Below are 144,179 nucleotides of genomic sequence, written 5' to 3'. Positions count from 1 at the left end.
AAGGTTTGTAAATGCACCAATCAGCTCTCTGTGTCTAGCTAATCTGGTAGGGACTTGGAGAACTTTTGCGTCTAACTAAAGGATTGTAAATGCACCAATCAGCACCCTATCAAAATGGACCAATCAGCTCTCTGTAAAATGGGCCAATCAGCTCTCTGTAAAATGGACCAATCAGCAGGATGTGGGCAGGGCTAGATAAGGGAATAAAAGCAGACTGCCTGACCTAGCAGTGGCAAGCTGCTTGGGTCCGTTTCCACGGTGGAAGCTGTGTTCTTTTTCTCTTTGCAATAAATCTTGATGCTGCTTACTCTTTGGGTCTGCCTTTATGAGCTGTAACACTCACTGTGAAGGTCTGCAGCTTCACTCCTGAAGCCAGCAAGACCACGAACCCACCGGGGGGGACAAACAACTCTGGACAGAAGGAACGAACAACTCCAGGTGCACTGCCTTTACCAGCTGTAACACTCACCCTGAGGGTCCGTGGCGTCATTCTTGAAGTCAGCAAGACCAAGAACCCACCAATTCCAGACGCACCACCAGGACCCTCCTCCAACTTTGACGATTACAGTTTGACATGATATTTGGGTGGGGTCACAGAGCCAAACTATATCACTCCTTAAACCTCAAATGCCTCCTCCTCTGTTCATAAATATTCTAGCCTCCTTTCTTCCCAGAGGCCTAGCAAGTTTGCAGTCCACAGGCCCCCTTTGAAGTTAGATGTGACAATGTTACTTATTTTGCCGATGATATGTAGACGAAAGGTTACATATCACTTCCAGAGACAGGCTTTAAGAGCCAGAGTGCCACTTTTCTTTTTTTACAATCTTGGCAAAAGAGAGCAAAGAAAGCCTCCTAGCTCCCTAAATGAGGTTAGAGCAAGCAGCATCCTCTAGCTGATCTACAATGGACACTTAGCATGAGAGAGAAATAAACCTTTGCTGTGTTAAACTGCTGAGACACAGGAAATAAGGAGGTTGTTATTATAACATCCCAGCCTATACTTTACTGCCTAAATTGGTGAGAAAATAGAAGCAATCAGAAGATAACTTCTACAACCTCCCATGACCACATCTGTGACTGATTAGTCACCATATACTCTGTCCTCCTCTAATATTTGAATGAATTCTCCATAGTCCTATCTAAAGTCCGTCTTTTAGCTTGTATACCAGATGGGAACTACTTTTCGTTACTCAAGGCTGACATTCAAACATTTCTCTCCTTTGTCTTTTATATAATCAATGTTTCCCTTTCTACTAGATCCCCTTCATCAGTAAATAAACATACATAATATCTCCTGTTTTTAAAGAATCTCTCCACTAGTTAACAGCACCTCAATCCCATCTCCAATGTGTTGTAATACTTGCTCCCATTCTCTTCAGAATTATCTCACTAGGTTCTGCTTGTCCCTACACTGAAAACTGCTTTTGTCTGGGTAACCAATAATATGGAATTTATTAAGTCTGGAAGTCAAATCTTGGTCCTGATCTGACATAACATTGACTTGGTTGACTGTATTCCTTATTCTTGAAATATTTTTGTACATGGCTTCCGAGACACAACTATCCTACCTACTAATCCTCTTCCTACCTCACTGGCTGCTCCAGCTTGATCTCCCAAAGTCTAAATGTTGGGGTTCAGGCCTTGGGTGTCTTTTCTCCTTCATTCACACCCTCTTGCCAGGTTACCTCATCCAGTTTCATGGTTTTACATTGTCAACTGAAGAATAACGAGGTTCATAAATTTAGAAAGGAGAGCTTTAATTTTCACAAAGAAAAGTAAAACTGAGTGCCCAGTATGTGCTAAGCAAGGTGTCTGCCACTGATGGAGCAATGCCCAAGCAGCGGACACCAAGGCCAGGAAGGGGAAGGCTGGACAGAAGGGTCTGAGAAAATCGTGAGAAAATGGAGGAGGGAGAGGAGGAATAAGAACAGGAGGAGGAGGAAGAGGAGGGGGAGAAAGGATGAGGGGCAGGAGGAAGAGGGAGAGGAGAAAGCGGAAGTGGGGGAGGAAGAAGAGGGATGAGGAGGAGGGAGTTGGAAGGGGAAGAGGAAGGGGGCAGAAGGCAGAAGAAGAGGGGGAGGAGAAAGAGGAAGAAGAGTAAGAGGATGTGGAAGACAGACAAGGGGAGGAGGAGGAGGGCGGGGAGGAGCTTCGCCGCGGCCTGCTCCGCCCAGCGAGGTTCCGTGGCCACATGGCTTCGGTCTCCTCTGCGACCTTCTTGGGCCACGGGGCTCGTTCCCTACTGCAGTTCCTGCGGCTGGTGGGGCAGCTCAAGGTGAGCGGGCGCCAGGCCCGGAGGCCGCGGCCGACCGGGCGGGACTGCGGGGCGGCGGAGCTTCCGGCTCCCCGCTGGGCCCGCGGCCTTTCCCCTTCCTGCGCTGGGTCCGCCGCGCGGAATTCGGGAAAGGCCCCAGTCCAGGGGATGTGGCTGCGCCTCGCGGACGGTGGACAGAGGAAGAAGCCGGAGGGGCAGCCGGGCCAGCTGGGACGGCGCGCAGTCTGAGCCTAGAGCTCGGGGCCGCGGGGGCCGCGAGCTCCGCCCTGCAGCCGTGCCAGTTCCCAGAGAGCAGCCGGCCTCGCCCTTCCTGCGCTGAGCTTTTCCGGGGCTCAAGACCCCAGAACCACGTGCGTGTGTGTGTTTGTGTGTGTAGGGTGGGGCTGCTTCTGAGCACGGGTGGAAAGAGTAGAATCTGTCGGCTCTGCAGATTTTAAGTGGAGCGCTTTACCTCTGTCTCACAGTTACTTCCAGAAACAAGACTTTTCTCAAGGCCACCCCCCAAACAGTATTTAATGTCATACACATGAGTTTCATCATGTGCGTCTTCCCCGTCTCTCTCCCAAGTTCAAAGTAAATTATCTGTTTCATGCCACTCTGACTACTAGTTATAACATTCCTTAGCGATGTAGAATTCTGAGGAAGAAATGCAGTTTCACAAGATGAGGTTATGATGTGAATAAAAGGAAGAGTCCCGGCACGTGGTAGCATCAAGCAATTAGAAGTGCCCTTATCCCTTGTGCCTCAGAATTTGGAAGCCTATCACTCGTTCACGTTCAGAGCCTTCAATACAGTGTTTTCTGCTTGTGTAAGATTATTTGAAGGCAAAAAGCCACAATTCTTGTAGTTAGGAAAAATGCAGTTTTTGGGGTTTTTTGTTTTGTTTTGTTTTGTTTTGTTTTTTTAAAGAACTTGCATATGTTCCGTCATTATACATCAGTAACAGAGTAATCTGACGAATGGACTTTGTGACTTATCTCTCTCTGTCTTCTCCCCCTTTCATTCTCTGAGCTCTCAAGTTCATTTGATTCCAGATGTCTATCATTTTAGCTAGTTTAGCAAAACATTTTGTAATAGGTTCTGAAACTATGACCCGGTTTCTGTGTGTTATATCCTGGACATCTCTTGAAGAGCATAGCAGATAGTTAGTATTTGGTTTTTAAAACTTTTTTCTTCTTCATATTTATCAGAGAGTCCCACGGACTGGCTGGGTATACAGAAATGTCCAGAGGCCGGAGAGCGTGTCAGATCACATGTACCGGATGGCAGTTATGGCTATGGTGATCAAAGATGACCGTCTTAACAAAGACCGGTAAGCTGAGCTGGACTTTGATGCTCGTGAGGGATTCTGGTCTATGGGTGTGCACCCGTTTTTACCACTGAGACCCGTGTCAAATCCTTGTAGGTTAGTTTATAGGTCAAGAAAAATTATTTGAAGCAAACCATGCATATTTAGGATGTGGGTTGTGTTGCCTCCGTTGTTGTAAACTGCAATCTGGGTTTTATGTTGGCAAGTGATAGAGCCTGCCTAGGGTATCAGAGGAGACTTAAGTGTGATATTGGGGCCTTGAAGGTGAGTGTGTTATGTCTAAAATTCTAGCATTGTATTAGTACACTGTGTGCTCTTTTCTAGTGCCTTTTATGGATAGTAGCATACATTGGTGAGGCTCTTTTTGGAGTTGTATGTGCAAGACAGCTGAGAAAGAGGTATCCTCTCCCCCTTCATTCAATTGACAAGTGTTAAAATGCTTTTTGAGCACAGAACAAAAGTAAGTTTACTAGCATATAAGAGAGTAAATAAATCCCAAGTGACTTACACAGGCCCAAAATAACTTCTATAAGAAGTGAAATATAAGTTATAGTCGAAAATGTTAAGTATTGTAAGAGTAGGGGAGATCACCTGTTCTTGGTTGATCTTTATGGAGGAGGTGCAATCTGAGTTGAGCTCTAGAGGGTTAACATAGGCAGAGAGGTAGGAGAAGGCACTGCACGCAAAGAGAAGGGCAGATAAACCAAAGCCCTGAGTGTAGGAAAGTAAAGGAGTATTTTGCAAATGAGAAATAAATCAACTTGACTGCAGCAAAGGGTTCACTGGGGAAGCCTGAGTAGTCCTCTGTTACTCAGCAGATGGTATGGAGCTGAGGAGGTTTTTGGCAAATAGTACAAAGTGAAAGTGAAGTCCAATAGAGATGCAACTTGGAGTAGTCTGGGATTTGAACTGGACCAGAAAGAGAGTAGACGCAGGGAAATCTCATAGGACACTGTTGGGCCTTGTATTGCCTCGGTAGTATGGGAGGCTAAAACATACTGGCCCGATGGGGCATTTATCTCATTACTTGACTTCATGTTTTGATGATGATTATCACAACTACTATTCCTTAACCACTAATAATCATAACCACTTATTGAATGATTCACACGTGTCAGGAACATGAAAGTTGTTAAATGTAATTTTTTTTTTTTGAGACAGAGTCTCACTGTTGCCCAGGCTGGAGTGCAGTGGTACAATGTCAGCCCACTGCACCCTCCGCCTCCCAGATTCAAACGATTCTCCTGCCTCAGCCTCCTGAGTAGCTGGGATTACAGGTGTGTGCTACCACACCTGGCTAATTTTTTGTATTTTTAGTACAGATGGGGTTTCACCATATTGCTAGGCTGGTCTCAAACTCCTGACCTCAGGTGATCCTCCTCCCTTGGCCTCTCAAAGTGCTGGTATTACAGGTATCAGCCACCACACCCGGCCTATTTATCAGCCTTTTAAAGTGAGATTTCAGAGACAAACCATTTAAGAAAAAAAATTCATGCTAACAATTTCCCCTACACTCACATGTATTTTATTGAATATGAACTAACAGTTTTGATCAGAACTGTTGTAGGCTGGCAGAATGTAACTACTTTAGAAAATACTACATTAAAATACTCTGTTAAGGTGGAGAAAAAAAATATATTTTATGCAATTTTGGAAGAGTATAGAGAAGGAACTTGTAGTGAATATAATTCTGTGTAATTTTCAACATTTCTTGCCTGATCAGATGTGTACGCCTAGCCCTCGTTCATGATATGGCAGAATGCATCGTTGGGGACATAGCACCAGCAGATAACATCCCCAAGGAAGAAAAACATAGGCGAGAAGAGGTCAGTGTTGACTGTTGACTCTGCAAAAAACCACCAGAAAAACCTGTTGCTGAAGCAAAGCTAAGTTTATGAGACCTGTTGCGGTTAGGGAGAATACTGCCTTGATAGTCTTAGTAGTGTCTTAGGAAGGGGAAGGTCAGGGGAGGATAATTTTAGAGATTCAGGGCCTGGGCTGGAGAGTGTTAATATGGATCTGACAAGTTAGGCAACTAGCTGGGATTGCACAGTTTAGGACATAATAGATTTAGATTAGTAAACATATGAAGGAAGGTCGTAATGAGTTTTGAAGAGTAAACTGTTAGTGTTGACTCTGTTTTAGGGGTTTACAGCCTTATCTTCCAGAAGCAGGGATTTTCTGGAGTAAGCAGCAGATTGGATTTTGCTTGTTGTGTTAATCTGTTCTTTTGTAGCGTTTATAAAGAAATACCTGAGGCCAGGTAATTTTTATTTTATTTTATTTTTGTTAATTTCAACTTTTATTTTAGATACAGGATATATGTGTAGATTTGTTACATGGGAATATTGTGTGATGCTGAGGTTTGGAGTACAGATCCTGTCACCCTGATAGTAAGCCAACAGGTAGTTTTTTTAACCCCCCTCTCCCTCCACCCTCTAGTAGTCCACAGTATCTGTTGTTCCCTTGATTATGTGTATGTGTGCTTAATACTTAGCTTCCACTTACAAGTGAGAACATCCAGTATTTGATTTTCTGTTCCTGTGTTAATTTACTTAAGATTATGACCTCCAGCTCCATCCACAGTGCTGCAAAGGACACGATTTCATTCTTTTTCATGGCTACATAGTATTCCATGGTGTATATGTACCACATTTTCTTTAACCAGTCTACCAGTGATGGGCACCTAGGTTGATTCCATGTCTTTGCTGTTGTTAATAGTGCAACAGTAAAGGTATGAGTACATGTGTCTTTTTGGTAGACTGATTATTTTCTTTTGGATATATACTCAGTAATGGGATTGATGGATTGAATAGTAGCTGTAAGTTCTTTGAGAAATCTCTAGACTGCTTTCCATACTGGCTGGACTAATTTACATTCATACCAACAGTGTACAATCATTCCCTTTTCCCCACAGCCTCACCAGCTGTGGAGAAAAGAAAGTCTTTTTTTTACTTTTTAATAGTAGAGTAATTTATAAAGAAAAGAGGTTTAATTGGCTCACAGTTTTGCAGGTTGTACAGGAGGCATAGCACAGGCATCTGCTCCTGTTGAGGGCCTCGGGAAGCTTCTAATCATGATGGGAGGCAAAGGGGGAACGGGTGCATCACATGGCAAGAGCAAGAGAGAGAGGGTGGGGAGGTGTCACACTCTTTGAAACAACCACATCTCATTTGAACTAATTGATCAAGAACTCACTCATTATGAAGGGGATGGCGTTAAACCATTCATGAGGGATCCATCCCCATGATCCAATACCTCCTTCTAGGCCCCACCTCTAACACTGGAGGTCACATTTCAGCATGAGATTTGGAGGGGACAAACATCCAAACCCTATCACTTGTCTCATCCTTAACACAATAAGAGGGGTTTATGTCTGCTCCCAGCTTTGTTTAACACAGGGACAGAAAATTGTGTTGGTTTCAGTTCTCCCTAATATGTAGCTGTAGATAGTATAACTTTCATTAGAATTGTAGAAATAGCTGGAATTTAAATGAGGTTGTAGGAAATTCTCCATGCTAAATAAGCTCTTTGGAGAGAAGTTCTATAAATCACAAATCGAATCATTATTATGATTATTATTTAGTAAATTGTAAGTTACTCCTTTAACTTAGGGGTTGAAGGTAAAGAAAAATCAAATATTTGTATTAGAAAGAAATGAATAACATCAATAATGTATTAAATTACCATCAATTTGGACTCTAAACCCAGAGCCCAGGGCAAACGAGGAAGATGTGTTTGAAGCAGAAGTTGGAAAATGAAGGAAGCCTTTTTTGAATGCTGAATGGTTGGTTTTCAATTCAAGAGTTATTGCTAGCTACTTTTATTGGAGGCCTAAGAGATTGGTCCTAAACTGCTGAGTAGTAGGAGTCTTTATTGAGATGGTTTAACAGGGCAAGTAGGCTTAAATGTCTATTCTCAGAGCTGGGGAGACTGGAGCTTGTAGGGAAAGGAAAGAGAGATCAGACTGTTACTGTGTCTGTGTAGAAAAGGAAGACATAAGAAACTCCATTTTGATCTGTATTTTGAATACACCTATAGACTAACAGGGGCTCAGTAGCCAGCAGGATTTTTGCCCTCCAAAGGTAAGAAGGGCCACAAGGAATGAGGGTCCCAGTTTAAGAGTTCCAACCTACCCAAAAGTATAGGCACAAGGGGAATCGTATAAGGAATGTGTTCGTCCTGCCAAAGTTTAGGTCCAAGATACAGGCTGACCAAGACAGGAAAAGGGGAGGAGTCTAAGGAAATGTTTCTCTATATGAATCTGCACTGCTATGAGTAAAGAACTGTTCTGTTGACTGGCTGAATTAATATAAAAAGAAACCAATTAGTTCGAGATTCTGAGTTGCAGAAAGGAATTGGCACCTGAACCAGAGGATGGTGAGTAATGAAGTATAACACAGAGGGAAAGGAAGGGAAAAAATTCCTCAATTATACAGCTCATTGCAGGATAGTTTTATTCAAGGGTAAGTCTGGACATTGTGGATGAGAAATCATATTCTAAAGTACCAGTGAGTCATCGAAGTCCTTAAAGTGAAGAGAAGGCAAGGAGAAATGGGGCCCAGAGAAAAAAGACAGACTTCCCCCTGGAAGCACACAGTGAATTTGAGATTCACTCCACAGAGGAGCAAGTCAAAACCTTCTGGAGAAGAACCAGTCAGTGTGAACCATCTCCAACAACTGGAAATGAGGAAAATCTACGACTGTTCCTACCAGAGCTGAGTCGTGGCTGGTGACACCCCATGGACAGGCACAGAGGGGACCTGAGCAATCAGAGAGGGTACTGCTGCCTTCCAGGATGCTATTTCCTGGCTTTGATGAAAAACCTTTCCAGCCTCATTAAACCTCCTGACTGCTGCCCACTCCTGCTGATTCACAGGGGAATCAATGTCATAAGCAGAAGGCAATGGGGAAACATCTTAAAGAATCACAAGGTCTTGGACAAGAAACCAAAGGTTTGGAGAGCACTGATGTTCTATTGCCTCTTCCTGCTGCTAGTCAGGATTTGGGAAGAGAGAAGAAAATGAGGGAGGTGAACAATTCTTTATGCAGATGGTGTTTATGAACAAGATTTGGATGTCTGAACCATGCATTAAGATAATTAAATGAGGATTTCTTGGCTCCTGGTGGAATCTGCCTAATGAGAACCAGGAAACCTCATTTGCCCTTGCTGGCTAGATCATTGAGCCTCTGAACTGAAGTAGGAGGGAGAAAAAATACAGTGGTCCCTCAGTATGTATGGAGTATTGGTTCCAGGACCCCCATAGATAACCAAATCTGCAGATGCTCAAGATAAAATGGTGTCATATTTGTATATCACCTGCACATATCCTCCCCTATACTTTGTCATCTCTGTTTTACTTATGATACCTAATATAATGCAAATGCTATGTAAATAGTTGGTAACACTGTATTGTTTTTTATTTGTATCATTTTTTTTCATTTTTTTTTTTTTTTAAATCTATGGTTGGTTGAATCCATTAATACAAAACCGGCAGATATGGAGGACCAACTGTACTTGATAAACCTGGAGGGCTGATTGTTTTGGAGAAAAGTGGGTATGAAGATGAAAGGGAGAATGAGGGCATAGAAGAAGCAAATTTAGAAAGGGGGCCAAAAGCAATACTTGTAGTCTGGCCTCATTCCTAAACATATTAACATACACTTGATATTATAATGCAAGTTGATAAATGATGTCTGATAAGGATCACCGTGATCTAGTGAGGTAGAACTTGAAGCTGGAATACAGCAGTGGCAGGTCATATTCCTTTGCAAAGGGAAAACCTTATTGAAACAGAAGGCAGAGTCGTGGTATGCATGTGTCTGGGAGGGTTAAAGTTGCTAAAGAACTGGGAGATTACAGCGAGAATGGAACTTTATTATAGAGTGAGCATGACAAGAAGGAGAAAATGAAAAACATAGCAAACATGTATAGAGTGCTTATTATGTGCCAGATTTATAAAGTGCTTAGTATTGGCACATAATAAGCACTTTATGTGTATTAACTGCTTAATCCTTATGATCCTCTTAGGTAGGTACCATTATTTGACCCCATTGTGTAGATGAGAAACCTGAAGGACAAAGAGGTCAAATGATTTGCTCAGGGTTCCACAATTAGTATTAATAAATGGCGAGCCAGGTTTGAAACCCAGTCTGGATCTGGTCTTCAGTTGACTGCTACACTTTTCAGCCTCATCAGTGTCTGAATGATGAATAATACCTTCCAGATACTTGTCACAAAACTGACACAAAATATTTGCCGAAAGCTTCATTCAGCTCAGCGCTTTAGGCAGATTTTTGACATATTTTGCTAACAGAGGAAAAGGCTAGGGAAGCTGTCACTCTAAATCTATGTCTGAACAACAAGGTGAAACTCAGTATAGAAGTGGAAGTGGCAGGGCTCATCGCTTGCCAGGAAGGGAAAGACTAGCATACTTAGCTGTGTACCCTGGACCTGAGCCATGTTGATTTCAGAGGGTTCAATTAAAAAGGTAGGCTTGATTCTGGTATATGCTGCCAAACAAAGAATATTAACTCTCTACGAGGTTGCAAAAATGCAGTTCTGATTGTGTGATAACAAATACCAATCAGCCTAGATTCAGAAAATCATAGTTCAGTTTCAGGAAGAGAGCAACAACGTAGTTGCTGTTTTGTTTTTTAAAGAATATGGTGATTTTAAACAACAAGAAGCCTATTAATAACTTAGTAATTGGACATCATCACCAAAAAGCCAAATCAGTCTTACACTGCTCTTAAAGGAATATAGTATCTACCATGAGGAAGGTGATGATTCCATTTTCTTCCACCTTGGTCAGATCATACATAAATCACTGTATGCAGTTCTGGGTGTGTCGTTTTAAAGAGAATAAAATAGCCTCTTGTCAGAGCAGGACTTTCATATTTGCATTCTAAAGTTGAGATTTTCATATACCTGTATGTACATATGATTTAGTTCTTTCTTTTCAACTGGAAGTAGTTGACAAACTTGTGTTTCTGGAATTATGTAGAGAAAAGCAATCTATAAAGACACAGTTGATTTGTGAAAATATAAAGTATTTTCTCAAGTATTCTTGGCTGAAATTTATGAAAAAGAAACAAGGAAGAATGCATGTACAACATAACACTAAATTTCTTCATACTAAGGGTAGTGTGATGCTACCACTCTATAACTCAATAAGCCATTCAAGATGGTGATGTTATTTATAAGAGTGGATTGTTGACATTGGCAAATGTGGTTTGCTCTGGAAGCAGTTGTATTCTGTAACTTTTTTTTCTCCCAGTAATAAATAAATATATACACAAATGTCCATTGCTTTCCTACAACTCACTATTTTATTTTATGTAAGACCTTTATATTGCCAAAAATGGTTTTTATAGCCATATTCCGTTCAAAGAGCCTAGCTTCTGTGGTTAGAAGGACTGAGGCTAATTAAAAGGTATGGAATGAAGGTGGTGAAGGAATTTGAAGCCATTTGAGAATACTGGAGTAATTCAGAAATAAAGGAAGGATACTGGAGTAACTCATAAATAAAGGAGGAGACTGGAGGATAAGGGTAGCTCCTGAAATCTTTGGGACTACAAAGTACAGAAAGCCTAGAAGTACAGGACAACCTCTACTCTCTTATTTCGTCTTTGCTTTTCATTAGGTTTTGGCTAACTCTCACGCTTCTCCTTGTGGTGGGGAATATGGCTTCTCTCCTAGCCTCTGCTTGACAAATGCAAATGGCCCCTGAGTGGCCTGGTTTGAATTATAAGGTTATCTCTTGGACCAGTCACTGTGGCCACAGATAGTCCAGCCCAGTGGGGTCACTGTCCACCTGTTTGACATTGTGTTTGTGGGTGAGAGAGGAAAGCAGGAGGGATGGGTTAGGTGTGGTAGAAGAACTACAGGGAAAATTTTCAGCTTGATGTAAGAAAGTAATTTCTGCCAGTACTGCCGAAAGCCATGGGGCAGCCTCTTGAGGTACTAGGCTTCCTCCCACTGCATACATTTTTGGAAAGAGAATAGAAGTGTTCCATGATGCTATTGAAGGGTTCAGATACTACATGGATGGTTTAGCTAATTGCTGTTTAATATCCCTTTTCAGCCTGTGAGTCTGTGAGCCTACAAAATTCTATCATGTAACCTTATTTATGTTAATGGCAATAATTACTCATTTGTGTTGTACTTTACATCTTGCAATAAAAACATATTAACAATAGAAAATGAATATACAAAAATCTCTTTGAGCTTTGTAATTCAGTATTCCTTTCCCATTCTCCCCACTCAGGTTTGTTTTGAACTCTCGTATGCTTATGATTGAAATGTATGTGGGTATGTTGTGATTTATCCACAGATGTAAAATCCTTGGAACACCTCTGATATTTTTGTAATTGTCTCATGACCTCTTCATTGTCCTTTTCTATGTCTGTTGTGTTGTAGACCACAAAATAGGTGCTAAGCAAAGCCCATATGAATGATTACACTTATTTTTTTAAGGTATACAACTGCCTGCTTTCCTTACAAGCTATAAATATTGTCCAATATAGGCCAGTTTACTCTGCTGCCCCTGTGGGAGTTGTTTGTAAGAATCCGAACCTATTTGTCTTTTGCAGAGTAGTTGTTAACTTTGATAAATGTCAATATAATTAAAGTAATGGTTTGATATTTCAGGAAGCTATGAAACAGATAACCCAACTACTACCAGAGGACCTCAGAAAGGAGCTCTATGAACTTTGGGAAGTAAGTATATATAATGCATTACTGTTTTTAATTTCTAACTGAATTTATATGGCTCCCTGATGCTGTAGTTGACTTAGATGATCTTAACAAGGGGTCCGTAACTTATTACTGTCTGGTTTGTGTCTGTTTGTCACTTCCCAGCTGCTGCAGAAATTTCTCCTGATGGATAGAAATTTTGTATCTCTCCAAGTTCCCCATTTCCCTCGCCACCCCAACTCCTGGCACTTGACTCACAGCCTTGGATTTCTTGCTGCTTTGCCCACACCCACCCATTTTTGGTCCTTGAAAAGAACATGGACTTGGGGATAGTTCAGAGCTGGGATTGAATCCCACCTCTCCACTTTGAAGTTCTGTGACCTCGGCACGTTTCCCCCGCTGAGTCTGTTGCTCATCTGTAAGACCCTGGAGGGTTGTTAGGGTTGGATGAGGTCAAGGTGAAGTGCCACAGAGATGCGTGGCATGGAACAGGGCTCTACCAGTGCTCACTCCCTTCCCAGTGCTGCTGACAGTGAAGGGAGGTTGGGCTGGAAGGAAAGGGCAGGTTCAGCTCTTTTTTCCCATTGCTTCCCTCTTCTGCTGTTGTCTTTCATTTGTGAAGGGGAAAAAAAAATTCCCATTTCCAATTACAGTTTCTCTCTTCCAGCCAGTCCACACTGGCCCTTCCTTGCTTGAGCTCTAAGCCTCCTCTTATTTGTGGATAGCCTTCCCTCCCACTCTTACTTTTCACATTTTCTTCAAAGTCCATATTCATCCTCCTGTCTTAGAGCTTGATCTTCCACCTTCCCTTTCTACACTCAGACCCCTTCCACTTTGCCTCTGCCAAAACTGGCAGAATTTCCTGTCTTACTGCCTCATGTGTTGGGTCAGGTCGTCCCTTGTCTTAGGAGTGAGAGGGGAAGTGCCCAGGGTTGAAACCCTGTACAACTCCCTCTCCTAGAAATGCCATGTAACGCTCAGATTCTGTATGGCACTGCCATTTTCTGTGGTTTGGGTTGATGATGGGATGAAATAGCCATTGTAAGGCATTCAGGTGTGATGCAGAGACCAGAGCCTTGCAGCCAGAGACCTGAGTTTGAATTCCAACTCCTATTTACACACCGACGTGTGAGTTACTTGACTCTATTTAACCTCATTTTCTCCGCTAGAAAATGAGAGTCATACAGGTTCCCACACTCTTATCCCCAGTTATGAAATTTGAAAAGCTCAGAGAACCAGTTTTTAGGAAATTTGACCTGACCTGAACTCATTAGGCAGCAAATCTTACCTGAACCAACATGAGGCTAGAGTCCTCATCCATCTCTCTTGGCATGAAAATTAGTATTCTTTGATGCAGAAATCTTCATCCAGTAACTGAGTGCTGTCCCAGACCTCACTAGAGGCGTGACTTAGTATATAATGCATGTACCATATTATTTTTCTAAAATAAGAAAATGCTGAAATCTGAAAGCTCTAGCCCCAGAGTTTAAGATGAGAGATTGTAGGCCTTCAATACCTATCTCATTGAATGATCATGAAGATTAAACCTGGCAAAGTATGTGTGGTATCTAACTTGGAACCTGGCTCAGATGGTACCTGTATACTGTACTAGGTACTGTACTAGGTACTAGGTACCTGTATACTGTACTAGGTACTGTATATGGTACTAGGTATAGCAAGGTTTCTTTAGAAAAGTGTGCCTCATCTCAAAGTATATACTTTCAAATGAACTTTCAGAACATTCCTTATATGTTGGGAAATAATGGAGTGGAGTTAGGTTGCATCTCATACATAAAAGAAAAAACAATAGCACCTCATGTATTGTCGCCTAAGGGGGAAACACTCTTGTATTAATAATCTGAAAAACTTCTACAATAATTCGTACCTTTGTGCCTAATTATTGTAAACATGGTAGCAGTTATCTATCAAAATATTTTCTTAGCTATCAACAACTGGTGAAAAACTACTGCAAAATTTACTGTAGTGTCCTCCAAAGATAAATGCTACAAAAGCTATTTAGAACGGCTTTGACTTTGAATAAATATAAAACACAGAGAATTAAAACACTTGGTAACCCCTAAACAGGTAACAATTTTACTATCTTATAAATGTCATTGGTTGAATTAATGAAGCCTGATAAAGATTTCTCTCCAAAAGCAAAAGGAGGATTCTTCCTTGCCTTTTTGTAGCTTTTGGTTATCGCAGTCCTTGTTTCGCAGACACATCACTGCAGTCTCTTCCCTGTAGTTACATGGTATTGGCCCTATGTCAGAACCCATGTCCAAATTTCCCTCTATTGAATAAGGGTCCACTCTCATCCAGTAAGACTGCATCTTAACTTGATCACTTCTGTCGAGACCCTGTTTCCAAATAAGGTCACATTCACAGGTCATCTTTATAGGCTGTAGGTGTACATACATTTTTCAACATAGTATTCAACACAGTACACGTTTCTGTAATAATTTATGCATTTGATACTTCATGTCTGTTGTTAGTACATAAGCTTCAGACTTCCAAGGTTCAAATAGTGACTCCCCTGTTTACTAGCTGTGAGATCTTGAGCAATTTACTTAATCTCTATGCCTCAATTTCCTCGTCTGTAAAATGAGGATATAATTGGCAATATATGAGGCAATAATTATAGGGTTATAGGAATTAAAGTAATTAATATACATAAAGCAATGAGGATACTGCCTGGCACATAGTAAGCTCTATTTTTCTCTGTCTCCAGTCCATGTATCAAGGTTTTTGGTTTAAGAAAGTAGGGTCATTCTGTACCCATTGAGCTTAGAATAGCATGTAACTAACATAGAAAATGACAGTTGATTGGTTTTAGAAATGCTAATTACAACTATTTATCACTTTAAAATGTTTCTCAGCCCAGAGGATCACATCTATTTGCAGCCATTAAACATCCTTGATGATAATTTATCTTTTATCATAGAAGGTGAAATCACATTTCACCAAGCCAAGAAAAAACATTTTTTTTTTCTGAAAGTATCACAGAAAGATGTCTACTCCACCACCTGCATTTTGCCTTAAAGAAATGTCCTTTTCAGCCCCAAGGCATGAGGGGAGCCTCTCCTGCATGTGAAATGCCTAGCATTCCCCACCGTCCTTGGATTGTTTCTAACCCCAAGTTTTCTCTCCACATTGTCAGAAGTTCAGTCAATTGTAGATACAGTTAAGTTAACAAGTACCCTTTTAAAAATGTCTCCCCCCAATTCATTCTTCAAAGTACAGGTGGGGCTTGATGTAGAGCAGCATGAGGACCCCAGGACCCTGGAGGGAGAGTTGCTAGGAGGTTGGAGAGGGGAAGATGCAAAAGATAAACTTTCAAGAGATCAGCACTTCACTCAGGGCCAACATTTGCCCCAGTAAGGAGAAGGAAATGTTTAATCTCACTGTTTTCCTTTCCTCTGCTTATTTAGTCCTCCATTTTCAGGACCTAGAATTTGAATCTCCGGCCTGCTTGGACTCCTTGCCCCTCTGTTTCTTCGAAACCCCAATCTGAGTCATTTGGTCACATGTCCTCTCCTGTCCTACCAGAAGGCTGCGAAACACTGATTCAGAGTCTCTGTGCCTGGGGACTGGGGTCACAGCTGCCCTGGCCACCAGGCTCTGCAGAGCCTCAGGGCTGCTAGAACCCCATCAGTGGGCCTCAGGTCACCTCCCTGCCCCTCTCTCTGCCTCCCCTGTCTCTGCCCCACATCAGCTGTTCAGCCCTCTCTTCAAGCATCTACCTTGCCACTTCTCCCCTGATTTTATAGCAAGTATTCTTGCCTCTTCCTTCTTTAAGAACATAGACGCTGTCAGATAGGAAGTTTTCCAGCTTTTTAGAAGACTTGCGAATATGTTCACACAACCCTGTTTCGGAATAATTTTCCCTGAATGCCACATTTCCCTACTTCTCTTCACAACTAAACAGGTGAGGAGTTGCCTGCACTTCCCGCTTCTGCTGCCTCACGGCCACCATGCTGTGACTGACAGGCCCACCAGGCACTGCTCTTGCTAAGGTCACAGCCGGCCTTCATGTGGCTGAATCTGGCAACCCCGCTCTGCCTGTGTGCTGCCTGACACTGTGGCAGCCTGAGGTGTTGCCACTCCCCTGCTGAAAACCTCATCCCTCAGGTCATGAGATTGTCCTCTCCTGGTTTTCTCTGTGCCTTTCTGGCTGTTTCTTTTTTCAAATGTTCCCCTCCTTCAACCTACATCTTCAGAACCTGTGTCTTCCTCTTGGGGCCATGTCCTTAGCCTTCTTTTCTCTCCACACCCCTCCTGTGCCTCAGCAATCATGTGCTGATTGCTCCATAGATTCTACTGAAAAACCTTCCTCCTAAACCCCAGACACGTAAATCCAGCAGCCTCCTGAACAGCTCCACCTAATCATCCACAGGAACCTTGACTCAACAGCTTCACGCCTGTACATGTTCTCTTCTGCCATTTATATTATTTTTAAAGCCTTTTATCGAGAAATAAAAAACTCAAAACCATGCAAAAGCCCAAGAGTAGCATAATGAGTTATTAGAAAGATAACTTTCTTCTAACTCTACAACTCAGGTAAAGATTTAGAATTTTTTCATTCACCACAGAAGCCCTTCCCTGTGCCATGATCCAAACACCCTCCCCACCCAAATTAACTACTACCCTGATTTTCACAGATATCCTAGAATATCTTTAAGGTTTAATCACTTAACTCTTCATTTCTAGATATTTTAGTTTAATCATGCTCACTTTTTTTTAAAGCTTAATGTCTTTTAAATTTCCTTTAATCTACAGTCTCTCCCTTCATTTCTTTCTTTTTCTTATAATTTACCTGTTGAATCCAGACCATTTGGCCTATAGAGTTTCCCATAGTTTCCCAGTTGCACACTTGTGGTGCAGGTCGTGTTCCTCTGTTCTCTTATTTTATACAGATTGGCAGCTGGATCCACAGACTGGATCAGACTCAGGTTGGAACCTTTTGGCAAAACTAAGGGGGCATATTGGATTCTTTTGGTCATGCACTACATAATGACTAGTTTTTCTTCATGCTTACATTCCTTAATACTTCGGGGCTTCAGAATGGTAATATTCTAATATTTTATTTTTGTTTTTATTTATTAGCTGAAATACTTTTGTGCTTCACTCTCATCTACTCTGATTACAGTTCATATAGGAAATAATGCTTCTTCGATAGCAGAAATGGCAGGGTGTTCCAGCTTCATCTTGAGCATATTCCACCCTGACCTCCTGTTTTGCTTTTTGTTTATTTTAAAATAGCAAATGGTATTTCAAGACCACATATTGAGCATTATGGATGGTCATTGTACATATAATACCTTGTGAGTTCATACTGATGTTTTCAATTCAACTTCAGTACTACAGAGGTTTTACTTAACCACTTCTCTATTATGGTACATATCCTTTTTTCCACAACAGGAATTCTGGCTATATAGTACAGAGAGGATGCTAGCATTAGAATGTTTTATACATACTCATTTGCTTTATCCTTCTTTACACATGAACCAGTCTCAGAATGACAGTTGTATACACCACCATCATTAATTCTGATTACTGAAAACAATTTTTAAAATGGTTTTGCCTATACTATCCCTGAGTCACCCTATTTTTTTAAATAGTTGTACTATATCTACATTGTTAAAACATTTCACCATTACACACTATAACCTTTTCCTTTTTAACTGCATTTAGTTTTACTTCTACAGGTAACCATATAGTTATGTTCAGCACCAGTCCTTATGTCAATTTCTCAACAGTTTTGGTTTTCTGAGACTCGTTGCCTAGTAGATTCCTCATGAAAGGCTCACAGAACAGTATTCCTTCTTCTTGCATGTTATTAATAGTTTCTCTGTGTTCTTTATACTTGCAAGTCAGTTTCACTGCATGTAAAATCTTTGCTCCCAGTTTCTTTTCTTGAATATCTTAAATCAGATTATTTATATCAAAATAGAAGTAACAGATTGAAGATTTAAGGTCCCGGGATCCTTATACTGCTGTACATCAAGCCTCACCTGTACTTTGAGGGACAGATGGGGAGAGACATTTTTAAAAGGGTACTTGTTAAGCCAACTGTATCTCCAGTTGACTGAACTTCTGACAATATGGAGAAGCTGTCGAAGTCTGATCATAATTTTATTTTCCTTAAATGCCAGATACTCTTTTTACATAGGTGTCCAAAGGATTTTTTTTTCTTTTAAGTCTGGTAATTTTATTAGGATGTATCTTCATGTTGCTCATTCTGGGTTAATATCCTTAGGTATTTAGCATGCATTTTCAATATATACTTTGAAATTTTTTATAAAAAATTTAATTTTAAGGGTTTCTTGAGGTATAGTTTTCCTTTTGCTTTGCTTTTCTTTTTTCTGGGACTCTTCTGTATCTGTATGTTGGTTCTTCTTTGCCTGTCTTCACTATTTGTCACCTTATTTCAAACCCTTTATATCATCTTCATTTCTGTTCAACTTTTAAACTTATCCTCCTTTTCCATTTCTATTTCTCTTAAGGCATTATTTATCATATTTAATTACCCTTGTGTTCCTTATTGCTTAGTTTCTAAAACAACCTTTTATCTTACATTTCACTGTTTTTATGTTGTTCTTCTATGTCTTATATCATTTTCTTTTTTTTTTTTTTTAATACTTCAAGTTCTGGGATACATGTGGAGAATGTGCAGGTTTGTTACCTAGGTATACATGTGGCATGGTGGTTTCCTGCACCCACCAACCCGTCATCTACATTAGGTATTTCTCCTAATGCTATCACTCCCCTTGCCCCCTACCCACTGGCAGGCCCCAGTGTGTGATGTTCCCCTACCTGTGCTGATATGTTCTTATTGTTCCATTCCCACTTACGAGTGAGAACATATGGTGGTTGGTTTTCTGTTCCTGTGTTAGTTTGCTGAGAATGATAGTTTCCAGCTTCATCCATGTCCCTGCGAAGGATATGAACTCATTCTTTTTTATGCCTTCATAGTATTCCATGGTGTATATGTACCACATTGTCTTTTTCCAGTCTAACATTGATGGGCATTAGAGTTGGTTCCAAGTTTTTGCTATTGTGACTAGTGCCCCATTAAATGTATGTGTGCATGTGTCTTTATAGCAGCATGATTTATAATCCTTTGGGTATATTCCCAGTAATGGGATGGCTGGGTCAAATGGTATTTCTACTTCTAGATCCTTGAGAATTCGCCACATTGTCTTCCACAATGGTTGAACTAATTTACACTCCCACCAACAGTGTAGAAGCATTCCTATTTCTCCACATCCTCTCCAGCATCTGTTGTTTCCTGACTTTTAATGATTGCCATTCTAACTGGCATGATATGGTATCTCATTGTGGTTTTGATTTGCATCTCTCTAATGACCAGGGATGATGAGCTTTTTTTCATATGTTAGTTGGCCACATAAATGTCTTCTTTTGAAAAGTGTCTGTTCATATCCTTTGCCCACTTTTTGATGGGGTTGTTTGTGTTTTTCTTGTAAATTTGTTCAAGTTCCTGGTGGATTCTGGATATTAGCCCTTTGTCAGATGGATAGATTGCAGAAATTTTCTCCCATTCTGTAGGCTGCCTGTTTACTCTGATGATGGTTTCTTTTGCTGTGCAGAAGCTCTTTAGTTTAATTAGATCCCATTTGTCAATTTTGGCTTTTGTTGCAATTGCTTTTGGTGCTTTAGTCATGAAGTCTTTGCCCATGCTTATGTCCTGAATGGTGTTGCCTAGGTTTTCTTCTAGGGTTTTTATGGTTTTAGGTCTTATGTTTAAATCTTTAATCCATCTTGAGTTAATTTTTGTATAAGGTGAAAGGAAGGGGTCCAGTTTCAGTTTTCTGCATATGACTAGCCATTTTCCCATTTATTAAATATGGAATCCTTTCTTTATTGCTTGTTTTTGTCAGGTTTGTCAAAGATCAGATGGTTGTAGGTGTGTGTCTTGTTATTTCTGAGACCTCTGTTCTGTTCCATTGGTCTAAATGTCTGTTTTGGTACCAGTACCATGCTGTTTTGGTTACTGTAGCCTTATAGTATAGTTTGAAGTCAGGTAGCATGATGCCTCCAGCTTTGTTCTTTTTGCTTGAGATTGTCTTGGCTATATGAGCTCTTTTTTGGTTCCATATGAAAGTAGTTTTTTTTCCTAATTCTGTGAAGAAAGTCAATGATCGCTTAATGGGAGTAGCATTGAATATATAAATTACTTTGGCCAGTATAGCCATTTTCACGATATTGATTCTTCCTATCCATGAGCATGGAATGTTTTTCCATTTGTTTGTGTCCTCTCTTATTTCCTTGAGCAGTGGTTTGTAGTTCTTCTTGAAGTGGTCCTTCACATCCCTTGTAAGTTGTATTCCTAGGTATTTTATTCTCTTTCTAGCAATTGTGAATGAGAATTTGCTCATGTTTTGGCTCTCTGTTTGTCTATAATTAATTGGTGTATAGGAATGCTTGTGATTTTTGCACATTGATTTTGTATCCTGAGACTTTGCTAAAGTTGCTTATCACCTTAAAAGTTTTGGGGCTGAGATGATGGGGTTTTCTAAATAGACAATCATGTCATCTCCAAACAGAGGTGATTTGACTTCCTCTCTTCCTATTTGAATACCCTTTATTTCTTTCTCTTGCCTGATTGCCCTGGCCAGAACTTCTAATACTATGTTGAATAGGAGTGGTGAGAGAGGGCATCCTTATCTTGTGCCAGTTTTCAAAGGGAATTCTTCCAGCTTTCACCCATTCAGTATAATATTGGCTGTGGGTTTGTCATAAATAGCTCTTGTTATTTTGAGATATGTTCCATCGATACCTAGTTTATTGGGAGTTTTTAGCATGAAGGGGTGTTGAATTTTATTAAAGACCTTTTCTGTATCTGCTGAGATAATCATGTGATTTTTGTCATTGGTTCTGTTTACGTGATGGATTATGTTTATTGATTTGCATATGTTGAACCAGCCTTGCATCCCAAAGATGAAGCCTGTATTTAGGATAGTTAGCTGTTCTTGTTGCATTCATCCCTTTACCATTATGTAATGCCCTTCTTTGTCTTTTTTTATATTTGTTGGCTTAAAGTCTGTTTTATCAGAGACTAGGATTGCAACCCCTGCTTTTTTTTCTTTCCATTTGCTTGGTAAATCTTCCTCCATCCCTTTATTTTGAGCCTATGTGTGTCTTTGCACGTGAGATGGGTCTCCTGAATATAGCACACCAATGGGTCTTGACTCTTTATCCAATGTGCCAGTCTGTGCCTTTTAATTGGGGCATTTAGCACATTTACATTTAAGGTTGTTATTGTTATGTGTGAATTTAATCATGTCATTATGATGCTAGCTGGTTATTTTGCCCACTAGTTGATGCAGTTTCTTCATAGTGTCGATGGTCTTTGCATTTTGGTTTGTTTTTGCAGTGGCTGGTACTGGTTTTCCCTTTGCATATTTAGTGCTTCCTTCAGGAACTCTTGCAAGGCAGGCCTGGTGGTGACAGAATCCCTCAGCATTTGCTTCTATGTAAAGGATTTTATTTCTCCTTCACTTATGAAGCTTAGTTTGACTGGATATGCAACTATGGGTTGAAAATTCTTTTCTTTTTCCTCTTTTTTTTTTTTTTGAGATGGAATCTTGCTCTTATCAGCCCGGGCTGGAGTGCAATGGCACAATCTCGGCTCACTGCAATCTCTGCCTCCCGGGTTCCAACAATTCTCCTGCCTCAGCCTCCCGAGTAACTGAGATTACAGGTGCTCACCACCCCGCCTGGCTAATTTTTGTATTTTTAATAGAGATGGGGTTTCACCATGTTGGCCAGGCTCATCTTGAACTGCTGACCTCAGATGATCTGCCCACCTGGGCCTCCCAAAATGCTGGGATTACAGGCATAAGCCACTGTGCCTGGCCCTTTTTTTTAAAGAATGTTGAGTATTGGCCCCGACTCTCTTCTGACTTGTAGGATTTCTGCAGAGGATCTGCTGTTAGTCTGATGGGCTTCCCTTTGTGGCTAACCCGACCTTTCTCTCTGGCTGCCCTTAACATTTTTTCCTCCATTTCAACTTTGGTGAATCTGACAATTATGTGTCTTGGGGTTTCTTTTCTTGAGGAGTATTGTTGTGGTGTTCTCTGTATTTCCTGAATTTGAATGTTGGCCTGTCTGGCTCGGTTGGGGAAGTTCTCCTGGATAATATCTTGAAGTGTGTTTTCCAACTTGGTTCCATTCTCCTCGTCACTTTCAGGTACACCAATCAAACATTTGGTCTTTTCACATAGTCCCATATTTCTTGGAGGATTTGTTCATTCTTTTTCATTCTTTTTTCTCTAATCTTGTCTTCACGCTTTATTTCATTAAATTGATCTTCAAACTCTGATATGGTTGCTTCCCCTTGATTGATTTGGCTGTTGATACTTGTGTATGCTTCACGAAGTTCTCATGCTGTGTTTTTCAACTCCATCAGATCATTTATGCTCTTTTCTAAGCTGTTTATTCTAGTTAGCAATTCCTGTAACTTTTTGTCAAGGTTCTTAGCTTCCTTGCGTTGGATTAGAACATGCTTCTTTAGCTCGGAGGAGTTTGTTGTTACCCACCTTCTGAATCCTACTTCTGTAAATTTGTCAAACTCATTCTCCCTCCAATTTTGTTCCCTTGCTGGTGAGGAATTGTGATCCTTTGTAGGAGAAGGGGCATTCTGATTTTTTTGAATTTTCCGCCTTTTTCTGCTGTTTTTTCCTCGTCTTTATGGATTTATCTACCTTTGGTCTTTGCTGTTGGTGACCTTTGCATGGAGTTTTTTGTGGTTGTCCTTTCTGTTGATGTTGATGCTACTCCTTTCTGTTTGTTAGTTTTCCTTCTAACAGGCCCCTCTTCTGCAGGTCTGCTGGAGTTTGCTGAGAGTTCACTCCAGACCCTGTTTGCCTGGGTATCACCAGCAGAGGCTGCAGAACAGCAAAGATTGCTGCCTGTTCCTTCCTCTGGAAGCTTCGTCCCAGAGGGGCACCGCCTAGATGTCAGCTGGAGCTCTCCTGTATATGGTGTCTGTCGACCCCTGCTGGGAGGTATCTCCCAGTCAGGAAGCATGGAGGTCAGGGACCCACTTGAGGAGAGAGTCTTTCCCTTAGCAGAGCTTGAGACTGTGCTAGGAAATCCACTACTGCCTTCAGAGCCAGCAGGCAGGAACATTGAAGTCTGTTGAAACTGCACCCACAGCCGCCCCTTCCCCCAGGTGCTCTGTCCCAAGGAGATGGGAGTTTTATCTATAAGCCCCTAACTAGTGCTGTGGCCTTTCTTTCAGAGATGCCCTGCCCAGAGAGGAGGAATTTGGGAGGTAGTCTTGCTACAGCGGGTTTGCAGCGCTGTGGTGGACTCCACCCAGTTAGAACTTCCAGCAGCTTTGTTTACACTCAAGCCTCAGTAATGGTGGATGCCCCTACCCGCACCAAGCTCGAGCATCCCACGTTGACTTCACGCCACTGTGCTGGCAGCGAGAATTTCAAGCCAGTGGATCTTAGCTTGCTGGGCTCTGTGGAGGTGGGATCCACTGTGTAAGACCACTTGGCTCCCTGATTTCAGCCCCTTTTCTAGGGGAGTGAGCAGTTGTGTCTCGCTGGCATTCCAGGTACCACTGGGGTATGAAAAAAAAAAACTCCTGCAGCTCGCTCACTGTCTGCCCAAACAGCTGCCCAGATTTGTGCTTGAAACCCAGGGCCCTTGTAGTGTAGGTACCTGCGGGAATCTCCTGGTCTGTGGGTTGCAAAGACTGTGGGAAAAGCTTAGTATCTGGGCCAGGATGCACCATTCCTCACAGCACAGCCCCTCACGGCTTCCCTTGGCTAGGGGAGGGAGTTCCCTGACTCCTTGCATTTCCTGGGAGAGGTGAAGCCTCATCCTGCTTCGCCTCGCCCTCCATAGGCTGTACCCACTGTCTAACCAGTCCCAATGAGATGAGCTGGGTACCCTAGTTGGAAATGCAGAACATCACCCGCCTTCTGCTTTGGTCTTGCTGGGAGCTGCAGACCAGAGCTATTCCTATTCGGCCATCTTGCCCGGGGAATCTCGTCTTGTATCATTTTCTTAATGTCTTTTATCTGTTTCTGAAATACAGATTCGAGTTCTCTTTTAAAAATGTAGTATCTTTTTTTTTTTTTTGAGACGGAGTCTCGCTCTGTCGCCCAGGCTGGAGTGCAGTGGCCGGATCTCAGCTCACTGCAAGCTCTGCCTCCCGGGTTTACGCCATTCTCCTGCCTCAGCCTCCCGAGTAGCTGGGACTACAGGCACCCGCCACCTCGCCCGGCTAGTTTTTTGTATTTTTTTTTAGTAGAGAAGGGGTTTCACCGTGTTAGCCAGGATGGTCTCCCTGACCTCGTGATCCGCCCGTCTCGGCCTCCCAAAGTGCTGGGATTACAGGCTGGAGCCACCACACCCGGCCAAATGTAGTAACTTTTTGGTATGTCTTTTTGACACAAATTGGCTGTGAGATGTTATTTTGCTGCTTATTCTTTTTATCTTATGGGATAGCTATTAGCTATATGGGATATGACCTTTCTGCCTTTCTGTTGCTTATTTTGATTGGCAGTTAGTTTTACTGAACTTTGAAGGGAAATTTGGTTCAAGTTGCTCTTTTTCTTTGTTTTTTCATTTTTATTTATTTTTAAATTGACAAAAATTGTTTATATTTATGGCTCACAACATGATATTTTGAAATATATAAATATGGAATGGCTAATCAAGCTAATTAACATATGCATTACCTCACATACTATATTTTGTGGTGAGAACAAGTTGCATTTTTAACTTCAGAGCTGCTTCTGCTTTTGTTGTTGTTGTGATTTTTTAAATGTAACATTAAAAAAAATGTGGTGGCTTGCTTTTAGAGATGTTCTCCTGGCTTTGTTCCCCTTCCCCTTTTTTATCTGGGTCTTTTTTTCATCAGTGTTATTTGTATCCCACTCAATTTTGATTTTCTTCCCAGCAGTTTCTCCTCATGTGGGCCCTCTCCTGGAAAGGAGCCCCAGCAGGTCAGATTGGAAAATTCACTAGGGCTGGGCTGTCTTTGATGTAAGCTCCTTGTGCTCATCCACTATTGGAGTGGGCAAGATCCCTCCCAGTGTCAACTACTGTTCTTAAAATGTGAGATTTCTAGAGAAAACCTTTTGGCCCTTTTGAGATTCTCCTATTCTCAGGTCCATCAGACATTAATCCTCTTACTCCCATGCTGACGTCATGCAGGGCTTATGGCTGGAGGTGGTTGTCTCTACTTGCATATATTTGGACTTGATTGGAATGTCATGTCCCCCAGTTTTTGATTGGGTTTTGCTATTTCTTTGCTGTGTCAGTTTTTGTCTGTTTCTTCTCTTTTGCTGACCCTTTTATCATGAACCTAGTTACTCAAACCAGAAACTAGGCAGTCATTTTCAGTTTTCCTTCTCGTTTACTTTTATATTTTAGTTCACTTCTTTATCCTTAATATTTCTTAAATCCTACCACTTCTTTCCATTTTCACTGTTACTATCTTACACCAGATTCCTATAACATCTCTGCTAGTGCTACAGTCTTAGAATCTGATCTCTCTGTCTCCAATCTAGATATTATCCACCTGTAGTTAGTGACCTTTCTGAAATGCAAATCTGAACCCAACTCTTCCTGACATTAAGAGCTACTTGCAATAATTTCTCCAAATGCCAATCTTTTTTCTCACCCCTAGAGTTCTGTCTGTAGTATTATTTTGTGTGCTTTGCCATTTTATTGGAGAATGCCTATATCATTATTTTTTGAGAGAAAATTTCAATAATTTATATTTCTTTTAAAAGAAACCTGTAAGTTCACAAGAACTTGTTATAAGATGTATTGTATTTCCTAATGGTCTTTAAATATTTTTCTCACTTTCAACTTTCAACAGAAAAAAATAAATTCTAGACTGCTATGCCTGGAGTATTCCATTTTCTTTTGTGAAATCATGAACTTGAATTTATTAAACATAAACATATAACTGTGAATGTGAATAAACAAATAAAATGAAATTATTTTTAAGTGCCTTTGAGATAAAGCAAAGTGTGTTTGGTTCCATATTTAAATGATTCCCCTGCACAGTTCTCAGCTTTATCAAATCCAAGTAGCTGCCTTTATAAGAATAAGCATGTAATAAAAACTAAGAAACCTTTAAGTGATTCATATCACATCACCCTGCCAAGAAACCATGACAGGTTTATTATCTGAACACATCTGGGGTAGAATTACAAACAAGAACTTGGCAGGGAAACCATTTGGGAGCAGTTTGGTCTTAATAGAAGAATGAATCTATATAGTATTAATTGGGACTTGCAGTTGGGTGGCAAGCATCATTCTATAAGAAGCAGACCTCCTGGAGCTTCTTGTTCGAAGTCTGCACTGCAGAGGGAGGGACCAGTGGGAAGAGAAAGGTAAAAAAACTGCTCCCACCCACCACATTCACCACCCTCCTGCTGCAACACATGCACACACCAGTGCATGTAAACCTCAGATCTTGGCTGTGTCCTCAATAGTCTTAACCCAGAGAAACTTAATTAAATCTACCCTATGTGGAAAGTAAGCAGAGAGATTCCCAGGTGAAGTGGTAACCAAAAGTAAATGATAAAGCTAGAAATTCACTTACAAATGACAAGGAAACCTGACATGAAATGGAGAGGGAAATACAAGTTTGAGAGGCATGAGATGAAATATCAGCTTGAAGTTAAAAATATCTAAACTACTTAGGTAGATTAAAGAATAATGATCTGAAAATGAAGACAGGTATTAAACAGGAAGAAAAGATCTTGGAAGTACGTAAGATGAATACATGAGACTTCCACAGCTTCTGGTAGAATACTTAGGATGGAGAGCACATCTTTCTTGTATAGAGTCCTGGTGTTAGGCTGTGAAATTACAGGAGAAGCGTCTCTGAAGGATTTCTAAACAGTAGAGAAATTGGGCCGATACAGAATGTACTTGTAGCTGTCACTCTGATTTCTGGTGCCAGAGTCAGAATTTTCCCGGGATACCCTATTATGCAGTGCTAATCTTGCTGCTTTAATTGTCCCTTTACTTAGGAGTACGAGACCCAATCTAGTGCAGAAGCCAAATTTGTGAAGCAGCTAGACCAATGTGAGATGATTCTTCAAGCATCTGAATATGAAGACCTTGAACACAAACCTGGAAGTCTGCAAGACTTCTATGATTCCACAGCAGGTACTCAACACCATTTTCAACAAGAGTCCATTTTAGTTTGGCTTACTCAGTGTAGTGACCAATGTTAACATTAGGGAAACCCACTGTTAGTACCCTTATCTGACCCTTTCACGTGGAGCATCTAAAAAGAAAGGGAAGGAAACATTCGGGTAAGAGGTTGAGGATAGGAAATAAATGGAATAGAGTTTAATGTGGAATGAACAGTAAGCAACAACAGACACAGGCAAGAACAGACTGTGAGAGAAGAGATGTTGGGGTGAACAGTCCCCCATGCTAGCTGTCATGGACCTACGATAGCTTAGAGCTTGGTTGCTACCAAAGCAGAAATCTGGGGAGGTCTGAGGAGCAGGGATGACAGTACAGATCAGCCAATTGAAGTGTAGAGGTGTTTACAAGAGAGACACCTGCATCCTTGTTTACATCCTGAGCCGGCCTAGCCCCTCTGATCTTCCTCCTTGTCTTTTCATATATAGGTGCTTCATTCTCCTTACTTAATTGCAGGTTTGGGATGGGCAGCGATTGTCGTCAGCTTTCTGAGCTCTCACACCTGAGTTTTCCCATAGTTCCTGGTAGAGGCACTCAGGAGCCTGGTGAAGTTTCCCCTAGCTCTGCCTAATTGATGATTCCTTGCCTGAGTCTCATCCTTATTCTCAGTTGCACCTGGGGTGACAGAGAGTAAATCCCAAGTGGTCCCCTTCGGCCCCTTCCCAGGACCTGCAATCTCCTTCTGCTTTGGAGTGAAGCATGGGTCAGATCACAGACTAGAGCCCCCAGTGAACCCTGGGATCAAGCTGGGGAAATGAATGTACTCTCTTGTCAATATGGGAATGTATTTTTTGCTGTTCTTTTGCTTTGCAGGAAAATTCAATCACCCTGAGATAGTCCAGCTTGTTTCTGAACTTGAGGCAGAAAGAAACGCTAACATAGCTGCAGCTGCCAGTGAGCCACACTCCTGAGACACTCTCTAAATTGCTGCACTCCTGTAAAAAACATTATTTTTCCATTTCATTGTATTGTGTTTTGCCATTGTTGGTCTGTTGATTTCCCTAGATGTGAGTCTGTTTGTTTTCAGTTGTCTGGACTTCAGCAAGAAATGTGATATAACTTGGGCACTAAAGCCACAGAACAGGAAGCAGTTATGAAAGTGCCATGGATGAAGACTGGAGGGGGCAGTGCCTGTTTATGAACTAAATAAATAAATATTAAACACCTAAAACTTTGGAGTATTTATTGGAGATTTAAAATCATCTTATTCTGACTTAATTACCAATATCCCCGAAGGCCAGATTCATTGAACAACAGAAAATTTCATTATGATTGCTTTTAAGAACAGATTCTTCAGCTGATTTAGTGATAAGAATCCAGAAAAGAAAATGTACTAGTAATGTATTCTCTCCCCGGATGAAATTGCTGCCTTATTCGGATTCATTCTCTTGAGCCAGATTTTGAATTTCACTGCAGACTGCTTCAGACTCCTAATCATAGGCTTGTAAACCTACTAATAAATAGGCTCTTCCCCTCTTCCCAGTACTTTTTGTCATTTAGAGATATAAACTTGGGCATATAAAAATGCAACTTGTATTCCTCTGTATATTTCTCCCTGACTTATAAATCTTGAGACTTTGATTGTAAGAGCATGTATCATCAGATGAGAAATATAAATAGGAACTGGGGTCATTGAGACTTAGGTAGGGAATATATCAACCCAATTTCTTCCTCTCTTCTCCCTTTTATAGGATAAATAATCCACCTCATCTGCTCTTACATTGAATAGTGCAAAAAGGAATACGATTTCCACAAACCTGCCACATATTTTGGTGTGGAGCAATGATGCTTGTCCCTTTAATTCAAATGTCACTTTCCATTTGAAGGCCTTTGAGGCTGGCATGCTGAAAATTCTAGGCAGCGTTTCTTTGGAAACTCTTTGCAGTATCCATGGATACCCAATCTGCAGGAAGCAAGGTGCATGATCTTTTCAGAAGCAACACACATATGTATGTGTAAATGATCTGTATCAAAAAGAAGAAAGAGGGTAAAGTCTGCTACTGGATATATGGTTAGTAGGAAAACCACTCCATCTATTAGGAATGTGGAGATTTTGCCTTGGCATGAAAACATACACACAAAATAACCCCAGATAAAGTTCAAGTATTTCTAACCAGAATGTGTTCTGTGGCCTCACAGTTTTATTTTCAATGTTTTGTCTACCGTGATTTTCATAAATAGCTAACAACACAGTTAACAGAGAGACTTTGGAAACTTCCACTGGGTTAAACTTTATAACTAGTCACTTAACCATTATCTCAGCTCATCATCTACCTGCCAAATGGGAGTTTTCAATTAATCCTAAACCTTCCTTCCTGAGGAAATACACCTTTTAAAGGAATAAAGGAAAAATATAATAGTGTTATAAATAAAACATTTGATAAGATAACAAAATGAAGATCAATAAAATAACAGCTCCTGAGTCTGCCAGCAAGGTCTATAAATATTTGAGCATTATTACTTAAAAATGTTTTCCTTAGAAGATACCTGCCACTTACCTAGAATTTGTCTTCTGAATGACAACCCTATAATTACAATGCAGAGTAAATAATTATTCATGGTTTGAACTCAAGAAAAAAGAATTATTTGTTACTGTTTGTCAGATTGTAGCCCAAACTGAGGTCCAAGGGGAGTTGGTGGGCTGGTGGCAGGTAGCTGGAAAAACTTGAGGAATCGTAGGCAGTTTTGACATGGCCTTATTCTCTCTCTGGGCGTGAGCCGTATGTACAGCATCAGCGGGGTAGTTAAACCTTTTACAGACAATAGTGAATCCAAGCCAAGCACAGGCTCCTGTGAATGGTCACCTAATGTGCCTCATGTGGCGTGGTTACATAATGTGTAGTTGTGCGCCTGCGTTCCAAACCCACTGAGTCATCCTGTGCCAGAAGGCTGCCTCAGCCTACTCCTGACTAAAATGCAGCCATTTCCCTTACACTCCATCCCCTAGGCTGAGGGGAGTCTTTCAGGTAGGGATACGTGCCCATAGGGTGGAGCCCTGAATTCATAACCCACAACAACAATACAGAGAGCGACAGCTCATTACTAGGATCCCAGCTACGCTACTTAGGACTATTAGGGCCCGGCGTAGGCCAGAGCCCAGAGATGTCCATCATCTCTGCAGGGGGTTACCAGTAAGGCTCTCAACCACCCTGATCTCCCATGAGACCTCTTGCAGGGCTGCTGTTATGTTCTGCCAATTGTCAGGGATAAAGGTACAACACTGTGTTCTTAAAAGAGCACAGGTGCCTCCTTGTGCAGCAGGTTACTGTGTCTAAGCACATTCAGTTTTGCGACACCACGTTTCTCATCTGATGAGCCTCATCCATTAACAGGAGGAGGGCCACTTGGGTGTAATTCAGAGCCCGAGTGGTGTGCTCTGCAAGAGAAGTAACTCGTGCTTCTACAGTTGTGACACCCACTCCAAGGATAGTCACTGTCAAGGGGTAGAACCACCAAGGGGCTCGTCGCACTCAGAAATGAGAGTGTAGCGCCTCCCGGTTATGCAGTGTCTGGGCAATGTGGACAGAACAGTGGCAGGTACATAAGACCACCCCCAGGTCCAACATTTAGTCCAGTTCACTGGTAGATAAGGCCATCCTGTGTCCCCACAGACCCATAAACTCCCAGGGGGCACAAAGTCCATTGGGGCCCAACTTTGGTGGGGCTGCTTGTTCCAGCATACCTTCAGTATGGTGACATGTGTTATGTTTACACAGGCCGTGATGGGTACCCATCCCACAGTAGTGTTAGCCCAATGTTGCTCTATGCACTGTGACACCTGGGCTGGGGGTACTACGTGTTCCCCCACTAGCCAGCCCTAGCCATCATAAATGCTATGGGCCAGTCAGGTGATGGGAGTACCATGGATCTTGCAGCATCCTTTGTCTAAAGCTTGCCGCGTTGCATTCCAGTTGTCAACCATGGGACCCCAAGTCTCCAGCCAGGTCCAGTTCTCTGCAGTCACTGAATGTATATGCTAAGGCAAGTCATCTGCAGCTGCTGCTGGAAGGGCAGTGCAGACCCAAAAGTTGGAAACATTGGTCACCTCAGCATAGGTGTGGACGCAGTTTACAATGCAGTTGGAACATTTTAACCTATGGCCAAAATGGTAGAGCAGGCACAGCTATGAACAGGTAAATCATGTCCCTCAGGCAAAATACAGGCTAACTTTTCATCCATGGATAACAATGCAGCTGCCAAGAGCTTCTGCCCTGGGCGATGGTACCACACCTTCTCAGCTCCCCATGGTTCCTACGGGTCCAGTGTCTATGCCAAAGTCAAGCAAAGTCAAGGAGGAGCTCATAGTAGGCCATGCAGACAGTACTTACGTCCCCCAGAGGAGCGTTTCTTCCCTGGCCATTGCCCTAAGAACAGTCAACCAAGGGTGACATGCATTGAACGCCCAAGGAGTGACATGCAAGTCATACTGTAGGCCCTCCCCACAGGGAGCTACAATGGTCAACTACCAGCAGTGGGGAGCCTGGAGGGTCCACGGCCACAGCCAGGTTTTCTGTTCCCCTCCCTTCAGGGGCGTTGGGGCAGGCAACAAAAGGTTACCGTTCGTCCCCATACCTGGTCGGAGGAGGTCATCCTTAGTGTGTATCTGCAACTGAATAGGGGTGGTGGCCCAGTATAACGAAGCCTCCGCAAGGGCCAGGCCATCTTTCCATGGCCATTCATTCAAGGTTTGAACCACCAGGTCCAGCTTGGAACTCCAGCCCTGCAAAGACAGTGGTGTGACATGCAAGCATAACCCATTCTTCAAGAGCCCTTTATATCACTCAATCGTACCTACAGCTTGTGGGTTGTATGGCACATGGAATCCCCACTTTATGTCCATTTGTTGTGCCCATTGTTGTACCTGTTGTCCAGTGAAATGGGTTCCCCTATCACTCTCTACAGCCAGAGGGCAACCATACAGGGCACATAAGTGTTGCAAGACCCGGAGGATGTGCTGTTGATTGACCACCCTGCAAGGGTAGATGTACAACAGTCAGGCCTGTGACCATGTCCACAGCTGTTAGCACATGTGTATATCCTTGCAATTTTGGCAGCAGCCCGATGTAGTCTACTTACCACCTGGTCAAGGTCACTCGAACTATTGTCACTTGTGTAACAGTGGGCAGATGCCTCCATCTAGGGTATGACTGAGTACATGCTGGGCATTTCTGATGAGCCTCCCAAATATCTTGCATTGGCAGGGACAGACTCCAACGCTTATTGCTCTGTTATATCAGTTTGCCCCTGGCATGTCCCAGTTTCTGGTGTAGCCACAAGGCCACATCTTGTGTAGGTGCCAACTAACCATTGGACCTTGGCCAAGACATCTGCCTCAACATTACCAAGAGGGGCCACACGCACATGGCCTGACACATGATAAATAGTTACATCTTTCTGATGACCCATTTCCCAGAGGTCTTGCCACATCACTTGGCTCCACATAGGCCAGTGGCCGACTAGCCAATTTTGTATTTTCCAAGTAGTTAACCACAAGGTTAAGCCTAGAGAGACTGCCCAACTATTGGTACAGATTACCATAGATGTCTGCTCCTGAGTGATCACCATCTATACTGCTCTAAGTTCAGCCCATTGGCTACTTTGCCCACACCCGGTTTCAAACCATATGGTGTCTGTACTAGGGTTGGACTGCAGCAGTGGTCCAGGCAGCATTAGATCCTAGTCTAGATCCATCTGTGTACCATGCCCCATGGGGAATGGGGGTTACCCTTCCTTAAACAGTGATGGCTTGGGGTCTAGGGGTGCCTCAGGCCCTATGGCCTCTTGCATTAGGTCTATGGGTTCCAAGACCTCTTGCAACTCTGCTGCTAAGGGTCTTGTACTCAGCAAACTTCGCTGCTCCAAGTAGGTGCCCCACTTTGCCAAAGTGGATGTCTGTGCCATCCCAGTCCAGGGGGACATTACCCATGAATGCACCCACGCTGCTATTGGGTAAGCCATCCACGTGATGACTGTAGCCCATTCTGTCACACTCTCACAAGACTGAAGTGCAGCATATACAGCTGCTAGCTGTTTCTCTATCAAGGACTGTTGGAGCTCAGCTCCTTTCCATAGTTGGGACTAAAAGCCTACTAGTGTTCTCAGGCACTCTGTGTGCTGCCACAGGCCCCAACCGAAACCATCTGTGGTCACATGCACATCCAGCTCAAACAGGTGCCCCTGGTCAACTACCCATAGGGCTTGTGCCTGCTGAATAGCCTGCTTGGCTGCCAGGAAAGCAGTCTCAGCCATATCATCCCAATTCCAGGTAGCTCCCTTCTTTGTTAACCATGCAACGGTTTTATTATTTGAGCTAAATGGGGTAGAAATGCCCACCAATATCCCAGGAGGCACAGAAAAGTTTGCAGCTGCTTCACTGTGGTGGGCCAGGGCTATGCCTGAGTTTTGTCAGTAATAGCTTCTGGTATGGCCATCATCTTACCCAACCAGGTAACTCCCAAGAATTTGGCAGATAATCCAGACCCCTGGACCTTGGATTCATTGATGGCCCAACTGCATGCTGCCAAATGTCATGAGAGGAGCACAGCCACATCTAAATCTACAAGAGAATCAGAGGTTAACATAACATCATCAATATAATGGAATAGGCGGACCCCTTCTGGACATTGCCAAATGACTAAATCCATGACAACAAGACCATGACATATGGTGGGGCTATGCACATAGCACTGTGGCAACATTGTAAAAGTTCATTGTTGCCCTTCCCAGGTGCAGGAAAACTGTTCCTGGCTCTTGGAGCAATGTTGGTGGAGAAAAATGAATTGACCAAGTTCACTACATAGTGGTACTGTCCCAGTTCCATTGTCAAGCATTCCATCAAATCCATGATTGACGGTACAGCTGCACGCAAAGGGGGTGTTACTTTATTCAGTTCCTGATAGTTTACCGTCATCTGCCAAGTTCCATCAAACTTTCTAACTGGCCGCACTGGAGAATTGAAGGAGCTGTGGATGCCACACACTATCTGCACTTCCTCCAGCTTTTTAATTGTCTCAGTTATCTTCGTATGCCCACCCAGCAAATGGGTGGAAGTAACCAGTTGGGGTTGTGGCAGGACCTGAGGCTGGTGATGCTTATGTCCACGCAGCACCAGCTTCACCGGATGCACTCGAAGTCTGAATTCCCTGGCCGGGGTTTGTAACGTCAAGCCATGTAAAATGTCCACCCCCAGGATGTATTCAGGTCTGGGGGAGACATACACAGTATATAAATAGGGAGCCAAGCAGCCAATGCTGAGGTACAGAGACACAGGTTTCACTTTCAGTAACCAGCCTCCACAACCATCAATGCAACAGCATTGCCCGGAAACTTATCTGATTCCCATACACAAGGCTACAATCTGTGCCAATATTTACCAGCACTGGCACCTGCTCTAAGTTAGTGGGGGACTGGTGAATTGCTAATTCTACATGTGGCCACTGGTCATCTGGTGTCCCCCCAAGCTGGGCACTTTGGCCAGTTCCCTAATCAAACAGGAAAGGTGCTACATTTCAACCTGGCTGCAGCAAATAGTCCTTGAGTTGGAGCACCTGGGAGGGAATGGGTCACGCAGCAATGTCCTTCTTCCCCTTGGTGTTTTCCAGAATTGCTTCTCTGGAGACAACTGTCTCCACAAAGTTAAGACTACTTCATTGGGCAGCTTATTGATTTTTTTCTCAGTCAACCCTGGCCAAAATCAAATCCATCCACATCTGTGGGCGTGTCACTCGCTGGGGCCCCCTTTTTGCCCATGGGGGAGCCCTCTGTGGGCAGAGCACCTTCCTCTTCTTTATGGTGTGGATCCCTCAGTACCACCGACAGCCTTCTGCTTCCCAGAGAGCTGCCATAGCAGTGGTCACTTCATTTACGTGGTGCCCTCCCTACAGGGTGAGGACAACAGCTAGGAAGCCAAAGGCACTCGGAGGTGCAGAGGTAAACGTTCATCATCTGGCCCCAGATATTCAGGTCACACATAGCCTGCCACATAACCACTGCCCAGATGACTTGCACCAAATCAGCACATGACTGCCATTTACTCACAGTTTCAGATATTTCACCAATGTCATTTCACACAGTCCATATGGCTGCCCAAAGCCACTCAGTCAGGGTGTGGTCACCTTGCCCTGCCACTAACCACCTGCTCACTTGCAACCACTGAAGGAAGGAGGGGAGTCATGATGGAGGCGAGTCATGATAGAGGCCACCTTTTCTATCCCAGAGGCAGAACAGGAGATACTATCTACTCCCTCATCCCACAAATGAAGCATCCAGGTAGGCAGGGGTTCCCCTGGACGCTGGCAGCCCTACTTGCCTAATTCTTGCAACTCAGTTGGGGTATAGGCAATATATGAATTGTGTTGTGTTACCACTCTGGGAGGGGGTCCCTGAGCCCACCCTTGGGGCCCCAATGGCTATTCATGATCTACCTTCTGATGGACCACTGAGCAACCTCACAACAGAGGTCCCTCTTCCACGGTATCAGACTGAGTGAGGATCTTCAGCCAATACAACAGACCCAGACCTCGAAGCCTCACTCCTTGTTGGTGCTCTGTGCTTCCAGCTGCTTCAGTGCCTACTCTATGCACTGAAGCATGACCCATCTAACACTGCCCAGGTTTCCAACAGAGACCATCTGAGCAGTACAGCTGCCACTGGGTACCACAGCCCATGTTCTGTCCACATGGCTGACCCAGAATCAGCAGGGACCAAAGGCTCACTCACCTCATGATCCTGCTCACCGCATCAATTGTCAGGTTCTAGCCCAAGCTAAGGTCCGAAGGCAGCCAGTGGGAGGGTGGTGGGTAGCTGGAAAAACACTCAAGGAATCACAGGCAGTTTCGACATGGCTTTATTCTTTCTCTGGGTGCGAGCTATATGTACAGCATCAGCAGGATAGTTGTACCTTTTATAGACAATAGTGGCTCCAAGCCAAGCACAAGCTCATGTGAGTGGTCACCTAATGCGCCTCATGTGGCAGGGTTACATAATGTGTGGAGTTGTGTGCCTGTGCTCCAAACCTGCTGAGTCATGGTGCGCCAGAAGGCCACCTCGGCCTACTCCTGACTAAAGCACAACCATTTCCCTTACACTCTACCCCCTAGGCGGAGGGGAGTCTTTCAGGTAGGATACATGCCCATAGGGCAGAGCCCTGGATCCATAACCCACAACAATACAGAGAGCAACAGCTCACTACTAGGATCCCAGCTATACTACTTATGACTTTTAGGGCCCAGCATAGGCCAGAGCCCAGGAATGTCCACCATCTCTGTAAGGGGCCATCCATAAGGCTCTCAACCACCTTAATTTCCCATGAGACTGCTTTCAGAGCTGTTGTTATGTTCTGCCGATTGTCAGGGATAAAGGTACGACATTGTATTCCTAAAAGGATACAGGTGCCTCCTTGGGTAGCAGTTAGTATGTCTAAACACGTTCAGTTTTGCAACACCACCTCAGCTTACTCCTGATTAAAGTGCAGCCATCTTCCTGACACTGTTTTTCCCTTATGGATTGGTATTTTATCAGCTATTACATAATTCTCAATGCCCTTGTATTTGAAAATGCTGATTCACCTCAAAGCCTTGTGGTGGTGATACATGCTCTGGGGTAAATGACTGATGAAGTGCTTTGTAAAAAAGCATCTCTGTACTCAGCATTTTCATTTAAGCAACTTGTCAGTATTCACATTCAAAGGTGAAATGGGATGATTTCTGTGAAAGACATGATTTTGTTATTTTTGGTTTGCTTTAATTTATATATATATAAAATATATGATGGATAGATATATGTATTCTATATATTTTATATATAATGTGTGTGTACATAATATACCCTCTGGTGTGAACTGAAAGTCAAGTAGAAATGTAGCATAAAGAATTTTACCATGTTTAGAGGTTATCAAAAGTAGCCATAAATAGCAAATATAACAATATTTGCCAAATATTACAGTTTGAAGTTACATTTGAATGCCAGGTTTGAAGAAGTTGTTTCACATTTCATATTAAGTTACTTTTTAACCTTACCACCATCTTCCTTTATCACGCTACTTCTACTCAAATTGAATACTAAGTGAGAGGAGGACGATGGGGTTGATATTCAACAACTTTCAAGCTTACATATAATTTTGGAGCAATGAACAGTGACAGAAGAGCCATGTAGATCCTTGGGCTCCCTCCACACTGGCCACTGTGAATGCTATGGCATATCATCACATTACATCCTAAAGCATGCAGTTTGTTCTGTTTGCTATGATTCAAGAACAGATTTCTAACAAAATTTGTAATTTAGAGTAAGATATGCAGATTGCATTGCTAAAAATGACCTGCCAATAGTTGTAATCTTTTTTTTTTTTTTTGAGACAGCATCTCATCTCTCTGTCACCCCGGCTGGAATGCAGTGGCATGATCTCGGCTCACTGCAGCCTCTGCCTCCCTGGTTCAAGAGATTCTCCCATCTCAGCCTCCCAAATAGCTGGGATTACAGGGATGTGCCACCACGCACAGCTAATTTTTGCATTTTTAGTAGAGACAGGGTTTCACCATGTTGGCCAGGCTGGTCTCGAACTCCTGATCTCAGTTGATCCACCCACCTTGGACTCCGAAAGTTCTGGCAATACAGGCGTGAGCCACCACGCCCAGCCAATAGTCATAATCTTTATGTGATGTGAGTTGTGAGATAAAGTTAGCATTATAAATTTACAAATATGTTCATCATACCACAGTATTTAAAATGTGGTAAATGGTTAAATTTCAGAATGGCTTACTTTTTTTTAAAAACTAGTTTGTTTTGTAATCACAATTACATCAGAATTTTTGATAATTTAAAGAACTGACCCTTGAACAACTCGGGGGTTAGGCCTGCACTTTTAAAATCCAATTCTTGGCTGGGTGCGGTGGCTCACGCCTGTAATCTTAGCACTTTGGGAGGCCGAGGCAGGTGGATCACAAGGTCAGGAGTTCAAGACCAGCCTGGTCAAGATGGTGAAACCCTATTTCTACTAAAAATACAAAAATTAGCCGGGTGTGGTGGTAGGCACCTGTAATCCCAGCTACTCGGGAGGCTGAGACAGAGAATTGCTTGAACCCAGGAGGCAGAGGTTGCAGTGAGCCAAGATAGTGCCACTGTACTCCAGCTTGGGCGACAGGGCAAAACTCAGTCTCAAAAATAAATAAATAAATAAATAAAACAAAAATCTGATTCTAACTTTGGACTCCCCCCAGACTTAACTACCAACAGGTACTGTTGACCATAAGCCTTACTGATAACATAAATGGTCAATTAACATATATTTTTATGCCATATGCATTACATATGGTATTCTTACAATAAAGTAAGCTCTGGAAAGAAAATGTTAAAAAAAAAACCCAAAGAGATAATATATGTACTATTCATTAAGTGGAAGCAGATGATCATAAAGGTCTTTATCCTCATTGTCTTCGTGTTGAGTAGGCTGCAGAAGGGGAGAGGTTGGTATCACTGTCTCAGATGTGGCAGAGGCAGAAGAAGATCTGCACATAAGTGGACCCTCACAGTTCAAACTCCTGTTGTTCAAGGGTCAACTGTACATTTTCTGTGGAGAAGCTCAGCAATCAATTGCATCAGGATGAGCTTGCACACCCATGGTGAGGGAGAACCAGACAGCTCTTAGTGATGCTCCTGAGGCTAAAAGTAGGCTCACTGCCTAAACTAGGCAAGACTGCCCACCTACCAACAAGTGTTTGATTTATCTAATCTGAGTTATTCACACACATTTTATGACAAAAAGAAAAAATGTTACTTATGCCATGACCATTATGAATATCACGTCTAGGTCAGAGTGAATAATGAAAAGCTTTTAGATGAATAGAGATGATGTGAATAAGATTCTTTCCAAACTAATGAAATCAGAATTTTGATGAATGGAATAAAATAAATAGCTAAAATATGTCGGAGGCTTTAAGATATTACCACTAAGTTTTCTTGATTGTTTTTCTATCCAATTCTAATATTGTGTTTTCAGATTGTAAGGCTGAGACTAATGTGTGCAGAAACTGGTTGGTGAATGGAGATATTTGTTTAAAGTACCATAACTTTATCTAATACAATGTGGTGTGCCGAGTATGGTTAAAAAAAAAAGAAGGTGGCAGGGAGTTTTCACAAGTTGGCCACTTCACACTCAACAGGCAACTACAGATTGGGCACAGAGATTGCGTACCTGCGTGCTGTGGTGGGCGGGCCAGCACGGCCTGCGAGTCAGCTGGGCAGGGTTGGCTTCCTGCCTCTGCTTCAACCAACAGACTGGAAGCGCAAGTATGGGAGAATTCCAGCATCCCTGCTAGTGAGCCTTCTTTGTTTACATTCATCCACTGTGGTTCAAGTTTACAGCCTCATTCCCTGTGCTAAGATTCCAGGCCTCAGAGATGATGTCCTGAACCACCTTGGTTTTCGGTTAGGTGTACAGATTGTACAGATTGTCATGCTCCATTAATTTGAGTAGAATTTTTCAGATGTGCTTTACTTCAAAATGTCACATATATCTACTTCTATTTAATAAACACAAAAAATGAACAATTAGCATGCTAACAAATATGTATATATTATATGGGCTTTCTAAAATAGTGATTTTTTTTTAGGTTGGATGTCTGTTCAGTGTGCATTTTACAAATATATCTTAAGTCTATATCCCTGCTACCTAATAACAAATATATGTTCCCATTTAGAAAAAGAAAAGAGATACATATGATATGGAAGATAAAAGTTAGTGCAGAAATCTGAGTGGATTGATAAATACCATTTTCAAACATGTGAACAATTTACAAACTGAAAGGGGTTGCAGAGCTCTGCTTCTCTCATTTTCTAGCTCTCTCTTTTTTGGATATCCTTTATCTAACTAACTACTACTGTATGTAGATGGGAGAGAATTTTAAAATTGGAGATTGTTTTAACATCCTAGGACAGCTGAGGTAATATTTATTTTCATATCCTCTCTCATGTTCACCAAACCAGCGTAAAAGTTGACTACTTATTATTTTTGGAGACAATGTCTCACTCTGTCACCCAGGCTGGAGTAGTGCAATCATAGCTCAGTGCAGTTTCAAACTCCTAGGCTCAAGCAATCCTCCTGCCTCAGCCTCTATTGTAGCTGGGACTACAGGCAAGCAACACTATGTCTGGCTAATTTTTTTCTTTTTTTTTGTAGAGACAGGGTCTGTGTTGCCCAGGCTGATCTTTAACTCCTGGCCTCAAGCAATCCTCTTACCTTGGCATCCAAAAGAGTTGGGATTACAGGTGTGAGCCACCACACCTGGGTAAAAGTTGATTTAAAATTGCATCCGTAAAATCATAACTAGCAACTTTTAAGACAAAGAAATTAAGAATTCAAAGTCATTAAAATCAATTATTTTAATTGCTGAAATTAACATACATAATTGATGTAGGTGAGAGAGATCACAAGTAGTTGGATGAAATTTATAGTAAATCATCCTATTGCTGGAGACAGTCGTGAAGAGCTCCATCCTGTTGATCTGCTGAACTGAAAGGGACTGTTCATTCAGCCTTCAAGGACATGCACATCATAAAGGAGGCCAAGCAAAAATCAAAGCAAACAATAGCTACATGTTTGGAAAAATACACATCGAATTACACAGACAAGAGTTATGACCAGTTGTGTACCTGCTCAAGTGGGAACATTTTAAAATGTGACAGTCATCTACAAATACTGAAATGTGATGGTCAAGTGGTCCATCATCAACACAAATACAAATGGAAATCATTAAACTTTCTTGAGGGGCCATTTGAATAACAATGTCAAAGCCTGGGTTTTTCCCAGCGGGATTTTGGTCTTCTTATCTGGATAAGCACGGGCAGAGATGGGCTGGGTAGTGGCCGGTTTCTGGATGCAGCCACACGCTGGCTGGACTTAGCACTGCAGCTCCTCCTCCTTGGTCCTCCGGGAGCCTCCTGCCAAGCTCTGGGCGCTGGCATGGGCCGTGGAGCTGAGGACCTCCTCAAAACTGCCTCCATTAGGGTTCGTCCCGCCTACTTTCGTCTGAAATGAGCAGATCCACAAAAATGCAGTGAGTTGTTACTATCATTTTTGTAATGTCTTTATAAGAATGCCAAAGGCTGGATTACTTTCAAATTCAGAAATACTTTCTATCTTTAGAGACAAAAGAATGTACAGAAGTTTGTTTCCTTTTGCAGAGTGCTAGAATGTTATTCATACTTGGGTTCTGGGATAGGATTCCAAACTTTAATTTTGTACTATTTTAGCACCCTCTTTTTATCTCTTCTACATCCAAGATTTTAATTCCTTCAGAAGCATAATCGGATCCATGGACTTGGAACATCTATCCCCACTCACCCAGATAACTGATCTAATCAAAATGGAATTTGATTTTTTATTAATTCCTCCAATTTTACAATGTATAAACATCCTTACATGACATAAACTTAGATTTTTCTACTTGGGAGTTAGCAGGGCAAACTGGATTTCTGACAAATGTCTTTTGAAAAGTCAGAGTGGCTCAATGGAAAATGATTTCTGGTTTCTGCTTTGAAAGTTGAAGATGGATCAAGTCTTAATCACTGGTGATTTCACATCATCTTAGACAACTGCCTTTTGATACGGTTTAGCTGTGTCCTCACCCAAATCTCATCCTGACTCATAGTTCCCATAGTCCTCATAATCCTACCAGGGAGGAACCTGGTAGGAGGTAATTGAATCATGGGGGCGGTGACCTCCATGCTGTTCTCGTGATAGAGAGTGACTTCTCACAAGATCTGATGATTTTACAAGGGGCTTTCCACCTTTTGTTCTGCACTTCTCCTTCTTGCCACCGTGTGAAGAAGGACATGTTTACTTCCCCTTCTGCCATTATTGTAAGTTTCCTGAGGTCCCCTCAGCCTTGTGGAACTATGAGTCAATTAAATCTCTTTCCTTTATAAATTACCCAGTCTCAGGTATTTCTTCACAGCAGCGTGAAATGGAATTAATACATCCTTATAGTTGGAATATTCTTTACAATGCAGTTATGATGTTTTACAAGGCCTTTTTCTCATGTATTTGTTATTGACTAAGAATAGAAACCTGAAGGAATTAACTTACAATTTAAAAATATGGCTAAGTATTTTGAAACATTCCTTATTAAAACTGCTGTATATTTGATGATGCAAAATGCTTAGTGCAAGTCCATTAATAGTCACATTTGCCTTCCCTCCCATTGTTTTTCATAATGTAGAAAAACACTTTGAAGAAAAAAAAAAGATATAGAATAGATAATGTTGTTATTGCCAAACTGATGTTGATGCCTCACTGTCACCAAAGTAATCACTCACAGACACCAACAACACTGGGGAGTGTGTCCGTGCTGCCTGGCCCGCCCTTTTAAAAATGTAACCAGGGTTCAAAGGCAGTTCCATCATTACAAAACACACTTTTCTCCAATTGTCACTAAAATGTCTCTCTGCATCTTAAATTTATTTATTATATTGAATTTTTGTACTCTGCTTGGTGTCAGAAAACTCTACCTGTAAAGGGCCAGACAGTAAATACTTTGGAACCACATTGTCACTCTCACAGATACTCAAATCAGTTCTTGTAGGAAGTAGCCACAGTCAATACCTAAGTGAATGAGCATGCCTTTTCTTTTCTTTTCTTTTCTTTCCTTTCTTTCTTTCCTTCTTTCTTTCTTTTCTTTTTCTTTCTTTCTTTCTTTCTTTCTTTCTTTCTTTCTTTCTTTCTTTCTTTCTTTCTTTCTTTTTCTCTTTCTTTCTTTCTTTTTCTTTTTCTTTCTTTCTTTCTTTTCCTTCTTTCTTTCTCTTTCTTTCTTTCTCTCTCCTTCCTTCCTTCCTTCCTTCCTTCCTTCCTTCCTTCCTTCCTTCCTTCCTTCCTTCCTTCCTTCCTTTCTTTCTTTCTTTCCTTCCTTCCTTCCTTCCTTCCTTCCTTCCTTCCTTCCTTCCTTCCTTCCTTCCTTCCTTCCTTGCTTCCTTCTTTCTTTCTTTCTTTCTCCTCCCTCCCTCCCTCCCTCTTTCTTTCGTTCATTCGTTCGTTCATTCTTCTTTCGTCCTTTCTTTCTTTCCTTCTCTTTCTTTGGGACGGAGTCTTGCTCTGTGGCCCAGGCTGGAGTGCAGTGGTGCAATCTTGGCTTACTGCAACCTCTGCCTCCTGGGTTCAAGCAATTATTTCTGTCTCAGCCTCCTGAGTAGCTGATGTTATAGGCACCCACCACTATACCCAGGTAATTTTTGTATTTTTAGCAAAGATGGGGTTTCACCATGTTGGCCAGGCTGGTCTCAAACTCCTGACCTCTGGCCCACCTTGGCCTCCCAAAGTGCTGGGATTACAGGCATGAGCCACCAGGCTTGGCCAAGGCTGTATTTCAGTAAGACTTAACGTATGGACACTGAAATGTGAATTTATATAATTTAATTTTCAAATGTCACAAAAATTATTTTTATTTTGATTTTTTTCAACCATTAAAAAATGTAAAGCCATTCTCAGCTTATGTACCATTCAAAAGAAAGGAGTCAGCTTAGTTTGTGGACCTCTGGCAGAGCACTGATTCTGCCTTCCCTCTGTTATCTTAACACTGGGAAGTGGTGGGGGAAAGGGATGGTTTCCACTGTGTGATTTTTCACTATGCTTATTTCTTCCCTGAGAGAAACAAATAAGATTAATTCCATGTAATCTACTCTATTAATAGTTCCCTTTCTCTTTTTTCTTCCATTCACATTCTCTTTTGCAATAGAAGTAACACACAATATTGAATTCAGTGAATAACAATTACTGATGTTTTCTTCTGTGCTTTGTTTCATTATTCTTTCCTGTTTCCTGATTTCCTCAAAACAGAGTAGTAAAATGAAGAAGGAAGGAATGGCTTTGTAAGAAATCAATTTGGCAAAGAAGGGATGGAATCAAAGATATTCCCAACCACGTAGGTTTAATGACTGCCTACTGCAATACCTTAGGTAAGGACCTCCTTAAGCAAAGATGTGAATGATAAAAATCTCCTGGACCCTTCTCTTCATAATTGTTTTTCATACAAGTATTTGTCACTTTGCCCCCAAATTATAATCATTCTTTGCATAGAATTTCATTTGAATTGCTGAGTTGGGCTTCCTAATCTCTCATAATACAAAAAGAAACAAAACATGTAATGTAACTTGCCCCTCCCCTTTTTTTTTAAGGTTTTGGTCCAGGCTGTGTGATGTATTTATCAAAAAATAGGTGCACTAAAAATATGGTCTGCTTGACATGGATGCAAAATGGTTGGAAGAGATGTAGTTACTCATGACTCATTGGGAGATGGTAGAAGATACCAAAAGTGGTTTCACAGAAGTTGGTTCTGCATTTGCTTGTTTGTTTTGGATGAAATAGAAAGCATGCTCAGTGACTATACAGGTGACACCAGCTGAGGTGTCAAGGAATACATTGTAAGGGCATAGGCAGAACTAAATTTTATAGGATTGGAAAAGTGTTTCATGGAAAAACAAACTACAGAATTGGGCATAAAGAATGAACCATGGATTTGGTACAAGTGCCACATGGTACATGACAGATTGTGTGAGAAGATGGCAGGAGTGGACCTTTACAGCGGAACCTATTTTCTCACAGAACATAAATATGACTATGATTCCTTATCAGCAGTGTCTTCAAAAATCAAATTGAAAACCGGGTATGTGAATGGAAATGTAGCTCATAGACCTGCAGGAAATTCCACTCATCTTTACCGATTCGTGAGTCATTCCCTCAGCAGAAAACAGTCTAAGGATCCTTAATCAAAGAACAATATAGACATTTTGGAGATTTAGAGCACAAAAGTAAACTGCAAAAAATAAGCTATATAAAAAAAGTATTATACATATCTATTATTTAGTCTAGTGGGAAAAAAAGGACTGAGAAATTTGTAATTATTGAGGAAGTGGGAGGTTCCACACAAAGCATAATTATCAGCTATTCTCCATTGCCTGGGTGGACAGAAAAAGAGGAATTAGGCTTTGGCTATGAGATAGGAGGTGTGTGGGATGTGTGTCTTGTTAAACCACAAACAATCATACAAGCATAGAATCACTTTCAGGAGGTCTTCACAAAGGCTAGTATCTGGTGGGCTGGGTTAGTTATGTGCATATCTGAAGGAGGTGGCAGGCTATACCTTCTATCCCAATGAGGTGAGAAAAGTGAGAAGCTGAGTATGTGGATTAAACACTTAAATCCTGTGGGAGCCATGAGCTTACCAGAGTTTCCTAAAAGCAAATGAAAATAGGTTTTTCTTTATTCTTCTTTTGCTTCTTCATAGCTCCTTCTTCTAAAGAAAATCTAAAAAGTACAACTTCTCCTCTGTCAGAACTTGTGTAGAAAAGCAATGGAACCTGTCCTCACTGGGTCGTCTAAGGCTGAAAACCAAACGTTTAGAAACTGACTCCTGGGATTTTTGAGCCTTTCATTTTGATCTTCTAGCAAGAGAAATGTTCATAACATTGGATGCTCCTCTCTTTAAAAAAAATTTTCCTACCCATGGGGCAGTTTGACAGCTCCCACTGGTTCCTGTACGCTCAATAAGGGATGATGTTGGCATGCAGAGCGGTGAAACTGCAACTGGAAACTTCTGGTGAATGAAACTGATGAAAGCATGGTAATGCTGAGTAATAATTTCATTCCTGGGCCTTAAACACCTAATTATGCGTCTAATAAAGTAGAAGTAGACTATGTGAAAGACCCTGCCCTAAGAAAAAGACTCTCCAGGTCAAAATCCACAAGAGCACCTGGAACCGCGAGTAAGGAATAACTTACAACCTCACATACACTTATCAGGCAGCACACGTGACAGCAGCGTGGAGACACAGGATTCAGAGGCAGCTGAATAATCAGCATGGGATATGAAGGTTTTTGATCTGGTTAAAGATCACATATATTCTTAATTTTCCCAGTTACGGTAAAATACAGAAATGGATTGTATATGAAATAGAGATAATGATAGCAAGATGTAATTAAGTCATTAAGTGACACCTTTAAAAAATAATCTTAGTAGTTTCAATGATTTTTCTTGTTTTAAAAATTCAATTTTAAGACTAGACTGATTTCATTTTACTCTTTTTATTCAAACTTACCTATGCTCAAACAATAATTCCAGTGAATTTTAAAAACACTTACCCTGTAATAGGCACATTTTCAATTTACACGCAGGGATGAAATGCATTATTGTGTTATTATAAAATGCATTTTGTGACTCAGTTGAATTTTCCCTCTATGATAGCCATACTGTGCTGTGCTCTGTACCTGAATTTATAAACAAGTCTAGGTAGCTGATGTAGTGGATACATAGTCCTGAGTTTGTTTTTGCTGTTCCATGTCCAAACCAGAGAAGCTATGTGCTGTTATTGAACTTTTACTCACACTCTAAATTCAGAATTCATATAGCCTTTATTCTATCCACAGTCATCTCTCACGTATCTACTTTTGGAGGGATAGCATTAAGAGATTAAGTGGTAAACACATACCCCAATTCACTTTAATGAACAATTCACCCCTGAATGGTTTATACAAACAACTCTAAGGATACAGTAACACTATTCAATAGTGGTTTTATTCATATATTTATATGTGAAGGAAAAGGTCTGACTTGATGCAAGTCTGCCTTCTTGGGCCTGCCTCAACTTTAACTGCAGCAATGGCTAAGCTGTCCTGAGTCAATGGACCCACTCACACAGAATTCACTTCATCTGTACCTTGAGGCTTGTGACAGTTGTCTCAACCCTCTCCTCAAATGATTTGAAAGTAGGAGAATTCCTAAAATAACAAAAAGAGAGAGGTCAGCTCCAAAGGCCTAGCTGTCTTAGCAACCATGCTGTTTGGTTTTCTGCTCATATTTGTAAACATGGCCTTGGCAACAGAGCTACCTGTCAGCTTGCCATGTACACCAACCACGTTTTAAAATGTATGTTACTTCTGTTAGGTTAGGTTCAGAAACCATAACCTGACATGGAGTTTTTCTAGGTAAAATGATCAGATACTCAACTATACAGTAAATAATATGGTATTTGGCAATGACACAACTGTAATAATTCCATGGTACACTGTAAATCATTTCCAATGAGCCAGTGGAGCAATAGGTACCTTAAGTTTTCATTTAGCATTTATTGTTTCTATCACAACACTCCTCTTCCTGACTCAGGATTTTTAGTAAGCAATGGAAAATCCATATGAAAAATGTCATGTTTGAGTTTTGCCACTTGGCAGTATTTAAAGTTATTTATTTCAGCAAATGTGAGACAATTCAGAAATAGTGCAAGGAAAAAAATGTTCATATATTTTTTCTTTTCCATGCCTTAGAAAAATAATCATTTTGACAACTTACACGAAGTGGTGTTTTGGAAAGTTAATGCTTTCATTATTTTAAGACGAAACATATCCATTACCTACCTAACGCCCAATCAGAATGGTGTTATTAGCACGCGTTATTTTTCCTACCGAATAGGATATACCTATTTGTTCTCTTACCAAACAGAACCTTTGCAGCCTAATGGCTTTTTCTTTTTTCTTTTCTTTCTTTCTTTCTTTCTTTTTTTTTTTTTGATACAGAGTCTTGTTCTGTCGCCCAGGCTGGAGTGCAGTGGTGTGATCTTGACTCACTGCAACCTCTGCCTCCAGGGTTCAAGCGATTCTCCTGCCTCAGCCTCCTGGGTAGCTGGGACTACAGGTGCCCACCACCACATCCAGCTATTTTTTTTTTTTTGAATTTTTAGTAGAGATGGGGTTTCACCATGTTGGCCAGGTTGGTCTCGAAGTCTGACCTCAGGTAGTCCACCTGCCTCGGCCTCCAAATGTGCTGGGATTACAGGTGTGAGCCACCATGCCTGGCCCCTAATGGCATTTTATTTGTGACTCATTCGTTGTGTTAAATAATCTATACATCATTTTGTTGCTTTAAGCTTAAAAACTTCATTTAGTGCTTTCTGGTGTTCTATATTGGATTTGGCCCCATAATATAATTTAATGATATCACTACCATTAAAAATATCACCAACTCCTACTAAAGAAACAGGAACTGAACTCAGTGTATTTAAATCTTGTATCCATGTCAGCTTTCAGCAGCAACAACTGCCATCATTTTCAGATCAAATAATTCAACTAAATGTTGAATTAATAAGGCACTCGTTATTCTCTCTTGAGTGCAAAAAAAAAGTAAAATAAGAGGAATGGCCTAGAAAAACTTTATAAAAGAGAATGGCTATAGAATATAGGTTTCATTGTATGGTGCAGAATGAAGTATCACTCTTATACTACTAAAAGGCAACGAACATAGATGTTCATGAGTGAATTTGGGAACTGTCTCCTGAGTCTTTGGTGATCTACAGGGTCAGAAATGTACTTGCATTCAGGCTGCACAGATTAACAATGGTGAGTTCAGAGGGTCCTGACATGGCATCACATTTTGTGTATGACTCAAACACGAGTCAAATTCCTATGAGTGATCCTCCATAATCCTGTTTCATGATGAAATATTAGTAAAATTATACTTGCATGACTCAAAAAGTATATAGTTATTGGCACTTCATTTCCATTGCAGATTTTACTTGGCCAAGCCTGCACACATGACTGCCTGTCATCCATCAGTTACACAGGCCCACAGTGAGAAAATGGTTCATGGGTGTATGTTAGACAAGCAAAATAATTTTTTTTCAAGTTAGTTTCAGGCAAGCTCATGCAGATTGCGTTTGACTCATAAGCCACTACCAGATGAATTCCTGGTCCACAGGGGAAAACCATGTTAATTTTTCCAAGTCGTCTTCTGACACCCAGATTCAAAATTTGACAGGTAAAGGGGAACAGAGCTTTAGGTTCCACTACCCACCTTGGGTATTCTTATGCTAGGGAGAGCAAGCCATTCAAAGATGAACTAAGCAATCTTGAATCTGTACTCTCTGTTTACCACCAAATACAGAGAACTAAATACTGTGGTTAAATTTCCAAATCAACCAATTAACTACATAACCCCAGTGCAGAAGAGCCTTCCTTCATAAAATATAATAGAACAGACATTCATCTAATTAAATTATACTAGGATACATGCTGGAGAAGAGGGAGAAACTCTTTAATCAGATTTAATCAGATGTACAACTTTAATCAGATTTGATCAGATGTACAAACTTTTAGCGCTGCAAATGACCCTAGGAAGAATTTGGTTTCATGACAGTTAAAAAACAGAGGAAAAGATTATATATATAAAGAATCTGGCTTCAGCGGTCTCAAACTTTTGAAAGTAACTGAACTCCTTCTACAATGCACTCAAACCACAACATTAATATAAAGCAGGTAGAAGAGGCATAGGTCTGACTGAAGTGGGGGAAGATCCCAAAGGCTTCATCTCTAGGCAGCCTTAGGGCTCAGTGGGTGGAGGGGCACCTTTGGCAAGCAGCTGATCTGGTTATAGCCTCTTATTCTAAACATGATGAAGCTGATACCGTTGAGGTGATTTTTCCATGAGTGCAAAGTTAATCCTTGGCAGAGCTGGGCTAGAGCCTGCATTTTCTGATTTTCAATTTAACACTCGTTCCTGTCTTGCTATTAGTTTAATTTTATCTGACTGCATCACTATGCCATGCAAACTTGAAGTGAGGAATGTCTTTCTCACCAGTTTTTATCTGGTCAGTAATTATACTGGCATTTTATTGTTTAACAAACATCTCACCTTAATATCTACCTTAAAAAATCCTAATGATATCCTTTCTAGAACTTTAGCCTTCTTAGTCTTCAATCCTTTCATTTAAGCTTTCCCCCAGGCTGGCATTTAATTCTGCTGAAATGAGAAACCCAAGGTTACCTTTGCAAGATTGCTTGGCATGTTCAGACACTGTGCTAAGTGCTTTATGTAGGTTCCTTTGTTTATGCCTCACAAAGACCTGTTTATGAAGTAGGTCTTATTTCTTGTAATATATAGATAAAAGAATTGAGGTTAGGTCACTTGCCTTGAGTCACACAGGAAAGGCTAGATTTAAGCCAGGATGTCTGGTCAAAAGCCCAAGCTACACAATTCTTCTACAGAATTGTCAACCTTTTCTTCTGAAGACCATGAGCAATTTCCTTTCGCATAAAGCAGGGAACCCCATAAGTAAATATAAATAAAGTAACACCTTAAACACATTCCATATTAATATTACATAAAAGATTTTACACACATTACCTCATAGCAGGCATACTTATGGAATGGCGAATGGAGTAGCTTCAGAGCAAAAGCAGATTAAAGGGGAAAAAAGAAAAAAGAAGAGAGCACACATAAGTACATGAAAAGCTCCCTATTTATAGTTCTAAAACAGCAATTTCAAATATCTGAAATATTCCCTGCCCATCCAACCAAGATGATATTTGTTTTTGTTGGGTATAATGGGCATAGTCAGCTTTCAAGGGTATAAATGAAAAGTAGATGGTGGATCCACAGTTGCATATTATTTTACTTTCTGCAGCCTCCTTGTGCCAGGAAATCTGAGAATGTCTGGTTTCTCCCAGGTGAGCCCAGTAGCCCATGAGCATCTTCTCCAGGCCCAGTCTAGGTCTCTACGCCCTTCTGCTCAGGAAGACAGTAAGGAGCAAAAGGCAGTACCCAGGAAATAGAGCCAGGCAGGTAGAAGCTAATCATTCCATGGTAGAGAAGCTGGCCAAAGGAAAGCAAGAAGTTAACATAAGACTTTCAAGGAAGCACATGCCAGGCAAACACAGTTCTCATAGGCCAATGTGAGGGCAGGGACTTCTGCATCCATTCTGGTTTGATTGTCAGGATGATTGATTTGTACCAGATGATTGTCAAGAACATCTGGTGCAAATAAAACATTCCTGAGAATTTTAAGAGATTTAGACTTCTCATTCTATGAATCCTAGTAGCTGATGCATCTTCCCTCTGGTTAATTGCCTGTTACTTTCTATTGAGTTCCACTCAGAAATCAGGCTGAGTAGGGGAAGGAGTACAATGGGTCCATTTTCCTGGCATAGTGCTGGTTCCCACCTCACACTTTTCAACAGCACTCCTGCTTTCTCTTCTCTCAAGAAGCTAATAGTTCAGGGACCAAATCTGTCACCCTTCACTGATAATATCCACTGAGGGAGGGCATTAGTATGGGTAGCACTTTGCTAGAACACAGAAAGAAAAGGACAAAGAAATTCATGGGCTACTTACGGTCTTACCCTAGACACTCGATTTAGAAACTATTAGGCAGATATTTCCTCAGAAATTACACTTAAAAAGCATCACTAAAAGAGCCTAATCTGCATTACCAATTGGTGTATCTCTGTAAACATAGACCACTTTCTCAGGAAAAAAATGTAAAAAATAAAAGTGTATAATAAGATTCCGGCTAAAAGAAGGCTTAGTTCGGGGACTTGGGACTACCAATCACAAACTTCTTAACATATGCGCTTTTCCAGTAGCCTTTCTTCCCTTCAACTTCAGAAGGCACAGAAAGTTGAAGGTGAAACATTAACACAAATTACAGGTAAAAGAAATTCACAGAAACATGACAATCTACAGAAAATCTGTTTTTGTTTCTCAACTTTACTTTCTAGAAGCTTTAGAAAACGTACATAACTTTCAATCTCCACGTTGTTTTTTCTTCTTTTAATTCTATGGACCTCTGTCAACACTGGAAGAAATGGTGCAGAGAAAGAGACTCCTGAGAGATTGTTCAGCTAGTGAGATGGTGTCAATGATTCAGAAATGAGATACAGACATACTTCAATAAGTTCAAATGTATTAAGTGCCCTATAAACTATCTTCCTGGTCATGGACACTCTCTGGAAAATAGAGTGTAGTTTTGTTGGTTCAGGCACAGGGTGAAAGAAACAGGGAGCCCTGGGAAGCAAGGAGGCAGCAAGGCAGTGGGCAGAGCCCCACATGCAGCCCCGTGGCGCTTACCCGATGGAGTGAGACCTGCAGCCGGGAAGCACAGGAGAGAAGAGAAGGAGCAGAGTTAGCAAACAGTAGGCAGGGAAACACCGCACTGCCCTTGGGGGTCCCCTTCCAAGGGCCCCAGGGCAGAGACGGGGTAGCTTCATTTACCGCTCTTGATTACACTTTTTAATGTTTCTGACAAATCATTTTACCAACTCAGGTTTTGCTTCTAACTGCTATTCCTATAAGTATATAACACTGATTGCACTGTAATAAAATGACATGCCTTCTCCAAACATTTTGTCCCCACTGGATCACAGTTTGAACAAATTAATTGAGAAGTTCCCAGAAGATGCCAATGTTATTAGAAAAATGATTCCAACCACTTGGATTTCTTCGGAGTACTTTCCTAAGTGTGACCTCATTTTAACTTTACAGGAAACATTTTGGTTAAGTGGGTATTAACAATGTTACTTTACGGATGCAGAAAGGGAGTGGAAAATTCCATGACAATCAGGTTAAAATGAGAATCTTACTTAGCTCAGAAAAATACAACTAATTTTTACAAAACATACAAATTAAATCTTAACATAATGCTTTTTTTTTCCAGCTATTAAAAGGCCCAAATTCTAGGTTTTACAAAATCTGTAAATATTAATTTGGAGTAATTTTAAAGAAAAACTGAGAGGTGCTGTTTTTCTTCCAAGGTATCTGAATTTTGCTGGTGATGTTTTTGAATAAATTCAGAAATTTGTTATCAGAATGCACAAAAATGTTATAACATAACTAATAAAAATGTAGACTAATACGACACTTTTAACCAAAAAGAAGTTTAAAATAAAAGGTCTGTGACCAAATTTTAACATATCCCCCATATTTACAAATTGGCACATTAGTTTTTGAACAAAAAATCAAAGCTTACTCATTTTTCTCATTTAAGGGCTTTTATTACATTAAGCTTAAACACTTTTAAAATGACTTTTATGTATATTACTTGTTTTGGCATAATTTAAAAGTAAAAATCTTGGTAAAACTTGTTGCTTTCACAGAGAGTTATTTATATACAAGTGTTTGATATAGCTTGAGAGAAATATACACATAAAATATTATGAAATTAAAGCTCTGAAATATTCAAACTCTTCAAAATATTTCAGGATTGTATTTGATTAGCAACATAGACTACATTTTCCAATATTTTTAGCCACAGTGTATAATGAAAATTTTGTATCCTTTACATGGGGTAATAACAAATGGAAAGTTTGGAAGTCCTGGAAAATAGGCCATCCACTATACTAAACAAAGCCACATTGAAACAGGAGGAAAGGCAGTCAATACAGCCTTGACATTATACCCAATTAGTGTTTGAATATGAATGTCAACATATTGCATATGCTTCATTCTTCACTGCTGGGAAAAACAATTTATGAAATACCGTGGGCTCCTGTTAATATCCTCTCCCTAATTTTTACCTTCTTGTAACCAAGCGGGTCATTTAAAGATAAAAAACTGCTATTTTTTGAGTGCACAATACATGTCAGGGTTTCTTCTGCTACTTTTGTAATAGTCCAATGACATTTTTATTCTTTTTTTTTTTTTTTTGTTTTGAGATGGAGTCTTGCTCTGTCGCCCAGGCTGGAGTGCAGTGGCACGATCTCAGCTCACTGCAAGCTCCGCCTCCTGGGTTTATGCCATTCTCCTGCCTCAGCCTCCCGAGTAGCTGGGACTACAGGCGCCCGCCACCTCGCCCGGCTAGTTTTTTGTATTTTTTAGTAGAGACGGGGTTTCACCATGTTAGCCAGGATGGTCTCGATCTTCTGACCTCGTGATCCGCCCGTCTCGGCCTCCCAAAGTGCTGGGATTACAGGCTTGAGCCACCGCGCCCGGCCGACATTGTTATTCTTATCTCCATTTTATCAGTGAGAACTCACCTAAGGTGAACTAAGTTATGTCTGTCTTCCTCATAAATTGACCCTCTGAAGTCAGATTATTCGGAAGCTTGTTATAAATGCAGATTCCGAGACTCCACCCCAGACTTACTGAGCACAACCTCTGAGAGGTGCAACCTAAGAATAGGTATTTTAAACAAGCTTCAGAGGTGTTTGTAAGGTCTCCTAAAGATGCAGAGGCACATTCTAGTTAGCAGTATCATGCTGGAGTTCCCAGGGTTCAAGTGAAAGATTTCAACACAGTATGAAGAGAACCAGTTTTATAAACATGGGAAAATATGTTTTCTTGGGTATAATAGGTACCCAAGGGTATAAAGATAGACAGATATTTGCCTCTCAGTGTCAAAGCTTTTCCTTTTTTTTTTTTTTTGAGACAGAGTCTCAACATTTTTATCCATTATAATAAAAAAAATACATATATTGAGATGACCAGCTAATAGCTAGTGCTCCCTTCAAACGGAAAGCCAAGGGCTTAGCACTGTTCCCATAGTATTTTCCCACAGTACCTCATGTCTCCGAACTTCTTGCTGATGGCTGTTCCAACGTTGCTGAAAGCTGCAGTTGCCTTCTGCCCTGCGTGACTCAGGGTTTCATGTGTTTTCTTGTAGCTAGAAGTAAAACAGAACAACATGGTTTTTATGTCATGATCTCCCATAAACAATTCATCTTCCTTCTCACTCCTTACTTTGAAAACGTTCTTTCCTCAATAGATTTAGGAAGAAGATCCACAGAACCAACTGTTTCCATTCATTGTCTGGGGATGACGGGTTGGCGGCTGTTCATCAGAACGAAAGTCAGACCATTAAATCTGAATTTAGGAAGTATATACAGATACAAATACAAATACAGATCTGAATGTGCAGATCTTTCATGACAAATAACGGAACTGCCCAGAGAGAAGAATGATGTTCTTGAAGTGTATTAGTTCTAAAACAGACACGTGTCAATGAAAGCTCTAGGCACCAAAGGTGACACAGAAATTAGAGAATGCAGGTTTAGGTTTTGAAGGGACATCTAAGCTTATACTGTTAATTTGGGTAAAAGAAAACCCAGAAAAAGGCAAACTACAGCTAGTTATTTAGTTTACTTTTCTAGTGTTTATAGCTGGGAATAATAAAAGCACATCATCTGAAGATGATATAGTGACTTTTTTTCAAAACAGTTTTAGGAATACAGTACTGTGAGTATTTGTTGATAAGCCTATGTCACACTAGACTTGACTACTTGAGGGCAAGGAAGCCATTCATCTTTGTGTCCCTAGTCTCTGACAAAGGGATAAAGGAGAAGCTCCATAAAGAGTAGATGAATGAGTGGGTGATATCAAAAGGGACAACCTTCTGTGACTCTGAACTGGGAGTAGTGGCACTAGGAAAAGAAAGAGGTATGATGGATTACAGGGATCGAATGGATAGATTCAACAGGAGATGGTAAGTGACAAATAAGAGCAAGACAAAAGATTGTCCTGAGGATAGGAGCATCATGACAAGAAGGACAATGGTGCTACCTATGGGGATGAGAAATTTGAAATTTCTGAGTTAGTTATTAAAGTGGGAAATAAAAGGTACATAACTTGAGGAATAATAGTACATCAGCAAAATTTTTATACACATTAAAAAAAACACTCAAATCTTAAAATGCATATGCTGTCTTCTTCTGATTTATGCTGCTCCCAGGTAAGTTCTTCCAAAACCCTGTTACACTTGCATGCATATGGTACCTGTAAGAAAACATTATACCCTATGAAATCAGCTGTGTAGGAACTGCCCTTTTCCCTCTACCCCTTCCATCTCCCACAAGTCATCCAGCCCTAAGTATGATCTCAGACTCTAGTGAATGTTTTAAAATATGTGCCTTGGTCTTCCCTAGGACAGAAATAACTTTATTAATGTGGTATTCTTTTTGTCAGCAGGATGGAATCTTTCTATAATATTGTTAGCATTATATGTTATTTATTAACACAATGCCTGTTTTTTTAGGAAGTATGAAAGACATACATTAACTAGATCATAAAACCAAATGTTCATTTACTAAACAGACATTTCCTATCAAAAATGAAAAGACCAAGGGGAATAAGGTCAAAGAAGAATCTGGTGACTAGGGGATAATTTGTGTCTCTGGAGAGGACTGTGTGAGGAGAACAAGGAATGTGGATGCCAGATGGCACTGGGTCAAACAGCAAATGAGACAAGATGAAAGAAATGAACAGCTTTGAGGAAGTTTGCTTAATTTATTTTTTTCTGTGATGGTCCAAAAAATATCAGCTGATTCAAATTAAATTTCATGTTTTCATTTTGCTACATGATTTTGGGTTTTAATTTTGGAAAAACATTTTTTGACTACATGAAACCATAGAATTTCAGGCAGTGTATACATGAAATCAAATAATATCATCAAGGAGACAAGAGGAAGATGGCAGATAGGAGGCAGACAGGCTAACGTGCATCTTGCACTTGCTCAGACAGAACAGTGTGTGGAGACTCACATCATGAACTTTTGCTCCAAGAAGCACCACAGGAACTTAACAGGAACACCAAAAGAATTCACAGATCCTTTGAAAGGAGTGGCACACTACTGCAAATTCTGAGAGACAGGTGAAAAACTGAGTTCCTAGAGTGTGAGAGGAGAAAACCTGCCTCTGAACCCACGTCTCCACTAGGGAATCTGAAAATCCAGATCACAGGAGAAGGATTTAACCTAACTTAGAGCTGGCATGGATTTAGGTATCTGGGCGAAATACAGCAGTAGCAGCAATGGGAAAGGCCTTATAGGCACTCCAGTCTCTAGCTTGAGCCCAGGGAATGTATATAACTGTATCTCACAGAGCGCCTCAAGGAAGGCAGCCAGTGGAATTAGGGAGGGGTCATGGGGGGAAAGAAGTTTCCAACTGAATTTTATAATAATTTCCACTGAGCATGAACTTTCTTAAGCAGAATCTGGGGGGTGACTGGAAACTGCTGCAGATAAGAGTGCAGGAGCTACCAACACTGTGGGCAGACAGGGAGGGGTGCGGCCTGAAAGCTGTGCTTGCTTTCTCAGCAGGGAAGCCTATGGCCTGGGGCAGGTCTGAGTTCAGTGTGCGCAGACTGCCTGGATGGAAACTCAGCTCTGTTAGCAGAGCACTGCAGGAGTGAGACTGGCCTCGCCAACTGCGTGGGAGCTGGGTGAGGCCTTTTGCTACCAGGTATCTGCCACTGCCCTGATGAACTATATGACGCAGCAGAGGCAGCCATAATCCCCTTTGGAAGGTAACCTCATTGGCCTGAGAACCACACCTCCCAACCCCCAACAGTGGCTGCAGCAAGCCCCACCCAAGGAGAGTCTGACCCGTCCAAGGAGAGTCTATCCCTGCCCCCACTTGATGGTATTTCTCTACCTGCCCTGGTAGAGAAGACATAAACTCTTGAGGGCTTTATGGACTCACCTATCTCCTGAGAAACCAGAATACTTCTCTTGGACAATTTAGGGCAAGCTTAAATCCCACTGTTACTACTGCAGCTGGTGCCTTCTTGAAAACACCACCTCCTGGCTGGAGGCGGACCAACTCAGGCCATTACTGCAACTCATGACAGAATAACCCTGATCCCAGGAAGAAGAAAAGAACAGCTAATACTGCTGCCTGTAATATCCTGGCTAAGCAGAGGTCCTGAGTCTGTCCACATGACAGCTTCACTGCTAGCATAACCAGCATCTGAGAAAGCTGGCACATTAAACCTATCTACAACCAAGGATTCTCACAGAGTCTACTTCACTCCCTTGCCACCTCCACCAGAGCAAGTACTGGTATCCACATCTGGGAGACCTGAAGACTAGTCATATCACAGGACTCTTTACAGACATTTGCCAGCACCAGCCTGGAGCCTGGTAGTCCTGCTGGGTGGTTAGACTAAGAAGAGAAATAACAATCACTGCAGCCCAGCTCTCAGGATGTCCCATTTCTAAGGGAAGGGGGCGAGCAGTACATGGAAGGATCACCCTATGGAACAAAAGAATGTGAACAACAGGCCCTGAGTTCCAGATCTTTCCACTGGTGGGAAGTTTCTCATAGCAGAGACACAATTGCAGTGCTGGGCGCAGTAGGGAAAGTCTGCACCTCTACCCCAAATGTCAGGCAGCCTCTGTGATTGTAGGGACTTGAAGAAGGGGTCCTTGTTCCCCCCGGCACTCTACTGTAGACACAGCTGGACTTCCCCCAGAGGAATGGAGGCACCTATAGACAGCCTTTCTGGAACAAACCAGGGTGAGTGCAACCCCACAGGAGGAACACACCCCAGATTCAGGCCTGCATGACAGGCAAAGTCACAATTCCTCCCTACTTGGAACATCAACATTTCCATAGATGAAAAGAGGCGCCTGTCTGATCTGAATAGCCAGAACACTGGGACAGGAATGAGGCTATGAGGTGAGTAGCTTTCCTGCTGACCTAGTAGGTGAGCTGAGGTAGCTCCCACTCTTCACCCTGATAAAACCTCAGCACATCTAACTGAGAGCTCCTCCAGCCACCTTCATCAAGGCTGGGACCTCAGTCCACCATCAGGTATTACATCTACCCACCTGCCTTAGCCACAACCAGTGCCTAACCAGGGATACCTCTCCTAGTGGCCTAAAGCCTAAATCATCAACTCAGTAAATAAAACAGTGGGAAAAAAGTTAAATAAATAAATAAATAAAGGGTACACCATGAGAGAACGAGATAAGCTTCAAGAGATACCTGCCATTCGAACTCCATAAGAGGCAGTGAACTCGCCCACACACCAAGAATGTAAGGACTACAAACAGCATAAGGGAAAGCCAGCTCACAAAAAAACTTTCTGTAACTAAGGATCTCATACAGAGTCTTCACTCCTACAAGCACCAAGAATTAAATTAGGCTAAAATAAACATTAAAGTCTAATCCTTAAGAGGCAAAAAATAAATTTAAGTTTAAAAAAAATTCAAGCAAAAATAAATTCAAGAACAATTTTAAGAAATAGCCTATCCAAATGAGAAGAAACCAGAAAAGGAATTCTAGTAATACAACAAATCAGGGTTCTATAACACCCAGGAAAGGTCACACTAGCTCCCAAGGAATGGATCCAAACCAAGAAGAAATCTCTGAATTGCCAGATAAAGAATTCAGAAGGCTGATTACTGTGCTACTCAAGGACATACCAGAGAAAGGTAAGTTGGCTGAAAACTAATTTAAAGAAACATAAAAAAAAATACAGGACATCAATAAAAAAATTTTTCATAAGGAAAAAACAATCATAACTTCCGGAAATGAAAGATTTGCTTAGGGAAATAAAAAATGCAGTGGAAAGTTTCAACAATAGACTAGAACAAGTAGAAAAAAGAACTTTAGAGGTCAAAGAAAAGGCTTTCAAATTAACACAATCCAACAAAGACAAAGAAAACAAAAATGAACAAAGCCTCCGAGAAATTTGGGATTATGTTAAATGGCTAAACCTAAGAATAATTGCTGTTTCAGAGGAAGAAGAAAAATTTTAGTTTGGAAAACGTATTTGAAGAAATAATTGGGGAAAACTTCCCTGGCCTTGCTAGAGATCTAGACAACCAAATACAAGAAGCTCAAAGAACTCCTATGAAATTATTCACAAAAAGATCATCACCTAGGCACACAGTCATCGGGTTACCTAAAAATCAAGATCTCCTACCTTAGGGCCTCTGCTCTAGCTGTTCAGCTTTGTGATGGCATAAAATATGGCATGAAAAGGGTTGTACTATATTTTATTTTTATTTATTTATTTATTTATTTATTTATTTGAAACGGAGTCTCGCTCTGTAGCCCAGGCTGGAGTGCAGTGGCCGGATCTCAGCTCACTGCAAGCTCTGCCTCCCGCGTTCACGCCATTCTCCTGCCTCAGCCTACCCAAGTAGCTGGGACTACCGGCGCCCACCACCACGCCCGGCTAGTTTTTTGTTTTTTTTTTTAGTAGAGATGGGGTTTCACCGTGTTAGCCAGGATGGTCTCAATCTCCTGACCTTGTGGTCCGCCTGTCTTGGCCTCCCAAAGTGCTGGTATTACAGGCTTGAGCCACCGCGCCCGGCCTGTGCTATATTTTAAATGTCCCATTTTGAAGAATTAAAAAGACTTAAGCCTGCACCCTTGGGAAGACTGTAAAAGCAACCTCTTTCTGTCCAATCAAGGCCAGAGGTCCCTGGGGCCTTGGCCACTTAGTGCCTACAAAATGGACTGAGCCCTAGGGAGAAAGGAGTAATAAGGGTAAAAAGGAAACCAGGGAAGGGTGGAGGAAAGGAAGAAAGTCTATTGAGCAACCACCTGCCACTGACTCTGTGTGGCCTGAAAGGTGACTCAAGGGAAAAGTAAATAAATAGTCTGCAATATCTGTGGCTTTTGCATGAAGTTGGGACTGGCTACTAGTTAGAGAATTCATTCTTGTGTTGGTCCCACATTTCTTCAATAATTCTTACAATTAGACCCAATATTTAATTTTCTTTTAAGCTTTTCCATGTAGTTTAACTTTATATATTTGAGAATGTTTTGAATTAAGATATGATTTTTAAAACACTTTTTTCTGTGTGTGTGACAATCTGAATTTAATGCATAATTTAAATATAGCTAGCTAGAGAGAAGTATATATTGAAAATAGGTGATAGCTACGTTGTGTTTTAAACACATTTCTACAGCAAAATGGGAGGTGAGCCTGTGCAGTGATCTGATTACTTTAGTGTGGATTAATATTATTTATGTCCCCACCAAGAAAAATGCAAGTCTATTTCTATGTGAAATTTTATAGTTAAAATTCAGCTATACAGGTACTTTAATGCAGTGTTAAAGATTTTAGGACTCCTTATTTCCAGTAATTATTTAATGTTTAATCTGAAGGTCATTGGAGCCGAATTCCTTCAGATTACAGATGATGAAACTGAGGCCCAAAAGAGTTATGTGACTCTTAGTGACACAGGTAAGTCTAGGGCCTCGTCCAGGGTGCCTGCTTTCCATTAAAATATCTTGTTGCCTTGAAGATGATAGACATTTAAAGGTGAGTTGGGTCAGCTTTCTATAGCACCAGTGTTCAGAGAGAGAAACAATATTGCATTTCAAGAATGCTAAAATGCACATTTTTTCCCCCACATTTTTATACCTCTTCCCTAAGCTAAACATCATATTCCTTTTATATATATGTATAGACTTGGGATCTCACTATGTTATCCAAGCTGACCTCAAATTCCTAGACTCTGGAAAACCTTCTTCCTCAGCCTCCCCAGCAGCTGGAATTATAGGCAAGCACCACTGAGCCCAGCTAACCATCACATTTCTTGAAAACAGTTAGTTGCTATTTTATATACATTACTTGGAAATCAACAATTGAAAGAAATTTCAAAAGGGTAAACAGTGAGAAAGGGTTATATGTAGGGAAACGATTTCCAAGAACACAGTAACCAGAGACCCCAAGAGAAATAGGCCATTGGGCTCCAAGACTTAAAAGCACTGAGGAGCACCACTCACACTATAGCCTAAGCCAAGCTTGTCCCACCTGTGGCCTGTAGGTCGCATGTGGCCCAGGACAGCTTTGAATGCAGCCCAACACAAATTCATAAACTTTCTTAAATCATTATGAGATTTTTTTTTTTTTTGCAACTTTTTTTTCTTTTTAGTTCATCAGCTATCTTTAGTGTATTTTATGTGTGGCCCAAGGAAGCCCAGATATTGGACATGCCTGTCTAAGCAAATAGTGCCTCAGGAGTTATGTATTGCACAGGCCCTGTAACATTATGCTGCATCCTGATTGAACTTGATCTTAAAATTGCCTGAGTAATGTAGATCCCCATCCAGAAGTTAGGAGTCTGAGTCTTGGGGAAAAAAAAAAAAAAAACCCTCCTATCAGCCCAAAGAAGTTGGTGCTTTATTATTATTATTATTATTATTATTATTGTTTTATTTTATTTTTTTTGTAGACAGGGTATCACTTGGTCACCCAGGCTGTAGTGCAGTGGTGTGAACACGGCTCACTGCAGCCTCCATCTCCTGGGCTTAAGCAATCCTCCCACTTCAGCCCCCTAAGTAGCTGGGACTACAGGCACATGCCACCATACCTGGCTAATTTTTTGCATTTTTTGTAAAGACAGGGTTTCACCATGCTGCCCAGGCTGATCTTGAACTCGTGAGCTCAAGCAATTCTCTCACCTCGGCCTCCTGAAGGGCTAGGATTATAGGTGTGAGCCACAGCCCTCGATGATGTATTGCATTTTATTATGCCATGGAATGTGGCACATTTTTAATACTTAAGATTGTTTTTCAACACTATCATATAGAAGTATGTGCTATAATATTCAAATAATGAAAAACAACTTAAATACTAATACCCTGATTGACTTGACAATCTTCTAATTTAAATACAAATAGTATTTAGCATTTCAGATTGCTAGCTCTCTTACTTTAAGCTAAATATAGGTTCACCATTGCTGACTTACACAATTGATAAAGCAGAAGAACAATACGTTTTCCTTAAGTAAAAGCATGAATGTGTAAGATATCTTTGAGTTGCTGTCAGTTGTGCATTAGGTGGCAGAAACGTTGAAAGTATATGCTTCGAGTCTGTGTTGTGTGCCTGTCCTCACTTCAGCTACAGGAGCAGAATCAGGAGTTTCCAGTGTGAAGCTTCTAACTCAAGAGAACAACTGAAGCTTTCAGGTAAGTGAAGAGAAATTGAGAAATTTGCCCTTGTGTGTTCTAAAGCCATTCCAGCAAACAACACCGCTGTAGGGACCTGCACTTCTGAAAGGGTCAAATCTGGTCTAGGGCTGAACACTAGCTGACATTACTTTCATAGTTAAACATTTGCCTTTCTTTGGCAGCAGTGGCAATAGCAGCTCACGTTTTTGAAAGCAATGGCAGCTAATGTTTATAGAGCACTTCATATGCATTAAGTCATTTAAGACTGTTTACTGAGAGATGTTTGGTTTTGAGTACACATAAACTTCCTGTTTTTCAAAGAAAGTCAACAGGAAAGTGGGCTTTACTTTTCAGAGACTCAATTTAGCTGGAATGGATAGCATTTATTGGCAAGGACAGGTTAGCTGTTTGGCCAGCACGCCAACCGGGGATCTTCAGTAGTGTGAGGTAAGGGTCTCTGCAAGCCAAATAAAAAGCATTCTGTTGACTTTTCATGCAAAATCCACTTGACATGTTTTACTAATTTGAACATCAGTGTTAATAATCAAAAGGAGAAAGCATGTTGTTTTCTAAATTGTTTTGACTTAAAGCATTTTTCTACATACAACTAGAAGAAATAAAAAGTTCATCCTTTTAGAAGAAGGTATTTTATACCACGAATATATTTCCTCTTATGAGATTTAAAAGAGAGTATTCCTTTAATGGTTGAATATGCACATTTCACCAAAGATACAAAAAAATTCATTTAGGATTATTTTATTCCAAAGGCTCCCTAAATATGTTATCAGAACATAAATTTACTACTTGAATCTAGAAAAAAAGAATCTACTTCCTGCCTTGTGTAATAAGATGAAAGCCTGAAGGTAAAAAGAATGAACAACCCATGTGAGAGACCGGGTATGTACATCTTTTAAAATTAGGTCTTTAATCTTCACTGGCACTCCTGAACTCAATAGCGCTACAACCAGGCTCCCTCATAAAAAGAGATAATAAGAATTCTTGACCATAATGGCCTGGAAGTCTTAGAAGCACAAAATCAAAGAGTAAATAAATCATAAACTAACCTTCAATTTTTGAGCACTGTGCATTTTTAAAATGCTGAATGTGAGGCTTTTAGTCCTCTTTATATAAGATAAAGTTATTAAGCTTTCAAAAAGATAGAATAGTTTAAATTCCTTTCCAAAACCTCTGCCCTCTGTCGACTTACCATTTAGATTGTGGCACTATTCAGAGGGGTTTATTAGTGGGGGGATTTCATGGGTTAGAAAGAAGAACACTTGTTGAATAAATGAAGCCCACTGCTTTGAATAGCCCACCATAAAATTGCATTTCCTGATTCTACTTCTGCCTACAGAAGAGGCTGGATTTCTCCTCTTTTACCCCAAAGTCACCCACCTCTCTCATGTCTCCTTGAAGTCTAATGACAACATAAAAAGGCAGCAGAAAATCAAAAAATGGGGAGGACTTTTTTGTATGTTCTTAGATACAAATCTAGGCAAGTAAAATCTATGACAAGAACGACAGCAACAAGAAACCCTGGATACCGATGATCCCTTGACCTGTTCCTGTATTCCTGGAATCTTTCTGTAAAGGAGATAATTTCAGTCTGCTGTGTAATTATTCCTGCTTATCAAGGCCTATTTTGGTTTGAATCTTACTGCAGACTGAAATATGCCAAGATCTTTCATTAACATACCATAGATTTTCTTTTCATTATAAATCAAACTAAATAGGTCATGATTGCTTAATCAGTATGCAAAGTATTGCCTCTGGGAATCACACACATCCTCTGACAGCTAAAATTTTTTTTACTGCTTTGAAATCTAATTCTACCTAACCTAACCTGATCATAGTTCATCATTTCTTCAAGTCAAATTTTTCATCATATGAGGTGTAGATTTTGTCCTGGAATGGGTATCATGAACAGCACTAAGAGCAGGGGTTTAATTAATTCAGAGGGATACAGATTTTATCGCTCCTCCAAATATGTGATTAAGATCTGCTGCCTTCCCTCAGCAACCAAGAAGAAAAGGTTGGAGACAGATCCTTTCTCCAAATTATACGGTTGATAGACTTACGCCTCCTCCTAAAGATGGGGATTGGTTCTTCCCTACAAAGGAAAGTTCACTTCACTCCTAAAGGTTAGTGAATTCATGACCATTTGTGTTTATTAAGTAATCCCCAAGGAAATCTCATCTAGTCATCTAGTTTTCAATGTTATCTATATGCAGATGAGTCCCAAGTGTCCATCTCTGCGTTAAACTTTTCCACTGAGTTGTCCTCTCAGTCTATAAATCTGTTTATCTATCGGGCATTTCAGACTTTATGGAGCCAAAACGAATTATTGCGCCTCTCCTCTAGACTTGTTTCTCAATCTTTCTCACAGCAGCAAATAATCACTGCATGCTTGCAAAGAGTCAGATGCTCTCCTCCAGGCTTTACAAACGTTAACTTACTGAGTCTTCACTACCTATGGGATCGGTATTAAGATGATCTCACTTCATGAATGCAGCAAGGCCTAGATTTCAACCCAAGCAACCATGAGCTTAACCACAATGCTCGTAAACAGTTCCAACACTCAGTAGCCCAAGTCAAAGGCCTAGACATCACACTTGGTCCTATTTCCTTCATCATCCACCTGCAAACCACTGTTGATCTGTTCTCCAAATCCTTTCTATCCCCCGTGTCCATGATTTTGTTGAATAAACAAACAACAACAACAACAAAACTCAAACTCTGTCTTTCTAACTAGACTCTAAACTCCATAACCCCAGGGAATAAATCTGGGCTATTCATCCAACAAAATGCTTTACATTAAGTAGACTACCTGGCTATAAAACCTGTTAGTTTTTCAAACAGGGAAAAACACAAAGTAGGCATTATCCCCTGTGGGAAAAGGCTAGAAGCCTTCCTTGAACTTGCCAGCTCTATTTCCAGTCCCAGGAAGGAATATGAGTCTCTCCCCTCCCTTCCCCTAGCAGACTTTGCACAAACTTGACACTCCCTCTGCTCAGACATTCCCACCTCCCTGCCAGGCACCTCTTTACTTCAGCAACAGAACTGCCAGCATTGCTCTGCCTTCCATTTGGGTAGTTTACCTGTGCAATGTGATTAGGAAGGCCATGCAGGAAGGCCTTCCTGGTACTTATACACCATAGGGAAGTTCAGACCAATGTAATATGAAGCCCTTAGGCCAGAGTGCAAAACTACTGACAGATAAACTTATTTAATTTAATGTCTAAAATCCTGTTATCCTTTCAGGAGCTTGTTCATATGGTGTTGCAATTTATCTTTTAAATTGCTGCACATCAGTGCATGATTTCTTATTTTTTCCTGTAATTGTCATCATTAGGTTGGGGAAGTTTGGTTAATTTCTGGAGATAAACTGACAAGCTCCCTGGCTCCATCCTGCCTGACTCTGGGCTGTGCCCTGAACCTATCTGGTTGAGTCCTTAGGGTACACAAGCATAGAGCCCAGTAGGACTGCTAGGCCATATTTAGAGGGAGAGAAACATTCTCATTCTTATGGAAACTAAGGAAGTTGGGGAGATGTCATGCTCATTTTAGACCCAATTCCTCATACAAAGGACATCTTCACATAGCAGCAAAAAGTCTTACACTTTAGTTCTTAGGAACCAGCAGGCAAAGTTGGCTGCTGGCAAAACTGAAATAATTGCTGTCAATCATTGGTACCTCTTCCTACCATCAGGTCTCTCTATGCCTAGGAGAAAGAAAGAAAAATTGACTCCAACTTAGTTATTAGGAATGCAATATCTTTACCTTCCAAAGTGTGATAGTAGAGAAGAAAATGCATAACCCGAAGACAATTTCTTAATGGTGAAATTTGGGACTAAAGTTAGGGCTAGGGATAAAGCCTCTGTGATTTCCTCACCAGCCCCTAACCCCCAATACACAAAAAGATGAACAATTACATCTCATATGTGGAGTACTCTTCTTTGGTACAAGACCCCCTGGCAGGTAAAATACTTTACAACATTAGAAAAGTACCATCATCATTAAATGTTTCATGCAACTTAAGAATAATAAAAAAAAGTGTGATTGTAGAATAATCGAGATTATTCTGTACCTTGCCTAACATAAGACAGGATGATAATGGCAAAGCAAAATCCATTTCTTCTTTTTTTTTTCTTTTGAGACAGTCTTCCTCTGTCGCCAGGGTGGAGTGCGGTGGTGCCATCTCGGTTCATTGCAACCTCTGCCTCCTAGGTTCAAGTGATTCGCCTGCCTCAGCCTCCCGAGTAGCTGGGATTACAGGGGAGTTCCACCACATCCAGCTATTTTTTTGTATTTTTTAGTAGAGACAGGGTTTCACCATGTTGGCCAGGATGGTCTTGATCTCCTGATCTCGTGATCCACCCACCTCAGCTTCCCAAAGTGCTGGGATTACAGGGCCAAAACAATTTCTACTGGTCTAAACCCAGCTCTAAATACTCCCTAGAATAGTGAGAATGAAAAGTGCAAAACAAAAGACGAGAAGTACAAGGTTTTCTTTGTAAATCAACTGCCAACAAGTCAGTATTGAAACTGCCAACCAGTTTTGGAAGACATACGTAATGAGTGTCAAGTGTGCTGAGGAGAAAACACCTTCTCATTTATAGTTTTTATGAGAAGAAGTTTAAAAAAAGTATATCTGACAAATGTTTAAAAATATAAAGAGAAAAACATTCAAACAATAAAACCTAATGAAAGAAGTCTGAGTGAAAACAGAGTTTCAGTGAATAAAGTTTTATTGCATGAAGCTGCTTCACAGAATCTGCTTCACGTGCAACATACTTAATGATTATTCACATTTCTTTGCTTTGCTTTTAGAGAAAGCATTGTTTTTTCCCTAGCTTCATGCACCAAATCAGCCTTGTAGGAAAAATGAAACAAAACACAACAGAGTGAGGAGCCAGCAGGCTGAGTTAATAAAACACTGTTCATATGATACTTACGCAGTGGTAGTCTGCATGTCATGCCAGCTTTTGCTGAAGTTCTGTTTTAATTCATTCATCAGGTTCATGCCGAGTTTTTGTTTTATCTCAACTAGATGCCTTTCTTTCGCTGACAAAACTTGTCGTAGTGTTGTAATTTCGTCTTCTAGCTATGAGGTGGAGGGGAAATGGTGGGGAAAAATGTCAGACCAGCAAAAAAGGATACTTACAGAAGCTCTGGGTGTTCCAAAGCAGCCTCTGACCCTCCTGTTTATACAACCCCACGTGTGGGTTTGCCAAACACACTCCCTACAGATGATAGTCTAATATCTCAAAGTAGAAACAGAATTTTTCATTGTAATGATTATAGAAGTAATCAATGCTGCTTGTTTTAAAAAAAAGTCAGATTGTACAGAAAAACATAAACAAGAAAATAAAAATCACCTGTATCCTACTAGGAAATAGCCACTGCTTATTTTTTGGTTTCTAAACTTCCAAATGTTCTTTCTATAAGTTGTATACAGACATAATTTTTGAACAAAAATTGGTTTTCTACTGTACCCTTATTTTATATAACTTCTTCTCAAGCATCACTTTATTTATTTATTTTAAAGAGGCAGGGTCTCCCTATGTTGACCAGGCTGGTCTCAAACTCTTGGCCTCAAGGGATTCTCCTGTCTTGGCCTCCGAAAGTTTTGGGATTACAGACATGAGCCACCATGCCTGGCCTCAGTGTAGTTTATTTTTTTGCCAACCACACACAGTTGCATTGGTGCAGGAATGGAATTGGCAGACAATGGGGTTTTGCCAAGCTAATGCCTTAAGAAAGGGAGGAACAAGGGAATAGAGGATGTATGTAAAGGAGTGATTTGTGTTGATTTTTCTTTTTAACAGTTTTATTGACCTGTAACTGTCATACAATAAGCTGCAGACATTTAAATTGTACATGTATAATTTGTAAGTTCTAACATATGTATCTACCCATGAAGCCATTATCACAATCAAAGTAGTGAATATATTCATCATCTTTTAGTTGCTTTTTGTCATTCCTCCCTCCCTCTTCTTTCCTCTCCCCCAGTTCACTCTCACTAGACAGCCACTGACTTACTTTCTTTCCCTAGGGTTTAGTTTGCAGATATTTCCTAGAATTTTACATAAATTGAATCATAGCATATACACTCATTTTTGCTTGACTTTGCAGATAGTTATTTTACATTCATCTATGTTGCTGTATTATCAATGGTTCTTCCCCTTTTTTTGCAGAGTAGTATTCCATTGTACGGATATACCACAGTGTGTTGTTTGTTTGCCTGTTGAAAGGGCATTTAGGTTTGGCTAATGCAAAGAAAGCTGCTATGAACATTCATGTACAAGGCTTCGTATGGACATATTTCCTCTTTCCCCTGTGCTACAGAAAAGCAGATCTCTTCAGCACTATAAAATTGCTCTTGCAAATTCAATTTCTAACATGAGAGCTCTGTAAAGTACTCAGATTTTGGAAAGTGCTGTTCTATCCTGTGAAAATAAATCTGAATAAATCACAAAGTCTTTGATTTTCCTTAGTTCTCATACTTTATAATATATTGCTTTGATAACAGTGCTTACATTTACATCTTTGTTTTCTGAAAAACAGAAAACAAATTTTATGACTTTTCCTTGTTAAGCCAGAAAAGAATCGTTAGAACTACCTTAGTATCCCACATGCATGGAGGTAATAAAAGTCTGTCACTTTAGTAGATTTCTCACTGAATTTTTTAAAAAAGGAGCAATTGTGGCTCATTTACATGTAAAGTGTCACTCTACTTTGGACAACAAGCTGTATCACACCAACCCTGTCAGCCTGTCAGTCATCTTGCAAATGCGTTCCTTGGATCTCCAGAGTCAGAGCTCCTAGGAAAGCACCTCAAGAAGGGCATCTGCCTTTGCAAAAACAAAACATATAATAAAACCCCCAGTCTTTTACTAGCCCCAATAGTGAACAGACAGACAGAAATGGTTCTGTGAACCTTTATATATACAAATAATCATGTAAGCAAACCAAGCAGAAATACTGAAGCACAAGCATCTTAAGCATCCACAGTAAGAAGTAGAAATATCTTGGGGTTTTTAATATCAGCAAAATGTCCTGGCAATTTAACATTATCCATTTCTTTATGTTCATGGAACATTTTTCATATGTACATGGACACCTTTCTAAAATCTAAAGTGAGTTACATATTCTATAAACATAGTATAATCAACAGAACCCTGTCTTTCCTTGATGAGCAAGAGTCTTCAGTGTACACACATACACTGATGACTGTAAAAGGAGTATATTTAGGGACCACCAAAGAGAATGATGCTTTTAGTCTCTCCATTAAATGAGAATACACTGTTATTTTAAAATTAAGCCCTTCTATTCTTTTGTTATCATGTCATATTTCTCTTTTTCATCTTTTTCAATTTGTCCTCCTGCATTTAATCTACTGCCCAATATTTCTCATGGTTGTATCTCTTGCTCTTTTACCACAGAAAATGTTTGGGGTTCGTGTCAGCCTTTTATTCTCTATTAAAAAGGCCGTTTCTGCTTTCTTTCATTTAGAGTGACTGAAATTACTGAGAGTCTGTTTTTTTGTTTGTTTGTTTTTGTTTTTTGTTTGTTTGTTTGTTTTTGGTATATTGAGTGTTACAGTATTTTCCACTGTGTAAAAAAAAAAAATGGGAAAAAATTTTAACTTGCTGAAATAAATTACAGATGTACACAAGGAGAAAGAAGCTTGAACACCTTAATATTCTCAACCTCATAGCCATGGAGCCCCATAAGTGTATTGAAAATCACGGGGGGCTGTGGATTATTCATTTGTTATCTGGAGGTGGGGAGAGAGTAAGGGATTCAGAGCTACCATTAAATTTTTAATAAAATCTTGATCCCCAAAAAGCGATAGAAACATTAAAGTGACCAATTAACAAAAATCATTCTAAAAAAAAAAAGAAATATAAAGTCCCACATTTAATAATTTAAAAATTCAGGCACACTTTGAAAGGCACACATGGGGAAGAGACCTCTAATAAGAAGACATGAAGTCAGCTATTTAAGTTGGATGTATTCTCAGGTTCTATAATAAAATTCTAACCATTTCAGTGCAATATTTATCAGAGATCTAAATACATGCCAAAAACTCTATTAAGCAAATCCCTAAAGTTGGAAAAACAGACACTCTTTAATTACATTAACTTGTAAGGTTCCAAAGGACCAACCACCTCTCTTTGTACAGAGCCAAGAGTCCTGCCACAATGAGGTCTTTAATTACAAATACCTTACAGGCTGCTGCTGATGAACTTCAATCCTTTACTTGACTGAGATCGTTCGGTCTAGTTATCTCAGTGGTTCTCAACTTCAGTTTAAATAAGAGAGCGTAGTTAAAATGCAGATTCCCAGGCATCTGCTGCCTTTTAATGCCCTGAGAGTTCAAGGCCTTAGATTTGGTGGAGCCAGACTATTTATGTTATTTAGCAAAAGCATCCTGAGATATTCTGATACAAGTAGTATGGAAACTCTATATTATAAGTGCTTCTGTAAGCCACATCCAATTTGGAATGAGATGAAGTGCAAGTAAATCACGTTAATAAATGAAAGTATTTAATATATCTTTTCCTTTTAATTTTGAATAATTATTTCTTCATTCCAAATTAAGGGTCTAGTTCTTTGGTTTCTTGACTCCCTAGAAGATCTCCTTGTAGGATGAATATTTATGCACAAGATTAGATATTTAAGCTTGATTATTTAAATATGAATTAACAGGAAAATAACAAGTGTTGACAAAGATGTGGAGGCATTGGAACCTCTCTACATTACTGGTAGGAATGTAAAATAGTTCCACCACTGTGGAAAACAGTCACGCAGTTTCTCAGAAAGTTAAACACAGAATTAATTTCCCCAGGACTCAGCAATTCCACTCTTAGGTATTATACCCCAAAGAATTGAGAACAGGTACTCAAACAAATACATGAACACATGTGTTCATAGCAGCACTATTCACAATAGACCAAAGGTGACTACAGCCCAAATGTCCATCAAGAGGTGAATGAACAAATTGTAGTAGATAAATAAAATGGAATATTATTCAGCCATAAAAAAAATGAAGTACTAAAACATGCTACAATGGATGAACCTCAAAAACATCAGGCTAAGTGAAAGAAGCCAGACACAAAAGGTCACATATTGTATGATTTCATTTATATGAAATATCAAGAATAGGTAAGCCCATAGAGACAGAATGAAGACTAGTGGCTGCCAGAGACTGGGGAGCGGGAAATGGAAGCAATGCTTAATGAGTACCAGTTTCCTTTCAGATGTGGTGGTTACACAACACAACATTGTGAGTGTACTAAATGCCACTGAATTGGTCGCTTTAAAATGGGTAAGTGTACATTATACAAATTTATCTAAAGAAAAATGCAAAAAAGTGAACTAACTAGTCTGAATTAGCTAATGAATTAGCTTCAGTATGAAATTTATAAAATTTGTTTTTCTGTTTTATCTCCTAGATTACATAAAATTTCTAACTGCAACCCAGAAGGAAAAATACTTTCATAAACTAGGCATCATTAGTGTGTTGCTTAGGAGTCACCACATTTGGTCTCATGTGCACGTGGCTTCAAGGCCTGCCTCTCTGGGCTACTCCTCCTGCCTTTGGCTAAGAGACCCAAGATTAAAATGCAGATACTGTCTGAGAGGGGCATAACAATAAGATATTATGGTTATGAACACATTAGCTGTCCACTAGCTCAGTCCAGAAAGAGTTAAGTTCTGTTAAGGTCTTCAGGAAGGAGCAGAGAGAGAGAGAGAGAGAGAGAGAGAGAGAGGCCCAGAGCCTAAGGCACTTCTTTGCAAGTGTAAGACACAGTTAGCTTGAGGGCACTGTGTGTTCGTGGGGACTGCACAGACGAAAGGAAGAGGAAAGAGCCAAAGGAGAGATTGAGAGAGCATGAAAATAGGCTTTACTTGCTTGATAATGCTGTCTGGTATTTTTCCTATTTCTATTAATGCCTATTTCTCTTAAGTCATCTTATCTCAGGGACATTGGCAGTACTTGATTGTTATATAATCACAAATTTACAGTACTAATGCCAAAACTTTATCCTTTTCAAAAGGCGAGAAACATTATGAAATACTAAACATAAAATGCAGCTTAGTGAAATTAAAGTGGGAGTGGGATGATAGTGGCACAGAATTTTGGGCAAGTGTGTTTAAAGAGAGAGAGAGAAAAAAAAAAAAACAGATGTGTAAAGACCTCAGAAAAGGTGTCTGGTAATAAGACTAATGAGAATAAATATCTGAAACAGAAGATTACTTCTTTATTTATTGACAAGATTTGTAAAAAAAAAAAAAAAAAAAAAAGCATATTCTACTTTTGGCATTTACAAATATAAATGTTTGCTTAAAATATAAAATAACTCAAGTTAATTATAAATATTAATTACCTTCCTTTTATGCATGAATGAGTGCACCAGATCAGAGGTGATACTGGCCTCATAATTGACGAACTTTAAAAAAGATACATAATGCATGACCACAACAATAAATTAAAGATCAAGTTATGTTAAAAGAGATTCCTCTTTTTTTTTTGAAATGGAGTCTTCCTCTGTTGCCTAGCTGGAGTGCAGTGGTACAATCTTGACTCACTACAACCTCTGCCTCCTGGGTTCAAGCAATTCTCGTGCCTCAGCCTCCCGAGTAGCTGGGATTATAGGTGCGTGCCACCATGCCTGACTAATTTTTGTATTTTTAGTAGAGACAGGGTTTCTCCATGCTGGCCAGGCTGGTCTCGAACTCCTGACCTCTGGTGACCCCCCACCTCGGCCTCCCAAAGTGCTTGGATTACAGGCGTGAGCCACCACGGCTGGCCAAGAGATTCCTCTTTTAAAATGCCGAATTTGTCCAAGATGTAAGCCTTTTGGACACTACTGGCTTATTTTACATCTCCTACCAAAAGAGGAAGTCTTCATCTTGCCAGCACTTGGTAAGCAGACAAAAATACGTTGGCTGTGTGGGAGAATGGAGCTATGAGATTGGTTGAAGTCTAAGGGCAATCTCATGGGAATATTATCAACAAGATAATGCAGGATAAGACAGAGGGGAGGGAAGAGAAAGAGAAACGGGAGGAAGGAATCCAGCATAGCCAGAAAGCTGTAGGAGGTGTCAACCTGAAATAATAAAGTGGATCAGAATCCAGTTTAAGAATTAATTCAAGGGAAAAGCTAAGGATAGACATCTGGGAAACACAGACTCTGAAGGAATGTGGCTAGTGCTATGAAGCTGAAAAGTTGAAGTCTTATGTACATAGGCAAAAAACAAAGAAATTTAATAGGATTACAGCATCTTCCATATATTGCTGGTTTATGAGTTACAGCAATTTGATTAGTTACAGCTTGTTTAATTTTTCTTTTCCAATTTAAAAGTATATGTTTAACATTCCATCTTAAACAATCTAAGGTGTTTGTGTAAGAGAATAAAGAGGGAAGTTAATCTATAATAAAAGAGGTCTTCTCTGGTGCCCTTTAGTCTTTTATAGCATTTTACAAAACAATGTAGGTAACGAAAAGGCTAGTCTATAATCAGAGAAACTGGTTACAGCTGCCTAGGTTACAGCTGCCTGTTATGTGACTCAGGTCCCATAATCACATTCCTTTAAGACTCAAAATAATTTAAAGTTCCAACAGCTTTTATTTTGAATTATTTATTTCACAGAGGAGATGAGGAAAGTAGGGAGAGGAAGGAAACAAAGAGGAGACTGGACACCTGGCACACTCAAGACCTCTTTTCAGCAAAGCAGTCAGGGGTCAGAAGTCCTTGTACACACAGGTCTTGCTTTGGATCATGACCACAACTGAGTGCCTGACTCCAAGGCCGTCATCTAATAGGCTGGTCTCCGAGGTATCTTCAGTACCCAAGGAGCTAATAGACCCGGTAGGATCTTTCCTCAGACAGAAAGAGGAGTTGTTTGTGACCAGGGGCCCGTAAAGAATCTCTGTGGAGATTTGGGGCAGAGGATGCCTCAGTTCTCCATAAGGCCAGCAGTGCGACTGCAGAGACGGCTTTCTGTGTGTCCTTGTTAAAATTACATCCTAGCATTGAAGGTAGAATCCGAATGCATATGTGATATCAAAGAACTCGAGTTCCTGTGTCCACACATCTGCATGCAGACTTGTAAAAGGGTAAGGAAAGTTGTTTGAAAAACAGAACGAGCATAAAGCAGAGGTGGCCTGACGTGGAGAAAGAGAAATGTGAAGAAAAAAATGACAAAGATCCACTTCCTCTGCTTTTCACCGGGCCTGGGGCAGACAGCTGTGTTCACGTGCCGCTGGAAGTCAGGATGCTACCTTTGGCAGCATGTGGTACTTCTTCATCTCTGAAGAACCCAGCAATAAGAGCCAGGAAGCATGGAGGCTGGTGCAAAACATGAATCCTAGTAACTTGAACACAGTAACAAAGAGTCTGGTGTTCTTTCCAGAAGTCAGGCTCAAAAACTCTCAGGAAGGAAATGTGCTGGAAGTATATTACTGTGGCCAAATGAGACAGGAATTTCTGAAAACACTTCTAGTTCTTTATATTCATGTGGCATCCATTTAAAACCAATACTTTTTTTCTTGATTATAAACGTAATATCATGCTCACTGTTGACATTTAGAAAATAGAGAATGTACAAAAACCAACATATATTAGTGTATGTATGTATGTATACCCCAGTAATCCTAGAGCCCAGAAAAATAAAAATCAAGGCATTTTATAGAAATTGGTCTGTTACAGATATTGTGCCTGAATTTAAACTAGCATTATCACCGTGATGGAGTGAAGCTTTAGCTTAGACTCAGTTGGCTTACCCCACTCTGCAGAATATGACATTTGGACCCTGCAGTTAGCATGAACTAGTCATGAGCCAGAATTTCAGGCCATAATAATATGTGGAGTCAGTCCATTATCTGTTAATGCTAACTTTGGTCCGTGTACTCTGGTATGTGCAGCCACTCAGTGGCCACAGACAGACCCAGCTAAAGATTTGAGGCACTGTGCTTACTGAAATCATTTTTGGTTGTACCAGAGGAATGTGCTGCTCTTTTATTTTGAAATGAAATTAACTTGGGGGTGTGTCTTGTAAAAGCACCTGAAAGTCTTTAATATTATTCTGAGCTGTTATAGACAAACACTATCAGGAGGTTAGAACTCAGAGCTCAAAGTGGACAAAGTGGGGAGAGGGTAAGCTGAAGCTCAGAGCTGTGTCTTCAGCCTGTGGAGAGGCCAAAGCAGGAAGGCCAAGCCTTGCTTCTGTGGGAACAGGATCTTCCTGGCCTATGAGCCAGGACAGAGAATGGGGAGGGAATGTTGGCCTTGGCTCCTCTGGCTCTGATGCTTCCTCCTACTCAAGGAGCCCTTTCTACAACACTCCCCTCCCAGAAAGTAAAGGCTTCTCAACAAAGTGTCTAAAGTGGGTATTGCAAGCAAAAGACTTGAACAAAGACTTGTATTCATAATGAACCTGATATCCTCCTCCTCCCTAGGTCCAGATCCCCAGAGCAGCTCCACAAGATGTAATTATGCCTCGATGAAGCATAGCTTTCCTCTCTACCCTCAGAGCTTCATTTTTCTGCCAAAAAGTACACAACTTACAAATTCAGTTGCTTCTATGATTGACTTTTTCATTTAAAAAATCATTTCAAAGTAATTGTTGAGCTAAGTTGCTGATCTAAAACCAGAACTGGTCTTCAAAAGGATCTTGCACCTATAACATGGTCTGGAATGAATTCTATCAAGTTTGTAAGTAATTTATTATTCCCATAGTATTCTGATAGTAAAAAGAATAAGAAGTGCATATTTAAAACCAGTTATGATTGTTGCTTAGGCAGCACAACGATTCATTCTACAACTGTAACCAACAGGTAATAGATAACATTAGAAAGATACCCTGGAAAAATGAATCATCTTGTAATGTATTCGTTTAGAAATTTTATTAAATGAAAGACAACATAATTACAATATGGGACTTACATCAAACTAACAATAACTCTCAAGATCCAGAGATAGAAATAGCAACAATAAGATTACTAAACATACCTGAACTAACTCTGCTTTTAACTCTTCCTTTTCCTCCTCAGAGAGCATGCTAGAGAAGTCAGCACTGGCTACTGCATCTTCATCTCTTCCTTGCAATGGTTCGGTCTCCAGCAAACCTTTAGGCAAAATTGATAAAAGAGAGTGCAATTTTTAAAGTGAATTTAAACCAACTTCTGCTTCCATAGTGTGGAGGACTAGATGCACTGACAGACCCTCCCACTGAAAAACAACTAAAAATTCCAGAAAAGACAAAAATCCTCCTAAACGTTTGATGAGCTCCAAGAAAGCAAAGAATACCAAGAAGCCAAAACATTTAAGAGAAAATGAGAAGGCAGAGATGTAAACAAGACAAGCTTTCAGGGAGGTCTACATTTACCACCTTGGTGAATTCCAGCTTAGTTCTTCACTGTCTGGTGGGGTGTAAGGGCAGAGGACAAAGCCCAAGGCCCACCCATGGAGAGGGGTTTAATGTGAGATTCCTGTGTAAATTGGAGGTCCCAAGGGCTGCACCCTGAGAGTCAGGTGAACTAGAAATAAATACTTTCATTCTTCACACATCTTGCAACTCAGCACTGAATGGACAGAGAAAAAAATCCTCCCCTGAGAACTCATGACCCTGAGTGGGATTGCATGGGAAAGCAGCTTGCAACTTGAATGCACACCACCTAGGTGGTCCAGAATTTAAAATATGAAGGCCTTTTTTCCACTGCAGATGTGGCTCGAAGCAGCTGGAGCTGTGAGAAACCATCACTGACAAACTGACTCTGGCAGAGGAAAATACGAGAAGAGCCGGGTTCTTGATGCCATCATTGTGCCTTGGGATAATCCAGAATAGCTTCTAACTTGGTAAGTGAGATAAATGACTTATTATTTAAAATATAAAGAAGTTCCCTGGTAGGGCCCCTCAACATCTGGCTGACTCAAATGCCTGTGTTCTCTGGGGAACCCAGGAAACAGTCCCACACTCAGAGGGAAACTTCATCTACGACGTGATTCAAGTCAGAGCTGGCATTTACACCTCTGTAGGGAAAGGAAATGAGACATTCAAGTACAAAGTGGTTCCTGGAGAAACTCCCACCGGCCTGAGCACTGGGACAACAGGTTGAGCCATGGAAGTTTGTGCCGTTTTTAGGGGGTAGGAGTCTGACCTTTCTTGTTCCAGGGTAGTAACTGGGAATTCTATCTGTGAGATGGGGGCTTGTTAACAGGAAGCTCTCTTGCTTTGCTGAGTTTTTTTCTTTTTCACCCAATAAATTCCATTTTTCTTACCCTTCAAATTGTCTGCAAGCCTAATCTTTCACGGTTGTGTGACAAGGACCCCGTTTTCAGTTGAACTAAGGAGAAAGTCCTACAACAGAAGGGTTTTTAATAAATTGTCCTGAACAGTTATCTCTATAGAAAAAAAACACACTGGACACCTTTAAACCATTCACAGGGACAAAACTATAAACATTTTAGAAGACAATCTAGGAGTTTGTGTTTATGAACCTCCGTTTAGGAAGGGACTTGTTAAGACACAAAAAGGCAAACCATGAAAAAAGGACGAATAAGATTAAGAATGTCTCTTTATCAAAGATGCTATATGGAAAATGAAAAGACAAGCCACTAATTGGAAGATGATATCTCTCACATATATAAGTAAAGATTTGTTCCCAATATATACAGAATTCCTACAGACCCACTTTAAAACCAGAAATAATCCAATAGAAATATGGGTCAAAAGACCTGAACAGATGATTTTTAGGCAGAAATCACAAATGCTAATAAACCCAAGAAAACATCCTTGACTTCACTGATGCTTGGGGAAATACAAATTAAATTAGTTCATGCTCAGTAGAGGAGCAAAAATTTACAAGTCTGACATTACTAAATGTTGGTGACTGCAAAGGATAGAAACTCTCATATACTGCTGGCAAGAATATAAATAGATAAAAATAATTGGAAAATGATTAGGCATGATCTACATTATCTATTAAAATTGAACATTCACATATCCTATTACCCAGTAATTCCACTATGTGTAGGCCTGAGACAATCTACATGAGCATTAGATGTTATGCATGCACATCAGACACCATTAATAAAAGCTTTCACAGTACCAACAAACTGTGAGTCACACAAAAGTTCATAAACAGGACAATACATAAGTATACTGTGGTGCATTTCCATGATAAAGACTTGACAACAGAAAAATGAGTGAACTACCACTATACATCATACTAAATGGCTAAAACTTGGAAATAAGATATTGAGTGAAAAATTCAAGTTGCAGAAGAATAAGTATAATTCCACTTAATGAAGTACAAAAGCATACAAAACTAAAATATTACTTAGGAATTAAATTATAAAGAAAAGCAAGGCAATAATAAAAAATTCAGGACTGTGGTCTTCTCAAGGCAGAGAGGAAAGGAGAAAGGAATGGAGGATCCCACAGGGCAGGGGTCCCCGACTCCCGCGCCACGGACCAGTACCGGTCTGTTACCTGTTAGGAACCAGACCACACCGCGGGAGGTGAGAGGTGTGCGAGCTGGCAAAGCTTCGTCTGTATTTATGGCCACTCCCCATTGCTTGCATTACCACCTGAGCTCTGCCTCCCGTCAGATCAGTAGCAGCATTAGATTCTCACAGGAGCACAAAGCCTATTGTGAACTGCGCATGCGCAAGATCTAGGTTGCACGCTCCTTAGGAGAATCTAGTGCCTGATGATCTATCACTGTCTCCCGTTTCCCTCAGATGGGACCGTCTAATTGTAGGAAAACAAGCTCAGAGCTCCCACTGATTCTACGTTATGGTGAGTTGTATAATTGTTTCATTATATATTACAACGTAATAATAACAGAAATAAAATGCACAATAAAAGTAATGTGCTTGAATCATCCCAAAAACATCACCGTCACCCTGTTTCTGAGGAAAAATTACCTTTCACGAAACCAGTTCCTGGTACCAAAAAGGACGGGGACTGCTGCCTTAGGGAACTCTTACAGGATCAATGGTCATACTCCATTTCTGGACACTGACTTTCTGTTCATGAGTATTTTCTCCACTTTACCTTTATATTGTAAATATTCTTTTGTGTACTTGTAATTATTTCATAAACAAATGAAAGTGCATTTTGTCTAAAGTCAAAAGAGAAAGGTAAATCATTAACCTACAAAATCAGAACATTTTAGATAAAAAGAAGAAAAATATGGCTCAAGTGTGTATAGTTCTGAAGCTGTCCCTTCTCTTGAGTCCCTGGTATTCTCATCCTTATGCCTGAATCAATAAGGTGCCATTGGCACCCTGATGTCACTGCCAACATGGTAACAAACATTAGTAAACATGGCATATTGCTGATCCATGTTCATCCGGTCCTCATCCCTTCTCTCTATGCCAGAAGACAGTTTCAATGCTAAGTAATTTCCTTTTTCATAAGTAATATCTGGTCATCATAGAAGACAGTAAGATAAAATTATCCATTATTAATTAAAATCAACATTAATCATATTACCCAGAAATTGGTATTTTGATCCTTCCTTTCTGGTACTTCTTCTGAGCATAGGTGTATTAATATTTTCATATATAGATATATATAGATATATATACTGGATTTACTATTGCAAACTTGGTTTATTTATTCAATAGGATAGTAATATCTTTTCATGTCTAAAGACACACATATACATTTATGTATTTTCAATGGTTGTGCATTATTTTGTCTTATGGATGATTAATAATTTACCCTGTTTGCTGGGAAGCTGCAGTGAACATCTCCTAGCTAAGTCATTAGGTGCTTCATGATGACTTCCTATCCATTGGATTACTCAGTCAAATGCCATAGACGTTTTGTAACCTACTGCCAAACTATCACCCAGAAAGGCTGTAGCAGTTTTATGCAACATCAGCAACCTATGAGACTATAGACTCAAGAGAAAGTAGAGAACAGACTCTTAGTAAAACAATGTAACTTACAGGTCATTTAAAGTTTTAATCAATGCTCTAGGATAACTATCTAAACCAGGAATCAGCAGCAATTCCAAGCACAGCTATGAGAGATCGAACCAGAAGGTAAGCTCTGCCCCCCAGCATTGGGGGTCAGGAGACAGTCCTGGGGGTACTGCAACACACTGTGGACTTCTCCCCACTCAGCCTGGCCCAAGAACTTACAGATATTGCTCAAACTTAGCTGGAACCCAAATTCTCAATCCTCCCTATCTTCATAGCGTGAAAACACATGGTCCAGGGAATAAACAATAGTTCCAGGTCCTTAGACTTTTCAAGACATCAAACATCTTTAGTACCTTCTATATTCTAGGAAGAAAAGAAAGTTCAAAATCCTATTTAACTGGTAATACATGAATTGGGAAGCTTCGAGTGAGTCTAGGGAAAGGGAGACGCAGCACCCAGCCGGTAGCTTCCATTTTTCAGAGGAGGAGGTGCATAAACCTTATAAAGTGAGAAACTCTGAACTGGCCTTCAGCTCCGATGGGCCAAACACCCCACTCCTCAGAGACATCATGAATCTTTCAAAGTCTCACTGCCAGAAGCCACCCATTCAAGAAATCTGCCCAGAGACCAGTTACTAGTTAGTCTAGGTCTAAGTTCCCCTCATCCTTTCTCCACTTAGGCACATATTTTTCTCGGTTGCATCTTGTGCCAGTGGTGCTCTCTGAGTTATACACAGGGTGTCACACAAACACAGACAAAATGAAAACAAGACCTGCTGTTTTCAGCAGAATATGTTCAACTCACTGAGTTAGGAAAGCAGCAATCAAATGATGAGGTCAAAGGATAATTCAAGAATCAAGAAGTAGTTGAAAAGAGGAGGTGGATTAAAAAGGTAACTAACCGGGCGCGGTGGCTCAAGCCTGTAATCCCAGCACTTTGGGAGGCCGAGGCGGGCGGATCACGAGGTCAGGAGATCGAGACCATCCTGGCTAACATGGTGAAACCCCGTCTCTACTAAAAATACAAAAAACTAGCCGGGCGTGGTGGCGGGCGCCTGTAGTCCCAGCTACTCGGAGGCTGAGGCAGGAGAATGGCCTGAACCTGGGAGGCGGAGCTTGCAGTGAGCCGAGATCGCGCCACTGCACTCCAGCCTGGGTGACACAGCGCGAGACTCCGTCTCAAAAAAAAAAAAAAAAAAAAAAAAAAAAAAAAGTAACTAACCAGTGAAATGAAGTCAAAACCAGGAATGAAAAAAGCAAATGGTAAAAGATACCAAGTGACAGATGATAATGCAAGAAGGGCAATAAAATAAGTATAAAATTACCTAGTTACCATGGAAGTAGATATTAGAAAAAATTAAAAACATATTTTTCAATGAAAGCAATTATCACTGGGCAAATGCTCGAGTCACCATTTTTAGCAAGTACAGTATATTATGAAACAATTTCATGAACTTGGTTCTCTTTTCCAAATGTGCAAACTGCGGCCCCCTGTCTGGCAGAGAAGAAAGAGCACTCTAATGGGAGTCAGGAGATCTGGAATTCTAGCTGTGGGTTTCCTGTTAACTAGCAGAGTACATTTGACCTCAATTATCTCATCTGTAAAATGGATACCTTGTAGGATTGTTGCTAAGGTTAAATGATGTTAAATCAGATAATATACTTGAAAATGCTATAAAATTTTAAAATTTCCATACAAACTACAGCAGCATGAAATCGGGGAGTAATAGCTTTTAAAAGTATTAACGTGCTGTATTCTCTTTGCCTCTCCCAAAATGTAATATTTTCCTAGCTGGTCTAAGGCATCCATCTGCCAGCGGCAGGACAGAGAAGTTAAAGAAACACAAAGAAAAGGTTAATATTTAAGATTTTGGCATTTGAAATTGGATTTATCAGCAAGAAAACAGATATACAAAAATAAATTTTTGTTTTAGGCAATATTCTACATATCATTATTTCTCTCTTGGCATAGCAAAAGCCAAGCCCAGGACATCCAGCCCAAGCAGTTCCCCTTAGATACCCCTTAGATATCTAGGGCTTACCAAGGAGGTGTGTGCCTCTGGCTCTATCCCTGGTAGATGGTGGGAAGAGGAAAGGGGGAGAGAATGAGGAGAGCTAAGCCCTGAGATGTGTATGTCCCACTTTTCTCTTTGGGCATGGCCCAGAGAGTATGAAATGTGTTACATTTATAGAGGAATCTGCTGGAGATTCTGTTTGCTCCTTCAGACCCACCCTCTACCCTCCTAAACCCTTCCCTGTGCCCAGGAGATGACCTAAGGATTATATCAACATGATTCCGTTGCCCTTGGCCAATGGGAAGCCCCTGCAGGACACTGGAGGGCAGAAGCCAGTGGTTAGCAAATGTCTAGTCCTGCCTGACTCCCTCCCTGCCAGACTGCGTCTTGTAGTTTCAGCTTTCAGCTTTCAACTACCATAGGCCAAAGCTCCCATTAGATAGCTCCCTTCTACAGCTCAGCCACTGTCTGGTTCCAAGAACTCTCCTCTGGCCTAAGGACTGTATTGACTTCCTACTGTGGCTGTTCCAAGGTGCTTCAACACCCCTGTTCGACACCCTTAATTCTTGCCATTTTTCTGATGGCCCATTCATTAAGCTTTCTGGAATCAGGCATCCCTTTTGGGCATGCCACTCATTTACATCTTTCCTGGTCCCTGACCGGTACAGGAAGCCTGCCCCAATTTCCTTTTTGAACTCTAGGAAGGAATATCTTTCAGGCTATCCCACACCAATCTGGTACACAGCCACATCACTGTAACCTTGGCAGGTCTGTTGGGCAGAGAGGCCCCTGGTGTTTAATTCTCCAGCTCACTCTTCTGCAGTCAGTTAACCATGGATAGGATTCAGAACATCTCACAGTACTTAGGGAGAAACTCACTGCCTTGGCAAGAGGTTGGCGCCCCTGCATCAGGGGCTGGGGTTACCAGCGCTGGCCAGAGGACAAATGGAGGAAGTGGAAAGAAACTCCCTCCAATGAGAGCCAAGGCAAAGCTGAATGAGCTCGGAGGGGCTACTGAACCGAAACTCAGCTGAAGGGGACAAGATCATGAGTAGTATCTGCAAAAGCTTCAGCACCAGGGCACATCATGTTCCCAGCTGCCTGAAGAGCCATACAAGCAGAATACAAGGCACTGCATAGTCCTTCAGGCTTCCATACACCAGACACACCAGATGCCTCCTTAGCTAGGACAAAGGAAAGGGGGATATGAAAAAGGAGAAATCTGAATTAGAAGATAACTTTACTGAGGAAATGAGTAATATTTAAAGAGGTTTTAAAAATAACTGCATTGGAATGGACTAGGCCTAATACTTTTTTCCCACTACTCAAAGCCTAGGTGCTCATACTCCTACAAGTATAGGTTAAAAAAAAATTGAGCACATATACATATACCAAGTTGTAGTGTAAATAAATGCTGCTACCCTGCTATTGGAGTATTTGGCACTTAAAGACAGCCATTTTACTCTTTTACGTGCAATAAAATATATGGAATTGTTTTAATAAAGGTAACAAATAATCAAAGATCTGATTATAATTGAGTAATTGCACTTCTCTGTTGGCCAGGTGAGGTCTGTGGAAAACAGGTAGGCCTTAAAATATTTGTCAAATGTTACTATGTGCCTGTTTTCACTATACCTACAGTTAGCCAGTGATGACTCCATTTAAGTCTCCCATGCAGAGCTGAACAACAACACAAATTAAACCGGCTCCAACCGAGAAGTCACAATGGTCACTGTGGTCTGCTCCCAGCCTTGCTGATGAAGACCTGCAATCATGGGACCTGGGGCTCAGTCCCAAGTTGCTGGGCTTTAACTAAAGCTAGTCTGGCTCCAAAGCCTATGCCCTTCCCTGTCTTAAGCCATCTGAAGAATGTAGGCAAAATCTTGGCAAGTATGAATCCAGGGATCAGCTTTAAAGTGTCTCCTTCAACCTTGCAATGAAATCACTCATTGGCATCCACACACTTACAGTGCATGCTGGCAAGCTCTCCTGTGGAGTAGGTGATGGCTTCATGGCCATGATTGAAACAATACAGAGGGTTGGGAGTTAAAATGATTACAAACTATAATTTTGGATCAGTGGTCATACCCTGCATTGTTGGCAAATATGTAAAAGTTGCAGAATTGCGTTTAAATTGTAAAATAATCTTGCACTGTATTAGATAATTAAACAAATCCAACTGTGTAATCAAGCAAAGGGAGAAAAGCATACACTTTCAAAAAGAATACAAAATTATCCTAAGACTTAATAAAAGAAGGAATGCAATAAAGTAGCTTACATGAAAATTTTCCATGTTTTAAATAATAGATTTAAGACTGTAATATTTATTACTTAATTATATTTTCTTCATGATGTTTGGTGAAAATAACCTCAGGCATTCCTAAACGTAAAACTTCAAAATATCTACGTGTATTCCCCAAGGGAAAAATTATTGAGTTAATCGCATTACTGTTGGATTTATGATTATCTTTAAGACCACAAAAAATCTAACACGAGTCAATTCTAGATGGAAATTAAAAATATAAAACAAGTTTATTTATTAGAATTGTACTTTCTGTGCATTTACTAGATATACTACATTAACCTAGATATTATTTCTGAAGAACTTTCATCATTGAACAGGATGCTTTTCCTTCATTTGCTAACAACTCATATCTTGCCTATTATTGAATCAGGCGTGTAGTAAAAAGGTCTTTAAAGTGTGTTTTATTCCTGTTGCTCTGAAGTTTTGGCAGAGGCTCCAAATGCCAAGATCAATACCACGGGAGATGTGTATCCCCAAATTCTAAAGCCATGCATAAAATCTCATGCGTGAACGCTAATGTGTGACATGCTGAAAGAGTTTAAAAGTGGTTCTCCTGGGGCTGGGGATCACCTACTTGAACCTTTGAGAGTGGGATAAGAGTGGAGCAGGGAAATCTGCATACACAGATGAACAATCATAAAACACAAGTCATACTCTCACCTCCCAGAGATCACCACTGTAACACTCGGGTACTTTTCTCTGGATGTTTTCCTACATTTTGCAGCACAGACTTTTTTTTTCTCTCACATTTAACATCTTTGAAATCAGGATGACTTTCATAATCAATTATGTCTTGCAATTAATTGACAGCACTTTTTCTTTCTTAGTGATATATAAAACAATGGGTATTTTACATCTTTAACATATATGTTACATGATAGATGATAGATAGATAGATCCATATATCTAAAAATGAAATCGCAGGATTTTGTAACTTGATTTTTTTCAAACAAATTTCTCCTGTTATCCTTCTCATCTCATCTAAAACCTGACCATATCAAAGGTTCCTCATTGGTCCCATAATTTATTTAGAGCTACTTTGCTCAAATCAATGTTCAATAAAAAACTACATGCTTGCCTAATTATGTGCCTTAAGTGTCTTTACCTGACTAATGACTCACGGAAGAGACCTGGCTCTGTCCTGCAGAATTCATCCCAATATTTTACTTAATGATCCGTCAGGTGATTGCAAGATAGTATAGTGATATTGGAAAGGGTATAATTTTGGGGAACAAATCAGTCTCAGGAAGAATTCCAGCTCCACTCCTTTTCAACTTTGTAACTGTGATAGTTGAAATCTCATTCTTTTCATCGGTAAAATGGGGATAATAATGCCTACCTACAAGAACAAGTTGTGAGAGATTACAGTTTTGTAAAATGCCTAGCACAGTGTCTGGCGTATAATAGTTAGTACATTAGCTCCCAATCTGGTCATACTTGAGTAACATTCTTCTTTGGTCAGAATCATTTATAAAATTGAAGCCCTATAGAAGAAAAAGCAGACGCTATTATTCTGTCCTCAAGAAGCAAAAATATTTCACTGTGGTGCCACCCACATATATACCTAAAGTAACACCCGTACATGGTAGTCTGCAATTACATACAAAATGAATGACTTAGAGAAATACAAACCCACAGGCCACGTTCAGCTTCTTATTCTGGCTTAATCTGTCCGACCCTTAGAAGCAAGCCCTACGTTCATTTGGCATTACTTTCTCTGGCTATTGCTTAATGGACTGAGATGGGCATCTGACCCAGGGGTATTCTCTGGATTCCTCTCTTGAGATTTTGGGCCAAGAGACACAGGAGAGTTAAGTGCAGTAAGATTAAGTCAGGTATTGGTAGGACAGTAGTGTAGGCCTCAGTGTTTCTCTGAGCTCTCTTAGGTCATTTGTGAGTTCATTCGTTCATTCATTCATTCATTCAACAAACATTTATTAAGAGTCTATTAAGTGCTATGCAGGTCTCTGAGCTCACTGGAATTTGTAATTCAGCCTGGCCTGAGGCCAGATTATTTGACTTCTCTGAACGTCCATGAGCTTTGTCTTTATCCTTAAAATAAGCCTCATTTTTCATTGGCACTAGTCTGAATGTCATGTTCTTTTTCTTCAAAGAAGAGCTCTGAGTTAAACAGAGACTAATAATATCACAGAATTCAGGTGAAAGAGAGATCATTATGAACTCTCTATCAAGTTTCATCTTTATGACTTCAATGACTTGCCATGATCTCAAATTAAATTAATTAAAAATTCAATAAATTATTTGTTGCCCCAATCTGGCTTCCTCTAAGCCTGAAGAGGTCACTTTGTCCTCTGTACAGTTCTTAAGATCTTGTCCGTAATAAATGGTCTAGGAGTCTAAACCATACTTGAACAATATGACAATTTCCTTCTTTGCTTTCCCTGAGCCCAGCCCCCTTCACTCTGAAGAGGGCCAGGTGTGGGGCCCTAGTGAACAGGCCACACAGTGCCCCCAGCATACCTCAACACAGCGGCATTGTTAAGGCATTTGGATTCTCTGAGACAGATGGGAGTGTACCTACCAGTTGTTGGTCTGTGGTCTCTATTTGGATTCTGAAGATAGGTCTGGTAGTTAAGATGTGGCCTTTCAATAGTTTACCTGGAAACATTCTCTACATGTATACAGAGAAGTTCAAGGATGCTGGCTCAACCACAAAAGCCAGGGACCCTTCTGGGACTATAGTGAATATCCCTGGAAAGACCAACCAGGAATTTCCTGGAGGTGAGGTTACAGGACTGGTTTCCTGGAGTCTCCTGAAGCTTGGCATAGACCTCATGACTGTGGGCTTGTCTTTAAGCTACGTTCGTCTTCATCTGCCCTGAGAAATGCCAGATGGGCGTTCTCTACTCCAATGTTTGAGGCTGAGTTCAATATGCCTGGCCCTTCATGGCTAGGGCCTCCTGAGAGCATAGGCCAAGCTGGAACCCATGGTTTCGTTTGGGTCGTGTGGCCATAGATGGCAGCCAAGGGTTATATGTCTCCAAGTTGATGATAGCAGTCACTAGGGATTAAGCCTGAAGTCAAGGATCTAAAACAAGTTGGGCTGCCAGTATCAGAGTTCAAGGCTGTGTATGGGAAATAAATAAATCTGTGTCAGAGGCACATGGTGGAGATAAGATTTTGAGACTCTGAAGACAGTGTTCAGCATTGCTTGCCTCAACAGCTCAGCATAGGCTTCTACAGGTTTGAGCTACACCTTGGGCCTGCTGGCTCATTCCTGCCCTTGGGATCAAAAGGCTCTCTTCACTGGTGTGAGGACTCAGGACCCAGACTCTCCCTGGGAGTGCTGTCAACACACAGCACTCTCTCAGCACCTGGCCCACCCTCAGGCATTTGCAACTTTTTCTCCCAGGTTATGTCTATTTGCTTACGTGTCTTACCTCCCTTACTACAATGTAAGTAACTGAATGATAGAAAATCAGTTTTGTTCACCTTGAAACCTCCACATGTCCTAGCATGAGGGCGTTAAGGGCAGACCACAGCTAAGGGCAAATGTACTCACTGTGCCTGGAGCCACCAACAAGAAAATGTCTCTAAAAACTGAAACCCAGCATCAGCCACCTGAGTGTCATACTAAAGTGTTCAAAAAAAAAAAAAAAAAAAAAAAGAAAAGGCATTAGGTGATAACCCATGTCAAGAGACTACAAGGATGATGCTCCTTCCTCCACCAATCCCTTCTGGGAACTATCCATCCTTCTTATAAGAACAGTTGCTTGCTTGCATCTTCTCCTTCAGATTGATGTCCTCTGAGAGAGAGCAGTTTTCCTCCTCTTCCCCAGGCCCTAATCCTTTTTCCTCTGTCCTAGGAAACTATCTTAGATGACTATGTTTATTCCTCCTCATTCCCAGCTGAATCCTAGTAACATGGATAAAGAATTGCTATCAGGCTACTCTTTGTTGCTCTCTAATGATATTTCTTGGTCTTGGGAGAAGTTAATGAGGGACTCAAGACCTTCAATTGCAACCAACCAAGCAGCATAATAATCTACTGTTCTTAAACTTTGTTGAGTTCTTCTCTGTGAGTCATGCCCAAATGTATCCTGAAACTCAGACAAAGGATCTGCCCTGACTCTGAAACTATATTGAAAAAGGGATAACTGCTGCTGCCACTGCAGGAACTTTCTTGAAGCAGCTGCTCAGTTACTCTATTAAGGGAAGAAGTGGAATAAATGTGTGTGTTTCTTTTTAACCACATGCTGTGCTCCAGGTGTGTTACATATCTTATCTTGCCTCGTCCTCCCCAGAAACACATTAGGCAGGTGGCATCAAGCACTATTAAGGGTCTGAGATTTTACTCAACTTGCAAGCTAACAAGTTAATACGCAACAGTGTCATGGATGCTGGCAGAAGATTCCAGACTCCTAGATCAGAGATTCATGGCACAGCAAATAGCATGAACATCATGTTCCAGTGAGTTCCCCTTGCTACCAAGTCCCATAGAGGGTGCAATGGAAGGACCTAGGTGGATACTGCACAAGCAATGGGTTTGCATCTCAGCTGAAGAAACTTGGGCTCAGGGAATCTGAATCTTTTCTAATAGGCAGTAGGTAAACCTGTTGGCCTTTTGCTCTGGAGGAAGAAGCAAAACTGACTTCTCTAGAAAGAGACACTGCCTCTGTCTTCCAACGTTGTTCACTATAAAATAATTTGAAGAATAGTCCAGAAAAAAGACTATCAGTGTCTCTGCTTACAAAATGTGTAGAAACACAAGAGATCTATGGAGAATCATCTTCCATAGGTGGCATTTCCTCATTTTCCAAAAAGGAAATGATGGTTCAGAAAGTTAAATAAATTGCCCAAACTCACATAGCTGATGAGTGGTGAACTTGAGATCTTAATGCAAATCTATTAGGTTGCAGAATTCATGCTATTTTGACTTTACCACAACACCTCATGCAGAAATTTGACAGGAACTAAAATGTCTCCCAATCCCACTCAAGACTCCAATCAAACAATCTGGACTTACTGAAGGCCTAAGCCTGGAGCTTTAATAGCTGCAGTTTCTCCACATTGACCACTGGGAAGTGTCCAGGGTGGCTTATGTCTCCCAAACTGTTTCTGATAGGACTTGCTCAACCAATGTTTGTTGAATGAATCCCCTAAGATATAAACAACCAAGTCTTCTTGATGCTCTTTTCATAATATCTGTCATGTCTGTTTGTCAATAGCAAAAAATAGTTAATGTTCTTGATGCATCGACTCCAGGAACTTCCTTCTCTGAACAAACTCCCAGACTGCGTGAGGAAAAATAAATAACCCTTTAAATTTCATTTCTATATGACAGCAACATAGGGGTTTCCTCACTACGTACTCTGACCACTGAAGTCTTAGCCAAATTTCATCTTCCTGCTTGTATTCTCTTTCCCCTCCATCCAATCTACACAACACTCAGTATTTTGAACACATTGCTTTCATCATGCCAAAACCCTATTCAAAAAATATTTAATGGATGGATTCTCCATTGCTTCCAGCATAGATTTGAAAATTCTCATATAATAATTCAAAGCCCTCCATAGCTGGCTGTAAGTGGTGATTCCACCTAGACTGCCTGTGATGTCCCTACCAAAGCCTCTATGCCAGGTAGGCTGTCATACTTATAGCATTCTTCAGTCATGTTCTATTCAGTCCTAGCTTTTAGTGCCATCTGTCACTCTAGAAAACTTCTTTTTCCTCTGTTTCTCTTCTAAGAATCCTACCAAATTGCCAACAGCACTAGAATAATGAGTATCATGTTCTGTGCCTTAATTTGATCTAAAATATTTTTCATCTCATATATATATATAATATTATATACATTACTAGATACCTTACCACTATATACTATATATGGTATAAACGACATTACAAATTGCATTATAAATTGCACTAAGACACATAATATTACATGTTACTATAATTATGGTTAAACACTTCATGAAGAAAATATTTCAGACACTGTCCTGTAAACATTTATTGTCCTTCTGAAAATATAAAGAACATATGAGTCACCACTATTAATAGTACTGTTTTCTAAAACTTTGGTTTCATTTAATACTGTGGCTAAAAAAAGAAATTATGTCCATAATGCTCAGCCTGAGAATGTACTAATCAGTTGACTATAGAAAGAGCTTAGAAGATGCTTCTGAAGTTGTAGCCGACTAAATTAAACATCTTTTCCTTTTTTAAAAAAAAAAATATGCTGCTTAGGTGACAATCCAAATAGTTAGATGTTGATTAAAATGGACTCTAGTCTTGAAAGAAAGATTTGTGGCTGTCCAAAACCTAATGTGGGCTAAAAATGGAAGTGATACTCTATTACATATAGAGGTCCACAAATACATGGAACTCTTTCCTTCCCTTTCTCATTCATCCATATGTACAAGGCGGCCATCTTCTGACAGCTAGGAAAAATATACCACTGATACAACAATCTCAGGTTAACTGTGTATTATTGAAGTAACCAAAATTCAATATAATACTAAAGATAGCAGAAAGTATATGGTACCCAACAGTTAACCAAGTACCACATGGTCCTAAAGAGTAGGGAATCTTCCAGGAGCTCAAACCAATTAAAGGTTTCAGGAATATACATAAGCCTAAATTATTATCTCTGTGGCCAGGACCTAACCAAGGACTCCTATTCACCTCCAGAGAGAAGAATCTGAGAGCCTGAACTGGCTGCTTTTACCCAAGGCCTCCCTGGTCCCATCCCTAGCTTGTGCCTATAGAGTATGCTGTTGAAGGCACTGGAAGCTGTGGAAATTTGGAGTGATGGGAAGGACCATCTGAGGTGACACTGCGCAGAAGCATGGGAGTGGTTGGCTTGGGACGTCATTTCACTGGGCTAACTATAGAAAATGTCCCTGCATTAAGACCCAGCTTTCATTACCATATAAGATCAGCTGGCCTTTCAGGTTGGGGTCACCAAGTTGGCTGCATATTTGAGAGATATCATATTCCAAGCCTTCACCTGTGTTTTCTCAGGTCCAGAAATTATATTCCACCAGTTTACACAATGGTGATTAGCCTCTTGGATGACAATTTCTACGAACAAATCTGCTGGGAGATTGGTTTGACTAGTAGGCCAAATACCTTAAGGTAAATTCTGTGCTCTCTTTCCTTCCTCAGAACAAAATCCACTTGAAAAACCAAATGAACAGTAAAAGATGATTTGCTAAACATTGTGGAGAATAAAGAGAGTTAGGTGACTTAATATTGAAGCATTTACTATGCTGTATTTTAATTCCACATTTCATTGTCTTTTTCTTCCTCTAGATTGTGAGACGCTCCATTCTTTGTGTCACTGCTGCCTTGTTCATACTAGGTGCCCAATAAATATTTGTGGAATAATTTAATTAGCTATCATGCCCTTACATTTGCACTATTCAAATGCCCATAAATTAAATCTGATAACTAGCGAAGTAGCACATTTCTTCTTAAAGTGCCGAAGATAAAATAACCAAGACTTACAACCAATGCAATGACCATTAACAAGTGTGGCAAATAACATGTGAGAGAGAAGTAACAATCAGCACACATCAGTATACCAGCTCTACTGGGACCATCACTCCATTTTTGTTAATGCATCTTGTTCTTTCAAGGACAACATTAAGCCAGAGTCTAGCTTTCATTCCATCAATATTCTGCTTGAGTTTATACCTTTATATGCTCAGGTAAAATGAATGCTAAATCCACAGTTTCTCAGGAAAGTAATAAGTAAGTAAAGTGAAAAAGATCAAGATGAATCAGGCTCTTCATTACATTGCAGGTAACACTAGAATGTTAGTTCCACTTCGTAATTAAAGACACCTACAGCAGAATCTTATCCACCATCCTGACAAGTTGAAAACTGATGTCTATCTGGGACCATCTGCAGGAGAAAGGTGTCTCTTCATGTCATTAGGACATAGTTGTGTTATATTTTTCAAGCTCCATCTTAATTTATGTTGTTTAGAATATATCAGTAAAAGACAGCTCTACTTGACTGTAATATCATTGAAATTGTTTAAAAACTGTTTTAGAAGTGGGTCAAGGGAACAAGTATAGAAGGCATCAGGTTTTCTGCAATGAAAGTCAGAAATATAGAAACTTAGGTTCCTTACAGATAGGGTGGTTCCTCCACGGTCTGTGTAGAACTTCACTCCAGGAGAGCCAACTGGATTCCCAACCAAAGGGTGAGCTGCTCAGCCCTGAGCTTTTATTCCTGACCTGAGGTCACATGGCCTTACGCACACACCAAGGGCTTCTGTTGTGTCATTAGCATGTCAGTGACCACACTCAAAACCATGCAATCAACAGCTCTATTTTCAATGAAAAGGTGTAAAATATGTGCCACAAATCTCCTCAGCTCCTCCGATCGCCTGCATTTCAAACATAAGATTAAAGCATTTGGGATACTCTTCCTATTTCAAACCATTACTTACTACTCTTGAAAGGAGCTGTTTGATACACACGAAATAGATGCATTGTGGGTAACACTGCAAGCCAGATCAAAACAACTCCCAAAAAAGGCACAAGAATACCACAGCCACAAATTTGTGAAGAAAAAACTAAACAAATAGTTATGCAAAAAAACAAACAAAAAATAGTTAATGTTCCTGATGGATAGACTCCAGGAACTTCCTTCTGTGAATAAATAAACTCCCATAGTGTGTGAGAAAAAATAAAAACTACTGCAGAAATGGGAATAGACAAACTAAAAATAACCAGACCACCTAAACCTTTAAATCATCCTTCTCTCTGTATCCCACCCTCATTTCCCAACACTCTCCCTGACCACACAAACACATATTCAAATTCACATTTCACGGACCGTGAAAAGGAAGCCAAACCTGACAAGATAAACCTCCACTGGGAGGCTGAAGTGGGTGGATCACCTGAGGTCAGGAGTTTGAGACCAGCCTGGCCAACATGGCAAAACCCCATCTCTACTAAAAGTACAAAAATTAGCCAGGCGTGGTGGCGGGCGCCTGTAGTCCCAGCTACTCAGGATGCTGAGGCAGGAGAATTGCTTGAACCAGGGAGGCAGAGTTTTCAGTGAGCAGAGATCAGGCCACTGCACTCCAGCCTCGGTGACAAGAGCGAGGCTCTGTCTCAAAAAAAAAAAAAAAAAAAAAAGATAAACCTCCAAATTTAACACCCAGCCTCCTTACATTTTTGCCCTAAGCAAAAAGGAAAACGGTCTCACTTATTATATTATAAGAAAATTCCAGGTAATAAATTATACTGAATTCAAACTCATTAATAAAAAGTCGCTCATTTCAATTAAAATGAGAAGTAATCTCTTCTTCTCCTTCTCCTCCTCAGCCTCCTTCTTCTCACACCATCAAAAATAGACCAGAGAACTGATTTTCCACTCGTTGGTTAGCTGAGTAGTTGCGAGACACCCTAGCTAGAGTTGAGGGCTCTGGGACCAGTTTCTTATCTTCTTCAACTCCTGAGGGAGTGAGATGAACACAGCCTGTGCATGCCTTGAGCTTCACCGGACAGGATACATTCCATCTTATGTCACTCCTTAAAGGTTTACTGATCTTAGAAAGTGCTGGGTCTTCCTTTAGAGCTAGTTCAGGAAAAAGTTTTCTTGGCAATGAAAGATATTCACTATGAACACAAAGCAGGACAAAATGAAGCTTTTTTTTTTTTTTTTGCAGGTCATGTTTAAAGAAAGGGATAGATGGTAAGAAATACTTCCTCAGACAGGCCTGAGATTTTTACAGTTCTCTAATCTTTGCACAACTTCAAAGCTATGGTGAGGGTTAGAGAGTGATGCCATGATACAACCACCAACACATCAAGCCTGGACCCATGCCTGCTGGGACTGCAGCCAGATTCAGGGGCCTGAACATTTGAAAAGCATTGGTCAGAGGTATAGACAGTCTTCCCTTTACTTTAAGCAAAATGGTTTAGTAACATTCACATTTCTTCAATGTCTCTTATCAAATCTTTAGCATTCCAAACAGCTACTACTGACAATGCCCAGGAAAAAAATCCTTTTTCCTCCTGAAATCTGAGCAGCAACATAAATGCTAAAAGAAATGGAAATATGTATTTCTGAGTCATGACATGTTTAGCAAGAATAAAATATGCAAGAATTAGAAAAGTTTCACTCAAGTCACAGACAAGAAAATGCAATGGTGAGATGAAATATGAAGACACTTATCCTCACTAGCAACAGGGAAAGCACAAATTAGAATCACAGAGATACTGTTTTTCATCTAAGATATTTGCAAAGAAGCCAAAATGGGATAAGAGCCTGTGTTGGTAAGGTTGTGAAAAAACGGATCCTCTAAGCACACATTGTTGGCTTTTGCACTGTGACATCTGACTGGGAGAGCCTTTGACAGTGCCATCCCACTTTTGAGAATCGATCTTACAGAAAAAAAGGTGCAAACCTAAGGAGAGAGTATAAATCATTGTTGGTAGTGGTAGAAAACTACAAAAACCTAAACGTCCATCAGTAGGGTACCAGTATTCAAGTATAATATACGCAAACTGTATACTATTTTTCAGTTCTTAAAATTTGTGAAAATAAATATAATGCAAAAGCTATTGGAACCCCCAAAGCACTTAAAGCCTTGAGAAAGATGTGACTGTGATCTGAATCACATATGGTTATAATTTCTGTTTCTCAGATTATACATTAACTCACTTTCTTATTTTTCTTGTTCTCTACAATGGCTAGAGATAATTAAATGTCCAGGACAAAAATCTCCTGCCTTCTTAATGACCCTTGCTATAGATTGACTTCCTCTTTGGTACCTTGCTTTGCTAAGACCACATGACAGAAAACCCATGACTACTATGCCCTCTGTAATGAATGTTAAATGTACCCTTTCCAAAGAGAAACGCTGCCTATAAACCAATCAAATTGCTGTAACTATGTGCCAACCCTGTCTGAAAAATGAAATACTGCTAAAAACTTCCCTGTCTCTGACTATATAAATGAAACCTTAATTTCCCTACTTTAGAACGCTAACTCTATTCCTTTGGAGTTGGCATGTTTGAGTTGGCCATCCTCACAATATGCACTTAAATAACCTCTCCTTAAATTGGATTCTGACACTTCTGACTACGTTAGGTTGACAAAATAATAAATTAGATTGACATGTATTGACTAGGAGGAATTTTCATTGTATATTGTTGAATGCAAAAATCAAGTTGCCAAGTCATATTTGCATCTGCACCATTTGGGGGAGGAATAAAACACCATTTTTATGTGAACACGAATGTCCATGCATTTGTATGAGCATTGAGAAAGGTGAGAAAGGATATGCACCAAATTGTTAATGTTGGCTGCTGCAAAAGGGTGAGGTTGGACAGGGAGAAGATGATTCACTCTGTTTTATATTCCTCTGTATTACTTGACTGGTTACAATAAGCACATACATAACTGTTAATTTTTTTTAAATTTGTATTTACTCGCTCTGGAGATAAATGACTACTGAGGAACATTTAAAAATTAGGACATGCTAAATTATTCAAAAAACCAGGTATATCTTTTGTATCTAGTTCCTGAAAACATTTCCAATATTTCAAATAGATTTTTTTACAAAGAAAATGCCTATGTAAATCTGTTTGTGGCTAGTGCAATTATAGACAATCTTGAACACATTTTTTTTAACAACTGACTGAATCTAGAGATATTTTTTTAAATAGATCAAACGATCTTAAGAATTCATTAATGGAATTTATGGCATGCTGAACATAAAAGCAGGAAGAGGCCTATGTTCTCTTTCAAAATCCTTCCCAGATGGCAAACAAAGCTCAAAAATGAAAGTCTGCAAATAAGATGACTGAAAGAGGGGCTTAATAATCAGTGGCTTTGAAAACGCATGTTCCCTTTTAAAAGGTGGCTCTTCAGAAGTTTAGCACAGTAAAGCAACTATGAAAGGTAGGAATGACCCTGTGTCCCCGCTTACTTAGTCTAGGCAATGACCCTGTGTCCCCGCTTACCCAGTCTAGGCAATGAGGGAAGCCACTAAGGAGGCTTTCCCTAATGTAATAGAACAACATGGAAATACAATGAAAGTCGAGTTTTAAAAGGTGCTCTATAACTCCAAAGCATTTTTATGTATTTTCTGCATTTTTATGACCTAAGTAATTTTTAATTTTTCATCATCTTATTTCCTATAATTTGTGCTATAAGTGCTCAATTCTAGCACATTTAATTTGTATATTGCAGGCAAGCTAAACTTAATATCTCCTTTACTTTTATTTTTTATTTTATTTTATTTTATTTTTGAGACGGAGTTTCGCTCTTGTTGCCCAGGCTAGAGTGCAATGGCGCAATCTCGGCTCACTGCAACCTCCACCTCCCAGGTTCAAGCGATTCTCTGGCCTCAGTCTCCCAAGTAGCTGGGATTATAGCCATGCACCATCACGCCTGGCTAATTTTGTATTTTTAGTAGAGATGGGGTTTCACCATGTTGGTCAGGCTGGTCTTGAACTCCTGACCTCAGGTGATTCTTCCTGCCACGGCCTTCTAAAGTGTTGGGATTACAGGCATGAGCCACCGCACCTGGAATCCTTTACTTTCATTTGACTGAAAATAATTATCTCTGTACATAGAATTTAACATGTGACTTTTTCTTGATCCTACATGATATGCAAATATCAATAATTATTTAGTAAGTCATACAAGTCTAGCAAAACATTTTTTATACTACATTATTGGTAAAAATTAAAATCAACAAAATCCAGCCTTAGGTCCTTCAATCTATTGTTCAATAAACAAATTGAGTCATTAGAATTATTTAAGTCAAAACCACAAAAACCTTTTACTTTCTCTTGAGAATCAAGGAAGACTTTTCTCTCACCAGAATCAGATTTTGTTTCATAGCAGGGTTTAGATTCTATAGGCTCTTTCTCTCTTTAAGTGCTGGTGGAGGTCAATAATGTTAATATGTTAACATGTTTTTATTCCTAAGGATGAAGGAAAATCAGCTAAACTCATCTCATCTTGCTATGACCATTTCGCTGGGTTTCTCGGCCTCAGCACTATGGAATTTCGGGTAGGGGAACTCTTTGTTGTGACTGTGTGGAACTGTCCTGTTCACTGTACAATGCTCAGCAGTGTATCTGGCCTCTGCCAACTAGATACGAGTAGTACTCATTCCTCCATTTGTGGCAATCAGCACTGTCTCTAGACGTTGACCATTTCCAAAATTGAGCCATTGACAACGCATTGAGGAAGCTCTGCTCATCAGACACAGAGACAGCTGCATGCCCATAATTTTGGCTGACACTTGTGTTCACAATGCGTTAGGCACTGTGCCGAAGATTTTATGCACATTATTTCATATGCATCCCTAATTTATAAAGAGAAAAATTGATGTTCACAGAGAGAAAGTGGTTGAGCTGGGTTTCCCTGCTTTTTCTATACTCAGGTGACCAATAACCCCTGTGTGTCCCTGGCACTCTCAGTTTTGGAAGCTGGTCATGTGTTTGTGGTCACGTGTTTGTAAATAGATCTCCCTTACCCAATGCATGCAAGCATGTATGCAGGGGTAGAACTGGGTATAACTCTACCCAAATGAGTAGAGATGGACAATGAAGGAAAGAACTTTGGAATTCTCCCATCTCTAGTAAGTAGCTGAAAATCACTTATCAGTATAGGTTTCCAATGGTATACAAGATGACTGTGAAGACAATAGACACAGAAGACTCAAATTGCCTGAAAGGGTTTAGAGCACTGTAAGAGCCTCCCAATATCTGATGGTCTCTTGGGTTGTTCCTGCTGTAATCAGGAAACTAACTGCAGACCTCTGTCCCTGAAGGTAGACAGAGCTCCGTCTCCTTCTCTCAGAGGGCAAAGCAGAGTTCAAGATCACACTCAGATCAGCCAGAGTGCCCTGGTCTTGGCTTGAAGCCCAGGGTACAATCCTAGTTCCTGGTAGGGCTTTGACTGGGTTGACCTTCCCAGATCCTGGCTGCTTCTTATTTAACTGGAGCCAAGGACTCACTCAGAAGTTCCAGGGCTAACCGATCCCTTGGCCTGCCTCACACTGACCTTGAGCTGCAGCATTTACCCAGCCTCTTGTGAGTGAACTCCAGCAGTGAGCTGCTATTCATCACATCCTGTGGTAACATCCCCTGCGTCCCTCTTCCGTTTCCTTTTCTCTGGAGACACTAGTGCCTGTGCTGTTTCAGGTAATGGACACTCAAATGCCTCTTTTAGACTCTGAAAATCGGATGGGGCAACCCCTCATCTCTGAGGCTTAGTGGGCTGTTATTTTATAAATGACATGTTTGTATAACTGATTAGTGCTTTATATTATATTCCACCTTGGGTAAAAAATAGACTTTGCTTTAAAAAAAAATCCTTCTGACTATACTTCCTCTTAGAGTTCTAAACTCTGCACTTTTCAGAAGAGTCTGTACTTTTGGGCCTAGCAAGCAGAAAGAGGGGAGTGTCTCTTGATCTGGGGACAAACATTTCCCTAAAATTCTCCTGGTAGAAAAAGAACTCAAAATAGAAGTGAAAGTGAGTTGCTGAAAAATAAGAAAAGTTATATATCTTGCCCTTCTGAGTTTGTGAACTCACTGGCTACCTGCTTGATATTGAACTAGATATATGGTGGATATGTGCAGATTAGAGTTATTAAACTAGAGTATAGAGAGAACAGACTCACCAAGATGAAAAAGTAAAATCATTGAAGGGGTTGGAAGGTCAACATAATAACACATAAAACAGATTTTCATTTGGAAAACGGACATCTCTAGAGACTGTTCATACAAGGGGGCTTATTCAAAGAGAAAGGACAGTCAGCTCTTTTCTCAGCAAGCAAGAAGGCTGGGCTAAAATTTCAGCAAGCATGATTATGAGTCTGTTTTAGGGGATACTTTCAGGTTATAAATTAAATGTAGCTCTCCGTGGTGTAGAAAAGCTTGGAAAAAATCTTTTCTGACAACCCCAGTGGGAGATTCAGGACATGATTATTCTGATGAAAGGCAGAGATCCGGCCAGATGTCTCGGAGTAGTTTTTCTTTTCTTTTCTCTTTTTCCTGCCTAATGATCTAGGAATATGACTACAATTTTGATACTATGGGAGAGGAATTCCAATGCTGGGTCTGCAACTAATTGGCTCTGAGTAAGATTCTTATTCACTCTCACCTCCATGCCTCATGTATAAGTAAGGGTGACAGCATGTCATACATATAAATCCGTAGACACCATGGTGATGAGTGAGGTGGAGAGTCTAAGAATAGTCTGATATCAAATACAGGAATGTGAGGAAAAAAGAAAATTCTACTTTCAAGGAAATTTGCTACACAATTTGAACAGAATCTGATAAACACCAAAGTATATATTATAGATAAAATAAGTGTTTCTTTTTAAGTTATTAAATGTCATGTGCTTTATATATGCTAACAGAAAACATAATTCAATAACCATTTAAATGTAGTCCGCGGCTTAAAAATAATTTGGTGATCATTGGTCTCGTGTTGAGACAGGAGCCAGGATAATAATTACTTAGACTTTTTTGTATTTGTAGGGCACATGCCGAAAGTTGTTTATACATTAAAACTATAATTAAGCTTTTACATTAATGAAGCAGTAATTAAAACTTTGGAACTGCCCCAGGTGTTTCTGTGGCTAATGTAAGCTCATGTTTGATCTTATTTTTCTCTCCGCGGCAGTCACAAGGCTTAAGGATATGGGATGAGGGTTTAAAAGAAAATATAAACAATTTTAAAAACAGCTACAACTTCGGAAGCTATGGAAAGCTTATCTTTCCTTGTTTTCCTGAGTCTTTGATGATTAATACATTTAGAGCCAAATTTAAGGGCATCGCTCTAGTCCTACTGAATCAGAATCTTTGAGGTTAACTTCGCACATCTGTGTTTTGTTAATCTCCACCAGTGACAATGATGGGCAGCCAATGTCAAAACCCACTGATTTTAAATAATATAGTGTGATGTAAGGGGCATTACTGTGAGCTCCGCACTATTCTAGGTCCTGGAGAGACAATGATTATCAGAGCAGACAGGGCTCTGCTCTCCTGAAGCTTAAGAGACACATGATGAGCAGGTGAGCAACAACTGACCTGGCTGTGATAGCGCGAACAGGGCAATGTGATGGAATGACTGGAGACAGGCTTTGTCACCATGCAAGACCAACAATGGTCCGAGAAGTTGCAGAAAGCCTCTCTAAGATGGGTCAGTACACTTGGCCTTAAGAAGGAGTTGCTATGTGACATTCCAGAATAAAAGAGATTTCCAGGGAGCCGTAACAGCTCGGTCAGATGCCCTAAGGGTAAAACCTGCTTGGTACTTCAAAGGATCAAAAAGATGCCTGTTGACTGGAGCAAGACAACAATGCGATTTGTTCAGTACCATCAGAGAATTTCATGTAAGTGCCTTTTCCATAGATCTAAAATTTACTTAATCTTATACCACTCAAAAATTTACTCATTTTGTATAAAACCTTCCTCTCATGGATGGGTGACACAAAATGCATAAGACATGCTTCTTAATCTCAAAGGACTTAGAGGTCTATGATGTACCCACTGTGAAAATAAATATGATTTAAAAGCTGTTGGAACCCTGAAGACACTTTAAGCCTTGAGAGGGATGTGACTGTGATCTGAACCACACAGGGTTGTGACTTTTGTTTCTCAGATCATAGAACAACTTGTTTCTTATTGTTCTTGTTCTGTACAATGACTAGAGAGGCTTAAACAACAACAGGGACAAAAACTTGCTGCCATCTTAATGACACTTGTTATGGATTAACTTCCCCTTTCTTGTCCTGCTTTGCTTAGGCCAGTTGACAGAAAACCCATAACTACTATACCCTCTGTAACAAATGTTAAATGTATCCTTCCCAAAAAGAAACACAGCCTATACAGCCAATCAAATTGCTGCAACTGTGTGCCAACTTTGTCTGAAAAATGTTGTAATCCTGCTAAAAACTCCCTGGTCTCTGACCATACGTAAATGAAACTTGAACTTCCCTACTTCGGAACGCTGACTCCATTCCTTTGGAGCTGGTGTTTACAGGTGGGCTATCCCCAAACTTTGCCCTGAATAAACTCTCTTTAAGTCAGATTCTGACCCTTTTCATTATTTTAGGTTGACACCAACTAACGATAAATAAGAAAAGAAGACATTAAATGCTTTAACCAAGGTTTAAACTATGCGCTATTAACACAAATAAGGAATGTTTTATTCCAATAGTTGATACCAAAGATCTTCATAGAGATAATATTGTCTGAGTTTGGTCTTACAAAGTGGGAAGATTTCATTCTCGTTTCAGCAGCACATATATTAAAACAAGATTTTGACAGATAGAGGTAGGGAGGGCATCTTATATGGAAGGTCATTGGCAAAGTATCAGATACGTTAAAAGAACCAAGAGTTGCTTAATTGTGTAGGGTCAGGGTTCTAGGGCACCCTAAAGATAGTAGGAAATACGCCAAAAAGGACATTTGGTCCAGATCATAGAGGACATTGAATCGCACGATAAGGAGTCTGGAAGTAGTAGAGAAGCACAGATTTTTGAGCAGGGGAATGATAGGATAAGAGATGTGTTTAAGGAAGAAAACACTACTTTCTTGGTGCTATGATGTATTTCATGCATGACCTGAGGGGTTGTTGAGTTATAAACGTCCTTAACCTTTAAACAAAAAGCTCAGTAATGCTGAAACTGTAGAGTTAATGGGTCTTCTGGATCTTAGCCTGCTGTCAGCTGGCATTTCTAATTTATTGTAAACTAGAAGCTTCCAAAGGAAATGGAAAAATGACACCTAATACTAATCCTATAATTAAGCAAAACAAAAACTCAAAATCCATAAGTAGTTCCAGTCCACTACTATTAGAAACTAAAAAGCATGGGATCTTGTCCTTTTATCAGCTGTTTTTTTAGGAAAAAAAAAAAAAAACTTTTCAGAAGACTTTTCCACAAAATTCTCTATCTATCTGAATCATTATGATTTAAGAGACTTGATCTAAAAATTGAACCATCAGTGTTAGCCTCAAGAAAAGCAAAAAACCATTGGGCTGTGAGCTCCTTGAAGACTTGGGCCGGGCTTCATGACCACCAAGGCCCTAGCTCACTCTGCAAGGCTCCTAGCAGTTGCTCAATGAAAACTGGTTGCATAATGAATGCATAACAGCTTGCATTCTTACACTGATGCTGGAATTGGGGGAGGAGGACATATATACACACACGAATTCATATATGTGTTTTTCATATATTTTTCATCTATATGTGTTTTGCATATGTATGTTTTTCATGTATATGTTTTCATATTTGTAACAGTCATATGTTTTCCATATATATGGCTATTTTCTGTCCTTCCTCAGCACCTGCAGCAGTTTGGTGGCCTGTGAAGTTCTGCCATCACAGAAAGAGCACCAAAGGCAATAATTCACAGAAAAGCTGCTTGGGACTTTTGCAACCATTCTTTAGTCCACTGGTTCTCAGCTATTTTTCCACCCCGATATTCCTGAGGACTATGGCACACCTATGAGGAACACTGACTCCGTGTGACAGCAACAGACACACCCACACCCCACCCTACCCAGAAAGCATATCAGAAGAGGGAAAAGGAAAGGATGAGGGAAAGGAAAGGGGAATATAAACATAAGCAGTTTGAACAAAAAAGTTCCTAAGTCCTTCTGCTATACCCTACCAGGACAGGTGTTAGCCACAGCCTCCATTCCCCCAACTTGAAAATCAAGTATCATTTAAGTGGATGGCTTTCAGAGTTAGAGGGGCCTGAACCTAGTCCTAGCAACACAATTATCAGTGGAGTGATCTCGGTCATCACATTTAGCTTCTCTAAGCTTCACTTTTCTCATCTGCAAAACAGAGAAGATAATAGTAACTATCTCAAATAGCTACTTGGAGGATTAAATGAGACTAAATTGTATAAACCGTTGGGCACAATGTTTAACACATGAGGATAATAAATAGATGTGAACAATGATTATTAACAACCAGCCCTTATAATTAAATGTTTGCCAAGGAGGACACGGATGCTAATCAAAGCTTCCAAGAAATCAGGTGGGACACTTGTGATAGATCCAACTGTCATTGGGCTTTATCAACAAAGTATATGTGCAAGTCAGGTGCAGATGTGAGAGAGGTGAGTCCATGCGGGTCAGTGCAGACTCAGGCCCCCCACCAAAGCCGACCGTATGCAGCAAAGTGTTTGGTTGGTATTTGGAACCATGATTAATGTTCCCTTTTCTTTCTGGGTTCTTATTAATTCAGGAAAGGGGGCTCAGCCCTAGTTGGAAAGTCAACACAGGGAACAAAAAACTGATGCTGATTTTCTTAGGAGTTAAGATGGGGCTCTCTGTTAAGGGGCTACTTCCTGCCCCAGGACTTGCTGGCAGATAAAATCAAGGGCTCTCTGGCAACAGCACATCCCCTGGTGGCCAGATGATGTCACTGCAAGTTTTTCTCCATTAAAAGAACAGAGTATGAATGAGTCACATCACAGCTGCAATTTTATTTCTCCTACCCGGGATAGACTATGTTCTAAGCTACCAGCAAGTACATTCTGGGATCCTGCTGAGGCAACACCAGATTAAAAAAAAAGTTTTTTATGTTGTTCTCAAAACTCTGATTGCTGCAGATTGAACCCAAAGAACTTTATTCTGCTCAGGTCAGCCGGGTTCTGAAACTCTTGGCATTAAAAGCAGGTGTCAGTATGACTGGGTGACAATCATAAACCTACAGTTAAATGTCTGGTGTCCTGAGTGCCAGGCTCATCAGGAAAACAAAAATTTCCACTTGTAGTCAAAGCCAACCTCAGCCCCTCCCACTATTCTCCTACAACAAAGGCCCTAAGGGAACAGTGAGGAGAGAACATGGCTTTCTTTCCCCAGGCATCTACAGAACCTATCATGAAAGCTGATATGTCAGGGTCCTTCATTCATAATTTTGTTCAAATCTTTTGATTCTACTTAGATTATGCTTTAGAATAGCAAGGTCCATATGCTATCACATGGTACGAATACTGGCTCTTTTTAATTTCTTCTTGAACTTACCTTGTTAAAAATAATAATAGCTCGTAATGACAAGGTATGTCAGTGCCCAATGAACAGAAGGGAGGGGGAGAAAAAACAGAGGTATCTGGAGGTCACTGAGGACAGGGAGACATTCCACAGTTGTTCACTTTTTCCTTCGCTCCCAGCTCTCTCTCCTCAGATGATAGGGAGGTAAACATGCTTAGAGTTCATTTGGTACACTCAGAATGTCTGCACCCTTTTTCTCTATTTTGATGAACTATATGCCAGCATAGCCAGCCAAGTAGAAAACACTGCTGTTCTTGCACATCTACAATGCTGCACAAGTAACATTACACAATGGGTAGGTTTCTCTGCACTGTTTCAGTTAGAAGAAAGAACACAATTCACCCAATTTTAAATACATCGTTATCCCTTCACCATTTCTTTCCAAAATCAAAGAAAAGGAATTAAGTCCATATTTTGATGGGAGCTGGGAAAAAAAAAACCACATTTGGCCTCTCTCTTCTTCATTTAGAAAAGGAAAAGTTTCTCCCTTTCACAGAAACACATCAAGCAAGTGGACAATGAGCGACACACAGGTGCAAAAGCCAAAGGACAATTTGTTCTTCTGCAAAATCATCCACCAGGAAATAAGGCTAAGAGTATTACTGAGAATAAAGAAAACATGGCTGGAACAAAATAAACAACAACACAACTCCACAGCAAGAAAAGAAAACCCAAGATCAGCAAGGAATGATTCAGTGTAAGAGAGAAATGTTAACTGTAGTTGTGAGGACAAGGGAATTTAAAATCATATTAAGATTCCACATAATGTTATATGATATACAAATCACTGTAGTCAATATGTAGAGTGAAGACAACAAGACAACCTTATTGCTATTGCAATAATGGTGCCATTGTTTCCTTCATGTAGCAACAGAGAATGATATATTCAGTACAACATACTCCAAAGCAGGGGTCCCCAGTCCCTGGGCTACAATCAGGAACTAGGCCGTGCAGCAGGAGGTGATTGGCGGGCAAGCCAGCAAGGCTTCATCTGTATTTACAGTGGCTCCCCATTGCTTGCATTATAGCCTGACCTCTGCCTCCTATGGGATCACTGGCGGCATTTGATTCTCAAAGGAGCACGAATCTTATTGTAAACTGCACATCAGGAGATCTAGGTTGTTTGCTCCTTGTGAAAATCTAATGCCTGATGATGTCACTGGCTTCCATCACCCTCCGATGAGACCATCTAGATGCAGAAAAACAAGCTCAGGACTCCCACTGACTCTACATTTTGGTGAGTGGTATAATTATTTCATTATACATTACACTATAATAATAATAGAAATAAAGTGCACAATAAATACAATGTGCCTGAATCATCCCAAAACCATCCCCCGACCTTGGTCTGTGGAAAAACTGTCTTCCACAAAACCAGTCCCTGGTGTCAAAAGGTTGGGGACTGCTGCTGTAAAGCCTGCTGCACAGTCTTCATGGCTCTGAGTCTCATGCGTTCCTGTCATCAGTTTGGTTGTTGCAGTGACTCCCGCATGCCACCAACTTCAGTAGTGTTTTCAGAAAAAATAACCTAGAACCTATGCAGAAAACGGAGCACCAGGGACAGCAGTCAGCTTCATTTGAGGCTGGTCACAAAATTGGGGTCATATTTTGAGAGTTCTACAAACTAAGAAAGGCATTCTTGCCATTCACAATGTCACAGCTGGTAGAAATTCTTCAAATTATGATCAATATAGCTCACAGGAACTACTTCCAGTGGCACTTTTAGTTACTTGGAAGTTGTCTTCGGCCACAGAAAGACACGGCAAATGTCTTAGAAGCAGATAGCTATATCTATACTTCCTTCTATCCTAACCACCAACACTCCAGTGTTGGCAGAGAATTCTAGTAAAGAAAGGAAAGTGGAAGGATGAATTTTAGGAGTACCTATAATTTGACTTTCTGTGTCTCAACATACCCTTTTTGGTTTTGTGTTTTGTCAAACCTAAGTTATTATTGCTATTGCTTTTATTTTATATTCTTTTCTGTGTGGTGCATACTAAACAAACCTAAAAGCAAAAATGGCTCAATTTACTTCAAATACTCATGTAAAATAAAATCGAGTTCCTTCAATATCAGATTTGGAACTACTTCAGAGTGAAAGGAAATAACAATGAGAATAGTGAAAGGAGGCTCATGGAAAAGTACCAGGCAGAGAGAGGTTGCCAACCTTTCCCCTTGTGATGAACTATCTTTTGACAACACCCACACAATCAAAGGCATCAGTGTTAATAATTCAGAAAAATAAGTTAGGTTAAAAAATAAAGTAAATGGCAGAATAGAAAAGGCTTTGTTTCCCTAGTGAATATTTTAAAATGTTTCTTATACACATCTTAAATTAGGTATATTGTAAAAGAGGCCATAGGCAGAGTCCAATTTCCACTGGCTTTTTGAAATTCTTTGCTCCCAAATCCGGTTAGATATAACACACTTCATTTTACTTTGCAGTCAAAGTATGAGTCAGATTTTCAAACACTTCCACTTTAAATACCTGTATATAAGTCACCTGTGTTATGACCCACACAAATCCTGTATTTGGAACAGTGTACAATTGATCTCTACTGACTCTATGAAGAATTAATTAGGCAATATGCCCAACCGGGGTTATTATTATAAAAGAATATACTTAAGTATTGCTTAGTTTCATATGGAAATTCTTCTTCCAACTTCGGCATATTATTTTAAAGCCTAAATGCGATTGGAATCCAAGAAAGCTTAGGGCAGAGTTGAAATCAACTGAGATGCCTTCTATTTATACCAAGATAACCAGTCTTCTCATGTCAGTCCCAACTGTAGGAAACATCGTTAGCTAAGGCATCTACTACAGCAGTTAAAATTTCTTTGCCTCTAGCTTAAGCTAATTCTCTGAAAGTATTGCAATGCTTTTGCCCAAGGCAAACTTAAAACTACCTTAAGGAACCTGCTATCAGAAAGTCTTTCACATAAGCTGACCTTATTGGCATATGTGAAATGAAGTAAAACATGCCTAGGTCTGTATATGACCTCACTGAGCAACTGTCTCTCCAGTCCAGTGAAAATCTTCTGACCATGGAATGCCACGCATGCCGCTTTGATAGGAGTCCTTTGATGCAGTATGTTTTCAAACTGCAGGTCACTACCCCATTTAGTGGGTCACTAAGTCAACTCAGTGTGCTGTGATCATTTTTTAAATGATAAAATAAAGTAGACTAGAAGAGAGTAGAAATTGTTTGGAGTGCATATGATAAGAACAAGTAATGTTTCATAAAATTGTGTTCATTATTTTATATGCACACACACAAGCATCCACACACCAACACAACTCAATGTGATGTAAAACGTATTTGTTACCCTGTGTCAATTTTTGAGAAGTCTGAAAACCACTTCTAAGAAGGATATTTAATTTTATTGTTTCACATAACATCTAAATGTTCACATACTACCAATCTATTCTCTCTTTTCAAGAAGGTAAGGGTGGGAGTAAACAGGATGGGTGCACCCACTTTTAGCTACACTAAGAACACAGCCGTGGGAGGAAGAATCAACTCTTACTAGGTGAAGAAGACAGATCCACTGAAGGATAAAAATGTGCCTTTCCACTTGGATAACAAGCTGATGACGTGGATATCTTAACAGAGGAGAGAAGCACTGTAAAGTTTCCATTTGAGTCACTGATTTTTTCCAAATATGGTAACTGGTTCCAAAACCTAAGAAGCTGAAGGCTTTGGTAGAATGTACTAATTAATATATGCTTGGCTAACTATGAGATACTCCCATTCAATAGGTGATGCCATAAAACCAGGACCTCTTCTCAATAGAAACTTCTAAGACAAGATCTCTATTAATTATTCTTAAATGTAAACGCTCCCCCACTCTCCACCACACCTCCCCCAGCTAATGCTGTGTTCCTTGACATCATGAAAAAAAAAAACTGAGCTTAATTTCCCAGTGTTTGAGAGGGTAGTTTAACTAATATCTTCTCTTTAAGGGCGGGGGGTTACAAATAAAAGTGCATCTGACACTTTCTGGATTTAAAATAAAACAAGATTTCATTTATTCTTTGGCAATGTGTGCGTGTATGTGTGTACATATACATTTACAATATAATTATACATACACACTACAGTATATATAATTATACATACACATACCAGAGTCTTTGCCACTGTTTGACAAAAATGATTTCATATTCTATAAACTCCTCTCCATCTTGTTAATCTTCACAATTCATACTAAGTGTATATGCCAAATGTTGGAGTTATAACTCATTCTTTTAAAAGACTGCTGAATATTTCACGGTAAGCAAATACTGCATGTATTCAAACATTGCTCTTTTCATGGACATTTATTTTATTTTGTTTTTTTCTGAGGAGGGGGTCTGCCTACTATAATCAGTGCTGCAATGCATAATTTTTGTACATGTATCATTACTTAAGCTAATTTTAGTTCCAGGAGAAGAATTTACATTTTAATAGCTGTTGCCTGGTTATTTCCCCAAAAGAGTGTAGTAATTCAGATTTCTACCAGCAACACATGAAACTACTCTTTCTCTATCCTCGTCAGCAATTGGAATTATCATACTTTTAATATTTTGCCTGTCCAAGGGATATAGCATAATATTATATTGTTACTTAAATCTGCATTTCCTTAGCATAGTTAAGACTCTTTTCATACACGGTTGGTCAGTTATTTTTGCTCTTCTATAAATTGCTCATTCAAATTATCTGCCTATTTTTCTATTGCTCTATCAAATTATTAGATTTTTTCATGTTTTGTTGATATTAATTTATTAACTGCTATATGTGATGAAATTCTTTCTCCGATCTATTGTTTGTCTATTAAATTTGATGATATATTTTTCCATGCAAATATTTAACATTTTCATAAAGGATAAAATGCCTATTTTTTTCTTTTGTACCTTTGCATTTCCAATCCCTTGGCTGAAACAGTCGCCCCAATTACTACATTGTATTTAATCATCTCATTTTTCTGTGAATATTTGCATTGTTTTATAATTTTTGGTTAAGATTTTAATTTATAGAAAATTAACTTTATAAGGCATGCAATAAAAGTCACATTTTTTTAAGCAGATGGGTCAGTTATTACTAAATAAAGCCTATTTGCCACAGAATCACAAATATTAAATTCCAGAAAATTCTATGATCTGTCTGTACTCTAGTCTGTGGTGCTTAGCTATGGTGTCAACATCACGCTGATTTGATGAAGGTGGCTTTATGGTACATATTAACAGCACATAAGGCAATTTCTTCTGCTTATAGTTATCATAATGCTTTGTCACGTCTCACAGTTTATTCTTCAACAGACGCGCTAGGAGCACTTAATCTAATTTCAAAATATCTTTGTTGGGACTTTAAATGAAATTACACTAAATATAATATTAATTCATCTATTCAAGTTTTCAGTTCTCCTTGGCTCAATTTTGGTAGTTTGTATTTTGCTATACTGGGTTCCTCTGGTTCAGGGTTTGACAAACTATAACCTGCAGGCCAAATCCACTCATGGCCTATTTTCGTAAATAAAGTTTGTTGGATCACAGTCATACCCATTTGATCCATTTGATATAATAATGTCTAAGGCTCCTTTTGTGCTACAATGATTGAGTTGGGTGGTTGTGACAGAGGCGGTATGGTCCACAAAGCCTAAATCGTTTACTCTCTGATCTTTAGAGAGAAAGTTTGCAGATCCCTGCTCTAGGTTTAAAAATCTAGTTTCCAGGCCAGGCACAGTGGCTCACACTTGTAATCCCAGCACTTTAGGAGGCCGGGGCAGGTGGATCAGGAGTTTGAAACCAGCCTGAACAATATGGTGAAACACCATCTCTACTAAAAATGCAAAAATTAGCTGGGCGTGGTGGCATGCATCTATAATCTCAGCTACTCTGGAGGCTGAGGCAGGAGAATTGCTTGAACCTGGGAGGTGGAGGTTGCAGTGAGCTGAGATCGTACCACTGCACTCCAGCCTGGGCGACAGAGTGAGACTCTGTCTCAAAAAAAAAAAAAAAAAAAAAAAAAAATCGAGTTTCCAAAAAGTTATACGTGGTATCTCCATCTTCTAGAATTTCTTCAATATTTTGGTTATGTTTGTTTTCTCATTTCTAACTTTTCTCCAGAGAAGGGTTTCAGAGGGGATTTGTATGTTACCACAAATTAACTTTTGAATTTATTTATCCATTCTGCTATTTTAGTTTTTGCTATTTTCCATTTTATTAACCTCTGCTTCCATCTTTTTAAATTCTCTTTTCTTTTGGTGTATTTTTTTTTTCCAGTTTCTTATGTATTAACTTTCATTATTGGCAGTCTCTCTTTGTCTCATAGATTTTGAAGTGTTCTCCTTGTCATTGTTTTCTAGGTAGTTCAGAATTTCATTCTGATTTTACCTTTGTCCCAAGTGTGTTTCTTAATTTCCAAGTTGTTAAAAATTTTTGGTTATATTTTAATACTTATTTCTAGTTTTATTGGGCAATACTTAAAGAATGTGGCCTATAAAAGCTCTTTTGAATTTTTCTAGCCAAGAAAATTGGCTAGAATAGTCAAGTACTCTAGGCCAAGTACTTGACTAATTTTTCTAAATGTTTCATGGCACTAGGAGGCTAGAGAAAGGACATGAAATTCTATATAAAATTCTGTGATATATACCTAGTAAGTCAGTTTCTAAATTGGATCATTAAGCCTCTCTGTCCTAACCTGTGATCTACTATCTACTCATTAAAATATACCACCATAAAACCGAATTATCAATCAATTCTTCCTGCATTGTGACAGTTTTTAAAAATGCATTTATACTTGCTATGTTATTTGGACATGCAAGTTTATGACATTACAAATTGCTCCTCTTTCTACTATTTTATGCTTCCTTTCCAACACAAATTGCTTTTAGTGTTATTTTGTTTGCTCTTTGTCTTGCATATTTCTGTTCATCTTTTCACTTTCCTAACCTTTAAGAAATATTGCTTAAAGTTTTTGTAAGCAACTCATGTGTGTTTTTATTTTTATCCAACATATTCCTAATCTTTCTTTACATAGGGGTATTTAGTCCTTTTACATTTTAATGTAGCAATGGTGCACTTGATTTTTTCCTTTTTTTTTCTTATTTTATATTTACAATTTAGTTTACTTTGTTGGTTTCTCCTCTTTTCCTCTACTATTTGCTGGCTCGGTAGAGTTTCAGCTTATTACCTTTTTTTCTCTTGTTAATGTAAATGTTCTATCATTGTTTTCAATTCTGTAAGTTGTTACCCTCCCTTCACAAATAATTGTATTAAAGTGTTCTGAAAACAAAATGCCTAATACTAGGAATCAAATGAAACCAAATGTTTGTTATCATATGCAAACAAAATACCAACTATTTCTTCCTTCCAGATACTTGCTGCTACATTGCTTCTCCCTCTCTGTGTGGACAAACCTGCCTTTGCTGCAAAGTGCTGGAAGCTGGCCTCTTTGGAGCCAGAGACTGAAGGGTAACTTTGGCCTGGTCAGTGAAATGCCTTCTAAGAGATTTGTGAGAGAGCAGCCACTTCTGCTGTTCCTATAGTCAAGCACAGTCTTGGAGGCATCAGTTTTCTGTGGCTGAGGTCCCAGTTTTCTGCCCCTAACTACGTGGTGTCAAAAATATCCCATCCATTTTGCTGGTGCAGACAGGAGCAGTTATGGAGCCAATGAAAGGAGCCACTGCTTGGTGCTGAGGCAGGTGTGATGGCAGTGCCTTCCTGATCCTAACAGCTTCTTAATAAGTTGCCATGGCAGCAGCAATGTGGGGCCCCAGTTCTGGGAGCAGCTTTGAGTTTGAGAGTTGTTCCTGAAAGTTTAGTTTAGAATCTACTACTTCAGCTGTGCAATGATTCTGAGGCCCACTTACCATGGCTCTGTAACAAATTCCTTCTTGTTTAAAATAGATGGGTGGATTCCGTCCTCTGCAACTGGAATCTGATTGATAGATGTTCTCCCTATCTCCCCATAGAATCTCCAGATTTTACTGAGATAATAATAATTGAATATTTTTAATTTTAGAAAAAGTTTTTCTTTCAATATGTCTCTTCTGTATCAAGAATCTATATTTAGCTCATATCTTATACATTCCCAGTCACTATCATAATCCATTTATTCCATTTATGTTTATCCAACATTTCAGTGTCAACCACATTGCCGGGAATTGGACTTTGCAGGAAAAAAGGCTGCTAAAAGTCTTATTGTTCTATATTAGTTACCTTCACAGATTTTATGTTTTCCAGTTCTAATCTCATGTAATCCAGTGATGCTTTTTGTTCATCATTTTCATTAAAAATACTTCCCTTAAGATCTTGGGAAGTCATAAAGAGAAATATCAACTACATCATGTGCTTCTACTCAAGGCCCTTCACTGACTGGGCACTCTTCATATATCTATGCTTCTTCTGAATACATATAGCCTATCATTTCTTTTCTTTTCTTTTTTTTTTTTTTTTTTTTGAGATGGAGTCTCGCTCTGTCACCCAGGCTGGACTGAAGTGGCGTGATCTCAGCTCACTGAAACATCCGCCTCCTGGGTTCAGGCCATTCTCCTGCCTCAGCCTCCCATGTAGCTATGATTACCGGCACACACCACTATGTCCAGCTGATGTTTTGTATTTTTAGTAGAGACAGGGTTTTGCCATGTTGGCTAGGCTGTTCTTTTACTCCTGACCTCAAGTGATCCACCCACCTCAGCTACCCAAAGTGCTGGGATTACAGGTGTGAGCCACCATGCCTGGCCTTCATTTCTAACTACAAAACCCGGCTCCAATCTCACCACTCAAAAGTTATCCTGCATAGCCCTGTCCCAGGCTGGCCACTCTGAAATCTTCTGGGTGCTTCAGTATTCTTCATGCATTTTATTTTTATTTTTTTTATTTTTTATTTTTTGAGACAGTCTCGCTCTGTCACCCAGGCTGGAGTGCAGTGGCACGATCTCGGCTCACTGCAAGCTCTGCCTCCCGGGTTCACGCCATTCTCCTGCCTCAGCCTCGTGAGTAACTGGGACCACAGGTGCCTGCCACCACGTCTCGTGAATTTTTTGTATTTTTAGTAGAGATGGAGTTTCACTGTGTTAGCCAGGATGGTCTCAATCTTCTGATCTTGTGATCCGCCCGCTTTGGCCTCCCAAAGTGCTGGGAGTACAGGTGAGCCACCGCGCCTGGCCTCTTCACGCATTTTTAATGTTGTTTTTATGCTTTTCATCCCTACTTATTGTATAAAGACTGGTTATATTGGAAATTCCTCAAAAAAGGGGAATTTGTCTTTTGGCTCTACTCACAGTTTATAATACTGTGACTGGCCTAAAGGACTCAAAAAATAACATTCCTTGCATTCATAATCCCCACCATCTACGTGTGTGCGAATTCATATGTGATATGTAAACACACAGTAATTTTTAAATACTTGGCACACAAGCTGCTTAAGTTCTCTGGGCCTCTGTTTGCTCGTCTGTGAAATGATGATGCCATCACCTACTGCACAGTTGTGTTTTGGAAAAGATTAAATGGAATCGATCCTGTATGGCAATATTTGCTGACAGTTCTTCAGGGCTGGGAGGCCAGAAAGCTGTATGGAGAATGGTATCTGACAGCTAATCAAGTGCTCTCAACTGCCCGGCTCTCTCAGCTTTTCTCAGTCAAGTTAACTAAATGTCCCCTTTTTTCATTTACTCCAGAAGCAAAGGCTACTTTAAGAAGCTGTACCCAATGCCTAGAACATCATCACACTTCCAGATGGCAGGTTCCCTCCCTTTCTACCTTAAACCAACTCTCAAAAACCACCCCCTCAATGATCCTCTCCTGACTATCAGAGAGGGTAACACTCATCAGCACCTCACTCTCCTGAAAAATGCAACTCCTACAACACTTTGCTCACGACTCCAGCTCACGACTCCTGAAAAAGGCAGCTGTGCTTATACATCATGAAAAGTGACAAAAGTCCACGGCGCTGTGCACTTGATCCGTGTTTGCATGCTTTTTCTGGGCTCTACATGCTTATGATGTTTGCACATCTGCCCTAGAGAAAGCACAGAATTGGTTTAAATTGATTTGTACGATGCCCAGCCAAGTAATACACGTTTCTAAATGTTAGCTTTTGAAAGGCCCCAGGCAGTTACTCATCATCTATACCTACTTGCCTTTCAAGTGGCTCTTGGTCATTATCTTTACCTGATTTTTAGAAAGTACAGCTGCAGAGAAGTACACTTATGCCTCCTTAATGCCAGAGGTATCTGAGGGGAAGCCTTGTCCATAAGCACTGGCATGAAGGGGTGATCTAGACAAGGGTCACCTGGGGAGTGGCTGTGCAAAGCCAACTTTCCAAATTAAACTCCATTGCCCTAAAATTATCATAATATCCCTGAGACACCTTAGTTCCTGGAGTCAGTGCAGAATCTACTACTGACTTGCTCCCAGTTATCCTGGAAAATCTTGGCCTTTGAAGATCTGGGAGAAGACAGAATATGTCTAAAGATCTATGGCTTGCACTATGCCAGTGTAAACTGGCAAGTCCTAGTAATTCAGAGTTGTCTGTGCTGACACAAGTTAGCATCCATTCTAGTTCATCAGACAAACACTATGTATCCCCAGAATCTATGCATGGCCTAGCACAAGGAAGACGTTTACCAAATGTTTGTGAGCAAATAAATATAACACATGCTTCAATTTAGGTCTTTCCGCAGTACTCGTGTAAAACACATACATTCTTTATCTGTTCATAGTTTGATATTTAAATCCCATGATGCTGATTAAGTCTCAGTTTTGCTTCCTCTCTCTCCATGCTCTCTAGAAAATGGACAGCATACACATCATAATGTAAAACACCGAGCACCTCTTCACACCATCGCTGAACCCCCACAAATGCCTTAGTTCTTTGTGTATCCTGGCGTAAATGTTTCTTGGTGCTCTTAGAGAGGTCATTCAGTTCTCTTGGTTATTCCTACATCCTTCTGAATGGGTATCTTGTGTTCTGACCTCTTAGTCATCCTGAATTTTGATCTTGACATAGTTCTTTATGCTAATCATTTAGATCAGATATTATCAGGTTTACTACTTAATTACTATAAATTAATTACTATAGCATATAAGTAAATAAAATAAATAACATTATAATATTAACATCATATTCATTACCGGGTTCACTGCCATCAGATTCTTCATCTTTCCAGATCTTAAAGAGAAAAGCAAACTGTAGGCTTGAACCCAACTTCTAAGAATGCCTTAAGCCATCATTTTTTCCCCTTTTTCTGGTTCTAGCTTTGTAATCTGCATGAGAGCAACACCAGCCTCCTTCACCTCACCAGAAAGGGCTGTGAATACTCACAATCAAATGTACTGAAAAGCAGTCAGCAAATATAAAGACCTATGGTAATAGCAAGTCATTTGGCTGCAACTCTGTGGGCCTCCAAAGCAGGAAGCTGCTGTGGTTCTCTTCCTTTATTAAAATAATTCTGAACAAGTAAATAGAAAACATTTTTCATACCTGAATGCATCATTAGAAGGACCAGGAAACAAGTGTTTTATGCAGATGTTAAACAGCTCTCCTTCATGTTTTCCATTGTAAGTTGAATTATCCAGAATGGGGTAATTAACACTCTCCTTTACGTCCTCTATCAAGAACAGACTAAATAACTCTCTCTCTCTCTATCTGTGTGTGTGTGTGTGTGTGTATATATATATAATATATATTATGGGTGTGTATATCTTAAATATATATTTAAAAACTATGTACCACATTTAAGTTGCAAATTCTTATATGTGTCAGTAATTTCAGGACCTTAAAAGTTAGGGTAAATTTTTGATCAATTTTAAAAAGTTATAAACCGTGTTTGGCATTAACTGTCTCCAACTGACCTTAAGAAGTGGTAGATAATTCTGGGAAAGACTCACTTTTCAAATAAACCTGTGAAAATGTAATAGTACAAGCCTGCCTGTCTTTTCCTATCTCCCCTCCCTTCCACTTTCTCCCCATAAAAGAATCAAATTCACTTAAAACATCATATATGATGAAGTAATAATTACATAGAAATAAACAAGGGCTGTGCAGCAGTTATTCAAAATGACAGAAGGAAAGAGAGACATTTGAGTACTCCCAAAGCCTCTGAATACAACAGTTAACCATGTGATAGAGTGAGAACTGAGGAACAGCGATGACCAGAGCCACAGGTTAGGGTCATGAAAAGGCACTGTCAGGACAGCATCAGAGTTCTGTCCAGTGATGGATACAGGTGCACTCAGACTCCAGGTAGAAAGTAACTTTTCTAGTTGAAGTGGCTTTCAAACACCCTCCTTTAACAAGATTGTCAAGATGATGTTCCCCAGAGCAACACGGCACTCTTAAAAACCACTCCTGAATTTTCCATAGAATGCTCAAATAATGGTATAGCGCATGAGAGCAGAAAAAAACTCCTTTAAGTAAGAGCTGCCTTCTTCACATTTCCATCTATAAAGAGAACACTGGTGTTTAGAGTGGGATAACTGAATGAACAGAAAAAAGAAGTTAGTTCTATTGAATGAAAATAAATAAATGAAAGTTCATCCTGATATATTGAAGCTATCCTGTGAAAAAGAACTTACGCCTGAATATACACCAGGCACAACAAAATGATCAGCATTGTGAAAATAAAACAGTGGTACCACTCATAGTATCCTAAAGCCTAAATACAAAGGGAAAGGGATTATCTGCTTGTGAAATGCTTTGAGGGATTTTTAAAATAAGCATTCAACCATTAATAGTAAGGAAAACTAGCATTCTTATAGTGGTTCTTAGTTTAGACAGTGCTTTGGGACACATAGGGATTCTTATAATTCCTTTTCACGCTTGAGGAAATCCAGTCTTTGAGCCACTGCCTGCAACCAAGAGGCTGAGTGGGACATGACCCTATGTCATTGAGCTGCACTATTCTGCTTTAAACAACATGTATTGCGGGACTGCTTGGGTAACCCATTGTGTTCTGCAGGACACAGTAATAAATGAGAAACAAAACAGAGCTAAGACATAATAGTATTTATCCTCCTGAAGTTCTCTATCCTCTTGGAGAGCTAAAATTGATCAAGAAAATGGGAAAATTGTGTCCACATTTCAGGACAAAACCGTGAGGGATGCCCAGAACTCAGCCAGATGTGTTTGTTTAGACTGAATGGTCTGAAGAATCTGAAGGATTTCAGGGCTGTGTCAAAGGTTGTTCCACTTGGGTGGGAAGTCTGTTTACATATTATTTTAAGAGCCAAAGACAATCAAGTGATGTGGCGGCTACAGGTTTCCCTTTGGAAGTCCGGGAGTTGTGGACAAGCAATAATAAATTCAGAGTATTCACCAGAGTCACCAGTGAGAATCCAGTCAATGTAACAAGCCAAATCTCTGGTCCTGGTACAACCTCAAGTATACTCAGAAGGTAACACCTCTCTGTTGGAAAGTAGCCTTAATTAATTAATAAGGTATTTGTGCAGAGTATTAATCCTAGAAAAAGGCAGCATCATCTGCAACCACCATTCCACCCATCCCTCACATTTCACATCCTGTCTTCATTGATTTTTTTCTTTAACATTTACCAAAATCTAGCATATATATATTTAGATGGAGTCTCACTGTGTTGCCCAGGCTAGAGTGCAGTGGCGCGATCTTGGCTCACCACAACCTCCACTTCCCGGGCTGAAGCGATTCTCCCGCCTCAGCCTCCCAAGTAGCTGGGACCACAGGCATGCGCCACCACAGCTGGCTAATTTTTGATTTTTAGTAGAGACAAGGTTTCACCATATTGGCCAGGTTGGTCTTGAACTCCTGACCTTGTGATCCTCCTACTTCAGCCTCCCAAAGGGCTGGGATTACAGGCATAAGCCACTGCGCCTGGCCTGTATTTTTTACTAATTTATGTTGCTTACTATTTGCCGCTTCCCTAGAATTTGAACCTCACAAGAATAGAAATTTTTATTTTGTTTGCTAACGTTTTTCTAGAGCCTAGAGTATTGCCTGGCACACAGGTATATTTTAGATAATTACTGAACGAAGAAATAAATAAGGCAAAATCATAGAACTAATGTTTTTGTGAGAAGGCACCTGAATATTTGGTGTTTTATATTATGATGGAAAGAATATGGTCTATTGAGAGACTATCAGGCTTATAATTATAATTTTAAATGTTTAATTAGGTTAGTGACTTAAACTTGGGATTTTTAAGTGGAAATCTTACTAAATTTGTAAGTAATATTGAAACAGCTAAAGAGAATTTTTAGATTCACTTCTTATATATTCAGCTTTTAAATTTATAAGATTTAAGTACTTAGGAAGGCTACTCAAATATAAAATTGAAGTGCTTAAATATGAAATTGAGTATATTAGTTGAATTTGTATATCAGTTAATATCATACTATTTATGTATCATATTTGTCAAAGTTGCTTTAAAAGTAATGGTTTGTTAATTTTATAAATAGTATAAGACTTGCAAGCTTCACTTAAAAGTGGAAGTTTTCTAAACCTAAACTTTAATTAATAAAACGTTAACTTTTAAATTAAAAATAAGCCTCTAAACAGTCTGTTTAATAAGACATATGGATGAATAACTGCAAAGTGCTGGAGAAGGTGAAGGGCTGATAATACAGAGAAAGGATCACTGGGCTGTAGTTAGAAAACCTCAGTTCTTTTTCTGGTTTTCCCATATATAAGATACTAGCTCAGGCCAATCCCCTGATCCCTCAAGTGCTTTCAGCTACAAAATGTGGAGACTGTATTAGGACATTTATTAAGTCCTCTCCAACTTTGAATTATGATGCTGTTTTTTAAGGACATTAAAAAGATTCATAATGCTGTGAGAGTTGAGAAAAAAAAAAAAGGAGGATGACTTCCAGGGGGAAAATCAGGAGTTCACTGTCAACAATATGGGTGAGATCTGACAAGCTGAAATGAGGGTAACAGCAGTGCAGGTGGACAAAACCAGCTGAGCAAATGCTCTAAATTAGGAAACATAGAAAACGGGTTTGGAAAATTGGAAATCTGAGAAAATGGTCAATGGTGAGCTAGCCATCAAGTCTGATCAAGAGTGGACTTCACCAGTGTACTGGTGAATGTATCTCAAAACTCAAAAAGCTAAGGTACCAGTACCAGCTGTTACTGTATCCATTAAGATGACAGATATTCTTTTTATTTTTACATTTATTTATTTATGAGACAGGGTCTGGCTCTGTCTCCCAGGCTGGAGTGCAGTAGCATGATCACAGCTCACTGCAGCCTCGTTCTCTTAGGCTCAAGTGATCCTCCCACCTCAGGCAGCTGGGACTTCAGGCACACACCATCACACCTAACTAATTTTTAATTTTTTTGTAGAGATGGGGTTTCACCACATTGCCCAGGTTGGTCTCAAACTCTGGGCTCAGGTGATCCACCTACCTCGGCTTCCCACAGTTGCTGGGATTACAGGTGTGAGTCACCACACCAGGCTGCCAGAGATAGTTTAATAATATATGATAGTATTCACACAGGACCTAAACAGTTGATTATCATAATTTTAACATCTACTTGTATTAAGATTAGATTTTGCAGAAAGGATATGCTCTTAAATTACTCTCACGGTTACTTACACGAAAATGATCTTATACTACTGTATTAGTATAAGGCCAACAAGGATTCAAAGATTCATTTTACAGATTCCATCTCAAGTTCTATAAAACTAAAAGAATAATCTGCTATTTCTGAAAGTGATTTCCTCTGCCCCAAATTCTCAACAAAGCTAAAAATACTCTCCATTGAAAGGCCACTGAAATTTGGAGATGAATGGATTTGTACTCATCAATATTTCAAACCCTAGTAGGCTATAAGTGAGGACTTGGGGAGATGGCACATACAGGGAAGGAAATCAGCATTTTACGGGTTTAGTTCAGTAACTACTTGCAACATGAAGAATAATGTTTTTAAGCAACAAGAATACGGATTTATGTTTTCTCATAAATCTCTATGAACTAGTTAAGTAGAGCAGGCCGCGTGTGCATTATAGAAGAAAATGCCACCAAATTATTGTCATTTTTATTTCTGTAAATGAGACTTTGATTTGCCGGGTTAAAATAACTTGAACAGGTGTTGCCAATCCAAGGTCTGTGATCATTCTGAAAATCACCCTGAAGACAATTTTAAGCTTAAGAGTCCATGGCAATCTAAGAGACCATCCCCATGGGATTTGGCTACATTCTCCCCTTCCATCTCTTCTACTATGTTGGAACCTCCAAATCAGGACAGCCGAAGAACAGGGACATGCAAAACATATGGCTCAGCTGCATATCTCATGCTGATAGGCTGTAAGAATTTCCTCAATATTTGTTTAGTGGAGACAGGGAGAAAATGAATACCTATTTCTTTGTAAAATATACATCAGCTGTCCAGTGACCTCTTTCCTTTTAACCTCTCCCATAACAAAACTCTAATCCCACAAAAGTTTGAATGAGCAATGCAAAATTTACTAATTATTTCATAGGGGAAGCTAGGAGTTGGTTTATAGCATTTCCTGGGAAAACATTAGAAGCATCTCTTGTCCTACGTTTCTCTCCCTAGCCTCCAGGCATATTGTCCTCTCTCCCTATTTATTTTTCTCCTTCTGGAGCTCACTCTTTGTGAATAATTTCCTCTCCAATTCCCATATTTTCCCCTTCCTCTCACTCTTTCTTAAGAAGGGTAATTTAGTTCTACCCTAGATTCTATCTTTATGTTGACACACTTGGACTCTTAAGCTTAAAGTTGTCTTCAGGATTTCAGTATTGGGAACAACATTTAATACCAGTGGTGGAGTACTGAAAATTCTATCGTCCTAGCATTTCTTTAATTTTAGGAGCTTTTATAATAATTTATAAAATTTTTAAACTATTCATTTCTTACAGAAGTTGAAATATCCATGCTGCTACCACCTGCCTGGTTGGATATAATGCTATATGCACTCAACACTATTCATTCATTTATTAATTCATTCATTGTTTTCTCCACATGTATTTATAGAGTGCTCTCAATGAACAGTCCTTGTTTTAGATATGGGGATATGGCAATAAAGAAAACGATCAAAGCCACTGCCCTCAAGGAGCTTAAATGCTAGCTAGGAGAAAAACTAAATGATTATGCATAATATAAAATATTTATGAAGAAAAATAAGGCAGAGTAAAGGTGATAGATGATAGGATACACACACACACACGTATATATGTAAATATACACAAACATATTAAAAGCTTTCATTTTGTGCCTTATTTATTTTTTGAAATACCTAAAATGGAAAGAGCTGAAATCAGAACAGTTGGAGGTCTCAAGCATGGTGTTAAGTAACAGACACCAGGATTGTCAAAGTCCTGCCATGGAGGACATGCACCCTTCTCCATGCACTTTGCACTCCTTTCAGCAAGTCTGTCTTGTTATCAGCAATATCCAAGCCACAAGAGACCGGAAATAGGATCTGCTAACTGAAGAGGTAAGCACTGTTGGCATTTTCCCTGGTGCTCTACTAAGTTATTTCAAAAGAAGCAATGGAAATGTAAGCAAAACCTTTAACCTGTTCTTCCTCAAAATGTAACCAAACAATGAACATTGCTTTGTATATCTGCTATGCAAATCTTTAAGCTTTCATCCTAGTAAATAAAGAAGGACCAAAAGCAGCAACCATTCAAAACACTTATTGTCTCATTAGCAAAATTTTGGTATTTTTTAGTAGGTGCAATTTATGCTTCAGATTTGCACGCAGGCCAGAGAGCCAAATTCCATCAACTTACATATTTATTTCTATCTTCAACCTACTCATCTTTCCTTAGCTCCAGAAAGCTATTTTTAACTTTGTGGTAGGTAGCATACCAACATCCAATGAATTTTTGGGTAAAATAATGCATTACAAATAGTTACTTGACACCTAACTGCTATAACAAAAATAGGATGGTAAACTCACAAAGGAAAGGACTTTGGTTTTTTCATGTCTGTTTCACTAGTGCCTAATTTAGGGCCCAGCACAGGGAATGTTAAATGTATATTTCATGAGAAATTGATAAATGAATCTCACTTTTCTCTTTCATTGCCATAACAGTACCCAAGCACAGTCGTAAGCAATTCATCTGCATCATGTCATTCAATCATCACAAGATCCATTGGGGGCCCTGCATTTCCACCATTTTGTAGATGAGCAAATTGAGACTTGGGGAAGTTAAAGTCACATCGCTGATAAGGGACTGCGTTGGGAAATGAATCCAAATCTTTGTGACGACATGTAGGCTCTTTGTCACTACACTAGGATCCCTTTATGTGACAGGCCCTTTACTTTGCTTTCTTCTGTGTTTTTCTTCCTGACTTCCTTCCCTATGACCACAGTCATCTCAGACTGGAGGAATTACTTATATGAGCATGCAGAGTCCTTCCTTAAACGAGAAGTATCAGCATCTAGAGTAACATTCTAGGACTTACTTTAAAAAATGCAAATATCTAACTTGACTGCAGACTTTCCTCATAGGAAATAAAAAAGCAAACATAGTTTAAGGAACAGCTTAATACATGTATTGGTAGGTATGTATGTACGCATGTATATATATTTAAAAAGCATCACCTATTGAAGGAGTTTAAACAGGTTTTTTAAGAATAAGCTGGGCAGGATCTCAAAGGGCAACTAATTCAACCCTCTCGGGTAAGAAAGAGGTGAGCAAACAGAGAACCTGAGAAGGGAGTGGCAGAGTGGTGGTGAAACCAAGATCAGAAGCTGCACCTCCTGGGTCTTGGGCCAGGACAATCTCTGCATCAGGCTGCCTCTCCAAAGGGTTTGATCAAGAGAAAAATGGCAGAGAACAACAGAAAAGAATTACCAGAGAAAAATTTAGATTTACAATGGGGAGGACAACCAAGCTGCTCTATAAACCATTCCTTGGACCGTGTGCCTGACTCAAAGTGGAAAGTTCTTTAGCTTAAATGACTGAGCCAGGAACAGCCTTGTAATTAAGAAAAGAGAGAAAGAAAAACGGGGCACAGGTTAACAGGAAGTTGGACTTTTCTTCCTCTTGGATTCCTTCTGTGAGCATGTGCTCACACACGCACAAACACACAGCAGTCAGGCCGCCAGGGAGTGAGAAGAGACAGGCTGATAGAAATTAAGGGTTACATTCAATTGCAATATTGGTCGATAAACCAATTGGTCTTGTAAAAACAGCAAACCCAGAGTCAATTTATTATTTTTAACAGGGGAAGAGCAGGGAATGAAGTAAATTTTTTCATTTGCTTACTCCTTTGTTGAAATTATTTCCTTCTCATTTATTTTTATCATTCATGCAATTGCCTAATAATGAGGAGAGACAGTAGGAAAAACCTGTTGATTTCAGTGGAGCATTTGCCAGGATCCAGTGGACTTTCAAAAACATTATAGCTTACTTTATTTATTCAATAAAGTCTGATTGAACCTCTACTGTGTGTCAAGCCCTGTTCTAGGTGCTGGAGAGTAAGCAGTGACCAACAGCAAAATATCTTGGGCCTGCAGGACTTACATTTAGAAGGGGTGGGAAGAGACAATGAAGAAAATAAATTAGGTATATACATACATAGCATGATAGAGGGGAATAGCGGCTAAAAACAAAAACAAAACACACACACACACACACACACACACACAAATCCAGGCCAGATGTGGTGGCTAATGCCTATAATCCCAATACTTCAGGAGGCTGCCGTGGGAGGATCATTTAAGGCCAGAAGTTTAACACTAGTAGGATTGCACCACTGCACTCTAGTCTGGGTGACTAGAAAGACTCTGTCTAAGGAAGAAAGAAAAAGGAAATAAAGAAAGAAGGAAGGATGGATGGAGGGAAGAAAGGAAAAGAAAGGAAGAAAGAAAGGGAGGAAAGAAGGAAGAAAGAAAGGGAGGAAAGAAGGAAGGAAGAAAGGAAGGAAGGAAGGAAGGAAGGAAGGAAGGAAGGAAGGAAGGAAGGAAAGAAGGAAGGAAAGAAAGAGGAAAGGAAAGGAAGGCAAGAAAGAAAGAGAGGAAAGGCAGGAGGCAGGGAGGGAGGGAAGGAGGCAGCCGGGGAAGGGTACCATTTTAAATAGAGGGGCCATGACAGACCATCACCAACATTTGCAGAACCCAAGGCAAGGCAAGAGCACAAAGAAAAATATACATCCCATCCTCTCCTCCCACACAGAGCCCTGCCCTGTGTTAGCTCTGGAATGCTGCTGCATAACAAATGACCACAGAGTTAGCTACTTAAAACAACACACATTTATTATCTCAGAGTTTCTGTGGATCAGAAATCCGGGCACAGCTTAGCTGGGTCCTCTGCCCAGGGTCTCATGAAGCTGCAATCAAAGTGTCAGCCATACTGCACTCTCATCTAGAGGCTGGACAGGAGGAGAACTGTTTCAAGGCTCATGCAGACTGTTGGCAGAACTCACTTTCTGGCAGCACAAAACTAAAGAACCAGGTTTTTGTTGCTTTCCTCATGTCCTAAAAGACACCCAGTTTCTAGAGGCTGCCCACAGTTCCTGGTCATGTGGGTTTCTCCAACTCAACTGTTTACTTCATCAACCCACAAGGAGGGCCTCAGCTCCAGTCTGCTAAAACGAAGTCTTATTAATGTAATGTAATCATGGGAGTTACATCCCATCAGTTTGTCATATTCTATTGGTTGGAAGCAAGTTACTGTCTTGCCCACAGTCTAACTAGGGAGATTATGCAAGAATATCAATAACAGAAGCTGGAAATCACTGGGGGTCACCTTAGGGTCTGTCTGCCACAAGTGTTGATAGGCACCTTATGCACATGTATGTGGATAACCTAGTTTGTTGAGTGTGCATCATATCATCAAACATAAGTGGGCATCAGAATCTCCTAGAGTGCATGTTAAAACACAAATGGTTCATTCTCAAAGTTTCCGATTTGGTAGAAACAGAAATGGGTAGGGCCTAAGAATCTGCATTTCTAACAAGTTCCTCTAGGTGAAGCTGATGATGCTGGTCAAGGAATCACAACTGAGAACTAGTTTCCTAGCCTGTATGTTCAAGCTACTTTCATTACCACCCCCAAAATCAGTCAGCCCTTGGTCATCTCTTGGGGTGAGGAATACACATTCTGACAGTATAGTCTGCCCATGAAAGGCTCATGGACACCTGGTAACACACTCAGGGTTGTTTGGATAGGGGATTCTGAAGTCTCAGATACCCAGAGCATGGTCTAGAAGAGGAGGCACAGGTTCTACGTGAGCCTACAAGCTGCTCACCCTAAACAAAGGCTCAGCCAGAAGAGGGCTAAAGTGGGGCTCTCTAAAACCAAAGGCTCTGAACAGGTGTCAGAAATGTGAAGGGTCAGAATTTTACCCCGTTTGCAAGCCAAGACATTAGCCTGCCAGTTTCATGGATGTTGGCAGAAGACACAAGACTTCTGGGTCATAGACAAAAGACAACTTATTACTCACAGCAATAGCAGTAGCCAGAGAAACATCCTTGTTCTAGTTCTCCGAGCCTCAATTCCAAAAGGATGATGTGACAAGGGCCAGGTGTTACCTGTTCATGCAGTCTGGTGTGTTACTGGAGAGTAATACTGAGATTAGGAAAACCCGATTTATATGAGAGCTACTAGCAAATCTGCCCAATCTCTGGTCTTTATCACCTTTATTATCCTGGACAGTAAATAAATCTGCCCCTAAGAGAGAAAGTTTCTATTTTTCAAGGCTACACAATAGCCCCTATACAACCTAATCTCAGTGTTTCCTAACCCCAGTGTTACTCTCCTGTAACATACCTGACTGCATTAATGGGCAACACCTGCCCCTTGTCACATCATCCTTTTGGAATTGAGCCTCAGAGAACTGGTAGAATGATGTTACTGTGGCTACTGCTATTGCTGTGAGTGACATGCAAACATCTGGAAAAGAGAATCCAGGGAAAATGATCTGTTCATACCTTTGATCAGAAGACGTGTTGTGCAGAAACTTGACAAAACCCAGGGATAACTGTCTGTCCCAACAGATCTGGGTCCAGTTGCCAGATCTAAGGGTGGTAGTGACCAGCAACATTTAGGTAAGAAACCAAAGTAGGTAAGGAAACAGGCCCAGAAGACATCTGAGGAAGCGTTTTGAAGAAGAGGGATTAATAAACTCAAAGGCTCCTAAGAGGAAGCAAAGGGAATTAAGGGAAAGAACATTAGGAAATTGAGGTCCAGGAAATAAAAGGGGAAGAAGCAAAGGCCATTGTAAGGTCTTTGCCCTTTATTCTGAGTGAACTGAGGAACTACTGGAGAACTTCAAAGGAAGGAGTGTCATGATACACCATGATTGAGAGAATCACTCTGATTACTACGTTGAGAATGGAGTGAAGCCAGTCCAGGGCCAAGGCAGGGAAACCTGCTAGGAGACTCCTGCAGTAATGCACATTGAAGATAAGGAAGGCTGGGCCAAGGCAATACCAGCAGAGGTGGTAGGAAGCTTTGCCATCCTGGATACATTTTGAAAGTAGAGCTGGCATGACAGACTGGAAATGGGGTACAATGGGGGGGAAACAAAGCTAAACCGTGGAGGATAGGTTTTGGGCTTCTGCATTTGAAATGGGGTTGTCATAAACTGAAATCAGGATGAATTTAGGAGGACTAGGGACATTTTGGAGGAAGTCAATGTTAGACATGGTGAGTTCAAGATGTTTATTCGACACTCATGCAGACGCATCATGCAGGCAGTCTGAAGTTGAGAAGCGAGGTCCAGGCAGGAAAAATAAATTTTGGAGTTGTAAGCACATGGATCCAATTCAAAACCATGAGTCATGAGATGGTGAACAGAGCTAGCGTAGATAGAAAGAAGAAGCAGGCCAAGGACGGATCCCTGGGGCAAGCCAGCAGCTAGCAAAGGAGCCTGGGAAGAAGGAGAACTGTTCAGTATCCTGAAAACCAAGTGAACAAAGTGCTCTGAGGAGCAGATAGTGGGCAACCCTGCCAAGATATGCTAATAGGTCAATGAAGATGAGCACTGAGAATACAGTACTGGACTTGGTACTTTGAGAGAGAGAGAGAAAGGGAGGTGGAAAGGAGTAGAGAGAGGAAGGGGAGGGCACAAAGAAAGAGGGAGTAAGAAAGCGACCACGTGCAAGTGAGTGCTGACTTTCTCTTTTTCCAAATCTAATGGAATCCAAATTCAAGCTATTATATGGGGCCATTATGTTTGAAACATACATAACAGGTCCTATTACATTAAACCAAAACATTTATTTTCCCTCAGTTTGGGAGAAGGGATAAAAACAAAAAATAAAAATCGGAGACGGTCTTAATCCCAGCACTTTGGGAGGCCGAGGCGGGTGGATCAAGAGGTCAAGAGATCGAGACCATCCTGGCCAACATGGTGAAACCCCATCTCTACTAAAAATACAAAAATTAGCTGGGCGTGGTGGTGGGCGCCTGTAGTCCCAGCTACTCTGGAGACTGGGGTGGGAGAATGGTGTGCACCCAGGAGGAGGAGCTTGCAGTGAGCCAAGATTATGCCACTGCACTCCAGCCTGGTGACAGAGCAAGACTCCGTCTCAAACAAACAAACAAACAAAAACCAAAAAAACCAACAAACAAAAAACACCCTGAGAAGGACAGGACAGAAGCCAGTTCTACAGAGGCAGGTGTAGGACACCACCTGAGAGGAGAGGGGACTGAGAGGAGAGGATACCCCTTGAGGTGGGTCTCAGGATATCATTTGAGGGGAGAGGGTACTGAGAGAAGAGGATACTAAGAGGAGAAGATACCCCTGTGATGGGTCTCGGAATCATCTCAGGGGAGAGGTTACTGAGTCCCTTATGATGAATCAAGAGTTGAAGAACACTGGCACCAAGTTCTTTCCCTTCCTGAGGCCAGATGTCACAATAAGATAGGTTTTGTATTTTCATATGTTGTGAATTCCTGGGTCATTGAAAACAAGCATATTTAATAGTAACTACCCCAAACGTGGGATGAATAATTTTCTACTGTTGCTCTCCATTAGCAAAGGTCGTACAAAGTTCTGTTTGTGTCTAATTGAAAGATTTGAGATAGTAAGTGATAAACTGGCAGTGCTTGATAGAACCGATCTATTTTCCCATCACTTAATGAAAGAAGTCGCCAACTCCATAACCAAATGAATTTAATTCAAGGTGGCAAATATATTGTGACTTTAATTCTTTTCAAAAGTATGTCTGAATCTCTTTTCAGATGTATGTTTTATGATAGTTTACTGTTACTCAATCCACCCTGGTTTTTTTTGTTTTTTTGTTTTGTGTTTTCAGTACAAGATTTGTTTTGCAAATGTATGAAGTTGCTCACTGCTGAGTATGGGGCTTTCCTCCCCTGTGGATGCCACAGTGGCTTCTGTAAAGGCGGGGCCAGCGTCTTGGTGTCTTCTCCTACGTGTAGGAGGAACTGTAAAGTGCACGTGTGATGCACTGCACGATGTAATCGCATGTCTTCTGACCGATGAATAGCACTCTCATATTTTCTACATGCAGGTTTTTTTGAAAATTGAAAACATTCAAAAACATTTGTAACAATATTCCAAACACTTTCCGAATGTGTATTCTTATTTCTACATGTTCTCTAAATTGTCATGTGAAAATTACAAGTCCTAATCTCAGAATATACTTCCTGCTTTGAAGGCTACCGTTGTTGAGAATGGGCTACGAGAGCCTGGTGGAACATCTTAGAAATGAATGAAGCCACACCAGATACACAGTAGGCCAACAGTAAACAGGTATTTTCCTTTCCAGTAAGGCCCTTCATATAGTGGGTAAAATATGAGCAAATGATGAGTGCTGAAAGGGATCAGCATTTTCCATGCCAAAATATGCCACTTTGCCATAAGAGGTGTTTTTTTCATTGTTTTGTTTTGTTTTGTTTTGTTTTTTTCGAGACAGGGTCTTGCTCTGTCACCCAGGCTGGAGTGCAGTGGGACGAACGCCTCCTAAGCTCAAGTCACCCTCCCACCTCGTCTCTTAAGTAGTGGGACTAGAGGCAGGCACTACCATGTCTGGCTAATTTTTAAAAATTATTATTTTTAGTAGAAGTGAGGTATTGCTATGTTGCCTGGGCTGGTCTTGAGCTCCTGGGTTCAAGCAGTCCTCCTGCCTCAGCCTCCAAAAGTGCTGGAATTACAGGCCTGAGCCACCTTACCCAGCACATAAGAGTTATTTTGAGCTGAAGGCATTTGAGTTCCTGAAATCCTTTATCTGACTAAAAGCAGAGGTTCCCAAAAGAACTCAGCTGTCAGAAATTCCTCCCACTGGGAGCAACTCTTTCTTCTCTTCTAGACATTGTCACAAACTGTCATATCTCCCATCTATTCTCCTAAGGGCCCATTTATATTTAAAAAAAAAAAAAAAGAAGTCATTTGCTCTCTCAATATTGCCTTTTCTCCACCTCCCTTTCCTGTAGTAAAATGACACAGAAAATCAAATCTCCTTGGGATATTCATTTCTTTCCATGACACCCTTGTGCAAGTAAAATTTAAAATAAGTAACTTTGTAAGCTTTTTCTCCTGTTAATCTGTCTGCTATAAGTTTAATTCACAGGCTCTTAGTCACTTCACCTAAGAGGGTAGAAAAAAAGTTTTTCCTCCCATCCAGGTATCTTACACTACTTGCAAGATACCTGTTACAAGTAGTGCAGGTATCTTGTAACTTCCTGTTGGAACCCTGGGATATCTAAAGAGGAATAACAGGAGCCAAGGTCTATACTTCTTTCCAGGGCTGACCTAACCCTTCAGTAAGAAAAAACATCTTTCCATGATGTCTTTATGTATAAATGAGTCCATTTTGGAAAACAAAATGTTGGAAAATATTTATAGACAATGAACTATTGGCTCTTTGCTCATTCATGTGAAGGGGAGAAAAATCAGTGAAAAACTACAAATATCCAACCATCAGAGACTTTAAAACTGAGAGATCTGAAGAGATCTCCTCCCACTACCCCCATCCCAAATTGGCTTTTTCTTTTGAATGAATCAGTTCTGCTTCCGTGAATATGCTTAGGAGATGGTTAAATGAATAAAACATATCCATGTAAACAAGTAATTATAATACTCATGAGGCAATAAAAAGCTTTCTTTTTTTGGGTACTCATTGAAATTAGTCCTTTCAGCCAACATCTAAAGGATACAAATCCTACTTTCTGGAAACAAGCACGCAGATCCTATGACTTATTTATTTTAAAATCCTGAGATTACTGGGTATGGACGAACACCAAGTAGAATAACATATTTGAACTATTCCATATTTGAACTGACTTTTCCTAGCAGCTGGTGATAAAATTCGATACTGGTTCTGAGAATTACATGTCATATGACTTTTACAGATCTCTTTAATCTTGAATCAGTTCTGCTTCCATGATCCTTGACAAGACGCTCTTGCTATTAATGGACAAAAGAAACCTCTAATTATAAGAAAAATGTATTTCCAAGGAGTTGAAGAGTTTTCTATATTTTAGATATATGTCAGGGAAACTGTAATTTGTATAAGATACAAATAACCGTAGGTAAGTTTGGAGATGAGGTGTAACATATACATGCATTTTTCGTGTGTGGTACATGGTCTGGCTAGAGCAAAGTGCTAGATTTTTGCCTTTTGAGAAAGAAGCAATATGTTGGTGACTAAGGGTATTCTTGGAGATTTGTGGTTTTATTCTGGGAACTTCACTTCCTCTGCATCAAAATGCATCACTTATAAACGATTCACACTGTGAGAAACTGCTTAAAATTCATCTTTCCTTGAGGACCCAAAGCTTCCTTTTAGCCATTTCAAATTCATTAAAATATTCTCCTGCCTTCCCTGGTACATTAACAATGCTTCTCAATTTAATGCATATATTTTAAATCGTTACACTTTATTGCTTAAATATTCACTGAAAAGTAGGATGACAGATGCGAATATCCACGTTTTGAGGTCATCTTTTACATGTTCTTAACTGCATAGTAACTCAGTAAATTTTTCCTTGTTTTACTTTTTTCTTTTAGTTTTATATATATATTTATATATAAATATATATAATTTATATACATATATATATAATTTTTTTTTTTTTTTTAAGAGACAGGGATTTTGCTTAGCCTGGGTTTGAGCTCTGGAGCTCAAGTGATCCCACTGCCTCAGCACCTTGATTAGTTGGGACTATAAGCACTTACCACCACGATCAGCTTAACTCAGTAAATTGAAGAAGTAACTGTGTTTACGGTGTTGTTGGGGACATTTTGCAACAGCAGTAATGCTGAACCTCTGCCTGCATGGAGAGCATGCCAGCTGATCAATGGCTGAGGCAGATGCCCTCTTTCCTGCACTTGCCTCTTCAAACCATGAAAATTCAACACAGAGATGGCTAGAGTAGCTTAAGGACAAATCCACTGATGGCTCATTTTTTTCAACAGTTTTATTAGATATTTTCTTAAAGTAGATATTGTGCTAATATGATTGGGAGATGGTGAGATGAATAAAACATATTCATGTAAGCAAGTAATTATAATGTTCATGAGGCAATAAAATGCTTTCTTTTTTGGGGTACTCATTGCAATTAGCCCTTTCAGCTAGCATTGAAGAATACAGATTATGCTTTCTGGAAAGAAGCATGCAGATCCTGTGACTTTTATTTATTTTAAAGTCCTGAGATGACTGAATATGGATGAACACCAAGAGGAATAACATATTTGAACTGACTTTTGTTTGAGCTGGTGATAAAACTCTGTATTGATTTAAGAATCACATGTCATGTGATGTTTACAGAATTTTTTCTTCTTGAAAACAGAACAAAAATAGCAAGCTGTTGATAAATGAGCATCCTCTACCTGCAACTTGACATGTCACAAGGATTATTCTTAAAGATCTCCAGTCCCATTCATATTCCCAGACTTAGACCCTGCCCACTTATGAAATGAACTGTACAATTAAATTCTGCCCCTTTAAAGCGTCTTTGATAGTATAGAAAATAAAGCAAAACCATTATTTAAAACTTTGCACACTGACTGCTTGTGCATACGAAGTACCTATAGAATGGTAATTGAAATCTCGAGGTATGAAGTCAAACTCTCTGATTTCAAATCCCAACTCCAACACTTCCAAGTTGTATGAGTTGGAGAATGTTGTGGAACTAGTCTGTCAATCAGTTTCATCATCTGTAAAATCAAAATGTTACCTTCCTTGTGAGTTTGTTATTATTATTGTAGGTTTTATTTATTTATTTTTTTTGAGACAGAGTGTCACTCTGTCACCCAGGCTGGAGTGTAAAGGCATGATCTTGGCTCACTGCAACTTCCGCCTCCTGGGTTCAAGTGATTCTCCTGCCTTAGCCTCCCAAGTAGCTGGAATTACAGGTGCCCACCAGCTAATGTTTGTATTTTCAGTAGAGATGGGGTTTCACCATGTTGATCAGGCTGGTCTTCAACTCCTGACTTCAGGTGATCCGTCCACCTCGGGCTCCCAAAATGCTGGGATTACAAGTGTAAGCCACCATGCCCGGCCTGTTGTACTTATTAAATAACATATTTGGATTTTTTTTTTTTTTTTAAAGACAGAGTCTTACTTTGTCCAGCCCAGACTAGAGTGCAATGATGCAGTCATAGCTCACTGCAACCTCAAACTCCTGGGCTCAAGCAATCCTCCCACCTTAGCCTCCCAAGTAGCTGGGAATACAGGCATGCATCACCATGCCCAATTTATTTATTTCTATTTTTTGTAGAAGCAGGGTTTTGCTATGTTGTCTGGGCTGGTCTTGAACTCCTGGGCTCAAGTGATCCTCCCGCCTTGGCCTCCCAAAGTGCCAGGAACCACTGCACCTGGCTAAATAACATGCTTTTTAAAAAAGCGCATGCCATGGTATTTGACATTTGTAAAAACACTAAAATATTATTATCACCCTCAATGTGAATTAGCTCTAATTAGCACTTTAGCACTCAAAAAATCCCGCTAGGATGGAAATATGTCCTCTTATTAGTTCTAGGTGTTAACCCACAGGCACAACTCTCAACTCTTTTTTGCCTATCCTCCTGAAAAGATGACACCATGTCAAGTTCATCTTAGCCTCCCCTTTGCACATGTGGCACAGCACACATTAAGGCACAGTGCAGTATAGCAGTTAAGCTCATTCTCCTGGACCCAATTAAACTTGGAGTTGAATCCTGTCTTCTTCATTTAATTTTTCTGACTCTTAGTTTCCCTGTTTATAAAATGAGTTAAAAGTAAAGGTATCTACCTCATGATGTTATTATAAGGTTTTGATAAAATAATGGATGCAAAGTTTTCAGCATATGCTAATAAAAGCAACAGCAAACATTTATATACTACTTACCATGTGCTGGGCCCTGCTTTAAGCACTCTGCATGTATTAACATGTTAAATCCCCATGTCAATCCTATGATATTGGAGCTATTACTATCTTCACTTTGCATATGTAGAAACCAAGATAGAGAGAAATCAATAACTTGTTCATGGTCATATTAATGGTAGGTAACTTGGCAGAATTAAAATCCAGGCAGTTGACTTTCATCCTGGGATCTTAATCACTATGTCCTTTTCCTTCCCAATAGTATGTGGTTGTCAAATATTTGCTATTACTACAGTAATCAATAAGTATTTGTTAAAATATTTAATGAATCGATATCTGCTGAAGTATTTGTTTATTATTTACTATACATTATGAAGTAGCACATTTTATTATAGGCCACAAAAATGGACTCCTTTGCTTACAAGTTTTTGAAGAAATTCTCGGATTCTGCCTACCCAGATAATTAATAAAGTGTATACTAGGGAAGGCAATTCAAAATATGTTCCCATGTACTATAATAGCTGCCATTTGTATAATTAGATTTTAAAATAATTTAAAATAAAACAATGGTATATGATTTGTTGCAAATGACTGACTTCATCTAAAATATACATCATCACCTATTTCAAAATCTTTACTTAACTAGGAAATAAAACTACAGGAGGCAACTTTGAAAATAGTATGAATAGTCTTAATAACACTCTTAAAAATCATAAATCAAAACATATATCAGCTTGCTTTCATAGTTTGAGGTTTATTATTATGTTGCCTAAACTGCAATGTAACATTTCAAATATGAAACATAAAATACAAAATAATTTTTTCCTTGGATAATTTAATAGTTAGACATACCTCACTGCACTTCACTTTATTGTACTTCACAGATACTGTTATTTTTACAAATTGAAGGTTTGTGGCAACCGCAGGTTGTGAAAGTCTATTGATGCCATTTTTCCAACATGTGCTCATGTCTTGTCTCTGTGTCACATTTTAGTAACTCTCACAACATTTCAAATTTTTTCATTATTATTATATCTGTTACAGTGATCTGTGATTGGTGATCTTCGATGTTATCATCATAATTGTTTTGGGGAACCATGAACTATGCCCACATAAGATGGTGACCTTAATCAGTAAACCTTGTGTGTGTTCTGACTGCTCTGCCAGCCACCCATTTCCCCATCTCTCTCCCTGTCCCTGGCCCTCTCCACTGTCTGAGACACAACAACATTGTTAGTATGACAATTTACCCTATAATAGTCTCTAAGTATTCAAGTGAAACGTAGAGACACATATCTCTCACCTTAAGTCAAAAGCTAGAAACGATTAAACTTAGCGAGGAAGGCACACTGAAAGCCAAGATAGATCAAAAGCAGGCCTCTTGATTCAAGTCGTGAATGTGAAGGAAAAGTTCTTGAAAGAAACGTAACATGCTATTCCACTGAACACACAAATGATAAGAAAGTGAAATAGACTTACTGCTGATAGGGAGAAAGTTTGAGTGGTCTGGATAGATCAAACCAGCCACAACATTCCTTTAAGTGAAAGCTTAATTCAGAGAAGGTCCTAAGTCTCCTCAATTTATGAAGGCTGAGAGAAATGAGGAAGCTGTGCAAGAAAAGTTGGAAGCTAGCAGAGATTTGTTCATGAGGTTTAACGAAAGAAGTCATCTCAGGTCGGGCATGGTGGCTCATATCTGTAATCCCAGCACTTTGGGAGGCTGAGGCAGGTGGATCACCTTAGGTCAGGAGTTCAAGACCAGTCTGGACAACATGGTGAAACCCCATCTCTACTAAAAATACAAAAATTAGCTAGGTGTGGTGGCAGTCACCTGTAATCCTTGCTACTCAGGAAGTGGAGGCAGGAGAATTTGCTTGATCAACCTGGAGGTGGAGGTTGCAGTGAGCCAAGATCGTGCCACTGCACTTCAGCCTGGGTGACAGAGCAAGACTTCATCTCCAAAAAAAAAAAAAAAAAGTCATCTCTGTAACATAACAGTACAAGATGAAGCACCAAGGGCTGATGCCAAAGCTGCAGCAAGCTCTCCAGAAGATCTGGCTAAGATCATTGATGAAAGTGGCTACACTAAACAACACATTTTCAATATAGATGAAACAGCTTTATGTTGGAAGATGTCAGCTTGGACTTTCATAGCTAGAGAGGAGGAGTCGATGCTTGGCTTCAAAGCTTCAAAGGGCAGGTTGACTCTCTCGTTAGGGGCTAATGCAGCTGGTGACTTTAAGTTACATGTTCACTTACTATTCGAAAAATTCTAAGGTCCTTATGAATTATTCTAACTGTAACCAGACGCAATGGCTCAGGACTGTAATCCCAACACTTTGTGAGGCTAAGGCAGGAGGATTGCTTGAGCCTAGGAGTTCAAGGCTTTAGTGAGCTATGATGATCTCACTGTACTTCAGCCTAGGCAACAGAGCAAGACCCTTCATCTATGAAAATGCAAATACAAATAAATAAATAAATAAGTGTACTAAATCTATAGATTTAGAAAATGCGCTCTATAAATGGAATAACAAAGTCTGGGTAACTGTTTACAGCATGGTTTATTGAATATTTTAAGTCCACTATTAACACCTACTGCTCAGAAAAAAATATTTCTTTTTGAATATTACTTCTGGTTGATAACACAATTGTATTAGTCCATTCTCATGCTGCTAATAAAGACATATCCGAGACTAGGAAATTTATTTAAAAAAAAAGGTTTAATGGACTCACAGTTCCACATGGCTGGGGAGGCCTCACAATCATGATGGAAGGCACGTCTCACATGGTGGCAGGCAAGAGGACATGTTCAGGGTAACTCCCCTTTATAAAACCATCACCTCTCCTGAGACTTACCATCACGAGAACAGCATGGGAAAAACCTGCACCCATGATTCAATTACCTCCCAGTGGCTCCCTCCTATGACATGTGGGAATTATGGGAGCTACAATTCCAGATGAGATTTGGGTGGGGACACAGCCAAACGATATCATACACGGTCACCCAAGAGTTCTGATGGAGATGTACAAAGGGATTAACATTGCTAACACACGTCTACTAACATGATATCCACTCTTCAGCTTGTGGGTCCAGGAGAAATTCTGACTTTCAAGTCTTATTATTTAAGAAATACATCTCATAAGAATACAGCTGCCATAGACAGTGATTTTTCTGTTGGAACTAGGCAAAGTACATTGAAAACATTCTGGAAAGGATTCACCATTCTAGATGTCATTAAGAACATTCGTAATTCATGGGAAATGGTCAAAAATCAACATTAACAGGAGTTTGGAAGATGCGGACTCCAACCCTCCTGAATGAGTTTGAGGAGTTCAAGATTTCAGTGGAGGAAATGAAGTGCAGATGTGTTAGAAATAGCAAGAGACCTAGAAGTGGAGCCTGAAGATGTAACTAAATTTATGACATTTTAATCTCACGCTAAAACTTGAATGAATGAGGTGTTGCTTCTTATGGATAAGCAAAGGGTGGTTTCTTGAGATGGAATCTACTCCCAATGAAGATGTTCACAGCATTGTGGAAATGACAACAAAGGATTTAGAATTATATAAACTTAGTCGATAAAGCAGTGGCAGGGCTTGAGAGTATTGATTCCAATATTGAAAGAAGTTCTACCGCAGACAAAATGCTACCAAACAGCATTACATGCAATATATAAATCTTCTTGAAAGGAATAGTCAATCTATGTGACAAACGTCCTTGTTGTCTTACTTTAATAAATTGCCACAGCCACCTCAGCCTTCAGCAACCACCATCTGGATCAGTCAGCAGCCATCGATATCCAGGCAAGACCCTCCACCAGTAAGACAATTATCACTCAGTGAAGGCACAAATGATCGTTAGCAATTTTTAGCAAAAAGGATCTTTTACATAAAGGTATGTACCTTTTCTTAGATATCATGCTATTTCACATTTAGTAAACTACAGTATACTATAAACATAACTTTTATATGCACTAGAAAACCAAAAAACTTGTGTGACTCGCTGTATTCCAATACTCACTTCTTTGAGGTAATCTGGAACTGAACCCACACTATCTCCAAGGTATGCCTGTATAAGAGACTGAACCTGCTGCTGTTTGACAGAGAGAAGAACGGTTCTTTTATTGTTTTATATAAAAAAGCCATACTTCCTTTACAAAGCAATCATTTGTTTTCCATGCAATATCAATAAAAGTAATGTGATTATATTCATTTTTCTAGAGCTTCATCCCTTGCTTCCTTTTCTCTTCTTATCCTCATTTATTTTCTTTCATCTATTTTAAATTTACATTATCTTGTTGCATTTCAAGTATCCATATAAACTGCCTTATTACTTCCTGAAACAAGATACAATTATATTAATGTTCTGTGAGCAAAGTACAATGAAAGGTATATGTAACATTTTCATTTAAAGGACTTTGCAAACAGTAGGATGCATCTGATGTTTATTGCTTTATTTCATTCATGGACATCTGAGAATCTTCTTGAGTGGATGTCTGAATATAAAAAATAATTATTATACTAAACTGAATAATGGCTCCTAAATATATCCTAACTCCCGGAACCTGGAAATGTTACCTTGTGTGGAAAAGAGTCTTTTGCAGATGTGATTAAGTTAAAGGTCTTGAGAGAGAGAGAGAGAGAGAGATTATCCTGGATTATCCAGGTAGGCGCTAAATGAAATCACAAGTGTCCTTATGAGAGAGAGGCAGAGGGAGGTTTGACACTAATAGAAGAGAAAGCAGCGTAACCGTGGAGGCAGAGAGATTGGAGTGACGCAGCCCGAGAAGGTCAGCAGCCAACAGAAGCTGACAGAGGCGAAGGCCTCCAGAGGAAGGGCAGCCCTGCCGATACCTTGATTTCAGCCTAATGATAGTGATTTTGGAATTCTTACCTTCAAACTATGAGACAGTACATTTTTATTGTTTTAAGCCACAAAGTTTGCGGTAATTTTTACAGTGGCAATAAGAAACTAACACAGTTATTAATTTGAATATATGCAAATGTTAAAAAGAGACAGTTTTCCTTGTAACATTAAAGACATTGGGAAAGGCAAAAAAAACAAAGTTATTTCCATTTAGAATAATAACATATTGAAGGGTAGTTTAAAAGGATCAGGAAGTTTTTATTTTAAAGGACTACTATATGTTTCAGGAAAATGCTACATTTCTAACCCAATTCCCTCTCTAACACATCAATTATCTTAAAGCAAAATTATGTGGTACCAGTGGAAAGCAAATAGGAATGCCATTCTCCTGTGGACATCTCTCTCCACATTGTTTTCCAGCTCTCCTCAGTGAACCGCTCCACTCATAATCCCACTTCCTGTTTTCTGTCCTACCACCGCCCCTGAAAGTTCTCTTGTTTTGCTGGAAGTAATCTATTACTTTACAAAGCCAAAGAACATATTTGCATAATTTCACTTATGGGAAAGTTTCTAGCACACTAAGTTGCTGCACTTACTGAGCTATATGGGCGAATCATGTCCATAACGCCTTGGTGGCTTCCTGGACAATATGAGGTACAACTCATCAGCACCTGCCTGCTTAACCTCACTTATCTTTACCTGTCTCTAGATTACCGGGCAGAAAGGTAAGCCATCTCCGCTCTAGATATCTAAATTCTAAAATAAACTGTGCCGAAGGTGGAAACTTACACTTTGAAAATCACACAACTGTCTTATCTGGAATCTAAGAGGGAAATCATTCATTTAGCCAGAAAAATGTGCAAGTGGAAAAAAAGATTTATCTTTAATATATGCTATAAACAGTTTGTGAGAAGTTTTTTCTTAAAGAACTCAATATGTCTGCTTGCTAAATAACAAAAACTCTGAAAATGAAAATCTTAAAATGCTAGGCAAATGAAGATTTAAGAGGTAAGTATCTTCCATTTGATTGTACAAGTAGGAAGCTGGGGTCATCCTTGACACCGCCCTCCTTCACATTCAATCCAATTTTGACTTTTCTTAAGTTTTTTGTTGTTGTTGTTGTTGTTGTTCTCTTTCTGTTTATCTTTTTTGAGGCAGAGTCTTGCCCTCTCACCCAAGCTGGAGTGCAGTAGTATAATCACAGCTCACGGCTGCCTCGACCTGCTGGGCTCAGGTGATCCTCCCACCTCAACCTCCCAAATAGCTGGGATACAACACGCACCACCACACCTGGCTAATTTTTGTATTTTTTTGTGGAGACAGGGTTTCACCATGTTGCCCAGGCCGGTCTCAAACTCCTGGGCTCAAAAAAATCTGTCTCCTCCAACCTCCCAAAGTGCTGGAATTACAGGTGTGGCTGGCCTTTTTTGTCTTTTTTTTTTTTTTTTTTTTTTGAGACAAGGTCTCACTTGTGTCCAGACTAGAGTGCAGTGATGGGATTTTGTCTCACTGTGGCCTCAAAATTCTGATCTCAAGCAATCCTCCCACTCCAGCCTTCCAAGTAGCTAGGCCTACAGGCACATGCTACCACACTCAGCAAATTTTGTTTATTTTTTGTAGAGATGAGGTCTCTCTATGTTGTCTAGGCTGGTCTCGAACTCCTGGGCTCTAAGTGATCCTCCTACCTTGACCTTCCAAAGTGCTGGGATTACAGGTGTAAGCCACTGCACCTGGCCTCTTATTTCTTAAATCTGTTCACTTTTCTCATATCCATTTGCCTTTTTACTAGTCTTCTTTACACCCAAAGGTTCCGTTCAGTCATGAGGGGAAAGGAAGGGCACCACAGGGCAGCTGGAGATTCAGGTGGGGACTGAAGTTTACCTTTCCTCCAAAAGTCATAAGCTTTGAGTGAGAATGAGTCCCTCACAGCATCAACTTTGCTACTTTTTACCTATCTGGCTGTAAACAAGGAATTTATTAAAAAGTCGTGGCAAAAATTGCCATTACTTTTGTAACAATCTAATACCTTCCATGCTTGTTTCCTCTCTGTAGAATGGGAATGAGAACATGAACTACCTCATGGGACTGCTGTGCACAGGAAATGAGTCCATCAATACACGCAAAGCACAAAGAACAGAGACAGGCACACAATAAACAATCTGCTCTTCTGATTATTGCATACTAGGGTTATAGTTTTCCAGGCTCTCGCTGCACTATGAGGCCCTTTCTTAGCATTAGCATGCAGTGATTTTACACGTTATTTTTCAAATAGCTATCAAATTAATACTTGTCTCTTCCTCTACTGCAAATTTTATGAAGCAGATACCAAGTCTGTCTTTGCTCTTCTTAGCACAGTGCTTGGCAAAGGAAAGCACTGAAATATTTGTTAAGTAAATCTTGGAACTAAAGCAAAGCAATAAAGCAAACCAGTGACACCAGTGGTTACCAGTCTGTAGTTTCGGATGTCTTCAGAAGTTGTATGAATGCTTCCCATCTGCTATAGTTCTTCTCCAACCTCACTAACAGAATTACCCCGGAAGCTTTCAAATATACCCATGTTCAGGCTCCAAAGATTCCAGTTTGATTGGGATGAGGTTGGCCAAGGCCAGTATTGAAGACTCTCTAAATTCTAATCTGCAAGTCAGGTTGGAAAGCTCCGGTGCTGCTCCCACCAGCTTCAGTTCTGGTGTGAAGGCCTCCAACCTGACCTCTGCTTTTGAATTTGACCAACAGCCCGCACCCTCGGTTGAATTATCCTTTCCTATCTACATAATAGAGGAAAGAATATGGGTAGCGGCAGCTTTATGGGCAGGACCTAGGCAGATGGAACAAACGAGTAAGGTTCGTGCTGTTCAGACAATTGTAATCCTGGCAGCAAACCTGTTGGGCGACTCCAGGCCCACGCACTCGCCAACCCATACTCATTCAGGGCATTCTGCCCCTAGAGGGCGAGCGCATCAGGTCATGAACCTCTTTTTTTTTTTTTTTAATGGGATTTTATTTATATTAAGAGCCAACACAAAGTTTCCTACAGTGTAAGAGTGGTGGCGATGACTGCCTTAAAGGCTGAACTCCGCAAGCCATACCTTCTGGGCGTTGCTCCCCAAGGTAGACCACTGAGTCCGTTTCCTTCCCAACTGTCTCTCGCTCCACATCCGCCCACCTCTGCCCCTTTCCACGGTCCGTTTACCCCCATTCTTGAACGGTGTCATCGGAATTCCCCAACCCTGTTCAAGTGTGACCCCAAGATATGAGGCCGCCCTTCGTGAAGCCACCGCAGGTTCCTCCGGCGGGCAGCCCGGGAGCAGGGAGCTGGGTTGCCGGGGGCCCCGTGCGCCACGGGAGGCAGAGGTCGCGCCCCGATCGCGGGAAACTGGGACTCATGTGTGAATCTGCTGGAGGTCAGGGGGCCGGTAACGTTCACCTGGCCTCCGAAGGCAGGTCCCCGCACGGGAAGCCTCTGGCGTAGCCGGGCTGCGGAGCCACCCCCTCGGCTGACGGTCCCCTCAGTCCCTAACTTGGGACCCACAAGCCGCGAGTCCACGGCCCTGGGCGAAAAGAGTCACATTCCCTCCCCACTCGCTCAAGGGAAAGGGAGCGAAACACGCTTTCCGGGCCCGACACAACAGGTCCTTTGGACACCCGCGAGGTTGGGAAGGCCGGGGGCGACTGGCTGCGGAAGATGGTAGAGCATTCCACCGGCGCATTTCCTGAGGAGGGGCCTCTCCACTTACGGATCCCCTGTTACTTTACTGATCCCCAGACCCACAGCAAATCCTGAGTTTGGGGAGCAGGCATTATACCGAAGGCGCGGGTGGGAGTGGAGTTCTAGACGCGTAGCATGGCACCAGTCTGTTCTGTCCGAGAGCTAAGTTAGGAGGTGCATGAAAAGAGCAGTTATGCGCGCCCCAGGACCTGACTCTCGGGAAGATCGGCGTCCACTCACCTTGTGCCTGCGCCTCCATGGTGGCTGACTTCGAGCTGAGGGCTGCGGGGACACCCCGGTGCTTCCCAGAGCAGATGGCAGCTGTGCTCAGCCTCAGAACGCAGCTGGCCCCGCCGCTCTCTCCCACTCCTGGCACGCGTGTCGCGAGCGCTGCGCGGAGGGGGTTGGGGACGCAGGCAGCAGCCACTGGCCGCTTCTGGTTACCTCCGCCCCTTCCAGTCCACCTGGCCCAAACCAAGCTGGAAAGAGCTCGCCGCTGGGCGCCACCTGCCGGCGCTCTGCACAGCGGGCGGAAGGCACCCACTCCCGGCGCTATACGGACATACAGCAGAGATATTGCAGATTAGGTTCCAGACCCCCGCAATAAAGCGGGTATTGCAACAAAACGAGTTGCACTAATTTTTCAGTTTCCTAATGCATATAAAAGTTACGTTTACACTATGTGTAGTCTATTAAGTATGCAATAGCATGATGTCTAAAATGAGCAATGTACATACCTTAATTTAAAAAGATATTTTATTTCTAAAAAATGTTAAAGATCATCTTTACCTAATGGGAATCTTTTTGTTGGTGGAGGGCATTGCTTGGATGTTGATGGCTGTTGACTGATCCTGGTGGTGATTGCTGAAGGCTGGAATAGCTGTGTCAATTTCTTAAAATCGGACAATGGAGTTTGCTGCATCAATTGACTCTTCCTTTTATTAAAGATTTTTCTGTACCATGCAATGCTGGTTGATAGCATTTTATCCACAATATAACTTTTTGCAAAACTGGAGTCAGTCATCTCAAACTCTGCCATTGCTTTATCAACTAAGTGTATGTAATTATAAATCCTTTGCTGTCATTTCAACAATGCTGTGAACAACTTCACCAGGAGTAGATTCTATCTCAAGTGACCACTTTCTTTGCTTGTCTATAAG

At 40.2% G+C, this 144,179-nt stretch overlaps 2 protein-coding genes across 8 annotated transcripts; one reads left to right on the top strand and one right to left on the bottom strand.

The window, feature by feature from the left end:
- Positions 1-1,992: 1,992 nt before the first annotated feature.
- Positions 1,993-28,672, top strand: HDDC2 (HD domain containing 2). The gene is made up of 6 exons (XM_025383839.1): positions 1,993-2,275; positions 3,466-3,587; positions 5,308-5,410; positions 12,238-12,306; positions 27,318-27,456; positions 28,315-28,672. Exons 1-6 carry the CDS (start codon positions 2,192-2,194, stop codon positions 28,410-28,412), a joined length of 615 nt encoding a protein of 204 aa, XP_025239624.1. The 5' UTR covers positions 1,993-2,191; the 3' UTR covers positions 28,413-28,672.
- Positions 28,673-40,850: 12,178 nt separating this feature from the next.
- Positions 40,851-143,568, bottom strand: TPD52L1 (tumor protein D52 like 1). Of its 7 annotated transcripts, XM_025383920.1 has the most exons (8): positions 143,260-143,568; positions 76,959-77,074; positions 67,889-68,037; positions 54,805-54,906; positions 52,377-52,391; positions 50,655-50,693; positions 47,200-47,260; positions 40,851-41,521 (listed from the first exon to the last, which is right to left on the bottom strand). In XM_025383920.1, exons 1-8 carry the CDS (start codon positions 143,276-143,278, stop codon positions 41,393-41,395), a joined length of 630 nt encoding a protein of 209 aa, XP_025239705.1. In that variant the 5' UTR covers positions 143,279-143,568; the 3' UTR covers positions 40,851-41,392. The 7 variants fall into 7 exon arrangements, with proteins under 7 accessions (XP_025239705.1, XP_025239707.1, XP_025239709.1 ...); XM_025383922.1 differs by lacking the exon at positions 52,377-52,391 and having other exon boundaries at positions 143,260-143,495; XM_025383924.1 differs by lacking the exons at positions 47,200-47,260; positions 52,377-52,391.
- Positions 143,569-144,179: the final 611 nt, after the last annotated feature.

This window comes from Theropithecus gelada, chromosome 4 (genome assembly GCF_003255815.1).
Source record: "Theropithecus gelada isolate Dixy chromosome 4, Tgel_1.0, whole genome shotgun sequence".
Classification (NCBI taxonomy): Eukaryota; Metazoa; Chordata; class Mammalia; order Primates; family Cercopithecidae; genus Theropithecus; species Theropithecus gelada.
The sequence above is the reverse complement of the archived record's forward strand: the minus strand, read 5'-3'. Positions and strand labels throughout refer to the sequence as shown.

Bases quoted from the DNA above. Each gene is read 5' to 3' on its own strand.
- HDDC2 (XM_025383839.1), top strand. From the start codon at position 2,192: ATGGCTTCGGTCTCCTCTGCGACCTTCTTGGGCCACGGGGCTCGTTCC. The intron at 3,588-5,307 runs GTAAGCTGAGCT...TTGCCTGATCAG, and splicing joins GACCGTCTTAACAAAGACCG to ATGTGTACGCCTAGCCCTCG. The intron at 12,307-27,317 runs GTAAGTATATAT...CCCTTTACTTAG, and splicing joins AGCTCTATGAACTTTGGGAA to GAGTACGAGACCCAATCTAG.
- TPD52L1 (XM_025383920.1), bottom strand. The intron at 68,038-76,958 runs GTATGTTTAGTA...TCCACCTCATAG, and splicing joins TAAAAGCAGAGTTAGTTCAG to CTAGAAGACGAAATTACAAC. The intron at 54,907-67,888 runs GTAAGTATCATA...TTTTACTTCTAG, and splicing joins GACATGCAGACTACCACTGC to CTACAAGAAAACACATGAAA.